Source organism: Dipteris shenzhenensis, chromosome 24 (genome assembly GCF_047967505.1).
Source record: "Dipteris shenzhenensis isolate YYH24624 ecotype China chromosome 24, Dip_SZ_1.0, whole genome shotgun sequence".
In the NCBI taxonomy this organism is placed as follows: Eukaryota; Viridiplantae; Streptophyta; class Polypodiopsida; order Gleicheniales; family Dipteridaceae; genus Dipteris; species Dipteris shenzhenensis.
The window spans coordinates 24,189,757-24,333,935 of record NC_141619.1 but is presented as its reverse complement, the minus strand read 5'-3'; the positions used below and the strand labels follow the sequence as shown (position 1 = coordinate 24,333,935).

The 144,179-nt window shown below is 44.4% G+C and overlaps 1 protein-coding gene across 2 annotated transcripts; it reads left to right on the top strand.

Annotated features, from left to right (window-relative positions):
* The first annotated feature begins 36,720 nt into the window (after positions 1-36,720).
* On the top strand, positions 36,721-139,341 carry LOC147886402 (Transducin/WD40 repeat-like superfamily protein). 2 transcript variants are annotated; one of them, XM_087395689.1, is made up of 9 exons: positions 36,721-36,840; positions 36,917-37,480; positions 62,327-62,539; positions 108,669-108,869; positions 108,954-109,061; positions 137,881-138,024; positions 138,108-138,356; positions 138,467-138,787; positions 138,941-139,341. In XM_087395689.1, exons 1-9 carry the CDS (start codon positions 36,805-36,807, stop codon positions 139,106-139,108), a joined length of 2,004 nt encoding a protein of 667 aa, XP_087251815.1. In that variant the 5' UTR covers positions 36,721-36,804; the 3' UTR covers positions 139,109-139,341. The 2 variants fall into 2 exon arrangements, with proteins under 2 accessions (XP_087251815.1, XP_087251816.1); XM_087395690.1 differs by lacking the exon at positions 36,721-36,840 and having other exon boundaries at positions 37,011-37,147; positions 37,260-37,480.
* Positions 139,342-144,179: the final 4,838 nt, after the last annotated feature.

The window sequence follows — 144,179 nt, the reverse complement described above, 5'->3', positions numbered from 1 at the left end:
GGGTCTCAAAAGTTCAAAAGTAATGGATTAAGAAATGGCTTAAGTTAAGACTAAGTGAGCCCACTATGGTAACCCATGGGCTAAAGATACCCTAGCATTTACAAAACTGACATGTGTACCTTTATTTTGAAATTGATCAACCCTGGCCTTTGGATGGAGGAGGATGGATCAAAGGCCTAGGATGCTCAAATTGGTGGGAGGCACCTTTGGTGGGATCCAAAGTGGCTAAGGTTGACAAAATAGAGGTGTAATAAAGAGGGAGAAGGGGGGGGGGAGGTCACCATTTGTTGTGGAGCATTAGAGCTTAGTAGATCTAATGGTGGAGATCAAAGTATCAAATGAAGGGTCTAGATTTAGGTGCATCTTGAAAAGTGTGTAGATGGAGGCACTTGAGATCAATGCTTCAAACTCAAGTACATAATGGATGGTACAGATTTAAGTACCTTTTTCTTATATCTCCACCCTTGGATCTCCTTGAGATCAATGACCCCAATTCCAGTGCCTTTTTGTCGGATCTCCACCCTTGGATCTATTTCTAGATGGATGGCTTAAAATGAGCCCCTTCTCTTATGATCTCATCCATTAGATCCTTGAAGTTTTCAAGTGTTTAGATTTGACCCTCTATCCTTTGATGGTATCCATTGGATCTATACCTTGATCTAATGGCTTGGATGGTTCTACCACAAGTTTGAATGTATCCCTTGGATTGTAGATGGGATCAATGGATAGGAATGAAGATCATGTAGAGTCTAAACATTGGGTGAGAGGTATCTCTACCCATAAATGCTCAACATGAACTTTTGTACATCTCAATGTACCATTGCCTTACACAAAGGAGCACTCTAATTGGTGCACCTAAAATCCCCCTCTCATCCCTTGAAAATAGGGAACACTAATCAGAGGCCTTTTTATTTTGTAAATTTTGGTATGCAGATGTATTTTGAGTGAAAATTCCATTCATGATGGTTAGTTACCCTACCCTAGATGCTACAACTTAGCATTCATTATACTATTTACTTCTAACACACTCTAACACATATACTTGGTTTTATGCATGTATAGTGTATAAACATGCATGGATGTATGGAACCATTTTTATAAGAATTGTTGCGTGACACATGACTCAACAAATGGAAAGGTGCATGCATGGTAAACAATTATTTTATACATGCATGACATGAAAAAAATGCATGCATGTATGAATCAAATTTTAAAAAACTATTCAAAATGTGCACTAGATAATAAGAAAAAACTCTCCCTTCTTTAAATGGGAGGCATGTGCACCTATGAAGTAGACCCATCTAGCCATGGGGTGGACTTCTTATATCCCACCTCCAAGGCTAGACGGCATGTACCCATGGTAAGACTTTTTGCGATATACGCATCATCTCTTCAAGTGTGTCCAATAATAAGTAGCCCATTTGGCTATGTTTTAGCCTAACAATAACATGAGGGGGTAATTATGTGTAAACCATATACAAAAGGCACACTTATTCTATAGTTATCTATAATGTGTTTTCCAAATGTTTTTATGATACCTCTCTATAGATATATTATTGTTAAAAATATGATTTAAAAATATCCTTCTATTGAATGCATGTGACCATCCCAAGAATAATAAGCAGCCCACTTGGCTACATTTAGCTTTGACAAATGACTATATCTCTATAAGGTTTTATTATTACAAATGTACTTATTGAAGCTCAATTTTACCTTCTAATGTCTCTATGATTGTACGCAAAGCTCTAATGACTTATTGCTTGTTGCTGCTCTCTATATAGCCTTCCTCTATGGTCTTCTATGCCTATTTCTCTTACTCTTGGCATACCTTGCTCCCTTTTTCCAATGGATTTAATACTTCAATGAGATTTGTGCAACCTACAGCATTGATTTCTATCAACATTCTAGTTGTATTCTATTGTCAAGCCAGTTATGCTTAATTTCCCCCTTGTACTAGAGTCAATATAGTTAAAATCTTTTAATAGGTTTGGCCTTTGCTTATATAAGATAAGTCTCACCTTGGGTGGAACACTTTACTAAAAGAGATAAAGGGATCAAGAAACAAATAGATATTTAGATACCACATCAATTCAAGATATTTTTGAAAGCTATAAACTGTATGCTTCTAAAAAACAAATTAAAAATCCTTTCACACTTTGAAGATGACATTGTTCTATAATCCAACATTTTTTAGCGATTAGCTTATAAATATTCCATACACCCACTATCAAAACGAAATCTCCTTTATGAAATCATAGTTTTCCATGGCAATCCATGCATGACTTGTAGGCAAAGCCACAAGAAGTGTCCTCATATCCAATGTATCCATTAAATACAATTAAGTTTCCATTATGAGATCTCATTGAATTCCTCACCCATAGATATACTTTGTAAAAAAATCAACAATTGCATCACAAGTGTCAAGAATAGATTGAATCCATGTCATAAGATGCTACGTTATTCATGATTTGGATGATTATTAGTCTCATGGAATATTTTTTATAATCATCTCTATTTTTAGTTATGAATAGCACTAGAGAATCTAGATAAAGAGGTTTTAAGCTTCCAATACTACATGATCATTGTTGTGATGGTGCATAGCTAGGAATTATTGCACTACTATCATGATGCTATCTTTATGGACCTTAGATAATAGACAAAGAAAGACTTGGGAATTCAAGTCTTCACCTATATTTTTTATTGCGTGAGATCAAACAATAAGGATTCATGGTGCATTGTTAGAGCTAAAGACTAAGAGCCAAGTTCCCTTTTGACTTGGATCTGCAAGTGCCATATGTTGCAAGGAGTGGCAGTTATTGGGCTATTACCAAATGATGCATCCTTAATCCTTAAACTCTAAACTCTTACTTCTATTCCCCATTGCATTTGCAATTGCAACATCCACATACATAATGTTCTTTCATGAGTTAAGAAAGGGGGCGAGGGAGGTATTAGAAAGAGGCCTTAATGGGGGTTGAATGGGAAATGAGAGACAAGTTGGTTGAATGCAAGAAAGGGTTTAGGATATTGAATGGGAAGAGAAGATTCACACTTTATGGGGATTTGGCGAGGGGAGGGGGGGGTCTTAGAAAGAGGTCTTATGGGGGTTGATGGCATATGCCATGTCATCTTATGCGTGATGCAAAATCATGATACTCTTTGAGGAAAGCAACAGGTCAGCACCATCTTAATATCATGGGGGCTTATGGTTAATAACCTCTAAGAAAGCTACATTCACTTTGTTAAAGCTAAGTCTATGTCTTATTGTTATAAGGAGCTATGGCATAGAAAATAGAAAACCAATTAATATTTAATCCAAGTCTTGATTTATCAAATGTTCACCTTTAAAAATTTTGTAAACTAGAGATAAAAGAAAATTTGAGATGGAATCTATATGATTAAGTACTATGTGGTTTTGAGGGGAAACAAGTGGCCAATCCATGGCCAAAGCTTATGCAACCTTAAGCCCTAAAGATTGTGAAAAATGTGTAACATAGGTGCCATGGCAATATGTAGCCAAGCAATGGAAGTAAAGAGGCTAGATGTAGGAAGATGCTATGGCCAATGCATGGCTAAGTGGCTCCAAATTAAGGTTATGCAACCTTAGACCCTTATGATTATAGAGAAGGTGCCTTGGGAGAGACCAACTTCCCATATGTAGCTAACCAATGGAAGTCGAGAGGTTACATGTAGAAAGGTACTAACCTTGGTACTTATCGTATGTTAAGGCTATATAGGGACACAATAGCACAATATTCCCAACTTGACAACAATGCTAGAGATAGTTATAAGTGAAGATAATGGCCGATGTTCTGAGTAGAAGAACCCACAAAATGCAGGCAAGGGCAAGGTACCCATACTCAACCCAGCTTGGTTATCACAAGGTGTCTCATTGTGGATGACAAGTTTTCATGAGTAATCATAAATTGTTATTTATGCCAATCTAATGTATGAGTGTGATGCTAGCATGCCTATGTGATAATGGGTGGAGTATGTCTCCCCATATATCGAAAAATTCCCATTAATTAGTTGTTGGGATGAGAAGAGGGGTGAAAAGGAAGAGGGAAAGGGCATGATTAAACTAAGGGATAAAGGGGGGAGGGAGGAGTTTCAATTGAGAGGGACCACTTACATAGAAGGGGATAATTAAAGAAGAAGGCACATGCTAAAGGGGGAGGGGGAATGGGGACCATTGAAGGGGTCTTTAAAGAAGGAGGCACTACTATAGGGGGAGGGGGAAGAGGGACCATTTATTTTAATGCTGCAAGCTTCCTATTGTAGAGTCCATAATAGATGTTGTCAAGGTATTCATGTCAAACATTACCACCATCTGATGCCTATTATCTAGTATAATGATTTTATATGAGCCACCCGTATTGGAAATCTTCTTACCTTCAAAAATTTGGTGATAGTTCAATGCCTTTATTGAACTCAAAGCATAAATTAAAGGTCTTGATTGCTTCTTGGAATCCTATTAGTAGAGAGGTCTCCAAGGTCATGCGTTTCCATCCTCTCCAAGTTGCACAAACAAAGTGAAAGGGATCCAATTGTAAGCTTGGGATTAGATGGCCACAAATAATTGAGGGTGAAGTGCCCAAAAGACGTGCATAAGTCCAAAAGCTCCACACAAAAAGGCTTACATGAGCTACAAGCATACCAAAGGCTAATACATCCCTTACATGAATCAATCCAATCAAGTGCATAAGCGACGGGGATGTTTGAAAGGGGAAGCTTAACATGGGCATTGATTTGCTAAAGCAAATTCGCTCAAGAAGAAAAGCAAGATGTGGGGGTCGGTATAAGTGAAAGGGAGAAACTCCTACTCATATTTCCACTTAGAAGTAAAGACAACACCCCAAATAGTAAGTGGAAAATGTTCACCACCAAACTCTATGCATCTTCTTTAAATCAGAGAAGCCAAACAAGGTAGAATGGTAGGAGTGACTAGATATACTCTTCTACTCTCTAGCTTAGTGGTAGGGCTCACACGTGGGAAAGAGAACATTGTGGGTTCCAATCCTACCCTCTTAAAGAATGTGCACTCTTCTTAGGCATAGCTTAAAATAAATTAATTAACCCAAATAATCCATGGACAAACACAGGTTAATTAACCACTATGGTCCAAAACAAATAGGAATATAGTAAAGTTGAGCGAGTATCTCACCCCATACAAATAGATACTATAGGAATTAGTTGTCATACTAAAGGAATTTCCAACAAATCGATATTATTGTGGTAATTAACCTAAACCACATGAAAAGCGAGGGCAAGCTGCAATCTAAACCCCATGAAACTCATAAGTTTTGATAAGAGCGAGGGCAAGCTGCAATCTAAACCCCATGCAACTCATAAGTTTTGATAAGAGGCTAAGAGCGAGGGAGGGTTCTCACCACATTTGATAAGAGCGAGGGAGGGTTCTCAGCACGTTATGCAAGCTGCATCATACACAGGCTTGGCAGTCCTTAAAATCGCTTGCAAACGGTAACCCCGTTCAATCGATCGTCCACCTCCTCTGCAATAGCGTAGTCATGAAATACCTTCACCCCGTCTTTACTTGAAGCCTTCATTCACGTTGATTCTGACACGATCTTGATGAGAAACTGCCTTTGGTCACCAGATGAAGACGAGACGTACATGGCCAATTTCTTCGTCGAGCGTCTTTTGCAGCTGTTCTTACGTGACTCATACTGCCATATGTGCCCTTCAATCCATTTCGACAGCGGTCCGCCAATGCAAGGATGTCGTGTCTATGTAGAACTCCCTCGACCGATAGCACGTGACCATGGGAAGAACTGCAGAAGAGATGAGATAACAAATGAGCTTGTGCTAGCTCCTGCCTCTCGTCTTCGTCTGGCAACCAGCGGCCCGTTCTTACAACTCTGGGAAATCGAAGATCTTGCAAGCTGCTACGAGGAGCGAGTGCATGAGATGGATCGAAAGCATAGCTGATTATATATCAGTGCGAGAAGTTTGTAAGGTGTAGGGAGCTGAGAGCATGATGATAATCTATCGTCAGGGCAAGACATCCGACAAAGTATATAATCTGCTGCGCACGCGATGGTAAAGCGAAAGCAGAGCTTGTAGAGATGAGCATGGAGCTGACTCTGCACGAAAATAATAGCTGAACATCTCTTTTTGTGAGTGGGTTGACTGTGAAAAGCAGCCTAGGAAGGCATATTAAAAGGGACAAAGCTCGAAAGAGTTTTGTTTTGCCAAGCATTCCTTACATTGCATGCTGAGAGTGGATGACTAAGTTATTAAGAGTGGATGACTAAGTTATTATTTCAGTTGCATGCGCCAAAACATTCATTGAACTATCTGCGTGCCCATCTAAAAGATTAAGATATAACGTTAAAAAGTTGACTACGAAAGACACAATATTAAATTATCCCTTAAAAGACAAAACCATATTTCTTTTAGCGAAGCTTTAGCTTTCGGCGGAAAACTGCGTTGGCAATCTGAGATATTCCAGCACGTTAATCTCTTAAACTATTTCAAGACGAGGATCACTAATATATATGACAACAATATTCAACACTATGTTGATGCTTTGACTTGGTCAAATAGTACTTATATAGAAATGAGTAATGTCGGGGTACTTTTTTTCCTTTTTTGGTTTTAAGCTTTGTTGTGTACCCCTAAACATTGAAGGCACCTATATTCCTTGGAAACTTCCTACTCAATTATGTTGAAAGGAGCCATGCTACGCGCCACCATTGAATGGGAATCTCTTTGGACGTTGCTCACATTTTAAAAAAATCTATTTCATTTTTGCTCTACCATTCCCACCTGACGTATCCATTGAAAGCTGATTTAATGAGGCTTTACCATTCCCACCTAACGTATCCATTGAAGGCTCATTTAATGAGGCTTACCTTCGAAGGAGGGAGCAAAATAGCAAAATGAAAGCTCATTTAATGAGGCTTACCTTCGAACGAGGGAGCAAAATAGCAAAATGAAAACTATCTTTGAGCTTGGGTTTTTCATGGCTCATTGTGGTGTCAATGTCTATTTGAGATTTGCCCTTACCTCTCCATACAATTTGAAAAACCAAATGACATGTCATTCAACTCCTAATTTAATGAAGGGCAATGTAACTCTCCTCTTAAGGAACTTATTTAGAAGGGTTTATTGATCTAGAGAAACCAAATCGTTAGAATATTTCTATCACATACCCAAGAAAGTCACTTTGCAAACTAATTCATGGAAGCGATTTTTTTTAAAAATCGCCCATTTAATATTTAAAGTAATACAAGGGTTTTCACAATCTCTTGCCACACTTTTGTACATATGCATGTTTCCATTTAGAATTTAAAAGTCCCCAATACACATTAATGCCTTTGTACATAGTGTAAGTCACTTAGTCTAGAATAGTGTTTCATTAACTCGTTTATAAGGTGACCCCCCCAGCTCCCTTTCAAGACATTATCTATTGTGATAGAGTTTCTTGTGACACTAACATATGTTTACATTATTGCAAGAAGTGCTCATTGCTCTCACAATGCTATTTTGTGATAAATTCTTCAAGATGGGTTGTGGTTAATGAATTTTCTTCAATGTGATAGAAGCATAAGTGGTACGTATATAGGTTCCTCAATCCGTTCCAAGTGAATGAGATAACTTCCAACCATAGATGACATCGTGAATTAATTTGGCAACTGTACATATAGTTATGAGCAAGATTAGACTATCTAATTCCTACTACCTTGGTTGGATAACATATTGGGCTACTAGGCTTGTTTGCCTTAAACTTATGGCTATGACCCAGATTAGGTACTTTAATGCTAGGAAAGTCTTTTAAAAATTGATTTCAAACTTAAAAGTATGATTTAAACATTTTTAATTCATTGAAACAAAATAAACAAAAAAAAGTTGTATTTTGAAAGAGAGGAGGAACATTGGTTGATTGGGTATTAATCACATAACTTAAAGGAATACATTTGATAAATAGGAAAAATATCATGCAATATTTCTTGTACTACATGATGATTTTAAGATGACCCCATCAATTGATTTGCCCATGTGGTGGTTGGCATATTTTATTGCACTATGTATTAAAAAAACAATGTGTGGTAGCTATAAGTGAAAATACATAAAGTAGAGGTTTTACCTTATTTCACCATATAATTCTGATAGCTTACCATTTGTGAGAGCTTCTTGAGACAATTTTGGTAAGTTTCCTAGTCGCTTGCTCTTCTATAGTTTTATGTCTTTTTTGTTGTGTGCATCAATTGGGGTTATGTTTGTGTCTCAAAATTTTTAGAACAATCCCCCATTTTGATTAACAAGTGTAGATACTTAGTATGTGCAAAAGTTTATGGTTCATAATTGTTGGCCTAATGACGAGTGTGTGTGTGTGTGTGAGACCAAGTGTATGGCTATCAATTTTTGGATTAAGCACTTTTTAAAAACACACATGCATGCACGTACACACACACACATAGACATGCATGCACGTGCACACACACACACACACACGCACGCATGCATGTATGCACACACGCACATGTATGCATATACACAACATAGAACTCTCATACCCTACACACACACATATCCCACCGACCACACTACCACATACACACACATGCACATCATCCTTATGTACTTATAGCCCCCCTTATGGAACCTCTGCCAAGGTGTTGGTTCAATTATAAGCTTTGGTAATAAAAATGTCACCTTCTTCTAGGAGCATTCTATGTGACAGGTAAACTCTTAATGACTTAATGTCTTCAATTAGGACTCCCCCTCATTCTAGAATTTATGCCTTTAATGGCCTAATTATGTTCATAACCAGATTCTTTGTTCTTTTTAATTTTATGATCTCATTTAATCCCTTCTTCCCACACTCAACCATTTATCATCTTTAAGTTAATGGTGGCAACTTTTTAAATTTAACTTAGAGGATGTTTTTTTAAAAATACTATACTTTTTCTTATTTTATTGCATTTTTTGTTACTTTTACCTTACTAGTTATATGTAGACCAAAAAACCCCTAAAACTAAACCATACTAATCCCTAAACACCCTAACTACACGAAACTCCTAAACTTTTCCTTACCTCACTCGTGCCAGCACCCGCATTGCAGTATGGTAGCATTCTTTGTAACGGGTTGGCCCGCTTATGCGTTCTATATAAACCTCCCTTCCCCATGCAAGGCTGATTGATGGATTGATCTTGCAATAATCCAAGTCTCTTTTGCAAAAGCAATGCCCATTTAAAAAGTATTTTGCAATTTGTTGCATAATCATCCTTGGAAATGTCATCCATAGTCATCACCAAATTTAAGAGTATGATGCAATAGGTAGAAATTTAATAGATAATCGTCTTCTAAAATGAAATATACTTAATTCTTTAAAGCTATACAATGCACAACACTAGGAATTACAAATAAGAGTGATGCTAGTTGTAGCAAAAATAAAGCTTGCATGAATACTTTCTTTTAGAACGTACTAATTGTGAGAATTTGAAGGTAGAATCAAAATTGGTTGTATAAACATTCTTATTGAATCTAGATCCTATGTTATCTCACAAAAATGTAAAAACTACACTAATATGGGAGATACAAAGTTTTGACACTCTTTGATGAAAGCAATAGGTGAACCCATCTTAACCTCATGCGAATTATTTTTATTAAGCCAATGAAACCTCTAACAAAATAACTAATCTCTTACAACATAAAAATAGAAAAACCCATCAATATGCAAGCCAAATTCTAATTGTTCAAATGATCATCTGTAAACTTGTTTTAAACCAAACATAAAAGCCAAAGTTGAGATGGAAATTATTTTGATCAACTGTGATGGTTATTGAAGGGGAAATGAGGTGACCAATGCGTGTCCAAGTGATCTTAAACAAGATTATGGAATCTTAGGTCTCCACTCTTATGATTATAGGGAAATTGTTGAGGGAGGCACCTTTCAATATGCAATTAACTAGTGGAAGTCAAGAGGCTAGATACAAGGTGCTATGACCAATACATGGCCAGTAGGCCCTTACACAAGCTTATGCAAGTGTAAACCCTTATCATGATTATAGGAAAAGTGCCAATGGAGGCACCTTCCTACATGACATCTCACTAGTGGCAATTAAGAGGCTACCTGTAGGAAAGTGCGGACTGGTGGACCTGCACCCTACCATATGTTATGTCTATATACAGATGGGATAGCATAGTGTTCCCAATCTAACAATGATGTTGTATCACCTTTTGTAAGTGAATAGAATCATGTCTGGATCTATTAGTGGTAGCACACAGAAAGTGCAAGAAAGGTACCCATGGTCAACCTTATGGATGTGCTTTGGTCATCTAGATAATGTAGGACATGCATGATAAACACTAATAGGGGGTCAAACTATCATGAAAACTGCCCTTCACCCATGCTAATTTTGCCTGAGTAGGATGCTCCCTCAAGACTCCACCTTCATCAATGATCCACCTCTCATAGATTTTGTCTAGAAGAGGGGAAGAAGTTTGCATGGTGGCTCGGGAAACAGATCGACCATGTGTGCACAGTGAGCATCCGAATAGAAATAACTTTTAAGGGTCTGAAAGAAAGAAAAGGGAAGAGACACTCAAGAGAGAGAGAACCTGAAGTGACCTTCATTACCAATAGAGTGAGACTCCACTCCAATGCAACTCAAAACACTACAAACACAAGGGAGAAGAAGAGGTTTCATATGTACAAGATGGAGTGAAAGCTCTAAGACTCCTTATAGAGAGAGAACAAACTAGAGAGAGATGGACTCAAGAGTCTACATAAGGGAAAATCTACAAGAGGGAGAGAAGGCTCATGGAAGAGGCTTGAGGAGACTAGAGCTACAGCAACATGAGGCCTAATGGTGGAAGAGATTGATGAACAAGGAGAGGAGGGCTCCTTTTATAGAGATTTTGTCACCCTCCTTCACCCATTTACAATTACTGCCTATAGATTCCTTTCCCCATCAATCACATAAGCCTGTATGTCACCATCCATGTCCTTTTTGGCTACTCTTGCCATGTGTCCCATCAGAAGATGCTCAAGACTCTTAAAATATTGCAGAGAAAGTCAAGAGTCTCCCCACATGGAGCCCATAGGGACCCTCTCTTTTCCACATGTCCACATCCTCCTTATTCCACATAGGAATTCTAGAAGGATATCTCTTGACTTCACACTCCTCCACATGCCTTCCACACGCTTGGCATGTGGCCTCTCTTATATTATTGGAATACATGGACATGAGCCCACCTCTTTATATGACTCACTCTTCCTATTTTCTAAAAACTCCATAATATCCCATACACAAATAACTCTCACCCCATACCAAGGTATTTATAATTCATACCTATGGTATTTACAATGAGCCATTCCACTCATCCTCTCAATCCCATACAATATCATAGAAAATAGAAATAAGTGAGAGCTGCTAGGCTATCACTTGATACTCAAACTCTTATCAAACATAGAGAAAAACAATACCAATGCCAAATTAAAAATATCAATTTTTGGGATCACATATTCCCCCCCAGTAGATCCTCTCTTATAACAGAGAGGGTTTGCTAGCCCTCAAGGTGGTCGAGCATAGAAGAATTTAAGGTGATACTCATTGGTGCATTCGGGAATCACCATGCCATCAACATCCTCAAGATGATAGGTTCCATTCGTGAACTTCTTTTTGACTCGATATGGTCCCTCCCATTGGTTGATAAATTTTTTGTCTAGCCGGTTGTCCAGACGGCTATCAAATCTCATAACCAAATCTCCTTCTGCAATATCTTTCTTCTTGCGTAATTTGGTGTCAAAACGGGCCTTGCGCCTTTTTTGAGAAGCTTCCAAGTTTTATAACACCTATAATCTACATTCATCCAAGGCTTCTAGCTGTACCAAGCATTGAGCATAGGAATCCTCCTGTTCTTCTTTTCTTGCAACAGCAGTGCAAAGACTATGTATCTCCAATTCAATGGGCAAAATGGCTTCTATTCCATACACTAGTTGGAATGGTGTAAACCCAATAGCTAGCTTGTGTGTGGTTCTCTAAGCCCATAAAACTTTTGCCAAGTGCCTATCCCAATGCCTTTTCTTAGTGTCTACAAGGTTTTCCATTGAATTGCACAACAATCCATTTGTTTTTTCAGCCAAGCCATTACATTGGGGATAGTATGGCATGGACATGCTATGATTTCTATTTAGCTCATGCACCACATCTTCAATTAGTTCATTTCTAAAAGAGGTTCCTCCATCAGTGAGAATTTCCAAAGGACAACCAAAGCGTGAACAAATTTGATCAAAGAGAAATTTTGCAACTGTGCTTGCCTTGCTATTGACTATGGCCTTGGCCTGTGTCCACCGAGTTGCATAATCTGTGGCCACCAATAAATAATGCTTGCCCTGAGATGAGCGAGGGAGTGGTCCCACAAAGTCCAACCCCCATCTCTCAAATGGTCCATATGCTCGAATAGCTTTAAGGGCCTAAGAATCAACTGTCGCCTTCCAAACTTTTGCATACTTTACAACTTCGACACCATTCATACACATCCTTATGGAGGCGTGGCCGAAAGTAACTTGCATTAAGAATTCTCCTAGATGTGCTCGCTGAAGCAAAATGACCAGAGCATTCATGACACATTTCTAGGATTCTCCTACTCTCCATGGGATGAACCACCCGACGGAGCACCTTGTCTTTTCCGAATTTATAAAGAATGTCATCAACAATAGTATAGGGACAAGCCTTTCTTACCAATCTCTGCTTCTGTTGTGGAGTTAACCCTCGAGGAAACATGCCTTCTTCCACATATTGCTGAACATCTTGCAGTTTTGGCCATCTAATGTCTACCAAAGAAACCACCCCCCGGTCTTGTACTACAATGGCTTGAGTAGCTAACTCATCTTCCCTTTGATTTTCTTTTCTGTTTATATGAACAAACTTGCAAAAATCAAACCGACTACATAGTGCCATAGCCTTTTGATTAAGCTCCTTCCAATGAGGACTTCTTGTCTTATAAAGCCCTTGTATTTGCTTTATAATAACCTGAGAATCTCCTCTTCCTTCCAATTCTTTAACTTGACTTTGAAGACAACCCTCCAAACCAAGAATCAAAGCATTATACTCAGCTGCATTGTTAGTTGTGATACCTAGAAGCTCTTGTCCTCTTGCCCACACCTCTTGACCTTTAGGATTCATCAAGACCATCCCCCCGGCTCCTTGTTGGCATGAAGGACTAAAAGCCCCATCAAAATACAAAAAAAAAGCTGTTGGTGGTATATCTCTTTCGTCTTTAATGTTCTCACATTTCTTTTCTTCTCCTAGATCCTCCCGTCCTGTGAGCAAATCTGCCATAGTGGACCTAGTGGTATTTTTAGTGACAAAAGAGAAACAGAACTCTTGAAGCTCTAACAACCATTGTGCAAATCTTCCCCCAGGATTAGGCTTGCAAACTAGATATGCTAATATATACTGAGAGGTAAGGAAGAAAAATGGTCAAGGTAATAAATAGGAGCGAAACTTTCTGATTGAAAACACCAAAGAGAGAGCTTATTGCTCCATTTCTTCATACCTTGTTTCCACCTCTGTAAGCTGTCGGCTGGCATAATAGATGGGTTGCATTCTACCTGCCTCTCCTTTTTGTAGCAATACAGCACCAACTGAATGCAAAGATACACTTGGATTTACATAAAAGTCTTGAGACCACCAATCAGGGGCTTCAATATTGGGCCCTTAATCATGGCCTCCTTAAGTTGCTGAAAAGACTCTTGTTGCTCCATACCCCATTGGAAAGAAACTCCTTTTTTTGTCAACAAGTTCATGGGATGTACTATCTCTGTGAAATCATCACAAAAGCATTGATAATACTTGCTCTTTCCTAGAATTCTACGAACACCAGTGACACTCTCAGGACTTGGCAATGCCATGATTGCTTGAACCTTGTCAGGATCCATTTGTAGGCCTTCTTCAGACACAATATGCCCCAACAAGACTACTTTTGTTTGAGCCAAATGACACGGTAGGATTTAGACACCCTTTTGCTTCATCAATCCTAGCTAAGGCCATCTTTAACTTCTCCATGTGATCTATGCACCAAGAATAAATGCAAAAATAATCCAAAAACACCCTTATGAACTTTCCCAAGTAAGGCTCTAGGACTTGACTCATGAACTTTGAAATGTAGATGGTGCATTGGTCAACCCAAACGGCATCACTCTATAAGCAAAAACTCCCCAAGGTGTGACAAATGATGTTTTCTTTTGATCTTCCTCCCGAATATGAATTTGAAAGTATCCAGAATACCCATCACATACAGAATACATCTCATGCCCTGTTACTTGGTCTAGTATTTCATCTTGGAATGGCAAAGGAAAATGATCCCTCTTAGTGCATGCATTCACATGACGAAAGTCCACACAAACTTGCCACTTATTTCCTTTCTTTGGTGTGACAACTACAGAAGATATCCATTCTGAATCATCAACAGGAAAGATGAATCTCGCCTAAAGTAGTTGTGTTACCTTTTTCTTTAGTGCCTCAGCTTGGATCACCCCCAATCGCCTTAAACATTGCACAATTGGCTTGCTTTTTGGCTTCAACTCAATCTTGTGCTCCACAAGAGAGGCTGGTCGAACCTGTGAATAGCTTGTTGCAAAGAGACATGGAAAATCATCTAACATATCCAAGTACTAGAGCTTCTCACTACCTAATAAAGAATCACCAAGAAGCTCTTCATTGCATTGGCATCGTTTAGTGTGCTCCACATCCTCCACATGAAGTGTCTCTACAGGATCTTCTTGTACCACCACCTTGTTCCCTCCTGACTCATCCCGATCAACACCAAGACAAAGACCAAAGGCCACTCCTTCCACCTCACCCTTTGAGCTGGGCTCCTTACAGCTACACCCTGTCTCTTCTTCTTCATTGGTTAAGTTAGAGCTTGAACTCTCTGATGTTGAAGACTTCTCCTTGACAACTTCCTTTTTACGGCTTCTGATGTTTTAGCATACCTTCTTATCATTTCCCTATGAGATCAATTCTCTAGTATCCGACTTTTGAACAGCCTTCACCTTGCGTAGCCAAGGCCTTCCCAAAATCAATGGATAGGCACGTGCATCTGGCTTGCTAGGGATCACCTAAAAAGTAGTTGGCACAGAAATTCCACATACATCCACTTCTAGATCCTTCACAACTCCCAAGGTCTTAACCCTAGTGTTGTCAGCCAATTTGATGCGATAAGGAGAGGTAGTACTAGAGTATTTCAAATCAGCATCTATCATGGTCTTCTCACTTATGACATTAATCGATGCACCTCCATCAATGTAAACATTAGAAATCACTTGACCATTAATGATCACATCAACCACAGGTACATCACCAACATCTATATCTACCTTTTGAACAATAGGAATGGAACTTTTCTTTTTTTTCTTCTTTGACACTCTTGTGCTTGCTAGCTTTCCCCATTCCTTTCGTAGTTTTGGAGACAAAGCAAGTAATTGACCAAAGGTGATATGAGGTTCCTTTTCTTTAAGGTCGGACAACAAGTCATAGCTTCTAATGCCTTGTCCTAAAGGAAAGTCTGAATAGCTAATTCTCCTTCAACTCAGAGGACTTTGGTACCTGAGGAGTGCCCATTACCTCCACCTTAAAAGTTGAAGCTATTGAAGACACAAAAGAGGATTTGATCTTTAGAGAAGCTTCTTTCTTGGTCGCAATGCAAAGTGCCTCCATGTATGTTGTTGGATCTTTACTCATTACTTTTGAGCGAAGATGAGGCTCCAAAGCCATAACAAATTTGCTCATCTTTAAGTGCTCCATCCCTGAGAGACTTTGAGGGGCCGATGATGCAGATGCCATAGCTTGCAAAGCTGCCCTTTCATACTTTGTCCATAAAGTTTCATATCGGATTGCTAACACAGAGACCATCTCACCCTTTCCTTGATAGACCGGTCCAACTGCAACATCAAAGCATTTGGCAACTCCACTGCCCCAAATCTCTGCTTCATTGCTGCCACCACTTAGTCCTAGTCCTCCTTGGTAGAGTCTGGCAAGGCCTCATGCTAACTCAAGGCTACACCTTCAAGAAAATCAGGCAAAGTCTCTGCCCAATCCTTCATGGACCATCCAGAAAGCCGGCATCCTCAAACAAAATCTCGAAGATAAGACTCCGGGTCTTCCCCTTGGATCCCTCGAAAACTAGAATCTTCACCATGATGAAACACAAAAAGGAAACACCAAGATCCAAATAATATCCCAAACAAGATCCAAACAAGATCCCACAGAGCCTTAGTATACCAAGTGACAAAACATGTGTGCCTCAGGATCTATGGAGTGCTCTAAGGTGGATGGAACCTATGTGGAAACATGATGAAGAGAGTGCTCATGACATGTATCTCAAGTCAATTAGGTTCCAAGATAGATTAGCTTGGACTCATAAAAAGAATCTTGAGATAGTGCATAGTGCTTGATTGAATTACTTCAAATGAACCTCCCTTTTATAGGTGAGGGTACTTACATCCATTTTGCTTGCTCACATGTGGGATATGTCCTCCATGCCATGTGGCAGCTTACCCTTTGCTCATACCTTTGCTCTACATGTGCTTATGGCACCATATCTCTCAACACCTCCCCTTGGTGCCATAATCCTTTGGCTACTGCAAGGTGGTCAGACGTGAGTTACATTCCATCACCTCCCCTTAGTGCATGCATGCTACTTAAGGTGGTCAAGTGTGGCTTCTACATGTCCTTACCTCCCCTGGGTGCTTTCATAGCTACTCTCAGGTGGTCAGGTTTGATTACAAAACATAATAGGCAAGGTTGGCAAGGTTTTTTGCTTTTCAATACATTCCATTGATGTCACCTTTTGGCTCATGGCTTGATGATGATGTCGTTTGCTTCTTTGCTTGGTGTAGCTTCATGCATGATGCTTTGTTCTTCCATGTGCCTTGATGCTTTGTGTGGATGCCATGCTTCGGGCTATGGTCATCTCATACACTTGTGCTTTTGGCTTGCTTTTTACATTGATGTTTGCATTCATGCTTTGCTTTTCCAATGGTTGCAAAGGTCTTACCAATTGAATACTTTCAATATTGGCAGTGTCTAATTGCATACAATGATTCTGATCTGACAGGCGCGTACAGCTCGAAAAGACGATCACTTTTCCCTTTTGAAGCGTGTCCAAATTCTTCTTGGATTGCAAGTTACGCCTTGTTGAAGATTCTATGAAGAAGAAAGCCTTTGATGATGTGGCACAGGGATTCACATGCTGAATTCCATACTGTGCTTAGCAAGAGGCTGTGTGCTTAGAAGGCACTGCTGACTGTGCATGCTGATGTGGCTCAATCAACCTTAATTCTAACTTAACCATGGTGTGTTAAGTGGACCATATCCTTATCTGCCACGTGGCAAAATTTCAACCAAAGCATTAATCTAATTTAGAATTAACCACGGTCTACCACGTGGTTTTTCCTAAGGTCTGAGACCTTGGAGAAGCTCAGAAACGATGATGGCAATGCGGGCGTCAATGGAGATGCGGCTGTCGATGGTGTAGGCATGAAGAGAAGTCACGCCCGTCGTCGCTTGGTGTTCACTCTGCTGGCTGTAGAAAGGTCTGGCTAGTGGCAGAGGCTGAAGCTTTTGTAGGCTTTGGAGCTTCGCTGGAGGGGGTCATGAGGCTGAGTGGGTCGTTGAAGGAGCCGCTGGACGACATAGGAGATGGAGTCAGCCGTTTGGAGAGGTGCAGCTTGCTGTAGGAGCCTGTGGGAAGCATTGTTGAAGGTCGTGGGCACGTTGGGCTCACATTGGAGGCTCGGTAGCTGCTGGTAAAGTCGCATCTGGAAGCTTGTGGGCTGCAGAAGAGCTGACGCAATGGTTGCTGGTAGGAGCTCGGTGGATTTGTCTGCTGTTGCATGTTGGAGACGTTCGGTGTTGGCTCGAGAGAGTCGACGGGCTGCTGGGTCTCATTGGAGCATCAAAGTATGTTGTGGAGCAGTTGGTCGATCGACTGCACTCGCTATGGCATGTTGAGAGAGCCCGTTGGCTGGCTAGCTGCTTGCAGAAGCCGATTGAGTGTGGACTTTAAGCTCCACCACAACTATGCTGCCTTGGAGAAGTCGCAGGAGTCCCGGGTCTGCCTATGAGCGTAATCCCATTTGACGAGCTATGGAGGTGGCCGCATAGGCTATGGCTATGAAGGTGCTCACTTGCAGTCAATCGGCGCTCTCTCCATAGAGCCTTACCCCAACCAGCTGGTCGTTGAGTGCAAGAGCGTTGCTTGCTGTAGACTATTGTATTGGTGGTTCTTTCTTTTCACAAAACCGATGGACTAGATCTCTCTCCAAAGCTCTCTTTCCCTTAACAATGAAAATTTCCTCATCCGAGAAGAAGAAGAAGAAGAAGAAGAAGAAAGGGCACTTAACTCATGAATGGACGGAAATTCCTCTCTCAACAAGAAACTCTCAAGCTCACAATGAACTCAACTCTCTAAATGAAGAACTCTCGAGATCTAAAACTAATCTTACATTCTAAAACTAATCTAGGAATGGGACCAATCCTAGTGAACTACTAATGACCTAAACTAGGAGAGCTAAACCTATGCTCTGATACCATGACAAAACATGTGTGCCTCAGGATCTATGGAGTGCTCTAAGGTGGATGGAACCTATGTGGAAACATGATGAAGAGAGTGCTCATGACATGTATCTCAAGTCAATTAGGTTCCAAGATAGATTAGCTTGGACTCATAAAAAGAATCTTGAGATAGTGCATAGTGCTTGATTGAATTACTTCAAATGAACCTCCCTTTTATAGGTGAGGGTACTTACATCCATTTTGCTTGCTCACATGTGGGATATGTCCTCCATGCCATGTGGCAGCTTACCCTTTGCTCATACCTTTGCTCTACATGTGCTTATGGCACCATATCTCTCAACACCAAGACCAACTTATTATGCATAACCACTTGTTGAAAACCCTCCACAATGTGATCCTCAACAAAATCTTAAAAAATAAGTAACCAACTAGCACCACGAAAACATTGTGTATACATGCATTCAAGAATCACCTTTCTCACAATTGGAAGTGCACATAATAGCTTCAAGATATTGTACTCTTCATCATTTGCATAGCAAAAGAAGTTGAAAGCATTGAGAATCACCACTCCACTGTTATAGTCAAAAACTACCCAAAGACTCAACTCTTCTTCACACCAAGCTGCTAGTGCATGAAATAATCCCCAATCTATCATTGTACCTGTTGACAGTGTTGTTGATTCCCCAACATATTCAAGAGTGCAAACATAAAGGATATGATCATGGTGACTATGCAAATAGCTTGAGCATCACCTTCACAATCTTCAAGTTCTCTTAAACAAGCTGCAATCTCTTCTAACGGAGTTCTTCCAGGCATGTTCTTTATCTCATCAGAAACACATGCCTATACTAGGAATAACATGCAATCAAGTACACCCGAGACCATTTAGTAAGGTGGAATGAATCCAATACCAAGCGTACCCGGCGTCTCCACCAAAAGATGTGACATGAAGTTAGGGGTAATAAACTTCACGCACCTCTTCACTTCCTGCTGCTTTTGAACTGACTGACAAAGATATTTATCATTGAGAATGGGACATTAAAAGAAGCTTTTATGCCAGGATACCACACCATACTTTCCTCCCTCAGATGAGAATGAAGATGGTAACATCCCAAGTGATGTTGTAATCAAGCATAGGGAGAAGGAAAGGATCAGTAGAGGCCATAATCTCAGTGAGCCGGTTTGCACCAAAGAGAAGAGCGATGCGTTGTTGAAAGAGGATCTTGCAGCTCAACATGACATGAACTGATGTATATCAAGGAGTTTGAAGGGGCTGATTGGGTCGGATGGGTAGACTCCGATGAAACATTGCACCTCCTTCATAGACACCTTTACACTTAGCTCAAAACACTCTACAAACTATCATTAGACACAAAGGTCTATAACTTTCAATAGAGACATGATATTAGAGATTCAAATATATAAAGAGATGCGTCTTGAGATGGCTTCGCGTTGATATAAGTTTCATTGAAAACATATAGACGGTTGAAGAGATATGGATAGTTTATTGGAAGGGAGTAAAAACTATCATGAAAATAGACTGTCAGACACAGAGACTCATAACATTTTGCAGCAATATTTGATTCAAGATCTAAGTACATAGAGACATGCATCTTAAAGAGAGCTTCACGCTTATATATGTTTCATAAGAAACAGAGAAGCAGCCAAAAGTTATGGATAGTTTACTTGATGGGGGTAAAAGCTATCATGAAAATACACTATCAGACCCAAGGACTCATAACTTTTTATAGCAATATCTGATTCAAGATTTGATTACATAGGAACATGCGCTTAAAGAGAGCTTTGTGTTGATATAAATTTCATTAAAATTGGACTATGGAGCAGAAAGTTATGAGCAAAACACTAATAGGGTGTCAAACTATCATGAAAACTACCCTCCACCCATGCTAATCTCGCCCGAGCAGGATGCTCCCTCAAGACGGGAAAAAAATGGACCATGTGTGCATAGTGAGTGGCCGAATAGAAAGAACTTTTAAGGCTTTGAAAGAAATAAAAGGGAAGAGACACTCAAGAGAGAGAACCTGAAGTGACCTTCATTACCAATAGAGTGAGACTCCACTTCAATGCAACTCAAAACACTACAAACACAAGAGAGAAGAAGAGGTTTCATATGTCCAAGAGGGAGCGGAATCTCCAAGACTCCTCATAGAGAGAAGGAACTAGAGAGAGATGGACTCAATAGTCTACATAAGAGAATATCTAGAAGAGGGAGAGAAGGCTCATGGAAGAGGCTTGAGGAGACTAGAGCTACAGAAAAATGAGGCCTAATGGTGAAAGAGATTGATGAACAAGGGAGAGGAGGGCTCCTTTTATAGAGATTTTGACACCCTCCTTCACCCATTTACAATTGCTGCCTGTAGATTTCTTTCCCCATCAATCACATAAGCCTGTATGTCACCATCCATGTCCTTTTTGACAATATTATTTTCATCCATCTTCAAGCTCAGAAGATGAATTTTGATGCAAAGACTAAGGTAATATTCCTCTTGCGTTCATTGCCATCCTCATGGGATACCTTCCGTACAACTATTAGTAAATCTACACCTGGTGGAGTACTAAAGTTTGATGATGCTGTGGGTAGCCTATTGGCTGAGGAGGTTAGACGGAACTCTATGAATGGCAACAAGTAGGATGCAGCCTTAAATGTGCAAATGGGTAGATCACAATTCAGGGGGAAGTCCCAAGAAATAGGGAAGTCTCATAGCAAATCCAAGGCACAGAATATTGAGTGTTACCATTGCCGCAAGAAGGGCCACATGAAAAAGGATTGCTACAAGCTAAAAAGAGAGCAAAAGGATAAGAAAAAGAATGCGAATTGGGGTGCAAATAAGAAGGAATAGAATCCAAGGGAGGACCAAGGAAAAATGAAGATCAAGGAGATCAATGTAGTCACTCATAATAGTGACAATGACATTCTCTTCATGTCTAGTCTACGTGGAGACTTGCTTACCACTTTAGATGATGCATATTCCCAGGATTGAATTTTGGATTTTGGTGCTTCATTCCATGTTACTCCCCATAGGGAATGGTTCTTCACTTATGATAGTGGAAAGATAGGTTGTGCACATCTTGGAAATAACTATGCATGTGATAGTGGGAGCAGGTGGCATAAAGTTTTCTTTTGCAAATGGGTCTGCATTTGTTTTGAAAAATGTGAAACATGTTCCTAAGCTGACAAGAGTCTTATTTCATCAGGTTAGCTAGATGATGCTGGGCTTTAGACCACCTTTAGTTTTTAGAGTTGGAAAATTGAAAAGGGCTCTATGGTTTTTAGACCACCTTTGGTTTTTAGAGTTGGAAAATTTAGAAGGGCTCTATAGTTTTGGCAAGAGGTGCCAAGTGTGGGACATTGTATCCCTTACATGAATTAGGGGTGTCTGATCATGTTGTTGCAATAACCAAGTAGCCAAGTACTTTTTTGTGGCATTGCTGATTAGGGCACATGAGTGAAAATGGAATGAAACTCTTATGCACCGCATTTGAGTTTTTTTGACTTTGAATTTTGAGAGCATTGTCTCTATGGGAAGCATACAAAATCAGCTCATAAAAGAAGGGAAAACAAAGAGCTTGAAAGGCTTGATTTAGTGCATTCCGAGGTATGTGGTTCCATGGCTACACGATCATTAGGCGGGGCTGAATACTATGTGACATTCATTGATGATGCAACTAGGAAAGTGTGGGCTTATGCTATTGCTCTTTTGTTCCATGGCGGACTATGTGATGCTTATTGATTGTAGGGAGCCTTCTTGCTATAGGGAGGCCATGATAAATGAGGATCAGTGCAAGTGGGAGTATGCTATGCAATCAGAGATGAGTTCACTCATAAAGAATAAGACTAGGGACTTGGTTTCTTTGCCACATGGAAAGAATGCATTGCCATGTATGGCTCTACAAGATGAAGGTCACAAGTGATGATGTGCCTAAGTACAAGGCCTATTTGGTTGCTAAAGGGTTCAAGCAAGAGAAGGGTGTGGAGTTTGATGAGATCTTCTCTCTGGTTGTGAACATGAGTACAGTTAGATGTGTACTTGAACTTGTGGCAGCAGAGGATATGGAACTTATGCAAATGTCAAGATAGCTTTCTTGCATGGGGATCTGCATGATGAAATTTACATGGTACAGCCAGAAGGTTTTGAAGAAAAGGGCAAAGAGCATTTGGTCTACAAGCTGAGAGTCTCTATGGCCTTAAGCAAGTGCCTAGAGAATGGTATCAAAAGTTTAATGCTTTCATTCAGCTCCAAGGTTTTAGAAGAAGTGAGATTGATCACTACCTCTACACTAAAAGGGCTAAGGATAATAGCCTGATACTTCTTGCACTTTATGTGGATGATATGCTATTGGCTAGCGAGAATGTTTATGAGCTAGATGCATTGAAGTCTAAGTTGCATGAGGCCTTTAACATGAAGGATTTGGGACTTGTAGGTCATATTCTTGGTATGCACATCACGCACGACCAGAGTAGAAAACTCCTTTGGCTTTCACAGAAGGAGTATGTTACCAAAGTGTTGTAGCATTGCAATATGGAGGGAGGGAAGGTATTAAGTACTCCATTGCCTCCATGTGTGAGACTGAGTTAGGTAGATAGTCCCAAATCAAATGAGGAGAGAGCCCTGATGGCCAAGGTTTCTTATGCATCAATAATTGGGAGCCTTATGTATGCTATGATAGCTACTAGACCAGACATTGCATTTTCAATGGGAGTTATTAGCTGATATATGGCCAATCCAGGAAAGAGGCATTAGGAGGCAATTAAGTGCATCATGAGGTACATGAAGGGTACGAAGGGCATGTGTATATGCTTTGGTAGAGGAGAGATGCATGTACCTGGGTACACAAATTTAGACTATGCACAACATGTGGATAGCAGAGATCCATTCTGGTTATGTATTCACCTTTGCAGGTGGTGCAATGTCATGGATGCCTTGAGCAAAAAAGTGTGTTTCCTTGTCTACCACAGAGGTGAAGTATGTTGTAGCCACAAAGGGTTCCAAGGAGGCTATATGGCTTGATCAACTAGTGGGAGATTTGGGGGTTCATATAGGTGTATCGACATTGCATAGTGATTCCATGCGTGATATTTAGCTAGCACAAAATCTGGTCTTTCATGCAAAGACCAAACACATTGAGGTTAGGTACCATTTCATCATGGAGGTACTTGAGGACTAGTACATAGAGCTTGTCAAGGTCCATAACCCTAGTATGTTACAGCCACAGAGGGTTGGGCTATATGGCTTGATCGGCTAGTAAGAGATTTAGGGACTCATACAGGTGTACCGACATTGCATAGTGATTTCATGAGTGCTATTTAGCTAGCACGGAATCCAGCAACATGTGACCTCTTGGAGGGTTGGATTACAAGCGCATCCATATGTGTGTCAATGATTGCGTTATGCTTCGTGGACCACATAAGGAGGCAAGAGAGTGTCCTACTTGTGGCGAGGAAAGATATAGAGTAGATCCCCAAACTTTGGATGTACCTCGTAAGGTTATGCGACATTTTTCCATAATCCCATGCATCTAACATATGTTCAAGTGCAAATCCATTGTAGAGCTCATGTCATGGCATTCCTCCCATTATTCAACCAGTGACAAGTGGAGATCTCCTGCAAACACTCTTGCATGGAAGCATATTGAAGACGCATGGCCAAGCTTTAAGGAAGAACCTAGGAACTTGAGACTTGGAGTGGGTATGGATGGTGTGAACCCATTTGGTGTCAAAAGCACCTCTTAAAGGGTATGGCCAGTGATATTCATGAATTATAATCTTCCACCCTCAATGGTAATTAAGAAAGGACATGTTATGTTATCCCTTCTAATTCTAGGGAAACATAAAGTAAAAAACATGGATGTTTATCTAGAGCCTTTGAATGATGAGATGAAGATATTTTGGAGAGATATCGAGGTGCATGACATGAGCAGGCCTCTCTTATTCATGAGACTTCACACGTAAGACAGTTTTGATGTGGACGATGCATGACTTCCCAGGCTGTGGTGAGTATTTAGGTAAGCAATGAACTTTTAATTATGAGTAGGCAATCGATGTGGCACCCTAAACCCACCATGCTCACGAAAATTCTTGCATCTATTGTTTAGGTCTCACTACATTGGGTTACCATGCATGTCCTATTTGTCATCCTTCACTAGTTGCTTCACGGCCAGATGCATTGAATAAGGTCATCTATGAGAATCACCATCGATTTCTCCCATTTGATCATCCTAGATATGTCGCCCCCACAATCACTCATTGCAAGAGATTGGAAGAAAATTTGGAACCTTTCCAAGACTCCTCCTTCATGTGGCATGAGCTGGTAAGGGTTTATAACTATTGTGTGCTATATTTAATGGAAATAAAGATTGCATGCTAACACCATCTTTTGTTTGAATACTTCATCTTTTATCGGCTACCATATTGGTCCCACCTCAAGATCAATCACCTGCTTGATCCCATGCATATATTCAAGAATGTGGCATCTACCATTTGGGAATATTTGAATGGGACATGAGATTCCTTGAGCATAAGGGAGGATCTATGCACCACAGGGAGAATGCATGAAGCTTGGCCACAAGAGAGGCCAAATGAGTGTGTCTTTTTACCCCATGCACTATGGAAGTTATCAAAGCTAGAGATAGTGGTGGTGAAGTGGGTTATCACTACAATTCGTACTCCCACTAGATGAATGAGGTGTTTAAAGGGGAACCTTCAAAAAGAGCAAGAAAAGAGGTGTAGAGCAATTATGCGCCTTGAAATCTCATGATTTGCACAAGATGCTCCAAGTAAGTATGACTTGGCATAATCTCTTTTTCCTTCCAAATTTGTAAGTGTAGAAGCAACTAATCAACCATTGCTCATGCATTCAGTTCATACTACCTACTAGCATTTCTCATAGTGCATTGAAGTACATGAAGGATTGTATTTACAAGATGGGTGAGCTTGTGAGGTACTTCACTCTATACAAAATGTGAAGCGTATCAATGCATGATGCAAGGTTTTCATATTGCTAATATGGTGCACTTTTTTCTTTCTAGGTATGTGAGCTCAAAGAAAATAGATCCCACCACACTTGAGGATCTGAGTTATGTCAATGGAGGTGGTTTGTTTAGTGGAGGAGACCTTTCCACGGTCTATTCTCATAAGCCAACTACATCTCATAGTGCATTTGGTGGATGAGATTGCTATATGCCGCACTGTACATGTACGATGGTTGTTCTTCCTCGAGTGCTTCATGAAGAACTTGAAGGGTTTTGTCACTTTTAGATTTTTCCAATGGGATGGGACTTGCTCCAAGGTTTAGCAATGATTCCAAGCAGTCCTAACTGGATTTTGAGAACTCCAATGCACATAAACTAATACAAAGGACTCAAAAACTTCCAAAAAATACTTTGAGTTTTTTCTCTCTTCCTTCTCACTCATTTTCCTTCACTTTTTCAGCTTTATCCCTACACTAAACTCCACATTTAGGCTTCATGGCAATGGGAAATAATAGAAGAAGCATGTGCAAGCAAAAGCATACCTCTATCTCCCTAGCAATGGTGCCAAAAATATGTAGTCTTTGGCTATGACTCACGTGTCATGGGGATCTTGGAGGGATGCCAAGGATACTACAAAAGTGTGAATCCTCAAGAGGCAAGGGAGAGAGTGTGAGAGAGGCAGAAAGGGAAGGGGTAGCAGAGAGGAAAAGGGAATGCATGGAGAGAGAAGGGGGAAGGGGGTGAGAGGCATTCACAAAGGCAAGAGCATGAGAAACACCACTGAAAAGAATGAAGTATTCTATTCCTCAAACGTGCACATTTACAATTGAAGACCAAAAATCAACTTTCTAGCTTTTATACATAGCACCTTTTGAAGGGAGGGCCAACCCTAACCATCCTCATCACTCTTCCTATTTCTTATGTTACAACCACATGGCCATGACAAGGCTAGAATTCATTCCTACTCTATCCTTTCTTCTTATCTTGTTCTTGGGGTGTAACAAGGCTATGGCAATGCATGTTCTTCAAGGATGTACTTTAATGCTATAGCTGCATTTCTAGTGCTTCCATGGTATTTAAGCTTTTCAAGGTCTTTGGAATGACAAATAGTCCATCTTGGGAAGGAGACCTTCTTTTTAGGTCCAAACAAGCTTGTTTTTGTCATTTTTGATTCCTTTTGGTTGCTTCTTGTTGTTTAGTAGTAGGTAGTTTAGTTAGGAAACTAGTCGTCTCACACTCCAAACCTGCACAAAGGCCTAGGAAACTCAAAAAATTCTATTGGCTAGAGTGTTCCCAAGAAGAAGCATTGGGGTAGCCTAACACTACACACACATCGGGTTAATAACCCAATGTACATTGAGTTAAAATCCTTCAAGATAGCTTTGACCATGTTGTGATATCATTGACTCCATCGAGTTAACTTTGAATTTGTTGAGATCGCATTGACTCCATCGGGTTAGGAATGTACTAACATCTCGACACCTTTTGACTTGGCCTAATAGCAGCTGACACTTGACATAATCTTTGATATATGGCATAATTATTGACCTAATCTTGTCCAAGAATTAAAATAGGGGTCAACTCTAACTCCATGCACACCGAGTTAGTAACTCCATGCACGTTGAGATAGTAAGTCCATGCACGTCAAGATAGTGGACGCCGAGTTAGTTACTCCACACATGTTGAGATAACAATTTCACACATGTCAAGATAGTACATGCCAAGATAATCACTGTACTCATCATGAAGGGTTAGTATCCCAGTGCACACCAGGATACTAAGCCAGTGCACACATTGGGTTAACAGATTGACTAAGAGGGGGAGACTGAAAAACTCAAAGGCTGAACCTGCTGGTGAGCACCCACCCTTGAGCTACCTACATGCTATTGAGGTCTATCTTGATAATATAATCATGGAGAGATTCAATTTCTTTTTGCCTCACTCATACAATTGGTAAATGGATCTCCATTTTAGTCCACTCAAAGCGAGCCCCAATATGAATGACTTGTACTGCAAGGTGGTCCAAATGACATTCTCCTTCAAGTTCAAGGCCCTAAACCATTGTCTAGCCTTGCCATCAAGGCTTTGGGTCTCCAATATCACCAAATTTCTTACCTAATTTTTTGAATCATTCCACATGAGAGACATGGTTTCCTTCACCCAAGAATTTAGTAATCAGTTTGGAGATCATAACCGATTTTTCTCCATGATAGACTTTGTTCACTTCTTGTAAATATTAGAGGTGTGGACCCCATTCCTATATCTTGTACTAGGACCCTAATGGCACCATTTATAATTACCATCTATGAAATAGGAGGGGTTGGAGGATACAATGATCTTCCTCCATGTTTAGGGTGACCTCTCCACCCATGTGGGCTTCACCCAAGGAGGGTTAGTACACCCATAGTAAACTGAAGTTACATTAGGGAGTAGTGGTATAATTTTGTAGCTATAGGGATAGTTATAACTGTCCCTAATAGCTAGTAGAAGTGGCCTTGTCCAGTCTTATCCACCACATCATGTTTTGGACTATTTGCTATGTTTGACTGTTACCTGACTGAAGTCAGATGATGTTATAAGCTCATCTTCACCTCTTGTATGGGGGGGTTTGTTGTGATTTGCTGGAATACAAACTACTATTAACATTTCTACTATATATATAGCAATCTCAGTTCTTTTTATGTCTTGAATTATCTTTGCATCTTCTCAAAGTTAGTTAGACGTGAGTCCACCAACCCTAGCACTACCATTGCCAGGTGTGGATATGTGTTGGTGTTTTTTAGCTTTTAAGAGACACCACTAACACTATTGGCTATCCTCTACTATGTTCGAACTCTGACTGCCGATTGCTGCCACATAGCAATTCTACAAAAAGAGAACAAACAGTAAGATCTATAGCACCACACGAAATGTAGACTAGCAGATGCAACAACTTCCATGAAAATCAAGCGTTGTCGCAGTGACAACTTCGCGCAAAGCAGCACATTCAACAAAAGAAGTCCAATAGAAATCACTTGAAGGTGGACTATGGTCAGAATTCCTTCAAGGCTTCTATTATCAACTTCATTCAAAGAAAATCAATTGGATAGCCACCACACACTTTGGACAAGTGCATACATTGCAATGAGTGGGGTGCCTACAAAGTTGTAGCTCAGAATCCACAATCAACCTAGGCAGAGCCTAGGCTGTCTGATAATACAAGGGAGAAACAAGCAGACCGATGTTCTATTGTGCACCAAGCATAATCAACTATTGAAGATTGAAGGATTGAGAAAGTGCCAGCAGACTATTCATGAAAATGCATTAGATGCAACTCTACAGTAGCCAGTGATTAAGGTGATGTATTTTTCTCTTACATGGCGAGTACCTTGGTCCATGTCGGATAACTCTCAAGAGAAAACATTGCCTCGCTGAATTGGCTATGCCTACTTCACTGGAAACTATGCTAGACTAGAAGCAAGCACATAGACAGATGATCAGGATGACATTTTTCATGATCCAGATTACACACAAAGTGGAACAAGTTCTTTCAACAATTCTATGCATGGCATAGAAGTAAGTCAAGTACAGCTCAAAATTTCCGAATTGATGGTGCAATCACCTACTGAAGAATTAATCAAGAGGAGTATTGTGACAAATTTCACAGCATGTACGAGCTCAAAGGAAACTCGACTTCAATCCATGGCCTCCACCTCCAAAAAGAAGACAACAAGTTCCACCTCAAAGACAACAACAGTAACCAAGGATGCAGAATCCCTTGGTGAAATCAGCTAAATTCATTGACAAGAAAGGACAAGATCCCGATAGTCATGTCAGATAGTTTGAGACCAGATGGGCCACAAGTGGATTCGGACAATTGCCAAGCCTCACAAAAAAAGAGTAGTTTACAGCAACATTTAATGATAGGGCAATGAATTGGCTTATGCAATACTGTGTAGCTCATTTTCAAACTTATGATGGATTGAAAATTGCCTTTTACGTCATTTTTTAAAAGAAAAAACTCCAGAAGACATACTCAAGAAGCTTAGAAATATGAAGCAAAAACATCAATTAGTTGAAGGCTCTAGGTTGGGTAGTTTGTCATTGTCAGACTTTTATCGAGATTCGTCTATCGAAGCACGTCTAAAAGCGTGTCTAACAGTGCATTAAATCTTATTTTAAACTATGCAGTCATGCCTATAGACACATTATTAGCTGCGTCTATAGACACACTATGATAGTTTACAATTTTACATACCTTCTTCTTCTCCTTCTCCTTCTCCCATGGCAGGACCAATTTGTAAGTCTCGATCTCAAATTATATTGTGTTTATGTGGTTTATTAGGAGGTTGTTCCTTTGTACTAACCCCTCTACAAATTGTGTCATCTTATAGCTTGATATCGTGGGTAGATACCCTACTCTTGCCAAGATAGCCTACCATCATGGACATCACAGGCGACATACATGGAAGCAAATCTACGATGTGGGGTTGATTAAGGGTTGATTACTAAGGAGCAGTATATTTAGGCTATTGGAGCACCTTGCATGCATTTAAAAGTACTTAAAAAATGTCAATGTTGTAAATAAAGATTTTATTTTTAATACATTGATACATGTTGTCCCTTGTTTACAGGCCCCTGGCGATATTGAGGAGGTAGAAGGCGAGGATACTGAGGAGGAAGAAGGCGATGAAGAAGGCAATGAAGATTGGAACGAGGATGCAGATGCCTCCGATTAGTCATAGAAGTAGTGCTAGCTAATCTTTTTTGTACTTGAAGCCATTGGCTTGGCTTCATGCCTCTCTTGTAGAAATGGGATTCCTACAAAGCACAGAGCATACACAGCATTTTGTTCAACCACACAGCATTCTTTTTTTAAAAAAAAATTTGCAGAGCGTCTATAAGCACGTCTATTAGCGCATCTTTCTATTTTTTTACATTTTTGCATAGTGTGTATTAGTGCGTCTATAGTCACATGTCTTTGTTATATAGACACGCCTATAGACATGGGTCTATAGACATGCCCATAAGTTCTTTTTTAAATTCTAGAAACGCGTCTATACATGCATTGTGTTGTTGTGACTCACTATACTGTCATCTAGCTCTATTAAAGTGCATATGAATATGAAGGATAGAGGCCTAAGACTTGCTACCATCCAAAGTATTGGTACATTGGTTGTTCCAAAACTATATAATTCAATTTAGTATGTGTGTTCTTATGTAGCCAGGTTTGCAAATTCAAACTAGAACTTTACAAGCTCTTTGAATAGAAGATAATTCAACTTTTTTCCTAATAGAACACTATGATATGCCTATGCTAGCTTCAGTCAACTAATTTGGGCCATTATATCATCATCATGAATAAACATTAGAAGCATATTCGTTATGACTAGCTTACAAATGGTACTTAACCATGTCTTATTTAGTGATTTAATTGCTAAGCACGATTATTTTCTTGAATGTGTAGCATGCATTAATAATCTTCTATGCTATCAAAGGTTTATTAATTTTTCCTGGCACAACTCTCACACTTTTATTTGTCATTTTACATACATAATTGTAAATCCTCATCCTGCCACACCAAAAATGTTGCATGTGTCCATATTGGATGGTCTCACCATCATGTGAGAAAGTTTTCATAAACCCTTGGTTGTTTAGATATTTGAAATTCCAAGAAAAAGGTTTGGCAATTTTGTTAATTGTATGAATTTTTTCCTAGACCCTCAAAAGGACACTTTTCTATCATACAGTACCACTAAGCTAGTGCTAAGGGAGATGTAATTGTAGGCGAACAATTATCTCTTGATAGTGTATTCCACCTTCCTCATCACCATTAACAAGTTTAAGCAAATTACGCTATGATGAGAATTAGATAGCTAAGGGGATGCAATTGTAGGCAAACAATTATCTCCTCCATAATGTATTTCACCTCCCTCATCAAGGAATGTGTTAAATTGAAATACTGAACAATAGAAGGAAACATCAATTGCAAGAGGTGTGATAAAGACATATTACACACTAATGTTGCTTGAGTGCTACTTACAAGACCAAGATATATTTTGTTTTAAACTACCTTCCACTCATTCTCAATGTTGCTAGGAAAACCAAGAAACTGAAGTGTTTTTTTCTATTTGATTGACTTCCAGCTATCTTATTTTTATGATAGCTTAAGCTTGAGTAAGAGTCATAAACTTATTCAATGGATATGTTCTTTGTAAATGGTAGAGAAAAATGATGATTCTAGCTACAACATAACGTAGAGTGTTTTGAGTGATGGAGAGAGATTCCCTTTCAATGATTTTTCTTCCTGGTTGGAGCTTGGAGGGAATATAAGTGCTCTTAATGTAGAGTGTTTTGAGTGATGGAGAGAGATTCCCTTTCAATGATTCTCCTTAGTGGTTGGGGCTTGGAGGGAATATAAATGCTCCTAATTTTTGCCCAAAACGACCTAGTTGCAAGAATGGCACCAAAGCATATATGAATACCACCACTTTTAAGCACATATTTGACCAAGTGAGAAGCATCAACCTACATAGTGTTGAATATGTATTATTGATCCTCATATACATGCTGGAAATATGTTAGTAGCGTCTGCAGCAGGTGAAGCTTCGCAAAATAGAAGTTGTTTTCTTTTAGGTTTAATCTGTTTTGTCTTTCAGTTTTTTTTTTGAAAGATGGGCACGCAAAACGTCACCATCTTAGAACATGCAATTGAAAGGTCGAATGGTTGGCAAAAACAAAACTCTTCGAGTTGTTTTCCTCTTCTTTTCCCCTCTCTTTTTTCCTTCTCTTTTCCCCTCTTCCTTCCTCTTCTTTTTTTCTCTCTTCTCCGCTTATGTTCATCCTCTTTTCTCTCTTTTCATAAGCATATGCTAAAGTAGATGCTTATGCTTATGCATGAGCATATGCTCATATGCTCATGCATAAGCATAAGCATATGGAAAGAGTGGAAAAAAGAGAGGGGAAAAAGAGGCATATGCTTTCTCTCTTTTTCCCCTCTGTTTTTTCCACTCTTTCCTTCTTTTCCCCTCTTTCCTCTCTTTTCTTCTTTTCCCCTTAGTAATATTTGGTTCTTTTTTCTTTTGCTCCTTAGCCGTATTTGGTTCTTTTTTTTTAAAAACAGATTCTAAATGGAACAACCACGCCCTCACCCACGGCTGTCCTCCCAAAACCCCAACCCGGTTCCCCATGTTGGGGTGATCCGGGACATTGATTCTCTGCTAGCTCATGTAAAAGAGAAGATTGTGCACGATACAGAGTGGGTAAAGTACAACGTTCAGGTGTGTGTGCTTGGGTGGGATCTCTTCTTACCCGCTCTTGTGTTTGTTTTTGTTTTCATGTTTGTGTCTGCGTTTGTCCAATCCCCCCAAATTAGACATGGGTCACATCGCATGCCCAATGAGTACAGAAACCCTCGTAGGAGGAGACATCATGATCTCTACTCTCCAGAGGACTCAGCCGACTCCTCAGGGCCTACCCCTGCGACTACCGTATTAGGAAAAAAGGGAGCTCATTTTGGGGCCCTGAGAGAAATTCACAATTTTTTCATTTTCCTTTCCTCTAAAACACTAAAATATAACATAACTCCACTGACACACGGTACAGAATTCGGTTCTTTTGACATCGACAACTTGTCAAAATCGCTTTCTTCAATACACTTTTTTTGGCGGTGCCTTTTTGGCCTTTTTCGGGCCTCCGGGTGCCCATTTTCAGTGTTTCATTTCAACATTACGTTGGCCCTCCTTTGATTGGTGGACGGCTATTTTCCTTCCAGGCTAATAGGCTAGCCCAACTCCTCTCAAGCCCAACTCCTCTCGAGCCTAGCACTACGACTACCCCTCAGGGAACTCCTTTGCTAGTAGCCCATGGCTTCGTCGAGAGTCCCGACAAGTTTGTCGCACAGATGAGCAATGCAGAGACAGCAAGATTCTTCTCTCTGCTATCCCAGAGGACCTCAGCTATTCTCTCTCCCATAGCAATGGTAGGACCTACTCGACAGTTGTCCCCTCTATCCCCTTCGACCGAGGGGTCATCACTTGGGCGTACCCATCGTAAGGGAAGGAAGATTAGGAAGGGTCGACGCTGCTGTGGTGACTCGGGAGATGTACGGCTATTTTCCTTCCAGGCTAAAAGGCCCCAAAATGATTTTTTCCTAACAGGCTAGCCCAACTCCTCTCGGGCCTAGCACTGCGACTACCCCTCAGGGAACTCCTTTGCTAGCAGCCCATGGTTTTGTCGGGAGTCCCAACGAGTTTGTCGCACAGATGAGCGATGCAAAGGTAGCGAGATTCTTCTCTCTGCTATCCCAGAGGACCTCAGCTATTCTCTCTCCCACACCAATGGTAGGACCTACTCGACAACTGTCCCCTCTATCCCCTTCGACCGAGGGGTCATCACATGGGTGTACCCATCATAAGGGAAGGAAGATTAGGAAGGGTTGACGCTGTTTTGGTGACTCCGGAGATGTAGACAACAAGTCAGCACACTCTTATCCCTACAGGTCTCCACTTGGTCATGAGACCCGATACTAGTCAGGTCCCTTGCCCTCTCCTACTCCCTTTGCTACTCGTTGCTCTATAAGCGCTCGTAGTAACACCCCTTGCTCTAGCTCTGCCACTCCCATGACTCCTCTTGTACTATGAAATCACTAGGGGTGGAGAGATAATAGAAAATAAAAAGGGCTCAGAAGTGCTGGCCACCATGAGGTAGTTGATGAGCCACCACTTCAAGAGCAGCATAGCTACTAATTAGCAGTACCAGGATGACAAAAAGAAGAAGGCAATCATCAATGAATTGAAAAGACAATACCCTAACCTCCAAAATTGGGAGTTCAATGAGGATTACATGCGAGAGCGCATGTGTTCTGTCTTGAAGCATCGTAGGTCAACCTTGCGAACTTCTATCACAAAGGGGAAGGCTAAACCCAGTTGGGCAGACAAAGCTGATTGAAAGTTTTTGAATAAGGAGTACAGGGACCATCCTCAAAAGCTCGACAGTTAGAGGAGGGCTACGAGGAGATGGCTGGACACCATAGGTGCTTTGCACTTTGGTGCAAGCGTTCGAGACATGGGTGGTAAGTGTACTTCTTCTCATTTAATTTATTGTTCTACTTATTTTATTACATATTGCATGAGCTTTATCTAACTCTCGTAAATTGGGCCCATAGCAAGCTGCAATGGGTCACCTTTCCACAAACTCGCGAGACGAGACGCGCATTTCGCATAGAAGTGAAGCCATGGTTTATTGAGCAGGAGGTGCTGGGAGCGACAGTCGATTGGGCTGAGGTGGCTGCTTGCACGAAATAAGTCTACTCCTACTTGTAATCTCACCTTTTAAATTGTTTTATTCTTTAAGTTCCAATCTAATTTCCAATTAATATGGTTTCACTCTTAGGGTGCAAGCTCAAATGTCCCATCAGTGTAGGTAAGCGGTGATGACAAGGAGGCAGGTCTCGAAGGATTTTGCTTACACGGCTTTGACGAGGGCCAGGGATCAGGCGTAGCTCATGAGGGCCAAGGATCAGGCCAGCGCGACCATGACGATGACAACGTTGACGATTCGGATGGGCAGTAGTAGTAGTAATAGTAGTAGTAGTATTAGTAGTAGTTTGTATATACTTCGGCATGTATATGCTTTTGTATGTCGGCTCCTTTGAGCGATTTTGTATCACCCTTTTCGAAAGGTTGTATATACTTTGGCATGTATATGCTTCTGTCTCTCAGCTCATTTGAGTGATTTTGTATCACCCCTTTCACAAGGGAAATTTTGTAACAAACAAGGTTTGAGTGTTTTATCTCGCATGTGTGCTTGTAAACATTCTTTTGTGATTACTTTAAAAAAAATATTAGTGGGGCAAAACAGAGCTTGATGTGGCCCTATTTAGCCCCACTAATGTTTTTTTAAAGTTCTGTTAAGGGTCGCTATATAGTGACACTTTACCAATGTCACTATATAGCGACGTTTCCCAGAGTCACTATATAGCGACGCTTATATAGCGGCATTTCTTTTCCGACGTTAATAGCGACGTAAATATCGACCTTTGCGCCCGTCAAAAAAAAACTTTTTAGTGTAAAAAAGGTTGGTATTTTCGTCAAAAAACGGCCTGTGCCTTGTAGTGCATTTGGCCGATAAAGAAAGATATCATCCAATCATTACAAATTGTCTTTGCATGCATTGGCCTTTTTCTCAAATGGACTTTATCTTTCATTAATCATCCAATAAGTCATCAACATCTAGATCATGTTTCCCAATTTTGTTCTTAGCCATTCAAATAGTCTTTTGTGCTTTCAAGGTTCAGACACTTGAAATCGTACGAGTGCTTTGCCTAGCTAGCTTTTGGAAAAATGCAGCCCCATGAAGGTTTACCTATCTCCAACGTCTCATTTAATGAGCTTAACACACTTTTGCAGGTTGTCACACCCAATCCCATGGCGGTCATATTGTTGCCAATGAGCACGTTTGGGCATTGTAGTGAGCTAGAATCTCAAGATTTTAGGATGCTGGGCTGGAGTTGCAATGCTAGCCCAGCTGATCAACCAGCCCTGGCAATGCATGGGGCGATGAAACTTGCCCGCTAGTGGGGATGGATTAGCCCCACTTGCATACGCGAGGAAGCTCTCTAAGAGCAACTCCCCATGTAGAGCCTGGCGCTGGGGAAGCTGCCTACTGGGCAGTTAGCATGGTGGGGATAAACCATGTCCTTATGTGTTGGACTGCCAGGTAGAAGGAGAAGGGCTCCCAGTTGCATTGCCAGCAACGTGCTAGAGAAGTCTGCAATGAAGGCAGGAAAGAGTGGAGAAAGTAGTGGAGGGGCTGTGGAGTTTTAGCATGCTTCACCGGTTCAACGAGTCGAGCATTCGAGTGCTGGGTTGGAATTCCCAAAATCTCCTGCTCCAGGCGAGTAGTCCACTGCGAGCCCAAAATGCGAGCTGGGACTGGTGCAGAGGGAGTGGCAAAAAATAAATTTTGGCCTACCCTTGGCCCTTCTTCTTCTCTCTCTCTCTCTCTCTCCGTTTGAAGCTAAATTTCCATTTATGGTCCCATCAGTTTCTCCCCCTTTAGAGAGGGAGAAAGGGGGAGAAAATGATGACTATAATCGGTTTTGACTAAGGCCTGCCCCAGCGAGGCCAACAAAAATTGGTATTAAAATTTGAAAAGCTCTAGTATAAATGAGTGTCATCATTCTCTCTCTCATATAGTGCTCAATACTTGTTAATATTCCATGAGAGTTCAGAATCAAAGCTCACACAGTTCACGATCAAAGCTTGTGCTTGAACCATTGACATGGCTTCCGACGACGACGACGAGGAGCTCCAGCAGGTATTTCGCTTCCTATCCACCACCTTTTTGCACCCCCTCCCCATTGCGCACAGCTTTACAGAATTGTTTCGTGCAGATCACACCTCCACCTCCCTCTGTCATTGATCACTCTGAGGTGTTCGAGGGATTGCGCGCACACTTCCCTCTTTCCTTTGGTAAACAAGAACGGCAGAAAGTTTCCTTGGAGGCTGTACACGCCAAAACAAAACGTGAAACCGCAGCGATTGAAACTAGCGTTCCAGCCCATCGTCATAACGAGAAAATTGCGTCTCTGAAAGACAGATTTCTCGCGGTCAGACAAAGCAAGGTGAGCCAAGAGTCGAGAAATGACGCTCTTGACGTAGTCAAACACTCGCTGGGACCTAGGGCGAAAATTGGTCCCCTGCCCATGCCGATGCCTGAAACAGCAGCCTTTCCAGATGTTCCACAGGATGAAATTATGATAGGTCCTCCTTTACCTTCCAAAGGAACTCCGAATGAGAGCGGAGAGGAGACAGTCTTGCCCAGGCCAACAGGTTTAGGTGGAAATATCCAAGACACCGATGACGACTACGACGACGATGACGATGACGCTGATGAGGACGAGGATGCATATCGTGTCCCTGTAAGCAACGAGATCGTCCTGAAAGGTCACTCTAAGGTATGCGCTTCTTCTGGATTTGGTCACGTTGTGGGAAAGCCTTCAATATGTTCAAGTAGATTTTAGCACTGATTTGAACTTTATCAATTCTAGATCACAAAGCCTATTGTCCATAAACTCTTCTAAGGATTCCTTTTTACGTTAAGTAATTATTTGGATAGATTACGAGCTTGTATAGCCTCTATCTTTAGCTAAAATCTTGGCGATGAATTTATGCAATCTCAACTCACAAGGCTGACTGCCCATTTACTTTGCTGCAATCCTAGGCTGTTGGAGATGTTAAGTAATTACATCTGTGGACGTAAGCCTTGTTATCTCATGTTCATGTTATTATGCTTTTCATTGCCGAAATACGTTGGGATGCTTTTTTAGGTAGCACAGCTAGAACCAAAGTCATCAAGGAAGCATAGAGTTCCCACAATGGCAGCATTGAACAAAGAATGAACACAGAAGTCGAAGGGGACATTGCTACATAAAAACATCCTCTTGCATTCCCAGCTGACCTTTGAAAGGCGCTACATTTTGCTAGCCTCTGCTATGCTATCACCCGCCAATGAACTAAAGAACCATTAATGCCCACCTACAATGGAAGTAGCTGATGTTATTGTCCCTTTTTTGACCCCTTTGTTGATGAATCAAATCAACCTTGTCCTAACCGTGAATCAGTCAGTCCAGAGATCTGGGCAGGGAGATATGTCTGGTGTAGTCTGCCATACTCAGTCTGTAAACAGACTCAGTCTGTAAACAGACTCAGTCTGGACTTTTTCAGGGGACAGACTGGCCCTCCATGCCCAATATAGAGGGCCTCCTTTATACTCCAACAAAGCCTTTGACAGGCACGCAGGAGCAGGAGTGTACAGCAGTTCTGGGCACTTGTAGCTTCAAATTTGCAGCCAACTTGGCTGTAGGTGAGAGCAGGACTTGGCTGCCTACATGAGTATCTTTCTCTACTTGACAGTCCACACTGTCGGGGCTTATGAGTACGATATCATGGCTGTTTTACCCTGTTCAGATCAGGGAGTTCCTCTTTTTGCCATCAAACATAGGCTGCTGCTCTATTCTCTGTCAACCTGAGATTAGCCTTATGCTGCAACATTATCCTTTTGATTTTATGCCCTAATGGGCCCTACGTGCAATTTTCATGGCTGAGTTTGCCCTTCACCTCCGGAGTGCCGACAGAAACTCAGTATGAAGACTTTGTACAAATGGATGCTCAAGTATGTGTGGGTGTGTCGATTCATATGTGTGAGAGCATATTTTTATACTATATACACCCACTGTTGGGCGCTGATGACGTCAGTGGGGATGTCATAGTAGCTAGTCCTTGCTATGCGTGATGGAGTTCATGGTTTTCAATCTGATGAGTGACTATCGTGAGATTGAAACTGCACTATGTTGTGTTTTTAAAGGATGAGTTTGGGAATGTTCCTGGATTCATCTAGGTATATATTTGCAACGTTACCATCTAGGACAGATCACCAGTGGAGTTTATATATTTTTTGATAACTACGAGTATTGAAATCTTTGCTTCCAGCTGTCATACATGGAGATGCTTCAGATCCATCTGTCAACTTGCCTTCAATGTGCAGCTCATCGTTACACAGGCTTCTTGTCATCATTTGACTATCACACCTGCAAGTAATTTCTGAGTTATTCTCTCTGTTTGGTGTCAATGTTCTTGATGTTCTGAACTCATGGAGAAGATATTGAATGAGGAGGGGAGGAGGAAGGGAGAGTAGTGTGTGGAACGACAAGTGACTGAGAGGACGTAGGAATGAAAGAGTAGCAGGGAGGACCCTTGAGAGTGTCAAGGGAGAGGAGAGGAGAGTTTATTCGAGGATGGTTTAAAGGTCAGTACGCTAATTGGAGGTAGAACATGCCCCTAATTCCTGAAAAGTGTATCTCACACATTAAGTCTAACAGGCAATCTCCAGATCTAACCTAATTTTGTATTGCAACCATGCCTGTCCAAAGAAAGTCTGCCCTTGAAATATGCAAGTGATGGTTACCAGCTCCAAAAGTGACCCACAATGAGCCACCTGTAAGGGGCACCAGCCCGGGGTGTGTGCGCCATCCAGCATTTCAGAAAGTCCAGTTTGGAGCTGCCCTTCGTCATGCTCTTTGGTTTTCATAAATTTGATCATTTGGCACTTTCAACTTTGTAAAGAACTTGTTCTGAAGAATCTGGCCTCTAAATCCTATATTATTCTTGGAGACACAAAGGATGTGCCCTGCATTACGATGGGTTGCGATTTACAAAAGAGAATCCAGAGCTATGCTGTCTTGTTCCATCTCTATAATTCCTGGAGGCTGGGGGAATCCATCAGGTTCTGTACATACTTATTGCTTGTGAATTTTCACTCTTGGAGATGGCAAGTCATTGTGACTCACACAGTACAGTACATAATTCCCAAGAAACTTGGGACTCAGCTGCATCTTTGATGGACTGGTCTAGAAGCTTGCTGATGGGGAAAGGTACAGGTGATATTTTTGCATTCTGGTCAGTTTCTCATTGCTGTAATCTTAATTGTGAGAGGTTCCAGCTGAATGTTGAAGATTTATTCTCAAATTTTAGCACCCCCAATGGCTCCATGTCTATAGACTGAGGGCTGACAATCTGCCATCCTCATCAACTGGCCGACTGGCCCTGGTGACGAGACCTGGCCTGGTGAGCCAGATGGCCAACCTTGTCTGTAGATATGCTGACCATATATAGAGCAGATTTGCCCCTAACCGATCCCAACCAGGGCCCTCCACGTGTGCTTTTTTGAGACTGCTTGGTGGCGCTGATGTAGGCCGTGTGTCACTTCTTTTAGTCTCTTGTTCAGTTTGCCACCACACAAAGAAAACACATGGATTGAGGTGCCAAAGTGGGGACCCGACCCGTATGCTAATTTGATTCAACACAATCCACCTTCAGGGTTTGACCTGAACAAGATGTAGAGACCAAAGCCGACACTAGTCTGACAGAGTGAGTGCACAAGACTTCTAATTGGGCTGAGCCATGCCCATGTAGATTTGACCAACTTTATCGATTCCCAATATAGACTTAGTTTTCAGAAGAACTGAAGATAGAATTCTGTTATGCATTGTTCTTTTGTATTAAAATTGAGAAATGCCAATCCTGCCTATCAAAGGCCTAGATTGAGAGAAGAGAATGGCATCTTCTTATCTATCACCTTTACCAGGGGAAATGAGAGTAACTTACAGCTAGTAGCTCTTTATTTTGCTTGGATGATATCTTGATGGGAGTAGGGAGCGGAAGCAAGAAGAAAGAGGGATAAGGGTGAGAGAGCAAAAGAGAGAGCACAAGTTTTGCGGGAAGCTCAAAGTCCACGATGTGACTCCTCTTATTGCCTTTTATACAAAGAATAGATAAGGTGATGACGTGGCATTATAAGTACCACTTATACAAGGGATAGCACATTATGCCTTTATCCCCAACAATCTCCCACTTAAAGGCAATGTGCCCAAAAAGAGGAAGAAGTGTACATAGAAAACGTATACACAAAATACAAGAGAATCTCAATCATGAGAAACTCAGCCAACACCCTCTGTACTCTGCAATGTGCAAAGCGTTGCGGGTTAAGACTCTTGGTTAAAAGATCTGCAGGATTGTCATCAGTGTGCACTTTGACAAGCTGAATACGCTTATCCTCAAGCACCTCTCTGATAAAATGATATTTCACCTCGATGTGTTTCGTTTTGGCATGAAACACAGGATTATGTGCTAGCTGAATAGCACTCTGACTATCGCAATGCAAAATAGGAACCTCTCCAGATAAACCAATATCTCCCACTAGACGAGATAACCATATGGCTTCTTTACATGCCTCTGTGGTTGCAACATACTCAGCCTCTGTGGTAGATAAAGCAATGCATTTCTGCAACCGAGAGATCCATGAAATAGCACCACCACCTAAGGTGAAAACATATCCTGTAGTAGACTTTCTTTTGCCTACACATCCTGCAAAATCTGAGTCTGTGAACCCATGAAGAACCAAGTCTTTCTTCCCAAAGCAAATGCACACATGCATTGCGCCCTTAAGATATCTCATGATACCTTTCACGGCTTCCCAATGCTTCTTGCCAGGTGTTGCCATGTATCTACTGACAACTCCCACCGCAAAGGCAATATCTGGACGTGTAGTCACCATTGCATACATGAGACTACCAACCGCGGGTGCATTAGGGATCTTGGCCATTTCAGCCCTCTCATCATTTGACTGTGGGCTGTCTTTCTGACGGAGTTTCACATATGGAGGCAATGGAGTACCAAGAATCTTTCCTCCCTCCATATTGAAACGCTGCAAAACCTTGCCAATGTATTCCTTTGGAGACAAATAGAGCAATTTCTGATTTCTGTCCCGTATAATGCGCATCCCTAAAATGTGATTTGCATCACCAAGATCCTTCATATCAAATGTCTTATGCAGTCCCATCTTCAATGCATCGATCTCATACCGAGATTTGCCTGCAATAAGCATGTCATCAACACAAATGATGAGCAAAATAAGACTACCATCCTTTGCTTTCTTGGTATAGAGACAGTGATCAACATCACTTCTCCTAAACCCCTGAGATTGCATGAAAGTATGGAATTTGAAATACCACTCCCTTGGAGCCTGCTTCAACCCATATAAGCTCTTTTTCAGCTTGCATACCAACTTTTCTTTGCCTTCACTGACAAACCCTTCTGGCTGTACCATATAAATTTCCTCATGAAGATTACCATGGAGAAATGCAGTCTTGACATCCATCTGACACAAGTCCATATCCTCATGTGCAACCAATGCCAAAACAGCCCTCAATGTTGTCATTTTCACCACAGGAGAAAAAATTTCATCAAAGTCAATGCCGTTCTGTTGCTTGAACCCCTTGGCAACCAATCTTGCCTCGTATTTGTTCTCAGCATTAGGAGTGACCTTGATCTTATAAACCCATTTGCATGGTAAGGCATTCTTTCCAGTTGGTAGTTTCACCAAATCCCATGTTTTATTTTTTATAAGAGAATCCATTTTTGAATGCATGGCCTTCTCCCACTTTCTCTTATCATGCCTTCTCATTGCTTCTTGATAGCATGAAGGCTCACCACAATCTGTCAGCATGACAAAATCAGCCACGTAGCTCTGTCCTGGAACAAACCTATCAGGAGGTTTGGAGACTCTGGTGGATCTTCTTACCCAATCATCTTGATTGGCTGGCTGTTCAGCCTGCATATCAGCCATATGTGGCTGTACCACCTCCTCTGGCTGTCCTACATCACCCAGATGTGGCTCTATGTGTGGCATATCAAAGGCAATTTGATTGGGCTGAGATTGTCCTACATCACCCAGATGTGGCTCTATTTGTGGCATATCAAAGGCAATTTGATTGGGCTGATTCTCAGCCTCTATTCCCTGCACATTAGGGACATTTGCAGCAGCACCTTGCTGCATATTATTGGGCATATTTTGCTGTCTATTCACAATGATTTCTTCAAAGACAACCTTCCTATTTTCTGATTTTTGAGTGGGCTGCCTGTGCATGCTTTCCTCATGAAAAATCACATCATTGCTGCGTATAATCTTCCTTCCAACGGGATCCCACAATCTATACCCCATTTCACCATTGTCACCATATCCAATAAAGATGCATCTATTTGACTTTGGTTGGAGTTTGTTGCGTTGCTCTTTTCGTACGTGCACATATGCATCACAACCAAACACTCTCAAGTGTTTATATGAAGGTGGCTTGCAATACCACTGTTCATCGGGTACTTTACCATCCAACCGATTATTCAGTGTCCTGTTGATGACATGAATGGCTGTTTGAACAGCCTCTGCCCAAAAACCATGGGGTAAGGCAGCATGAGACAGCATACTACGGACTCTATCTTGAATAGTCCGATTTGTTCGCTCTGCAACTCCATTCTGTGGATGATTATGAGGGCTTGTGAGTTCCCTCTTTATCCCTTTCATGTCACAAAATTCCTAAAATATTTTGGAGACATATTCTCCTCCATTATCAGAGCGTAAGCATTTCAACTTCTTACCTGTCTGATTTTCAACCAAGGCAACAAACTTTTGAAATGCACCAAAAACTTCATCCTTCCTCTTGATGAAATAGACCCACACTTTCCTTGTGGCATCATCTATAAATGTAACAAAGTATTCATGACCACCCATAGACAATTGAGGCATTTGACATACATCACTATGTACCAAATCTAAGGGTGTCAATCTTTGTTGCAATGTCACTTTATGTGGTGACTGTGAATGCTTACAAAAAATGCAATGCTCACAATGCTTAAATTGTGAAAATTTCAGAGACGGTAAATAACCCAATTGAGATAGTACTTGCATTCCTTTAACACTCATGTGTCCTAACCGGCCATGCCACAATGAAACCTTTGGCACCTCAGTTACGGCAACCACATGATTCTTTACATCAGAAACATGCAAAGTATACAAAGTATCACACTTGTACCCCTTTGCAATGACTCTGGCTCCCTTGGTTATCTTCCACCTACTATTACCAAACACAGTATAGTAGCCTTGATCATCCAATTGACCAGTACTAACCAAGTTCTTTTTCAGCTTTGGCACATGCCTAACATCATCAAGTATAAAATGCGTGCCATCAGAAAATGCAAGTTTCACATCTCCAATCCCTGCAATAGAGCATGCATAATTGTTTCCAAGATGCACAACACCATGTAAACCACCATTATATGAGCAAAACCACTCCCTGTGTGGTGTCACATGAAAGGAAGCACCTGAATCAATGATCCAAGTGGTCATGTCACCGTCTTCTTCTGTGACCAAAGCATGTGCATCAAGTGATGAAACAAACAAAACGTCATCCTCACTCTCATGAGTGACTGCATTTACCTCTTCATTCTTCACACCACTATTACTACTCTCTACTTGTTGCTTGCCTTTATCATATTTGGCATCCTGATTATCGTTGTTGCTCTTTTTCTGCTCCCTTTTCAGCTTAAGGCAATCTTTCTTCATGTGCCCCTTTTTGCCACAGTGAAAACATTCAATATCCTTCTTAGGATGTGACTTACTACAGGATCTGTTCCTTTGGCTGTCATTGCCTCTATTCTGAGGTCTTCCTCTTGTGTTAAGAGCAGTGGAAGACTTACTTGAAGAATTGTTCTTCTTGTTCATCTCCTCCATTAGAAGCTGACTCTCAACATCTGCATAAATAAGAGTAGGATTTGAATTGCTCAAAGCTGTTCTGAAAATATCCCAACTCTCAGGAAGAGTGTAAAGCAAGAATGTTGCTTTAAACTCATCATCAATGTTGAATTTCTGATTTGCCAACTGCTTGATGATAGAGTTAAACTCATTGAGGTGTACACTCATAATTGTGCCCTCCTTCTTCCTAAGATCCATGAGCTTCTTGAGCCAATAAACCTTGCTTGCTGCACTTTGTTGAGCATACAAATCTTCCAACCTTTTCCACATATCCCATGCAGTGTTCTCATTTTCAACATTAAATAGAAGCACATCTGAAATAGAAAGCATGATTGTAGAACGTGCCAATTCATCTACACTTTCCCAGTCATCATTTGATATATTTGCCGGCTTCACTCCCTTTTCCTTGATAGGACGGGCTTGATGCTTTTGAAGAAGCACATTATAGCACTGCTTTTGCCAAATGGCAAAATTGTGGGCTCCTTCCAACTTCTTGATGTTAAGAAGTGAACCACCTTCACTCCCACTTGAAGCCATATCTCAGCAAATAAAAATCAGCAAAGGAAATTAAAAGAGCTTATAAAATCTGTCCTCTACTGAAAAGAACTTGCAGCCAATATTTATTCCAACCTTGAATGCATAAACAGTACCAAAACTGTAATTAATTTCCTGCACCAATAGGCATCCAAAAGACTCAGAGAAACTGTCCCAAATGACAGTAAAAGGTCATAATAACTGCAGCAAACAATATTACTGTTTTTGTCAGCACAAAAGCATCCAAATTGGCATCCAAGACACTATTCCAGTGTAACAAAAGTTGCTGAGCACTTGTGCACCAAAAGCCCCAATTTCTGAGGTCAAAAGTCAAACTTTGACTATCATTAATGTGCACAATCCAAGCATAAAGCAAATCAGCATCACTTTTGCAACAGTGTCACTGCATTCAAGTACTCGAAGCACTACTTCACAAATGCATAACCTCTGACATCACCCTTGAGGAATATTCTTGGAATATTATGATTTTTCAGAGATTCCCTCTTCCAATGTGTCCCAATCTGAAAATTTCTTGCCCCAATGTGCAACATCAAGCCTTCCAATGCATAAAATTGCAAAAGCCCCAAATTTCTGTGCCTTATCCACTGCCACGTGTCAGTTCCTGACAGGCTGAACCCTAAAAGTGATGATATCTCAACACCCTGAAGGCGGAATTCAACCAAACTTGGCAGAGTGTGTCTCTAGAGGTAGGCGACCAGTTTTATGGTGTCAAAACAGTAGTAGAATATGCCCTTTCAGCAAATCGACAACTTGTCCTGTGGCTGGAAACTGAAAATCGACAATAACTTTGCAACGGGCAGTCAAAATCCAACCAAACTTGGTAGGATTCCTCTACAGGTGTAGGCGACCAGATTTAGTGCAAAAAACTGGAGGAAAAACCCCAAAATGATAGACGAAATTCAGCTCCTGTGTGGCTGAAAACTGTCGCCCAGCATAAACAGCACCAGATCTGACCAAATGTGATCCAAATGAAGTCACCCTGCTGTAGGAGGTGCAGCAATACCAAAAGCTCCAACTGGAAAGTGTCCTTGACTATTTTCTCGCTGTATTTCGCTTGCTACAGCCCAAAAAACCAGTCGAAACTGCTGAAAAACAGCAAGTACACTCACCCATAAGATGTCTCCAGTTGGGAGTAAGAGAATAGACGAGATTCTCACGATGAAACTCCACGGAACAGCTGGGGGCAGCGAGGAAGAGTGGCTGGACTGCGTGGGCAGCAAGAACAAGTGACTTCCCGTGATGGAAAGGTCACAGGGTGCGAGGGGAGGCTAGGGAGCAAGCGGGTTGGGAGGCTCTGATACCAATTGATGGGAGTAGGGAGCGGAAGCAAGAAGAAAGAGGGATAAGGGTGAGAGAGCAAAAGAGAGAGCACAAGTTTTGTGGGAAGCTCAAAGTCCACGATGTGACTTCCCTTATTGCCTTTTATACAAAGAATAGATAAGGTGATGACGTGGCATTATAAGTACCACTTATACAAGGGATAGCACATTATGCCTTTATCCCCAACATATCCTTGATTGTTGCAATGGCAGTATTTTGAGGTATGGCAATGGCCAGCAGGTCGGAGCAGTTGTCCACCATAAGTGCTTTGTTGTAGAGACTTGCTTTAGCAGAGCGTCGTTGCAGAGTCAGAGGTTTGTTGCAGGTTCTGACTCAGTGTAGAGGTTTGTTGTAGGGGCTTTTATCAGAGAATAACCAATGGCAGGGAACAAAGCTGAAGCTGATCTTTGGATCAATTGATGAGCGGATGAGCAGGGCAAACCAGAGGAAGGGGATCAACAGGCAATGGCGGCTGTTGCTAAGGAGAAAACAGAGACGGAGGTTGCTTGTTGTCACTTAAATGAAATCTCACTCGATTCCGTTGTGCACGTGTATGAACGAGTAGACACAGACACAGATCTTAAATGCGATGCACAGTTGAGTAGAACAACAAAACTTCTAATATAGATTGCTCCAAGGTTTTGACATAAAAGTGTGCTCAGTGTTTCACCATCTAGCAATCGTTTTACTGCCCAGAAGTGGGACCCTAGCTGTGAGAGATGAGCAGACAAGCAGGATGTAAGAGAGTTGGAAAGCAAAACGTAGAGTGTACACTTCTCGTGTGGAAGTGCTTTGGTGAAGATGTCTGCAACATTTTCATGTGTTGACACATAGATCATACTGATCTCCCGTGCATGCAACTTGCATGCAACTTCTCTCTGACATAATGATAATGAACCGCAATTTGCTTCATGCGAGCATGAAACACATGATTCTTTGCCACGGCCATAGCACTCTGACTATCAGTGAGAATCGGAGAAGGACCCTCCAATGAGAGATGAAGATCAGCAAACAAACGACGCAGCCAAACACATTCAATTGTCGCTGTGAAAGCTGCCATGTACTCAGCTTCACATGAGGAAGTAGCCACAGTTTGTTGTTTCTTGCTCAGCCAAGAAATGCAAGCTTTGCCCAAAAAGAAACAATCACCACTTGTGGATTGCCTGTCTCCAGCCCAATCTGAGTCACTTTAAGCATACATCTGCAAGTCACCCCCCTTGGGAAACATCAAGCCATAAGACTTTGTGCCTTGCAAGTAACATAAGATGCGTTTTACAGCCTGCCAATGTGTTGTCTTTGGATTGTGCATATGCCTGCTCACCTGAGATACTGCATACTGAATATCGGGCTGTGTATTGCACAAATAAATGAGGCATCCAACAGTCTGGCTGTAGAGTGTGGCATCCACTAATTCACCTGCATCATACATAGTAAGCTTCAGCCCTGGCTCCATGGGAGTGGCTATAGGTTTACAATCTTGTATGTCCAAATAGAAATTTAACATGCCCAAATCTGTCATGTCAAATTCAGCTTTCAATTCAGCCTTGAAATTTGCAATTATTTCCTCATTTGACCCTGTGAGCAGCATGTCATCTACATAAAGAATGATGATTAAAATATCCCCCCCATCCTTCTTGATGTAGAGGGTGCTCTCAGTTGGACTATTATGCAAGCCCTTGCTGGCAAGGAAGGCATCAATCTTGGCATACCATGCATGTGGGGCTTGTTTCAGCCCATAGAAAGCTTTATTCAACTTGCAAACTTGATGTGCATTACCCGAAAGTTCAAAGCCAAGAGGTTGTTTGACATAAACCTCTTCTTGCAAGTCCCCATTAAGGAAAGCTGTTTTTATGTCCAACTGATGAACATTCCAAACAAAAGTTGCAGCCATTGCAATAACTGATCTGATAGTTGCCATCCGGGATGTAGGAGGAAAAGTCTCCTCATAATCTATGCCCTTTTTCTGAGCATATCCTTTGGCAACCAGCAGTGCCTTGTACCGATCAATGGACCCATCTGGCTTCCTTTTCACTTTGAAAACCCATTTGGTACCGATGGCATGTTTTCCTGGTGGCAAATCCACAACATCCCAAGTCTGATTTTTCTCAATGGACTGTAATTCATTGTGCATGGCATGCATCCATTGCACATTATTCTTGGTTTCTTCGAAAGTGTGAGGTTCTTCCTCATCAAGAAGAGTACCTGCATAAGCTGGTTCAACGGAAAGAGCCCCCCTTCGTGCCCTGCTGCAGAGTCCTGCCAGGCAAAGGTGCCTCAAGTCTACTCTCCCTGAGAGTTTGTAGCAGCTAGTTTGGAACTTTTTTTGCTGCATGTATCTCTTGAATCTCTTACCTGACAACCTCATCCACTGCCTATGGAGGAACAAAATCACCAGGTGGCTGAATCGTGGCATGTGGAACAGGAGGAGGCTGCTGTAAATGCTGATTTTCAGCAGGAGTATCAGCAGAGGAACCAAAGGAAATGGGAAAGAACCCCTCAAAAACATCATCTGAAGAAGCTGGAATAGTGAATTCAGCATGGGTATGGGCTGAACTCTCTGAAAAGATTACATCTCTACTCACAAAAATCTTGCGTGTGGCAGGATTGTAGAGACGATAGCCTTTGCTTTCTACACTATACCCAACAAAGATACACTTTAGTGCCTTATCTGACAACTTATGTTAAAACTCCACAGGCACGTGGGCATATGCAACACATCCAAAGACACAAAAATGATCCACTGAAGGCTTTCTCCCATGCCAAGCTTCGTAGGGAGTGATTGTCTTCAAGGCCTTTGTGGGAGCCCAATTCAAAACATAATTGGCACACATGAGCCCTTCGAGCTAGAATCTGTGAGGCAACTTCTTGCTAGTGAGCATGCATCTATCCATCTCCATGAGAGTTCTATTTTTCCGCTCAGCTTTGCCATTTTGTTGAGGAGTAAGCCTCACTGTAAGCTGATGTGTGATACCTTTCTCCTTAAAAAATGCTTCAAATTCATGAGACATATACTCCCCCCCTCTGTCAGTGCGAAGTGTCTGCACCTTGAGTCTTGTCTCATTTTCAACCTTGGTCACAAAGTGTTTGAAATGCATAAACACATCTGATTTTTTCTTCAAGCCATAGACCCAAGTGTAATGTGTGTAGTCATTTATAAATGTGACATAATACAGATAACCACCTAAAGTAGGCGTCCTCATGGGACCATAGACATCACTATGTATGAGCTGTAATTTTTGGACAGCTCGTACTGCACCATCGTTTTTGAAGGGAAATCTATGCATCTTACCGAGGATGCACCCTTCACAGGTATGAGGAGGAGGTGACTCCAAAGGAGGCAATGCATCAACCATAGCATGCTTCTGAAGTGTCATCAAGCTGCCATAGCTCATGTGTCCATATGTGGCATGCCATAACTCCGCATTCTGCATGGTAGCAGTGGGAGTGGTTATTGCAAGTGCAAGATCGGATACAAAGTGCCAGACAACATCAAAGCATAATCATTTTCTTTGTCTCAGACTGCACACTTGTCATCTTCAAAGATGACCTGAAACCCTCCTCGATTGAGCAAGGACACTGAAAGTATTTTCTTCTTGATACCAGGCACATAAAGAGCATCAGAAATTCTAAAATCTGTGCCATCCGTGGAGGTAAGTACAACCTCACCCACTCCACAAACTGAATAAGAAGAATTATTAGCACAAGTCACCCTCTTTCTAGTGGGTGGTGCATGCAGAGATGCAAAAAGACACTTCCTGGAAGTGATGTGCTTGGATGCACCACTATCAAAATACCATGTGTTCAATGCCTCATTGACATTGAACGTGCATGCATTCTTCGAAGGGTCATGGCTGCAAGTCAAGAAAGTATAAGAGTCATCCTCAAGAGTGGTTGTAGTATTTGGACCAGCCACTCGAAAATCTGAAATGCAAGACAAAAAGGCATAATCCTCTTCCACAAAGTTGGCTGTAACATCAGCTCCTTCATGTGCATGAGGGGCTGATGTATCTGAGACAGCCATACCCGAATCCTTTTTCGTTTCCTTTGCTATTCTCTTCCTGCATTCACCAATGTAGTGACCTGGCTTCTTGCCGTAGTGACAAATACCCTTCTTCTTTGGCTTCTCCGCATCACCTTTAGCCTTGTGAGAGGGCTGTCCGAAATCAGCTTTATGCTGATGTGTAGGTTGATTTGCATGTTGTTTTTGCTGCCCTTTCCCTTTGGGCCTTTGAATTTTGAAAGCATGGCATGCTCGCCGGCCCGTGTGGCCATGTTCTTCCTGGTTTGCTCCTCCTGCAACAAGAGTCCTACCAACTTGTGAAAAGAGAGAGGATTGCCACCCCCCTCAATGACAAATTCAGCGAGGTATGCAAACCGAGATACGACTCAAGAAGAGAATTCAGAGTGGTGGTAATCATCTCTGAATTAGGAATAATCTCATCTATATTCAGCAATTGTTCCCTCAAATCCTGAAGCTTGGTGAGGTGATCATTCATTGAGTCACCCTCATCCATATGTGTATGAGATAACTCTCTTCATTTTTGGCTGCAAACATACTCTCCAAAATATCCCAAGCTGCCTTCGAGGTCTTGCATGACCGAATGTGCGGAAAATAAACCTTTTGACAAAAATGGAGATAGTTGAAAGTGCTAGTGCATCACGTGAATCCCACCTTTTCTGATCTTGTGTAGGAGCCACCAGCAGTTGCTGCACCTACCACTTGTCCTGCACCTTGAGCTTGTCCTCTATCCCTTCCTCCACCTTGTTGAGGAGGAGTGGTAGGTGCAACCACATTTCCTGGGCGTGGCTCATTCCCATTGACATAGTCCCATAAGTGTTTGCCAACTAGGATATTGCGAACCATAACACTCCATAGGGAGTAGTTGGTACCATCCAACTTATCCTCTTTTGTGAGGACACCAAAACCTCATTGGGGTTATTCTGAGCCATATCTACTAGATTAAAAAAAGAATGCATCAAATCTAACAAGTGAAATCCCTTCTTGGGATTAAAGATGCACAACCAAAGTCTGCAAAAAAAAAAAGCCCAAAATTACAGCTTGCTGTCACAGCCTATCAAAGGCTTAAAATGCACTAGAATGCTCTGTAAATGCCCAAAATCTGCAAAATCTATATGCAAAAATTGACAAATGTATGCAATTTGACTCAATCTGAGTCCAAAATTTCTTGCAAAACTCGTAAATTGTCTGTCCATTGCCAAATTGCATCCAAAATGCAAAAGCCTCAAATTCCTGTAAGAAAATGCAACTGAAAGAGGGCTAATTGACTAAAAGCCCCGAATGTTGCCAAAATGGCACTTTGCCTACAAAAGCCCCAAATTTGTTTGCAAAATTGGAATGCAAGACCAAGAGTCCTAATTTTGGGACAAATATGCAATCTGCTTGCTATGTTTGTCCAAGAATGCATAAAAACACTCCAAAATTGCAATGTGCCTGCAAAGGACTCAGAAGCCCTAATTTCTTTCCAAAGAGAAACACCTACAAATGAAAGCACCTGCAAAATGATCGAAGCAGCATGGAGCTGTATGTGCGTAGGTGCAGTACGGATGTAGGTTCAACGACTTGTACGGACGCATGAATTGTACAGAAGCTCACGCAAGCTGTACGGATGACGGCGCTCACACAAGCTGTACAAACAATGGCGCTCGCGCAATCTGTACGGACGATGGTGCTCTGTACAGAAGAATTCTGTACAGTGTAGGGACGGAGAGCAGGTTGACGTATGGACAACAAGTACAATTGACGGGGAGCAAGCACCTACGTACGGACGTACGGATGCAGGTCGGTAGCGCGTGGTAGCAGCATGGGTTGGGGCAACGTACGGCGCTGAAGCAAGTACTCTGTACAGACAGGTGATGAAGGGCTGCAAGCACTGGATGGAAAGCAAGGCCGGGGAGATGAGCAGGTGCCGGAACTTGTCCTGCTCTGATACTAAATGTGAGAGATGAGCAGAGAAGCAGGATGCAAGAGAGCTGGAAAGCAAAACGTAGAGTGTGCAATAGATAAGATTGGAAGATATAAGAGTGGAGGTGGTTTTGTCTAAGTGAGAAAACCACACTAACTCACTTACTGTGGTTAGGGGGAAAAACCTCTAGTGAGGGAAAAGTGCCCCTAACTCACTTATGGATTACATTGGTCACTGCCTAGAATATGTCAATAATTCTAACACTAGCAACCTGTAAAGCTGTCTTCTAGCTCCTCTAGGAAACTTTAAACTTCCGTCAGCGTGTGTGCGCACCAAGAGCTTCAATGCACTGACTGTAGTGATGCCTTTCTGGGCACTCCTGGCTAATCCTCTTCTTGTGAAGCTCCTTTGGCTTCCCTGTTGCTAGAACTACAGTACCTGACGTAAAAGTGTGCTCAGTGTGTCACCATCTACCTATCAATTTGCCCCCCTAGCAACTTGTAAAGCTGTCTTCTACCTCCTCCAGGCAACTTCAAATTTCCGTCAGCCCGTGTGTTCACCAAGAGCTTCAATGCACTGGCTGTAGTGATGCCTTTCTGGGCACTCCTTCCTGATCCTCTTCTTGTGAAGCTCACGGGACCTCCCAGTTGCTAGAACTGCAGGACCTGTGATGCTGAACTCTAGACCTCCTGACAATGATCAAATGCTTGGTGTTTAATCATCTCCAACTTTTATGCTAGGTCGAAGTCATCATTGTGTGTCTTGTGTTGGTAGTCCTGCATGTGCCACTAGACGTCATGCCTGAAACCATGCGGGAAACATGTAAGCTTCTCCTACTTCTATGATTGAATGATAATGTGAATGGGGCAGCCAACATATTGGCTTAGTGTCTCTTTGCTTCACCAATTGTTTGAAGTATTTGGTTCTTCCAAGGTTTGAAATACAAGGATGGCATAATCTCTTCCTCACATCTTGGCAAAGGTTCATCCATGTGAATTGTTGGAAGTCAATGTCCCCCTCTTGTGAGCCTCCACTGAGGAGGACATGGGGGGGCATATGTCTATGAGGGGGAGGGAACACAAGGTGACTGTTATGGGCTGCAGGACAGCAGCATAGAGGGCTGTATGGCAGGCAGGGACAGCAAGCCTACTTAACCCCCTGGCAGCCCCTTATATAGGCTGCCCAGCGGGGATTGGTTGGGGCAGAAAAGGACTGACTGACAGGTCGGCCAGCCAGCCTGAAAACGGACCCTTGGGTCGGCCACCTCTAGTGGCTGCAGGCTCCCTATAAATACTCCCTTTTCCCCCTCACTTCTCCATCAGCCATAGAAGCTTTGCAACAAGCAGCGCGGAGCAGGAGAAGTCTAGAGAGCTCTCAGTTTTGGCAGTCCAGCCCTTGCTGGTCCTTTTGTGCTCACCTTGAGCTTTGTCTTGCCCACTATTTGGTGGAGGAATAATCTCTTGAGTTCTCTCTCGTGTACGCTGTTTATGCTCTATCTTTTGGGTGAGGTATTAAAGTGTGGTCTGCATCATTAAGTGTGAGACGGAGCTATTCTGCATAGGTTGTGCGGTTAGAGAGATTCTTTTCTTCATTTCCAACATGAATGTCTTCATATATGGAATTTAGTAAGAACACTTGTAATACAATGGTAGGGGCGATCTAGCCCGATTCCTCCAGCATTTTCATGCCGCATGCCGAGCGGGTGGAGATCAATTTAATGAAACCAAGGTCGCATGGTTCCTTATGGCCTTAACCGATGAAGCCTCAGAATGGTACCTCGACCTCCTAGTGGAAGAAAGAGCCACATGGGACCTGCTGCAAAAAGAATTCAAGAGGTGCTTTCAAACAGAGAGACTACAAGATGATTTCGCTCTCCAACTAAGCAAGCTCGAACAAGATCGCCGAGAAGATGTACTCATTCCTTTGGCCCACCAAATTGTGGTTTCTGCTACAAGGTGCATAGTGGTTAACTAACACTTCTTTCTGCCCTTCTTGTACACCACATGGAAATTTCTCTGAATCGACTCACTTATGTGAGAATTGCCGAAGAATCCATCTTCGTGTTCTACGTGGCAAAGGCCTTTTTTTCAAGCATGCTCGCTTGAAGGGGACGAGCATTTTCCGAGCAAAATCTTCCGAGCATCCGAGCGAAGGCAAAAGAAAGCTTCCAACTATGTAAAAATATGGCAAAAATGGATCAGAAGAAAACATAGTTTCACTTAGAAATATGCAAAGTATTATATCAATGCGTATTTTATGAAAAAATCTTTACGTGAATCTTTAGGAATGGTGAGAACATAATGGGATGGCTTTTGAAGAAACAACCCACATGTAGAGTAGGCTTCTCTATGAAAATTCCCTTATGATCCTTCTTATAACTTTTACTTAATAGGGAGTGACATTGAAAAACCTCTCTCAACCTAGGTTTCTTCAAAGAAAACTCATTGAAGCAAGCCATCCAGGTAGTTTCGCCAGCGAAACCCCTTTGAAGTAGGTCTTCCAAGGTAGTTTCGTTGGCGAAACTACCTTGGACAGCACTTTTAAAAGTGACATAACTTTCACATCCAATGTCCAAATATAGTCATTCAACCACTCAAATTGATCGGAACACCCCATTTAAGCACATTTATGGGGTTATATTTTGGAAAATCTTGCATATATAGTATTAAATATTACATGTATTTTATGAGAGTGATATATAAGACGAAGTTAATACTTATTTATAGTAATTTAAACTTCTTTAGAAACATGTCCATAAAGATATTGCCATATGATATAAATGTGTTCATAAGTAATTACATATGTATAGTATTTACATTGAGAGTGATTATGAGGGATGTTTTTTAAAGGAATTAGTTTTCAAGACATTTTTAAGGTAATAACAGGGGCGCAAAGGGATGTCTATAAATAAGAAAATTATGTTGTGTAAAAATGAATGAGTGACTAGTTTGTATATTTTTATGATAAAGGGATCTACTTCTAGTGAAAATAAAAGTGTAAAAACCATGTTTCCTAATGAAATACTTTTTTTTAAAATCTCTTGAAAAACGTGCTTGAATAAACCTGCTCATAGGTTTTTGCTCGTAAAATTGACGCATCCCTAGCTTGAGCTATGTTTGCTTGACTTCAATTTGATGTCTCTGCTTTGCCTTGAAAAAGGGTTTGGAAAAATGTCTTTTGCAATGATAAGTTTTCCTCTTAAGATGGTTGAGACTCAAGTAGTTTCTCCCTATCCTATTGTGCTTCTCCCTATCCTATTGTGCCTTGGTGTTCTCCATCAACTTTGCATGGGATCTAGAAGTGGGGAGGAGGAGCATTAGCATAAAAGATGAGATTGTACTTCCTCTTGATTAAGATGTAGATGCTGTTGTGATCATGAAAGGGATCTGTATATGTGGGATGTTCCCGACCTCAACCCAACCCTATACTATGGAAGTTGTAGGTTAGGTTTCTTATGCATGTAGGTGGAAAAGAATAAAATAGTCTATATAATTGTTGCATTGGGCTAAGCTGAATCACAAATTGGTTGCTGTTGACCTTGCTGACATTGCATTCCAATTGTGTATTTGACTCTCAATTACCAAATGTGATTATCCCATTAGCATAAATGACTTCCATATAGGTGAGTGCACACATGAATGGGAAGGCAAAAGCATAACTATACATAAAGAAGGTTTGTAAAAGCTTCACAGAGATTGATTACACTGTATGTTGAGGTTGGCTCAAGCAAAACACCATATAGTCAATTTGATGATATGGCTGTTGGTTATGTCGGCCATTGGTTAATTACCACACAGTAGTTTAACTTCAGAGATTGTCACAAATTTATTATCCCATTAGCATAAATGACTTCCATATAGGTGATGGTGGGTCTTGTTTGTGTTCATGCTTGGCCGAAAATGGTTTTGTAGGATGCTTCACTAGAAGTCATTGTAAGGCAATCTCATTGCTAGGCCGATTTATGTGTGAGAAGGTAATGGTCTTTCTGCTCATAGGGTAGGGGTCTAGTTGTAGGAGACTATTGCTTATGTTCATTGTACCATATTCTCAAAGCTTTACTTCACTAATTTATCTAAGCTTTATTAAAAAAAACTTAAATGCTCATTTGGGAGAGACTAAAATGAAACCATATAGTCTTCACAAGTATTTGTAGCTTGATTGAAGAGAATGTGGACTACTATTTGATTAGCCTTCTCCTTTAGTGCTAGCCTTTGTCATGGCTGAGTTTGCCCTTCACCTCTAAAGTGCTAATAGAAACTCAGTACGAAGACCTGTATAAATGGATGCTCAAGTATGTGTGGTGTGTGGATTTGTATGTGTGAGAGCATATGTTTATACTATGGTCTACACCCAGTTGATGATGTCGGTTGGGATGCAATAGTAGCCAGTCCTTGATGGAGTGTATGGTTTTCAACCTTTTAATGAGATTGAAACTGCATTGTGTGTTGTGTTTTAGAGGATAAGTTTGGGTAGCTTCGTGGATTCATCTAGATATATGTTCCCGCCGTATTAGTGGACATGTGAATTTCACCTCGTAATGTTTTCATCCATGTTGTGGCTTGCTGATATTCTGATAAATTCTTTCTATCTTAATTGGTACATTGCCCTATCAGCTAGTTTGTCTAAGCAATTTTTTTAGGGGGGCTTAGATGCTCATTTGGGAGAGACTAAAATCAAAACATATAGTCTTTACAAGCAGTTGTAGCTTGACTGAAGAGAATACTTTTTTATTAGCCTTTTCCTTTAGTGCTAGCCTTGTCACGCTTGAGTTTGCCATTCGCCTTTGGAATGTTGTCAGAAACTCAATACGAAGGCCTTCATATAAATGGATGCTCAAGTATATGTGTGGATTTGTATGTGTGAGAGCGTAAGTTTATACTATGATCTGCACCCATTGTTGGGCGTGGGCGTTGGTGGGATGTAATAGTAGCTAGTTCTCGGTATGCGTGATGGACTTTATGGTTTTCAATTGTATGACTGCCTATCATGAGATTGAAATTGCACTATGTGTTGTGTTTCTAGAGGATGAGTTGGGCATGTTCGTGGATTCATCCAGATATATATACAAAGAACTTGGGATACCAAATGTGGAAGTGGGCATGGGAGAGAATGCTTCATTCCATGAAACGATTGTACGGTAGAGGAGACATCGAGGTAAGGGGGCTCCACAGCCTTCCCTAGAGCTATATCATGCCTTAAACCTTCCAAAAGGTAACGAGAGGGATGCTCTTGTTAGAGGTCAACATCTCCTGGTGTCACCTAGAAAGAGAGGGCCTTGCTTGTGGGTGTGCCCGCCCAGTGAGTGAGGGTAGTGTATAGAGGAGCGAGGGCTTGTGTTGTGGGTGTGCCCGCCCCGTGAGAGTAGGACTTTGTAGCTATCCAATGCCCTTTGCTGGTCCATGCGTTGCCACGATGGCCATGGAGGCAAAAAGGCATCCAATCCAGTGCAATATCCCATGGCAGCCCTTCTTCCGATTTTGACTGAGGGTTCTAACCTGGCAGCTGTGATAACCGTGAAGGGAGTCCTGGCTGGAGAGAAATCAGCCAAGTCTGTCCTGGCAGCTCTGATACCCATCAAGGGAATCCTGGCAAGACAGAGGCTAGCAAAACAACCAACCCTGGCTGTTCCTGGCAAACAGAAAGGCTAGCTGCAACAAAGCAATAGGATCTGAAGGTTTTGAGGTAGTAGGAAAGCTTCTGGAAAGCAATCAACTGATTTGAAGGTTCGGGAAACTCTGGATCATCAGCAGCAGGCATGAAAACAAATCTCCCTAGATTAGTTCTCTAGCACTCTGGCAGGTGAAAATCAACAAAAGCATCCTTGGAAGCCTATTGGAGAAAATCGCCAAGCCTGGAAGCCCATGATGGCTGCTAGCAGATGAATATCTGATGGACGACCTGTTGGAAGACACCAGAGCAGCCCGGAAAGGTGCAAAACTCGAAGGCGACTGGCCAGGAGAGCTCCTGGCAAATTGCTAATCAACCAAACAGCCTTGGCAGGCTCTTGCAAACTGCGATTAAGCTAGACCAGCCCTGGGAGCATGCAAAACAGTGAAATGACCTGCCTGGAAGCTGAAACAGCCCTCGAAAAGTGCGCAAATAGGAAACGCCTATCCTGGGAGTACCTCTGGTGAATTGCGAATCAGTAACTTGTAACCGACCTTCAAGAAACTAAAGGGCAGTAATCCTCGTCTACTTAGTCATAAACCTCATAAATAACCACAATGCAAGCTTCAGTCACTTCAATCACTCAACAAAACTTAGAAATAAACTTCAACAACAACAATGGGGAGGCTAGAATGCCCCAAACAATCCACAATGCACCCACTGGCCCCAAATGCCTTGGCGCCCCTTTCGGTATTTATTTAATGCTTCTGAATGGAAATGCTTTACACCAGGGGCTCACCCCTGCACTGTTCCTCTCTGCAAGTCCTCTGACTGTCTTTTGGGCATCTAATCCAAGTGCACCACTAGAATCCAACTGGCAAGGCAATCTTAGGCATCCACCTCTGACCTGACACCCAACTGAAAGGCATCCAAGCATCCAAACCACTAGCAAACTGTACTCAAGCAGCCACAAGGCTTTCACATGCAACACACTGACCCTCTGGCCTTTCCTTAGGCACATCCTTTGCTTCTGAGTGCTTGCTTAAGCTTGTGGGGACCAGAAAGGACTCCAAACACAAGAAATACAATGCAGCTAACTTCAAAATGGGAAATAACAATCAAAGGGAAGACATTAACCAAATACCCACTGTCCGTGGTAGAGGGGCGAGCTTAGTCCTCGCGCCTATCTTGTTAGAAATCAACCAACAGAGGGTACACACAGCAGAAGACTAATAGAATAGCCCAGGAGCTTACACTCTGTGTGTGTGGGGTGTGGAATCATAGACTTTCTTAACTTAATGTGCATCAGATAGATGTGCAGACTCATCCAATAGACAATGAACCAGCCAGATAAAGAAACCACCAAAATAATATATTTCCGTCCAAAGCTATGGACACAATACAAAGGAGAGAGATTCAGAGTCCCACCCAGCCAGATGTGCAGACTCATCCAATAGACAATGAACCAGCCAGATAAAGAAACCACCAAAATAATATATTTCCGTCCAAAGCTATGGACACAATACAAAAGAGAGAGATCCAGAGTCCCACCAATGGTATGGTCCTCTGATCTACCACAAGGCCCTTCTCCTATCTGCCGGCTATCTCTAGACTTGAGCCCACGTGCTCCACCTTGAGCGTAAGTAGACTTTCTATCTAGATCCTTTCCACCTTTCTGTCTTTGCACCAGTCTAGGTGGGAAGCACTTTGAGCTAGGTCTGCAGATCTACAGCCCACTTGAATCCTCCTACATAGAGGCCCACAAGTGGCTGTTCTGCTGCTCCTGCTGCCTGAACTGCTGCTCCAGGTGATGATTTATGACGGCACAAGGCCCTCCCTTTAATAGGCTCAGAGGGCTGGCCAACTAACCGACCCAGCAGGCCCAAAATGGCCGACCTGCTGGTCAGTCATTCTGCCCCCTCTGACCTATAAAATGTGCCCCTTATGGGGCTCAAAACAAGGGCCCTCTTGGCCCACAAAACTAGGGCGTGAGCCCTCATTTCAAGGCAAGGGCCCACCCCCTAGGTCTGCCCTATATAAGGCCTGGTGGGCTGCCTCCAAGCAGCCCAACCAGCCTCTCTCCTGGTCGACCCATGTGCTGGTCTGTCCCGCTTCTGCTGCGGCCTTTCTTGGCTCCCTGATCTGCCCACACATGCGCGCCTCAGCTCTGTACTGTTCCGTACTACTGCTGACATCATCCGTGAGCTCATAGCCTCTTCTCTTGGGTTTGTATTACTATCCTCTGCTCCGCCTTATGCTCCTGGAGATCAGCTAGGTACCCTCCTCTCTTCTTTTGGGCACATCCTACCCTAGTTCTCCCTCCCCCACGCTCTCCTCATATGGGGGCTTACAGATGGGGAGGTAACCTTTCCAACATATCCGCTGACCAGGCTCTAGCAAGGTGCAGGTGTCTTCCAGCCTTCGGGTGAAGAGAAAAATAACTGAAAGAAGGCAGCAGGGAGGCAAGCAAAGAGTTGAAGAGGAACACAGGCTTGCAGATCTGCCCCAAAGCCTCGACCTTGGGATCCGGGCCTCGAACCTCGGTTCTAACAAGCCCCAAATCACTTTGGGATCTGTGCCTACCTCGGAATGCATGCCAAGAAGTCTGTACAGCAGCCTCGGAAGCTGCACCTCAGGTCCATACAGATCCAAACGGCTGTATGAACTGCATTAAATCCGTCATACAATGCCTTGGTCTGCGAGCCAGTAGCTAGGTTGCCTCAAAATGCGTGCTTGAGCTGGAGGAAGAGCTAGAGCAGCAACAAAAGCCAGGGAGAGTCAAAATCAGCTCTAGGAGGGTGAGGGGAGAGCGATGGTAGGTGGGATGACAATTGGCCCTTCATTAAAGTCCTAACGCACCTGACCAAGGACAACATTGGTTGTCCTGGGGCCCAACTTTTGGACCCCTCTCTAGTGCCTTTGCCTTGCTCCTAGGACCTAGTGGTACACCTAGAATTTGCCCCTAGGAACTTCTAGGAAGTTTGCACTTCCTCTAGGCAGTTTCTCACGGCCAAACCAGCTCTGAATAGGCTCTTGGTGGTTTGCGATTTGATGGAACAGCTCTTGGGGAGGGCGCTCTTGCAAGCTGGAACTTGGCTAGTAGCAGAGCAATGAAACTGGCTCCTGGAAGGTGTGTGGACAGCTGGGGAGCAAGAAAAACGAGATTCTGAACCAGCCATGGCGTAGCCCCCAATCCACTTGAGCCAAGAATAGCTGCCTTTGCTTGCCTTGTAAGTCACTGGATTTTTATCTCTCTCTAACCCTCAGATCCTTTACCTTGGCCTATGGAATTAATTGCACGGAAGTGTCCTTTATAATTTTAATTAGTTTGAGGCCAGGTTAGTCACCGTAAATTCCTAAAATTAGAGATTACGTCCCCTTGACAAGTCCCCCTATGTCCTCATGAGGGGTGAGGCTCAACATTTCTTTGACTCCCCTTTAAGTCAACATGTGGTGGTCCATCAACAAGATCCTTTAGCCGTCGCCAGGCTTTGCGTCACAAGTCTTATACAGTCCAACTTCCATCAACAAGCACACATCACAGTCACCCAATTACTCACAAGTGCACATCACAGTCTAATTGCCATCAACAAGCACACATCACATTCGCTAGATCACCCACACATCAAGTCTCATTGGAGCATGAGTTGCTGCCACAATTGCTGAAAGTTGACATACGCCAAGAACTATGTCACCTGCAAGTTGCCACCTCCATTGCCTATCTTGCTGCGCATAGTTCTGCCCATATAGTATGCTAGATCAATGCTACATCAAATATGGCAGCGTATGCAGCTGCAATAGCTATAGTCTAAAATGGGAAACAAGAACACATGTCATTTTGGAAAATGAAGCTTGGGATGAAACAAGTAAGTGGGCAATGCAGCTATGTTTCACTTGGATCTAAACATTCAATGCTTTAGCCGGTTTATAAAAATAGGTTTTTGTGTCTCTTTTTGGCAATATTCCCACTTTCTTTTGTTTGTTTATTTTAATGATTTGTGAAATCCAATATTATGCTTTATTCTTTACCATGACTAAACGCTTTGCTTGCTCACGAAGTTGTTTTTCTTTGTGGTAGTTTTACTTGCCATTTGGTTCTTGTTAACTTCTTATATGTTAGAAGTTTTCCTTGACCTTAAATATTGTTTTGTCTGTCTTGTTACCTTTCGAAAGTAAACAAATTTGAAAGCTCAATATATTGTCTTAATGAGCATGCACGTGTATTCTTTCATCTGAATGCAAATGATCTGTAGGTTGTCTCAACATTAGCGGTGGATCCAACTGGTTCAAGAGTGCTGACAGGAAGCTATGATTACTCCGTTCACATGTATGATTTTCAAGGAATGGATTCTAGGTTGAAATCATTTAGACAACTAGAACCATTCGAGGGGCACCAAGTGCGTTCTTTGAGTTGGAGTCCTAGTGGTGATCGATTCTTTTGTGTCACAGGGTCTGCACAAGCCAAGGTAATTCATGTTACCCACTTTTGGTCAATACATTGTTAACTCATGTCCCTTTTGCTTACATCACTTTTATTGAAAAATTACATTGGAATAGCATGCACACACTTGCTTCAGGCATATGACCTATGTATACATGTGGTGTGCATGCATGCATGTGTGTGTCTTGCGAGTGCGTGCGCGCGCACGCGAGAGAGAGAGAGAGAGAGAGAGAGAGAGAGACCCAAATACAATAAAAGCTAAGAGTATTCACATGTGTCCAATTGGCGGCAAGATTCCTTCACCATTCTCGAAGGACTACTTGAGCTAGCTATCATCCACGGGGACTAAAGCATTCCTGGCATCCCACTGATCTCCCACATCCAAGCAGCTCGTGCTGTTCGCAAAGGTGCCATATGCGCACTGGTGTATGTCCACTATCAACTTGATTCCATGCAGTCAGCTCCTCCTTTGGGATAGGCCATGGCCGATCTAATGCAGGAGATCCAAGATATTATGCTCCTGGACTACTTCCACCAGCACAGCTTGCGCCTCATAGACCCAAGGACCATCGAATTGAATTAGTCCCAGACTCAACGCCTCCTAGTAAGTTTCCTTACCGATTATCTAAGACTATGGAGGCAGAGTTAGAACAACAGCTCATGCAACTATTACGCGTTGGGTTTATCCGGCCCACCTTTTGTGCGGCTCCAATTCTATTTGTCCAGAAAAAGGATAAGACGGCACGACTATGTGTTGACTACAAGGCACTCAACAAAATCACCATCAGCAATAAATTTTCTATGCCCCGCATAGAGTATATCTTAGAACGCTTAAACGGTGCTAAGAACTTTTCCAAGATAGACCTTAAGAGTGGTTATCACCAGGTCCGCATATTCGACGCTGGCATTCCAAAGATTGCGTTCAAGACAGAGCGAGCTCATTACGAGTTCGTACTCATGCCGTTCGGTCTAAAAAATGCACCACCAACATTCAACAAGATGATGTCGCGGGTGTTTGCTGAGCATATAGGAGTGTTCCTGTTCATCTTTCTAGATGATATCTTAATCTTCTCAGCCACAGTAGAGCAGCATATACGGGATGTGCATAAATCTCTTCAGCTTTTGCGTGATAATCAATTATATCTCAATGCCAAAAAAAGTGAGTTCGGCTTGATGGAAATCGAGTATTTGGGTGACGTCATCAGTGCTAATGGCATTCGCTTGGATTCTGAAAACATTCAAGCTATCACAAGCTGGACAGTCACCACAACGGCCCAGGAGATCCGATCTTTCGTAGGGCTTTGCTAGGCCTACAGTTCACATATGCCCGGATTCTCCACCATCTTAGCCCCCTCAACCGACTTATTACAAGGGGTGAAGACTCGTCGGCAAAGGATATCCGTAACTGGCGCAGCTTTGCAAGCTTTCCATGACCTACAACGATTGGACACAACAGCTCCAGTAATGAAAATGGCATCATGGGATGATTCATTCTTGGTCATCACCGATGCCAGCAATGTAGCCATTGGGGTAGTCTTACAACAGGAAGAAAGACCCATGGCATACTACAACAGAAAGCTTAACTCTACCGAAAAGAATTACTTAGTCTACAACAGAGAATTACTTGGCGTTATCCAGGTATTAAAACATTGGAAGCCGTTCCTTTATGGACATACCTTCACAGTCAAGACAGACTACCAAGTCTTAAAGTGGATGTAGACAATGCCCAGCTCTCAGTGGAGTGATCGGCAATTCCGATGGTGAAATCTTCAATTAGTTCGGGGACATGATTGAGTATGTGCCTAGTAAGGATAACCCCGTCGCCGACGCTCTCAGCAAGAAAGCCTCCATTCAGACCATAGAAAAGGCCACTATCGTAGAGATTAAAGGGAAGGACCTTGACTCTATGAAAACATAGTACGCGGACTCTGCAGAGTTTGGCACTCAATATTAGTTTGCCGTAACTCTTACACCCGTCCATTATTCAATTCAAGATGGATGGTTATTCTATAAGCAAAGACTTTGTGCGCTCAAAGATAAGCGGCGGGATCTACTCCATGATGCCCTCACAGGTGACCATCGTTGCTCGGAGACCATAGACCAGGAGAGATGGGCTCGCGCAGTTGCTCAGATTGAGCATCAACAACGTCTGTCAATGACTTCCTGTCTCAAAGACGCTAGTCTCCACCAAAGCCCACTATTTGCTAAGATGATCTCTTGTATCCTCAAACGGTTGGTGGATTTCATCCCTTAAACAACATACAAAGGTTCAAACACTTTGGTAGATAGGCGACTGGTTTCCCTACAAGGATCCCTCATAGCTCCTAGCTCCAATATGGACAATTATGCTAGGCTATGTGTGCCCTTTAGCAAAGACATCGCGGTGTACTTCTCTACATGTTCTTCTCGTCTCAGACATTAGCCTTTAGAGTGAATGTGTACACTGGATATCTAATATCATGTCGCAACCTAAAAGAGGTGTGAGGATGAAGTCACGCTGAAAAGAGGCCTTATGAATTGAGAAAGAAAAATTTCCGGCCTTGTGTGTGATCTGAGTGCGTAGCCTAGGTGTGAACCTGTCCACCGCAAGCTCATGAGGCATTAAAGTGCACCCCATCTTTTTGGCGAGCTAAGGGGAGATAGCGTTTTTTGAACTCCCCATGCCTGGGGAGAAGCTGGCTGCACCCAAGGAGCTGGAGGGGTTCTGCTGCATCATCCAAAAGGAGGGAGAAGAAAAGTGACGAATTTTCATGTAGGTAATGAAGGGGAGAGGCCTTCTTTTATAGGCTCAGCCCCCCCCCCCCCCCCCCCCCGGCTAAGAGTGGAAGGTGGACACTTGTCCCAGATTTTTGGTGGGCTGCAGTCCCAAAGAGGACAGCCCACAACCTGCCCCAAATCTACTAGATTTGCGGCCAGACACTTGGCTTGCATGCCCTGCCACTTGCCATGCATGCTGCCACATGTGTGGGACAGGTGGACTGACCTGCCAGCTCAGATTCCTTGTGGCAGTCTGCCACGTGTCACTCCTGAAAACCCTAAAATTTCAAAGTTGTCAGAATTCAATTCTGATCGCACCCACAGGTTCCTAACAGCTTGGACTATCTATTGACGTACTCTAAGGTCATAATTGAGCCATACTGAGCTGATTTGTTTGTCGTCTTATCTTGTATCTCCATTACTCTTGGCATGCTGTCAGGCCCACACCCAAAGCTCAGGGAACATTCTCTTGAATGGTTCCTAGGTTAGTATGCAATGTGTGCATTTGATTGGTCCCATGTTTGGGTACTCAGGTGGGGTGTGGTTTCCAGATGTCTCTCTCAAAGAGAGACCATCACTCTTGTGGGTCACTAATGCCCATAACGCCAAGCAAGGGGGTCCACCCTCAAATGCTAGACCTAGTCCCCATTGTCCGTAACTGAACAGTAGGAAAACATCTCATTTCTTAATAAGCATACTATTGAAAAACAAAAAGAAATAGTACCAAGCAAGTGGATACATGTGGAAGCAGGATGACATTCCCTCCGTCTTTCATTCGATTGTCCTCAACTGAAATGCTTCCTCATAAGCATCCAGGATGTCAGGACACTCCTGAAATGTAGCTCTGTCCACCCATTGGGCATCGGTGGATGGGAGCCCTCTGAACTTCAAAAGGTACATCTTGCGAGTCGTGCCTTGACGTCCAGTAGTGAAGTTATGTAGAATAATTTGCTCTGGGATCAACAAGATCTCAGTGTCCTACTTCAGGTGCATTGTCCAATGTGGGCTCTTGAGGTGGTTCCCCACTGAAGGGTTTCACCAAGCTTACGTGGAAGACATTGTGGATCTTTCAATGCTCTGGAAGTCTCAATCGGATTGAGACATCATTTATTACCTGGAACACCTGAAAAGGACCATAATATCGAAAGGATAGCTTGAAGTAGATGCGCTTTTTGCCCACTTTGGTTTTTAACTGGGCTTTCTCAAATTTCAATAAGACCCATTGGCCTTCTTTCATTGCAAACGCCCTCCGTCTTTTATTTGCAGCTGCTCTTTGTTTCTCCTGTGCCTTTTGAATGGCTGCTCGAACCGTGGCATAAGCAGAGTCATAATCCTCCACGAATTGATCAGCGGCAAAGATTTTGTCTTTTGTTTGCATGAGTGGAGTTGGTAAAGATCTACCATATACAATTTCGAAAGGAGCTTTTCCAGTGGAGGAATGAATTGTGTTGTTATAAGCAAACTCCACAAGAGGAAGAAATTTCTCCCAAAAGGTTTGCTGGTCATGCACATAAAATTTCAGCAAATCCATTCGTAACTTCAGTTTGGCCATCCGTTTGAGGATGAAAAGCTGAGGAGAAACTTAGAAGAGTTCCAAGGTTCTCAAACAAAGCCTGCCAGAAGTTACTAGTGAACTTTGAGTCTCTATCTGATACTATAGACTTGGGCATGCCGTGGTGTCTAAAGATGTGTCTAATAAATAAATGGGAAGCTTCAGGTGCCTTTAGATTCTTTCTGCAAGGAATGAAGTGGGCTTGCTTGCTGAATCGATCTACTATCACCCAAATCATGTCATGATTTTGATTGGTCCTTGGAATTCCTATAATGAAGTCCATGGTGATGTGTTCCCATGGTCTCTCAGGAATGGGTAGGGGCTGAAGTAAACCCTTGGGTTTTCCTCTCTCATACTTAGCTTTTTTACATGCGAGACAAGCTGAAATGTAGGCAGCAGTGTCCTTTTTCATGTTAGGCCAGTAGAAAAATTTATCCATGGCTGAAAAAGTGGCCACAATACCCCTATGACCAGCATAGGGTGGGTTATGGCTTTCCTCCATCACTTTAGATCTAAGCTGCTTTGTGATACATAGTTTGTTCTCCATGAATAAATAGCCATCCCTGATGTGGTAGGCATGATGGGTGCCTCCATCTTTCAAATGTGCCCATGGCTGAGCAAAATCAGGATCTCCCTCATAGAATTCTTTGAGGGCTGTTAGCTCATCATGATAGGGAACTGAAATATGGTGAAGCCGTGGTCTACTAGAAAGGGCATCAGCCACTACATTCTCTTTCCAAGGAGTATATTGTATCTGAAAATGAAATGATTGCAGAAAGGTAGACCATTTCATATGTCTCTCTCTGATCAGAGGTTGGGTTAGAAAATATTTAAGACTTTCATGATCAGTTTTTACAAGAAAATCTATCCCTAAAAGATAATGTTTCCAAAGTTTGAGAGCATGAATTACAACTAAGAGTTCTTTTAGAAGCCCCAAGGCAATCGCCACTGGCATCAGCTACTACTAGGAATGGTTTCCTTAAATCATGAATAATAAGTACAGGAGCTGTAGTCAGGGCATGCTTTAGAGCATTAAAGGAGTCCTTTTCTTTTTGGGTCCATTTGAACTTCAGATTTTTCTTAGTGAGATCATGTAGAGGAGTTGCAAGTTCAGCAAAATGCCAAATAAACCTTCGGTAATATGAGCATAGGCCTAGAAAAGACCTTACCTCATGGGCATTCAAGTCAGGCCACTCTACAATTGTCTGTATCTTGGCTGGGTCCATACGGACACCTTCGCGTGAGATAATGTGGCCAAGATAGTGAATCTCAGGAAGAAAGAACTCACTTTTCTTCTCATTGATGTGAAGAGCATTTTCAGCTAAGATTTGAAATACAATCTTTAGATGTTCCTTATGCTCTTCCTCATTGATGTGAACGGCGATTGTCCGGGTCGCCAGCCCAGTCGGAATTAGTGTATCCCTGTAGTGTTAGTCCTGGTCTGAAATGTAAACCATAAGAGTAAGTACCACGTATGAACCGCAAGATACGAATACATGCATGCCAATGAGTGTGCTTGGGTTCATTAAAGTACTGACTGAGAATGGAAACTGAGTAAGAAAGATCCGGACGAGTGTGAATGAGCCAGAGCAGCTTGCCAACAACTTGACGATAGAGATGTTCATCAAAGGGAGGAGACTCCAAGTCTTTTGAGAGCTTGACTGTGGGATCCAAGGGAGTGGCAGCTAGCTTAGGCTCGTGGGGAATGATCTGATCAAGGAGTTGAAGAGCATATTTCTGTTGAGAAACAAAGATACCATCAGAATGCTGAACAACTTCCATGCCCAAGAAATAAGAGAGAAGACCGAGATCGGTCATCTCGAATGTGGTGCTGAGTTGAGTTTTAATGAATTGAAGTGTGGTGGTGGTAGAGCCCAAAAGCAAAAGATCATCTACGTAAAGTAAGATAAAGCAGACCCCCTCTGAAGATTGATGTATATATAAAAAGGAGTGGAATGAAACCCATTAGTTTTGAGGAAGGTGTCTATTCGGTGGAACTAGGACCAGGTGCTTGTTTAAGCCCATAAAGAGCTTTGCGGAGACGGAATACCTTATTTTCATGGCCAGGAGGAGAAAAACCTGGTGGGGGAGCCACATAGACTTCCTCATCGAGGTAGCCATTGAGAAAGGCACTCTTGACATCCATCTGATAGATAGACCAGTTGTGATGAGCGGCTAGGGCGAGAAGAAGGCAAAAGGATGTTAATCGAGCAGTAGGTGCAAAGGTTTCCTCATAATCGATACCATGTTTTTGGCGAAATCCTTGCACTACTAAGCGAGCTTTATACTAGTCCAATGTTCCATCTGCTTTGAGTTTTGTTCGGAAGATCCACTTGGTTCCTATGACCTTTTTGTGACTGGGTCGATCGACCAAAATCCAGGTCTCATTGCGATCAATGCTCTCAAGCTCCTGTTCCATGGCACGATGCCACTCAAGATGTTGAACTGCCTCCTGCCAAGTGGCAGGTTCAGAATGTATGATATAGGCTGTGGTAAAAATGGAGGCAGTGGTAGTGGAAGAAGCTGTCCGAGTAGAGCGTCGAGGACCGGAAGGAGGAAGTTCTAAGGGAATAATCCCGGAATCCTTCATAGTTTGTCGATACCAGCGTGGCAGCGGGTCGTGAGAAGAGGATCGAGGAACGGGAGAAGCAATGGGTGGAGAGAAAGCAGTTTCGGGGGGAGAGAAAGAAGTTTCAGGTGGAGAGAAAGAGATTTCGGAGGGAACGGGAGTACGTACGTCATCAGCAGGGAGAATAGAGGAATTTTTTAGAACATCTCTTTCATCGAAGACCACATCACGGCGAACCAAAACTTTGTTTGTGCGAGGATCAAATAAGCGATAAGCTTTGGCTTCTGCTAAGTAGCCAACGAGAATGAGAAGTTCAGCACGAGGTTCTAGTTTACCGCGAGTATCATTGGGAGTATGAGTGTACGCGCGGCATCCAAAGATGCGGATATGAGAAATAGAGGGTCGGTAGCCATAGAAGGCCTCAAAAGGCGTCATGTTCGGGATGGGCTGAGTAGGGCAACGATTAAGGAGATAGACAGAAGTATTCACAGCTTCTGGCCAGAGACGTTCAGGCAACTCGGCTGCAAAAGGCATGGAACGTGCCATGTTCATGACTGTGCGCTGTCTCCGTTCGACACGAGCATTTTGGGAGGGCGAATTGGGAGATGTAAGATGGCGTTGGATACCATGCTCGTGAAGGAAGTGAGTGAATTCATGGGAGATGAATTCACCACCATTATCACTACGAGCAATCCCAATAGGCTTTCCCGTTTGATTCATGACCAATCGAGCCCAAGTAGCAAAGAAGGAAAAAGTGTCAGATTTCTCTTTCATGAAGAACACCCATTGATATTGAGAGTAATCATCCACAATTAAGAAGAAATATTGTGAGCCATTCCATGGTTGTAAGACACGTTAAGACACGACACGTTAGCAGACACGAGTGTCTAAAGTGTCTTAAAGATAAGACTCGTAAGACACGCCATTGTGATTATAATAATAAATATTTAATTAATATATGTATAAGTATACAAATGTACAACTTGCTAGCATAGCTCGCTGCTAGATTCTAGAAGTACAATAAGCTACACTTAAACAATGCAAGAAGGCACTTGTACAATGTAGTTAAGAGTCAAGACTCGTCACTCAAGACTTAAAACTTAAAGTTAAGACTCGCGACTCAAGAGCTCGCAAGTATTGAGTACTTAAAGGTTTAAATGGACAATTGAATCTTGTCACATGTGATATGAATGAAATCTGCATCTCGATACATATAATTGAAAGGAAACTTTCAACTCTCAAGACTCAAATCTCTGAAGATTCATGTTGCGGAGAGAAGCTCCTGTGAGCCTCCCCTCCCCTCCCGCAACTTCTACCTCCCCCTTAGCTCCTCCTCATCTCGACCACCCCCACCCCTTGCCTCTCCGCCCTCACCCCCCCTCACCCGCCGCCTCACCTCGCCGCTGCCGCCGCGCCCCCCTCGCCTTCCGCTCTCCCCCCCCTCGTCCCCCTCCGCCCTCACCCCTCGCCCCTCGCCTCTCCGCCTCACCCCTCGCCTCTCCGCTCCCTCACCCCCTCGCCCCTCCGCCTCACCCCCGCTTCACACTGCCCCCCCCTCGCTGCGCCCACCCCCTCCCTCGCCGCTCCGCCTCACCCCCCCCGCCCCCTCGCTCCACCCTCCCCGCCGCCCACTCCGCTCCTCCCCCGCCCCCCCGCTTCACCCCCCCGCCCCCTCGCCACACCGCCCCCGCTCCCTCCCGTCCCTCCGCCCTTCCGCTCCACCCCCGCCCCTTCCACCCCGCCCTTCCACCCTCGCTCCTCTCGCCCTTTCGCTCCGCCCCTTCCGCCCCTTCCGCCCCGCCCTTCCACCCCGCCTCCTCCCGCCCTCCCGCCCCGCTCCGCCTCTCCCCCGCTCCCGCCTCCTCACCTCACCCGCTCTCCGTCCTCACTCCTCCACCCCGCGCCACCTCCGCCTCCCGGCCTCCCGCCCTGTTTCCTCTGCCCTCCGCCCTCCATCCTTCCCGCTTTTCGCCTCCGCACCCGTCTTCTTCACACCCAGGCTCCACCCTCCCGCATCTATCCCCCCTTTTTCTGGGTGGCAGTCTCTTCTTCATTGGAAGCCTCGCAGTTTGTCTTGGCGGTATGGCGGCTCCCTGCCCGGAACCGGAGGCCCAGTCGGACCCTCCCTCTCCAGATGCCTACCGCGTCATCCTGACAGAGCAACAATCATCTCGGGTTCAGGAGGTTGCCAATGACTTTGCCCTTACCTCTGTTTATGGCAGAGTCATTGGACATTCCCCCTCCAGATCAGCCATCAGGGACTGGCTTTAGTCCACTCTCATGCTAGAGGACGGCCATATTGAGGAGGTGGCCCTTATGGGAAGGGGCATCTTGTGGCTCAAACTCTCCAATGCGAAAGCTGCGAGCAACCTGATTGCTGGCTCCCCCACGTCGGTGGATGGAAAGATTATTATGATAGTCCCGTGGTACCGTGGATTCAGCGCAGCGGATTTTGATGCTCGGTTCCGTATACCTCGCCATCCAGTGACGCTAGTTTTTCCAGGTCTTGCTGCTGAGCTACGGCCGATTGTCAGGGACCTGGGCTCCCACTTTGGCTGGGTTATGCACGACACTTTCGCCGATGCGGTGACTACGGCAGGAGCCCCCCGAGTCCGTGTGGCTATGGCGGATCTTGCGACTCTCCCTGCAGTGATCGAGATCGTGACAGATGCCGGCAGCATCACCCAAAGCATGGTAGTCACCGGACAGCCAGGCCAGTGCCTGAGGTGTCACGGCTTTGGACACCTGGCGGCTGTTTGTCCACGATTCGCCAACTCTTCTCGGCCTCCCCCGCCCCCTCCCTCTCCGCCCCCTCCCCCCTCCTCCGGGCAGCCACATCAGGAGGAGCAGAGGCAGTCGAAGTCCGGTCCAGAGTTAGCTGGCGGTTGGACTGAGGTTAGAAGGAAAAGAGGAAAGAACAATAAGATTTCTGATAAAGGCAAGGAGGCAGAGGTTACCCAACCTCCTGCAGCAGCACCTCAGAGACCTGACAGGCAGTCGCCCCAGGGACCTGGGAGAGCTTCTTCTTCGACGGTAGCCCGCCCTTCACAGCCTCAGGTCCCCCTCTCTTCCGTTCCTCAGCCTCTTTCCACTCAGTCCTAGCCCCTTCCCCAGTTGCACCCCCCTTCTCCTGACCCGCAGCTTCAGCCCCCGCCTCTTCCTCCTTAGTTTCCTCCTCCTCCTTCTCAGCCCCAGTTCCAGATGCATCCCCATCTCCCCCCTCCGCCTCTCTCAGCTCTCCTGTAGAGTTAGCTGCACCGACGGCTCCTCAGCCGAGGGCAGCCCCCGCTCCCCCTCCTCCACCTCCTCCGCTAGTCGCCTCCGAGGAGTCTGAGTCGCCTATCCCCCAGCCTCCTTCCCCTCCCCTCCCCCTCCACTAGCAGGACACCCTGAGTCTACACCACCACTGGAGCAGGCTTCTCTGTCCGCTAGCCCCTCAGTGGCAGACTCTGATGGGCCTCAGCTTCAGGAGAGAGAGCTTCCTCGCGACTTTTACAGATCTGGCCCCTGGGACTACTTGGATGTGGCCGACCTCGGGACCTTCCCTGCTTGCCTCGACATTAGTATCTTCCTGCTCCGCAAAGGGGCGGATGGGAAGATAGCTGCCTTGGCCCCTAGGGATGGCCCTAGCTTTGCTTTCACGTTCCTCAGCGACGGCACCGAGACTTGGACAGACGACTCGGTCTGGGAGGCTCTCAGGGAGCAGACGCACGCTCAGGTTTGCTCCTGGATAGGCCCGTCCGGTGGGCAGCTTCTCGAGACTCAGTGGTCCAAGGGTGACGTGCGCCTGCGGTGGCGTTGCGCCGCCAAACGCTTCAGACTGATTGTGATCCTCAGGCCCCCCCTGTCATGGCCCCTCCCCCAGGATGTCAGAGCCTGGACTCCTTAGAAACTCCGAGCCTTCTACGGGATGACTACTTCAGAGATCTCGAGCTGGCTCGAGAAAGCATTCGCTCATGGCACCAAAGGCCTCTCGCCTTTGCTGAAGGTTTTGAAGAACGGGCAGGACGACCTTGCCTCCCCCTCCAAACCTTCTCATAAGCGTCAGCGCCTCCACTCCGAAATGTCAGCTTCTTCATCGACTTCGACCGCGAGCAGACAGTTGTTCGCAGCCTCCCAGTCCTCACCATGAGCCTACACCTCGTATCCTGGAATGTGAACGGGTTTCACTCTTCTGGCACCTGTGGTCCTAGGAAGCTCATTTTGAGACAGGAACTTCAGCCAGCAATGATTGGTCGTTTGGATGTACTCCTGCTCCAGGAGCACAAGCTTTCTGCGGCTCACTCCCGTAGCTGCGGGAAGATTCTCCCTGGACGCTCTCACACTTATTGCGAGCCCTCGATCGGCGCACAGGGGAGGAGTGGTGGTGTCTGTACTTCCGTGTGCGAGCAGCTAGCCCAGGGAGTTTTCGGTCATGGCACGTTGATCCCAGGCCGTGCCCTTTGGGTAGGCCTGGAACTGGAGGGTTCCAGAATAGGAATCCTCAACATTTATGCTCCCACAGACCTCCGTTGCAGAGCCACCTTCTGGAGGACACTTACAGGGATTCTCCCAGACATGGATTCCTGGATTGTTGGAGGTGACTTCAACAATCTGGAGACCTTGGAGGACCAGCAGGGCAGAGGCCCGGAGTTTACAGGTATGTCTCAGGCAGAGCAGTCCGCTTGGGACTCATTCATCTTCGCGACAGGAGGTAGGGACAGTTGGAGAGACCCGTCCTTCTGGCGTTGGCACGGGAGCTTGGACTTCTCGTAGGGAAGGAGGCAGACTCCTGGAGAGGCTGGATAGATTTTATGTTAGTGATTGGGCCATCAGCAGAGGCGGTCAGACGAGTATAGTTCCAGGGACGACACTTTCTGACCATGCGCTTATGCTCTTATCATTAGACTCGGCAGTTCAGGCCCTTCCCCCCCGTTCATGCCGGATTCCCAACTCCATTTTCTCGAGGGTGGATGTGCGCAGCAGTATATGCGGTCTATGGGACAGAGATTGGGGCGAGTGCGTGGATCTGGTTGATTCGGTGGCGCAGGCTTTGCAGGAGTCCAGCCAGATTTGCCAGCTCGCAGCCCTACAGGTTTGACAGGAGTGGTGGGGCAGAGAGAGAGCTCTTTGGAGGGACCTCGCCTCCATTCAGCGACTCCAGCAGGCAGCCCCGAGCTCGGAGGAGCTTCGGATCCATGCCCTTCGAGCCAGAGCCCTTCTTGAGGAGACCCTCCAGCGCCGTTCAGAGTTTTCCTATCACACCTCTCTCTCCTTCTGGGCTCGGAAGGGTGACCGGATGTGCAGGGAGTTCTTCAGGACGCATGGCTAGAGAGCAGCAGCAGGTGATCAGCTTCGAAGTATCAGGACAGCGGAGGGGCACATCGTTACGGATTCGGGTGAGGTCTTGGGGTTGGCTACCGACTTCTACAGGACCCTTTTCCAGCAGGAGCCGCTTGCCCCCCCTCACACTCGACGCTCCCGCGAGGAGGTGTGGAGGCACATTCCATCCTTGGTCCAGCCCAGCATGCAGGCGACGTTGGCACCGTTCACCACGGACGAGATGTTGGAGGCCTTGATGGCCATCGACGGGCAGAAATGCCCGGGCGAGGATGGGCTATCCCGGGATTTCTTCACCTCCTTCTGGGATCAGATCCATCAGCCCCTCCTAGCAGCTCTTCAGAGGATTTTCAGCAGCGGTTATATGCCAGAGAGCCTCTCCTCGGGACTGATTTGCCTCATCCCGAAGGGAGGAGATAGACAGGAGATCCGTCAGTGGCGCCCGATCACCCTCCTTACCACTGCCTACAAAATCCTTGCCAAGATGATCAGCGCCAGAGTTCGGCCTCTACTTCCAGACCTCATTCATGACACTCAGACAGGCTTTGTCCAGGATCGCAGTATACTGGATAATGTCTTCACCTTCTCAGAGGCGGCGGAGTGGGCTCAGCACAGTGGATCACACCTAGCCATCCTACTTCTCGACTTTGAGAAGGCCTACGATCAAGTGGACTGGTCCTTTCTGGAGGGGACTCTGGAGCGACTAGGTTTCCCAGCAAGATGGATTCAGGGTATTTCAGCGTTGTACAGGACAGCTTCTAGCAGGGTCATCATTGGCGGCAGGATGGGTGAGCGTTTTAGTCTGGAGAGATCAGTGCGTCAGGGCTGCCCCCTTGCTCCTTACCTGTTTCTCTTCTTCGCTGAGGCTATGACAGCAGGGGTCGGTTCTTGTGTCCCGCGCCGAGGTGGAGAGTGGCTTCCGTCCCTCAGATGGATCTTCACTTCCGCCCCGCTCACTCAGCCCCGCTCCCCACTCGTTCGTAGCCTCCTCATGGTTTGGAGGCGGCTCCACCTCAGTCTCATTCAGTCCCCTCCTAGCTGTCAGGAGGAGATCGATCGCCAGCCGCTTATCTGGAATGATCAGGTCAGAGATGCCGAGGGCCTTCAGTTGGGGGAGAGATCACACATCAGGTGGGACGGTTGGATGCGGGGGCCAGCCCGGTCCCTTCGAGTTTGGAGGGACATGTACAGACATTTGGAGACGGCTGATCTTGCAGACATAGCTGGAGGTGCCCGTGGAGCCCAAGCAAGACGTACGGAGATCGACGGCGCGATCCCAGCAGATTGGTTGGTTCCACGTGAGCTTCAGATCCTCATGCCTGGTGATGACCGTTGGTTGGGACAGTTCACCCCCCGTGGCATCCCACTGGTGGTCGCAGGGCGGATGGACGACTCCTCTGTTTCCTTCTTCGCAGTTATGGGGGATGGACGACTCAGGAGAGAGGATGTGCTCATCGACCCCCTACTCCCATGGCAGAGGGTTCGGGTCGTAGGCCTCATGGGGAAGGTTTGGCGGACCGATCCTAGCATAGAGCAGGATCAGCTGCAGCTTTGGCGACTCTGGCTCTGGGAGGGGCGGGCCTTGTCAGAGCTTGATTGGGACCCAGGAGAGTGGAGATGGCCAGAGATTGTGACAAGTCAGGGGCCGACCTCTTTCTTTGCCTACAGCACGACATTGGGCAGGCGAGTTCTTGGGAGGATTGATCACTTGGGGCGCGTTCTGTTGGTGCAGCACCGCACTTGGTTTTCATCACTTATTCGAGGCATGTCAGCAGGACCCCACATTCCTTATCACACAGGGGACGTGGGGGCCGCTCGAGAGTATCCCGCAGCACCTGGCAGAGGCTGACACAGGAGCTCAAGAGAGGCAGCCAGTCTGGGAGATTATTAGCAGCATCGCAGGATGGCACATTTGGACCTCGCGCTGCGCGCAGATCCTCGGTGGCACCTCCTTATCGACTGCCGAGATCATGACTGACATTTGGAGCGAGATTATACATACCCTCAGAGGCCAGTGGGACCAGATACAGGGGGACTCCCGGGCCGGTCGGGAGAAGCGGAGACGTTTCCTCCGGGTTTGGGACACACAGGGCCTCTTCTTCGAGCAGACTTCGCAGGGCCTTCGGTGGCGCTACTCACCACCTCTCTGGCTGTTCATTCACACTCGCCTTATCCCTTCGTGAGAGAGAGCTTTACTTTTGTTACCTTTTTGGGCTGCATCCGATTTGTGAACGCAGCCCGTCAGCTACAATGCTGACCTCTTGTATCTTGTTTTCGAAGTAATATAATTAGCATCGTTTTTTCGGCAAAAAAAATCTTTGAAGATTCATCCTAATCTGAATCTACGAGGTCACTGCCACTGCTAGATCCAAAGTCACCATCGATGATAGCATGGCTAAGTCAAACTCAATGTTGTTGTTACCCCCCACCCACCAACCAAAAAAAAAACAAAGAGTGTCTAAAGGTGTATTAAGGTAAGACACGTGTCTTAAGTGTCTTACGATAAGACATGAGTGTCTTAACAACCATGAGCCATTCAATGAAGGAACAGGAGATTTGCCACTAATATCGAGGTGGATTAGATGCAATATCTCACTGGCTCGAAAAGTGGAATGAGAAGGAAAAGGAGTTCGGCTTTGTTTGCCTAATTGGCATGGACGGCAAATATCTTTGGCTCGCGATAATTTAGGTAGGCCATCAACCAGATGATCCCGAGACATTTCATATAAAGAGTCATAGGACAAATGTCCCAGACAATAATGCCACAATCGTTCTGTGTCAGTTGGATCTTTCAGGGTAGCAAGACCATGAAGCCGATGAAACTCAGAGCCGGTATTGGAGGGAGTCTCAAGAAATTGTGTTATGAGGTACAGACCATGAGGTTGGGCTTCACCCCGAGCTAAAAGGAGTCCTGATGTCTCATCTATGATTTCGACATGCATCTTTTTAAATAGCACCACGCGACCAAGAAGGCAAAGTTGATGGACGGAAAGAAGATTGACCCCTAATTGGGGGACATAAAACACTTGATCCAATTGAGCAAGATTGGGGCCTTTGTCGATATCAAATGTGATTGAACCAACGCCACAAATAGTAGCGACAGAGTTATTGCCACAACGGACTCCCCCTGTTGCCGGTTGGCGAGAAATAAAGAGATCATGATGAGGGGTCATATGATGAGTGGCTCCACTATCCACAATCCAAGGGGCTTTAGAGCCACATGGAAGAGTATGAAATGCTGATCCAGATATGGATGGGGAGGAGTCAAGCTCGGTGATATGGATCAAGGCTTGAGAAGTAAAGTCTAGAGAATCTCCAGTGGACCAGTCAGACAGGCCTTCGGGAGTTATGAAAGGAGGGGATGGGGTGAAATGATTAGTGACATGGCCCTGTGGTCTCCAAAGACCAGCGTTAGGTGAAGGAGGGCCACTCCTAGGGCGCTAACGAGGTGGCAGAAGAGTCGTGGTAGGGGGCTGTGGGAGAATGCCTTTGGCTTTGGAGCGATATTCGTCATCAACATGCCCAACTTTCTGGCATTGCCAGAAAAACCGATTCTTTTTTGGAAGGTTGTGCCAGGCGGGTTTAATACCAGAGGAGTTATTGGAGTTAGGAGTGGGAGAGGGCTTCCCGGAGCTGAGTTGATCTTTTTGAATCCCGGAGAGAAGAGCCCCCTCTGAAGCAGGAACACTATGTTTTTGGTGGACCCGAGAGTAGAAACGAGCATAACGCAAAAGTTGACATTCGAACTCATAAAAAGTAGGAAGGGAGGGTTGAGAAATGATTTGCTGCATAAAACTAAAATACTTGGGCGGGAGTTTGTTCAAAAAGAAAGTAACTTGGTCATCCTCGGATTTGGGAGGACCAGTTGTGGCAAATTCAGCAACTAACCGCCGGTAGTCTGCCAGTTTGACCTTGAGATCATCGTCAACAGTGATCTGGAATTGCTGGAGATCGTGGTCAAGATTGATGCGACGAGTACGATCTCGGGCTGCATAGCGGTCAGTGAGATGTGCCCATCGCTCAGAGGCAAGGTCAAAATGCTGTAATTGAGAGTGAAATTCAGGCAAAAGACCTTGCATGATTTCGACAATGGCAGTGGCATTACGATGTCGCCACGAGCGAACTACCTGATAAGGATAAACACGAGGATCGGGTTGCGGTTCAGTACCTTGAACGAGTTCCCATAGGTCTTGAGAATCAAGCACATGGCACATGAGATTTGACCATGTGGTATAATTAGACCCGTTAAAACGAGTCATATCAGTAAAAGCATGTTTGGCTGTTGCAGAGACAGGGTGAGAGGAAGAAAGGGAATGATAGGGAGAAGCAACCGGTGGAGGCATGAGAGAATTCAGAACAGGAGCGGAGTGAGAAGAAGGGAGAGGCGTCACCACCGGAGGAACAAAAGGATTCGGAGAAGGTCCTGAGGGGGAGGGGTAAACATGAGAGGCGGGATACGACATGAGAGGGGAAAAAGGGGCAGCGGGAGAGATAGAGGGAAATAAACTATAGGAGCCCAATGGCATGGGAGAAGGAGGAGGATGAGAAGCCACTGGAGGAAAGATGGCAGCGGAAGATATGAGAGGGATGGGAGGGAAGGAAGAATGAGAACCGAAAGCAAACTCATTGTCTGACGCATTTCTCCTTTCTCGTCTACGAGTGTTCACATGCATGTATGGATCTGTGTCCTCGTGATTACTGGTTCCTATGCCTTGCATAACAGATGGAGTTGCACCAAGGGAATAGGGCAACATACCTTGCACTGATTCTTGTGGGATAGGCATTGTCGAATAACCCATTGTCCTCATGCCGGCCTGTCCTCTTTCGTCAGGGTATACTTGTTCTTCGTCGGCACCGAACTTGAGATGTTGCTCTGCTTCTTCTGAGTTGAATAGAGGTCCTTGTTGACGTATCGGAGAAAAACGTGGAGAAGAAGAAGCACGAGGTGTGCAGGTACTTGCTTCAAGTTCCTTCCATTTCTGAAATTCAGCAAATTCTTTAAAGAGTTTGGAGAGGTATTCATCACCTTCGATCCTTGCAGACTCTCTCTCGACATATGACGAGGGTGGTGGTTGAATAGAGGTCGATTCAGGCTGAGATCGCTTCGGGGAAGAAGGAGAAGACATCTTCAGTTGATGATCTATCTTCCAAGCTTTCCAGGTCAAGGCTCAGGTGTCGATAGGCACACCTTGCTCTGATACCATATAAAGAAAGTTCTTGGAGACAGAAGATATATATATCACCAAAGGAACTCAATACAAGAGAAGGTATCAGAGAGAAGCTTTGGAGGGAGCAAACATCAGTCCTTCAGGGCAGCCAACTGTAGTGGACTTCTGCATAGCTCCACAAGTTGGAACTGAACCAGATTTGGGACAGCAAACTGATGCAAGGTTTGCTGCAGATCTGGAGCAAAAAGAACAGTAGATGGAGAAGAAGTTGTGGCTGATTTGGAGCAGAAGTTGGGGCAGATCTGGAGCAGAAGTTGGGGCAGATTTGGAGGAGAAGATGGAGCAGCCAGGAGGCAGGAAGGAGAGGCAGAGAGAAGGCAGCCTGGAGGCAAGAAGGAGAGGCAGAGAGGAGGCAGCCAGGAGGCAGGAAGGAGGCAGGAGCTCAGGGTGTGCAGGGACCTCAGGAGCAGAAGCAATGAATGAGCACCTAGGCCCCCCCCCTTTAGGGAAGGGCCAGTCGGTCAACCAGCTGGTCGCCCAGATCTGGCCGACCTGGCCAGTCTGGTCGGCCAGATTTTGGCCGACCTGGTCAGTCTGGTCGGCCAGTTTTTTGGTCGGCCCGATTTTGGCCAGTTTTGGCCTCCGATTTTGGGCTCTTCTGGTGCCTGTTTTGACGAGGTTTTAACAGAGTATTTTGGCTTTGATTTTCGTCCTAACAGAGATTCACCTGTGGCCTTTTACCTGTATTTTATCTTACGTTTGTGCCAATTTGGCCTTTGATTATCCTGTCCTCTAGAGTTGGAGATTGCCTGGCTTAACACTCTCCCTTGTACTTGGTAAACTTGAAGAGCTTATCTCCAAGAGATACCTTATGCTTTGCATACCTTCGTCTCCGTGGATGTCTCGAAGGAGATGGACTCCGATGACGCCGTCTACTTGGAGGAGGGAAAGAAGAGGATGATCTTCCCTCCTTGTTGGAGTTGGTGTTGTCCGCATGGCCTCTTCCTTGGGATTGGGGCCCTATGTCATGAGTTTGTGCTTGGTTGCTCTCCAGCACTTGAACCTGTTGAGCGATGTTTGACAAGAGAGCACTCAACTCATGCAGGTAAGGAGGAGGGTCAGGTCCATTGGCTGCCATGATGACATGATGACTCAATGAAGGAGAGACTCAACAAGAGAAAGCACAGAGTACAGGACCACTGCCTAAGCTCTGATACCAATGTAAACTACTTAATGCTTTCTATCAATTCAGACAACGGATTTTGCAAAGGCGTTTGAATGAAATGATTGCGAGTTGCCAAACACATGTACTTGAACTTAAGAGTTTGCAATTAAGCTGGAATTAAGACTTATACAGCTTAAACACAAAGTGACATCATTGGAAATTGCAATATGATTGAGGGGCCAAGACGGCCCCCCCCCCCCTTATCCAGGCTCACTTTATTCTTGAAAATGGAGATACAAGACCAAGGTGCAATGCACCTTCCAAACTGATGAACTCAGTGAAAGCCTAAGACCTAGATACAAGACTCAAGAGCATATGTACAAGGTAGACAACAAAAAAGAGGACTCCAAGCTCAGGTTTCAACTCTTGGCTTGCCCAATCCACAAGGAAGAAGCCTGCAACAATCACCACTTACATCCAACATTAGAGGCAAGCACTAGTTTCTAGAAAGATAGTAGAAACAACATGAATAGTGCTGTAAATGAGATAAACTTGACAATACAGGCTTCCTTCGTGACTTGACCCTTTTCTAGATGAAGTCCTTGATGCCTCTGAAGCTACCTCGGGTGAGGAGAGTGTGGAAATGGGGCTGGAATGAGAACAGCTTAGAAAAACAGCCTGTAGGTTAGAGAGAGAAAGCCTTTATGGAGTGATAGCTGTAGAGAGAGAGTGCCAATGCTGATCCCAAGGGAGGGGATATAAGAGAGGAGCTGCTGTTGTTCTAGAGGTGCACAGAAAGGCAGATTTCTGCAAGGGGAATGGGCTGGAACAGTAGAGAGAGAAATTCTGCAGTAGAGAGAGAAAGACTGCAGCAGGAGAGAGAAAGGGGCTGTGGCTGCTCCAGGCTAGGAGAAGGAGAGAGGATGCTGCTGCTGTTCCAGAAGAGCTGAGAGGGGGCAGATTTCTGGAGAGGAGGGGCTGGAACTGTAGAGAGAGAATGTGCTGTTGTAGAGAGAGAACGTGCTGCTGAGGTGAGAGAATGGCCTGGGGAGAAGCTGGCTGCACCCAAGGAGCTGGAGGGGTTCTATTGCATCATCCAAAAGGAGGGAGAAGAAAAGTGACGAATTTTCATGTAGGGAATGAAGGGGAGAGTTCTTTGCACACACCTTTAACTAGGTGGAATCGACCTACATGCAAAGTGGCACGCCCATCCCATAAGTGCTTGATTTTTTATAGGCTCAGCCCCTCCCCCACGCTAAGAGTGGAAGGTGGACACTTGTCCCAGATTTTTGGTGGGCTGCAGTCCCAAAGAGGACAGCCCACAACCTGCCCCAAATCTACTAGATTTGGGGCCAGACACTTGGCCTGCATGCCCTGCCACTTGCCATGCATGCTGCCACATGTGTGGGACAGGTGGACTGACCTGCCAGCTCAGATTCCATGTGGCAGTCTACCACGTGTCACTCCCAAAAACCCTAAAATTTCAAAGTTGTCAGAATTCAATTTGGATCGCACCCACGGGTTCCTAATAGCTTGGACTATCTATTGACGTACTCTAAGGTCATAATTGAGCCATACTGAGCTGATTTGTTTGTCGTCTTATCTTGTATCTCCATTACTCTTGGCATGCTGTCAGGCCCACACCCAAAGCTCAGGGAACATTCTCTTGAATGGTTCCTAGGTTAGTATGCAATCTGTGCATTTAATTGGTCCCATGTTTGGGTACTCAGGTGGGGTGTGGTTTCCAGATGTCCCTCTCAAAGAGAGGCCATCACTCTTGTGGGTCACTAATGCCCATAACCCCAAGCAAGGGGATCCACCCTCAAATGCTAGACCTAGTCCCCATTGTCCATAACTGAACAGTAGGAAAACATTTCATTTCTTAATAAGCATACTATTGAAAAACAAAAAGAAATAGTACCAAGCAAGTGGATACATGTTGAAGCAGGATGACAAAAAGCCTCCAAAAGCGTTGCAAGTACTCTTGGACCGTACTAGTCTGCAACAAGACATAAATTCAGCCAAGTATTGATCCAATACAAGTGGAGATACAAATGTAGTGACCATCAATTCTTTGAAACCCCTCCAAGTGGTTGGTCTCTAAGGTGAATCCCTCATGTATTGCCACCATGTGTGGGCATAGTCCTGCATATGCATACTTGCAAAAATGATGCGCTCCTCCTCAAACTTGGGGTAGAAGCGGAAATAGTCTTCCAACTTCGTGAGCCAGTCTTGCAACTCATTGGGAGTGCGTGTCCCTTTAAACTTATGCACTGTGAGTTTGTCCTTGATATCCTTGGCTGCATAATTCTTGTGTGTGTAACCTCCAAAAGTGCGGGCATCATCACGCTTGAGGTTCACATAATCGTAGAAGGGCATCTCAAGTTTGATGGCCTCAGGTAGGGCCTTGTATGAACATAAAGAATCTGCCAACATGTCATCAAAAGTGGCTTGCTGCCCACCACCAACCCCTTGCTGCATAGAAGCCGCTGCCATCTGATGCACTGGCTACGTCTGGCTATATGTGCTCATTGGCGGAGCGATAGGTGCATGAACCCCGGGCTAGGTCTCTCTGCCAAATGCATCTCTCCGAAATGATGGCATACCAAAGGGCTGAGAAGAGGACTGACCTCTCCCCCAAGGGTGTGGCCTGCCATATAAACCCAAGCCAACTCCAGGCATACTCGCTGGTGCGGTGAAAGGAGCACTAGCCGGATGCACACCAACGGGTCGGCCCAAAAGAGACGGCTCGGCCTGCATTGATGCAGAAAGCTGAGAGCCAAAAGATGGCCTGACATCCTACAAGAAGGTGCTCTGCGGCACAGAAAATGCATCATCTATGTCTAGATAATCCCCAAGTTGGGGTACATGCAATGGTCCAGAAGATTGATGCTCATAGGCACGACGGGCATCTGCCATAAAACCCTTGCGTGGAGCAGACAAAACATCCTGACTGTCTGAATGGTCCCCGTGCTGGGGTGCGGGCTGCTTACCCTTATCCTGCATAACAATGGCTGTGATCTGTTGTCCCATCTGGACAAGAGCCGTATCCTGCATAGCCATGGCTGTGGTAAGCTGCTGGCTGAACTCCTGTCCTATTTGACGGAAAGCACCCTGGAGCATAGAGGAAAGGGCATCCAGAAACTGTGTCTGCGCTGCCTGCACTTCCCGAGATGCAAGAGAGAGAGGTTGAGTGGAAGGAACCTCTGCACCACCAGTGGATGCAACCACTGTGGCAGGCACTTTGCTCATACTGAGCAGCCTCATCAATGTCATGCGATATATCACAAGGGGCACGCTTCAGTGCCATGGTGACTGGCCCTGGAGAGAGAAGCTCGAATGTAGGCAAGGAGAAACGGATAGCAAAACCCTGCTATGATGAGCACCTGAGATAGTGTGTGGAAAACATGAAAATGACAATGGAGAGGCTCAGAAGAAAGGTCGTCGAAGAAGCTTCGAAACGGAGCCAAAATGGCTCCAAACGGCTCTGAAAGGCGCCTAAAAAGAGGCTGAAAAGTGAATTGTTTTTTGTTTTTTTCAGAGGGGGGGCCCTAAGTCACCTAAGACAGATAGGACTCCTAACCTATGACTGGTAAGACAGTTAGGACATTGACCTAAGGTAACCTAACTAGACTATTTAACCCTAGTTAGCACTAACCTAACTTAGCCAACTAAGTGAACCTAAACCCAATTAAACTAAGTAAACCTAAACAAGGTAACTCAACCCACTAACTAGCTAGACGTAACCAAACCTAAACTAACCTAACCAACCAACTAACCTAGCCCAACCCAACTAACCTAGCTAACTGGACCTTAGAAAGAAGAACAGGCTAAGGTTTGTCCTTGTAGGTGGGACGGGCGACGGTGGCGAGAATGTGATGAAAAGGTGGGGCGGTGCGTGGCGGGGTTGGCTGAGCAGCAGCGACGAGTGCGATGGCCTCACGGTCAAGCTGGACACAGACGGTTCACGGACGGCTAACGGCATGTTCTTGGGTTGTTGCGCGTGGTTGCAGGAAAGGCAGCGGCGACAGAGGAAGATTTGGGGCTGGTTCGTCGAATGCCCACCTTCAGCTCCCCATTTACAAATTTGGGCCTGCTTGGACTCTGGAGTAGTTCATCATATGGCCAGCCAATAGTGGGCTACACAACTACGTCAGAGAGACACCACTAACCGCAGCCCACAGTTCGTTCCATGGACCTGTGTTCCGTTGAAATTTTGTTGAGTCTTCCACCACTTTGCGGTTGCACGCTGGTTGCTCAACGTTGGCTTTGGCTTGGGCGTTGGAGTGCACTTGAAGTACAGAATGAAGGTGAAAGGGGAAGCAAAGGTGCCAGAGTCGTGCTCTAATACCAATGTAGAGAAGGGGGAAGGGGCAGATTTGGAGATGGGGAGAGAATGGCAGAAGGGAGGGAGGAGAAGAGAGGAGAATGGGAAGGAGAGAGGAAAAGAGAGAAGGATGAGGGGATAGAGAGAGAGAGAGAGGGAGGAGAGAGAGAGTGTGAGCATAGGCAGCAAGTAGCAAGAAGGAGGAGGGAGAGTAGATAGGATGAGATGTCACATCAAAAGGTACATAGTAGGGGGTGGATGGAGACTTATATAGTCCCTCTACATTTTCCACCTAAAGGGCCTCTAACTTGGCCTCTTTTTCCCCTTCATTAAAAAAATGCTTCTCAAAAACGGAAAGGACCACACGGGCTAGCTTCCAAAAACCTCAAATACACGAAATCGTTGAATGCTGCCAAGCGCTTCATGCAAACAGTTCCGTTGTATACATGCAATAGCAAGTAACTTGCAGACGTGAATAGCAACACTCCTAGAATCAGGTCGTCAAATCGTCGCAGAACCGTTGTGAAGCAACCAAAACCAAATCAAAGAACTTTAGCAACACATTGTCTCTTTGCAGCAACCCATAAGAGCGTACACGATGGATATCTCCATACTTCCGTGAGTAAAAATGTTTGCTTGAAACAGCTTGCCTTGGCAACACAAGTGCAACTATTGAGATGTTCCGCTGCTTAAAAGTGACCAATGCTATGCGACAGGAAGCACTAGGAATAGAGATCAGTCACCAAAGTATTATGAGAAACAAGGCTAGGAGGATAAAAAGGAGAGCGAGGTAGAAGGGAGAGCAATGAGGCTCTGATACCACACGAAAGAACCAGGAGAAAGTGAAAGAGATGAGGCAATCACATGATGGAGATTGTAGGCACAAAGATAGATTCCTTGAATGATAGGCAAGTACATGTGCCACTTTATAGGCTGGCTGGCCTTATCTTCTCATCTTTCACCCCTAACACACCAAACACTAGGAGGTGGCATTAATGCCTCATCTACCAAACCCATTCACACCCACAAAACTGTAGGACACTCTAGGATACACTCACACTTGACTTCATGTTCTAACAAGGGATCCTAACTGTGGCTAGGGGAAAAACCTCTAATGAGGGAAAAGTGCCCCTAACTCACTTATTGACTACACATTGGTCACTGCCAAGAATTATGGCGATAATGCCAACACCCCCCTGCAGTGCCAATGTGATGATGTGCAAGGAAAAGATCAATCACCAAAAGGAGATAAGTTCAAGGCATTGTGAAATGCCTCAAACTTCTCTTGTGGAAGAGCTTTAGTGAAGATGTCTGCAACATTGTCATGTGTGGAGACATAGATCATACTTATCTCCCCCGCATGCAACTTCTCTCTGACATAGTGATAATAAACCTCAATGTGCTTCGTGGGAGCATGAAACAACCGCTATAGCACTCTGACTATTAGTGAGAATTGGAGAAGGACCCTCCAATGCCAGGTGAAGATAAGCAAATAAGCGGCGCAGCCACACACACTCAACTTTTGCTGTGAAAGCTGCCCTGTACTCAGCTTCACATGAGGAAGTAGCCACAGTAGATTATTTCTTACTGAGCCAAGAAATGCAAGCATGTCCCAAAAAGAAACAATTACCACTTGTGGACTGCCTAGTGTCATATTCTCCAGCCCAATCTGAGTCACTATAAACATGCATCTGCAAGTCACTCCCCTTGGGAAACATCAAGCCATAAGACTTTGTGCCTTGCATGTAACGGAAGATGCGTTTACAGCTTGCCAATGTGCTGTCTTTGGGCTGTGCATATACCTGCTCGCCTGTGATACTGCAAACTGAATATCGGGCCGTGTATTGCACAAATAAATGCTGTAGAGTGTGGCATCTACTGATTCACCTACATCATACATAGTAAGCTTCAGCCTTGACTCCATGGGAGTGGCTGTAGCTTTGCAATCTTGCATGTTGAACTGATCCAAGAGCTTTTGCACATACTTGGATTGAGACATTATAATGCCACGTCTCTCTTGTATAAACTGGATCCCCAACTAAAAATGTGAAATGCCCAAATCTGACTTGTCAAATGTAGCTTTCAATTCAGCTTTGAAATTGTAATTTTTTCTTCACGTGATCCTGTGAGCAGCATGTCATCTACATAAAGAACGATGACCAAAATATCCCCCCCATCCTTCCTAATGTAGAGGGTTCTTTTAGTACACATCATCGATGCGTGGAATTGGGAATTGGTTCTTGATGGTCATTTTGTTCAGTGCGCGTGTCACCATAATGTAAATATCGTAAGTCAAAGTACAGTTGACCATTTATTTGATCATCATTAAAGAGTTTTTATATGTGTTAATTATGGTCAAAGAATTCTTTTAATGGTCAAAGGATTGACTACGGTCAAAAATACTTCACTCTAGTCAAGTATGAAGCAGTCTGGGGGTATTCCTCCTCCGCCCCGGTTCATGCGCCGCATCTCCAGGGCCCTTGGTGGCAAGGCCTTGCCGATTGTCACAGGCTGCGGTAGCTCATACGGATGCAAAACCTTCATTTGTCACATAGTAAAAACTTCTCGACCGTCCAGTCAAAATGGATTTAGCTGGAGAAAGAGCTTACTTGACTCTAGTCAAGTAAACTTGACTTCGGTCGGGGAGACTTGGTTTATTACCAAGAGGGTTAACTGCGGTTAACCAGAGAACCACAGAGCTGACTACGGTCAGAGGGTGTTGACTTCGGTCAACAAGACTTGGCATGCGCCAAGAGGGTTAACACCGGTTAACCAAGATGTGCCAACTTCGGTTGGAGAGACTTGGCTATAATTAAGGCGCCTCGACCCTTGGTCAAAGCTTCTTAATTATAATCAAGAGTGTTGACTCCAGTCAACCAGAGAATAAATATATATTTTTATATTTGTTAGGTGTGCACATGTGTTCAGTGGGGATGCCCATCCTGACTAGAATTAGTCCACAGTGTGTTATTTGCATGCAAAGCGCTAACAATTAATGGGTGCCATGGTGGTGCGCTTTAATTAATTGTTGCAAGTACTAGGAAGAGTTATTTTTCCTAAGCGCTACGGGAGCCTAACAAGCATCTAGGAGGCGGTTCGTGTGACCAAGTGCTTTGAAGACTCCAGAGTGGCCCATATTGGCATGTAATAGGACTTAGTCTAGATTTTAGACAAGTGGCATGTTGCCAATTTGAAATGAGCTTGAAGCTCTTGTAATGAATGATTCACGTTTTGGATTTTTGGGAATGTATCAGACAGCTCTATGCTGAACTCTTGTAACAGATTCTCTTCAAGGAATAAAATACCTTCGGGGGGGTCCAACCCGACATGTTGTCATGGGTCCTAGTGTCTCTGTTGAGAGAGGGAGAGCAAATGAGAGTGTCTTTGCTGTCTTTTACGAGAGTTAGTATTGCATTGGTATCAGAGCCTGTTTTCGAGGCTTCTTCAAGCTTTGACGATCGGGTAGATAAAGCGTGAAGAGCGCAAGGGATTGAGGTTACGCAGAGCTAGGCCCTACTGAAATGAACGAGAAAGAAGCAGTTCCGTTGACGGAAAGATTGACGCAGAGATTCCGTTCACGCAGCAAGCATAAGTGACGGGACTTTATTCGGAGCTCTCGTTGTGAGAAGAAGACCTTGTCCCTTGTTTGGAGCCTCTGATGTTGTGCGTCAAGCTGTGGGTGTTGATTCACAATTGCTAGCAAAGTGTAGCGAAGGTGCAAAGCAGCGGGTCTACACACAGCGACAGGATTTATTTGGGAAGTCCGTTCTGAGGTTCCAACGTGAGCAGGGGGATTCCACCGTCGCCTAGACGTTTTGGCGTATTCTCTAATGTGATGGCCAGCGAGACCTCCACACGGGCGCACACAACACTAGACCTTCAAATCTCGTGACGGAAAGTTGAAGGGACCGTGATGCTTCACGCAGGAGGACACGTGGCAGCCAGCAGGTCCAAACGTGCGACGATGACATGGCGCTGACGTGGCAGCCAGCAGGTCCAGACGTGCGATGATGACGTGGTGCTGACGTGGCAGCCAGCAGGTTCACACATGTGATGATGACGTGGCAGCACATGCAGCTGATGTGGCACTGACATGTGGCAGATAGTCAGCTGCTGATGTGGCAGACCAATGGTTAAGTTAACTCTGGTTTGTTAACCCTGGTCAGAGGTTCAGTTAGTTGGTCTAACCAAGTCAGACTGGTTAGACAAACCAGGTTTGGCCAACTAACCTTGGCTGTAGTTAACCAAACCATAACTGGTTATCTAGACTACAGTGGGTTGAGTTCAGTTGGGAGCCAACCAAACCAGACCAGAATTAGTCTGGTTAGTGTAACCATCCAGTTACCCATCTGGTTACTGTCCACACACCCACCCAAAAAAAAAAAGAAAAAAAGGACAGTTGCAGAGACTGTTTCTGCTAGCAGATTTCACCTGCCTGTCAGACTTTTACTGTCAGAAATGCAGCAGAAAAGCAGAGAAAACAGAGAAAGCAGACTTTTACTGTCAGAAAAGCAGAGAAAACAGAGATTTGCAGGAAAAGAGTATGCATGCCTTTGAGTAGTGAAAAGAGGGAAAAAACAGATGCTTTTTGAAGCCATTTGCAGCAGCCAGAAAAAGGGCAATATAGTTGTTGATGCTTTGGCAACTGTGTGGGTATATGCCTTGAATTGACAGCCAGTACTGGCATAGATTATGAATGCAAGACACCTCTTGTTGAGGTAAATTTTCTCTTTGAAAAGCGAAGGCAGCGTGCATCAGTTGCATACACAGTGTGTGTGCGAGAAATTTGCAGATCTCAGACGAGTTGTAAGAAGATGGCTCAATCACCTACCAGTGGGATTCACAAGATAGGGATGCACATCCAAATCAGAGAAGTGTGCAACAAACTCAGCAAGAATTTGAGCAGATGGTATGCACTCGTATACAAGAGATGGAAAATCTCAAAAAGGATCCAAGGGCTCAGCATTTGTTTCAAGCAGAAGCTATGCCTAATGCAGTATATGACGTACCAATGCCAGAGGCACACTCTCGTGTACAACCAGAGAAAGAGAGATCTCATAGGGGACAGTCTCATAGCAGGAAGAGATCGAGGCATCATCACCGATCTCCTAGTCCATCACCGTCTACCCCGAGTTCGACTTCTGTATCTTCTTCTTCTTTATCAGATAAACCATCCAGGAAAAGAAGGAAACACAAGAAGTCTAGGAAGAGAAAGTCTTCCAGAGAGACCAAGGAATTTAAAGAGGGAGGTAAATCTGTCAAGTTTATGACCTACAATGGACAGTATGGTCATACAGACAAAGCATTGTAGTTCATCAGGCAGTTTGATGCTGCATTCGGCACAGAAAAGTTTTCAGAATCCTCCAAGTTAAGAATGGTCAGTTTGCACTTGACAGCGACAGCTAGTGCATGGTGGAGTGCACAAACCACAGATGGGTCAGCCCCAAAGAAGTGGAAGGACTTCAAGAAAGCCTTCTACCAACAGTTTATGCCTAAACAGTTTAGAGACCATGTTCTTCAAGATTGGGACAGTTTGCATATGGATGCAGGAGATACAGTGGATGTGTACAACCAAAAGTTTTGGGATGCTTATTTGCAGGTTGCATTTTTCAAAAAGATCTCCAAAGGAACCCAAATGAGAAAATATAGAGCAAGTCTCACTCCAAGAATCCAGGCAGTAGTGAATGCTTTGGGGGCAAAGAACATTCAAGACCTTATGCATTCAGCTTCAGTAGCCAGTCTTGTGCCGTTACAAGATCCATCCACGGTACTATCCTTGCATGCAGGACGTGTCGAAAGAAAGAAAACTGATTTTTCAAAATCAGAAAAGAAAGAGTACCCCAAGGTTGAAAAGAAAGAGTTTCAGCCTCAGAAGCCGAGGGGTACTCAGTTTTCAAAGGCTTATAAAGGCAAATCTCCATTCACCCCTGAACAAATAGCTGAATTCTGTAGAGATGGGAAATGCTTCAAGTGCGGTAAAGAGGGGCATGTGGCTGCCCAGTGCCCAGAAAAGCCTTCAACTTCAAAGGGAAAAGAGGCAAAGAAGCCACGAGGACCGCAAAAGCCAATGGTAGGAGGAATTCCTGACATACTGGGTCATGTTTCAAACCTTGAAGAACGAGAATTGTTGCTATCATGGGGCAAAGTTAGAGACCAGCAAGCGCTAATTTTATTTGATCCAGGGGCTACTGATAATTTCATATCAGAGGACCTACCCCTAAGGCTGGGAATAAAGACGGAGGAGTTGGGCAGGGCTTTGGATGCCGATCAGATGTTCTGTGGGAATCCTGTGCCAGTGACTCCCTTTATAGGGAAGCTCCGTCTTCATGTACAGAGTTATGTGGATCAGGAAGACTTCTTTATTTCTCCACTGATGGAGTTTGTGCATAGGGGGAAAAATCAGCGTTTAGTTGCCAGGAATAAAGAGGACAATATCCCCATTGTATCTGATATCACATGTGGTAAAGCAATAAAGTCTGCAATTTCTGCGTACATGGTTTTTGTAAAAGAAAAAGAGAATGATATGCATGCTGAAATGAATGATGCAAACAAAGATAAGTTTCAGTTTCTTGTAAACTTTAAAGATTGCTTTTCCGATGCTTTGCCAGGGGAGTTACCCCCAGAGAGACCAGAAGATCATCAGATAGAGTTAATGCCTGGTAGTGAGCCACCAAACAGACCACCTTATAGAGTCAGTGCGACTCAGAGAGAGGAGATTATGGCTCAGGTACAGGACTTGCTGTCCAAAGGGTTGATCCAGCCCAGCTCGTCTCCTTTTTGTTCCCCTGTAGTGCTAGTACAGAAGAAAGATGGTTCATTTCGTATGTGCGTCGATTACTGCGTACTAAACAAAATGACCATCAAGAATAGATTCCCTATTCGGCGCATTGATGATGTGCTGGATCAGTTAAATGGAGCTTCAGTTTTCAGCAGGATAGACTTAAAGAGTGGCTATCACCAAGTGAGGATACAGCCTCAGGATGTGCACAAGACAGCATTCCGCACTACATTCGGGTTGTATGAATACTTAGTGATGCCTTTTGGGTTAACAAATGCTCCAGCCACATTCAATAGAATGATGGATCGCATCTTCCGAAAGTACAGGCATTTCACGGGTACTTTCTTTGATGATATCCTAGTCTTTTCAAAGACAGAGGAAGAGCACAGGGAACATCTTGCTATAGTGTTCCAAGAGCTGAGAAATCATCAGCTCTATGCAAACAGCAAGAAAAGTGAATTCTCTTTGGAAGAAATCCATTATCTGGGGCATATAATATCCAAGAATGGGATACAGATGGATCCAGCAAAGATCCGCGCCATTCAGGAATGGCCAGAGCTGAAAACTATGCATGAAGTTCGAAGTTTCCTAGGCCTGTGTTCTTATTACAGAAGGTTTATCAGGCATTTTGCTGATATCGCAGCTCCATTACATGACCTTACTAAGAAAAATGCAGCCTTCACATGGGGAATATCACATAAGAAAGCATTCAATACACTCAAGGAGAAGTTGACTACAGAGCCTATTCTTGTAGTCCCAGATCTTTATCAATCTTTTGATGTTGATTGCGATGCTTGTGGAGAATGTGTTGGGGCTGCATTGCATTAGATTGGTCATGTAGTGGCCTATGAAAGCAGGAGACTTCAGGATGCAGAGAGATATCTAGGAATCTATGAGAAAGAGTTATTAGCTGTAATTCATGCCATCCATACATGGAAGCACTATCTTTTGGGTGCAGATTTTACTGTTAAGACAGATCACCAAAGTCTGAGATACTTTTTGACTCAGACCAAGCTTTCCGAGAAGCATATGAAATGGGCAAACATGCTGTCAATGTATCATTTTCAGATTGTCCATACCCCAGGAATTCAAAACAGAGTGGCAAATGCCTTGTCCCGAAGACCCCAGGTCAATAATGTGACTATTGCTTATCATTAGGACCTGGAAGGCATGAGGGAGCAATATGCTAGTGATGTGGATTTTGGTGAGATTTTACAGCAAATGCAAGAGGGGCAATCCACCAGTCACTATTACCTGAAAGATGGGTATCTAATGAAATTGCCTATGCATACATCACCCAGGAGATGAGGAAAAAGATTTTGGAGGAATGCCATGCACCTCCCTATGCTGGACACAGAGGAATTACAGCAACCACTTTAGCACTAGAGAGGTATTTCTTTTGGTCAGGGATGCGGAAAGATATACATCAGTTTGTTACTGAATGCCTTACGTGTTAGAAAGTGAAGTATGACAGACGGAAGGCACCTGGCGTACTTATGCCTCTTCCCATGCCTCAGGCACCATGGGAAAGTATTACAATGGACTTTATTTTTGATTTGCCAAGATCAAAGTCAGGGAATGATGGGATTTGGACTATCATTGATAGATTCAGCAAGCAAGCTCATTTCATTCCGGTTCACAAAACCATAAAGGCAGATCATATGGCTAAGCTTTTCATGGCACAGATCTTTAAGCGTCATGGTATGCCTAAGTCCATTGTTAGTGATTGAGATCCCAGAATGACCAGTCTATTCTGGAGAGCTTTATTTGATAACATGGGGACGAATCTGAATTTTTCTTCTTCTTTCCATCCCCAGACAGATGGTCAAAGTGAAGTAGCAAATTCTACAGTTTTGGATATGCTAAAATGCTACGTGGGTGACCAAAGTTCAGACTGGGAAAAGTACCTACCATTGGTAGAGTTTGCTTACAATAATACAGTACATAGCTCTACAGGGAAAGCCCCTTTTGAGGTTATATATGGGAAGGTGATTTTGCCACCTATATTGAGGACCAAAGATGAAATATTTGCAGCTGATCAGTTTGTGAGAGACCTCCAAACAGCTTACAGCCAAGTCCGGACAGCAATCAAAAGGTCTCAAGAGAAACATAAAAGAGCTGCAGATAAGCATAGGAGACAGTTAGATCTCAAGGAAGGGGATTGGGTACTTTTGAAGTTTGAAAAAGCTAGGCTCCGCAAGTTTAAAGGCAAACAGAAAGTGTATGCAAAGTTATCTCCCAGATACTATGGCCCTTTCAGGGTTATAGAAAGAATAAATGAGGTTGCATACAGGTTAGCATTGCCAGAGCATTGGAGGATTCACAATGCATTCCATGTGAGTCTTCTAAAGAAATTCTTGGGACGAGAGCCTACAAAACCAGTATCAGAGGATCCACCAGAAGTGGATGAGCTAGAGGAGGTCCTTCAGCCAGAGCAAATTGTGTACCATACTGTACGCAAAGGCCCTCAGAATAAGGAGTTTTACAGGTATCTTATAAAATTCAAGAACTATATGGCATTAGATGCCAAGTGGATGGACGAAGACATGTTATTCGATCATCCACAGCTTTTGGATGTTTACAAGGAAGCTTTTCAGTTGAGGTCAACTGAATAGAAGCCGAGGGGATGTCACCACAATGTAAATATCCTAAGTCAAAGTACAATTGATTATTTATTTGATCATAATTAAAGAGTTTTTATATGTGTTAATTATGGTCAAAGAATTCTTTTAATGGTCAAAGGATTGACCACGGTCAAAGATACTTGACTCTAGTCAAGTAAACCTGACTTCGGTCGGGGAGACTTGGTTTATTACCAAGAGGGTTAACTGCGGTTAACCAGAGAACCACAGAGCTGACTACGGTCAGAGGGTGTTGACTTCGGTCAACAAGACTTGGCATGCGCCAAGAGGGTTAACACCGGTTAACCAAGATGTGCCAACTTCGGTTAGAGAGTTGTGCCAACTTCGGTTGGAGAGACTTGGCTATAATTAAGGCGCCTCGACCCTTGGTCAAAGCTCCTTAATTATAATCAAGAGTGTTGACTCTGGTCAACCAGAGAATAAATATATATTTTTATATTTGTTAGGTGTGCACATGTGTTCAGTGGGGACACCCACCGTGACTAGAATTAGTCCACAGTGTGTTATTTGCATGCAAAGCGCTAACAATTAATGGGTGCCATGGTGGTGCGCTTTAATTAATTGTTGCAGGTACTAGGAAGAGTTATTTTTCCTAAGGGCTACGGGAGCCTAACAAGCATCTAGGAGGCGGTTCGTGTGACCAAGTGCTTTGAAGACTCAGAGTGGCCCTTAGTGGCATGTAATAGGACTTAGTCTAGATTTTAGACAAGTGGCATGTTGCCAATTTGAAATGAGCTTGAAGCTCTTGTAATGAATGATTCACGTTTTGGATTTTTGGGAATGTATCAGACAGCTCTACGTTGAACTCTTGTAATAGATTCTCTTCAAGGAATAAAATACCTTCGGGGGGGTCCAGCCCGACATGTTGTCTTGGGCCCTTGTGTCTCTGTTGAGAGAGGGAGAGAGGGAGAGCAAATGAGAGTGTCTCTGCTGTCTTTTACGAGAGTTAGTATTGCATAGCAAATGAGAGTGTCTCTGCTGTCTTTTACGAGAGTTAGTATTGCAGCGCGATAGTCAACGCACATACAAAATGAACCATCTTTCTTCTATACTAGCAGTATAGGGGACAAAATGGAGAGGAACTGGGTTGAATCAGCCCCTTGGACAACAAGTCCTGCACTTGGGCCATAATTTCTTCTCGCTGAGTTGCACTAACTCTGTATGGGGGCCTATTAGGTAGCTCACTACTAGGAATGAGTTCTATGCCACAATCTTCAGGTCTCTTCAGGGGTAACTTCCCTAGCAAAGCGTCAAAAAAAAATCTTTAAAGTTTACAAGAAACTGAAATTTATCCTTATCTGCTTCAATCATTTCAGCATGCAATTCAACATCTCTTTCTTGTATAAAAACCATGTACGCTGAAATTGCAGATTTTATTGCTTTTCCAACCAAAATATTTGATACAATGGGGATAGTCTCCCCTCTATTCCTGGCAACCACACGTTGCGTTTTACCCCTATGTACAAATTCAAGCACTCTCTCAGGAAGAGTTAACTTCATTGCCTTGCGATGGAACCAAGGCATACCCAAAACCAGGTCGTGATGTTTTATTGGGGAGATGAAGTCTTCATGATCAACATAATGTTGTAAATAAAGACGGAGCTTCCCTATCAAGGGAGTAATTGGCATAGGGTTCCCACAGAACATCTGGTCAGCATCCAGAGCCCTGCCCAACTCCTCCGTCTTTATCCCCAGTCTCATGGCTGAATCCTCTGATATGAAGTTATTTGTAGCCCCGGGATCAAACATTATAAGCGCCTGTTGGTCTCTAATCTTGCCCCAAGATAGCAGCAACTCTCTTTCCTTTGGGTTGTCACTCTGGCCCAAAATGTCCGGAATTCCTCCTGCCATTGGCTTTTGCTGTCCTGGTGGCTTTCTTTGCTCCCTAGAACCCGAAGGTTTCGCGGGGCACTAGGCAGCCACATGTCCTTCCTTCCCACACCTAAAACATTTCCCCTCTTTACGAAAAATGGCTATCTGCTCAGGGGAAAACTGGGGGTTTCCCTTGAAGGCTTTTGGTGCTTGGTTTCCCCTCGGCTTCTGAGACCGAAATTCTCTCTTCTGAGCCTTGGGAAACTCCTTTTTCTCCAGCTGAGGTGTGGCTGGCTTTTTCTTGTCTGCTGTCCCAGAATAAAGAGAAGGCACTGTGGTGGGATCCTGCATATACATTAAGCTCGCCACAGTGGCTACATGCATGATATCCTGTATGCCCTTATGTTGCTGTTGGGTATTAACCACAGCCTGATTTTTTGGTATGAGACCAGTCCTGTACTTTCTTACCTGGGTCTTCTTTGAGACCTTCTTGAAGGGAGTGATTTACAAAAATGCATCCCAAAATTTCTGGTTGCAGGCCTCTACTATATCTCCTGCATCCATATGCAAGCTGTCCCAGGCGACAAGGACATGGTCTTTGCATAAATTGCTTGTAGAAGGCTTCTTGAAGCCCTTCCACTTCCTTGGAGCACCCAAGTGCATATGGGATATCTTCCAATATGACATAGGGCACACTAGACTAAAACACACATAAAGAGAAGTATCAACTCTAGAATTCTCAGAGTAAACTCAGAATTTGATTTAATCTCACTTACTCAATTTTCTTCCAAGGTACGAGTAATCGATGTTCACATTGTGTTGAATATAGTGATTCTGATTCATCTGAGAATAGTCATCTTTCAATGTCATGCCAGATCTGGATTCATATAGTATTGTTAGGGTAGTATATGTAATGTAACCCTTAGAATTCATTTGAATACCCATGAGTACAAGAGAGAAGTATCAACGCACTCGGTAGACAGGAAATTACTGTACTTTTATTAACTTCTTAACAGAAAGTTAATGTTATCCAATTGTGACACTAAATGTCATGATCATTTAGTAAGTTACTGGTCATGCTGCCCAAAATCCATTGGGTAAGTCTTTTTCAAGACTCCTTGCCAACAAACAATCCATGATACTGCAAGATATCAAGGAACTAAAGTTCTCAACATGACTTAATTTAATCACATTGGCCCTAGTAAAGTGATCAGGTTTACTAACACTGCCTAAAGAACTTTTGTTCATTAAGCATATTCTAATCCATCTGGAAAATATTAACAGTATACTAATTATCAAAATTGAGGGCCCATTGGTATTGGTGCTGAATTCCTGCCACTTAGGAATCCGATGCATCCATCAATAGTTTTCGTAGTTCCCATACCACTACAGACCATGACCTATTTGGTGTTAGAAAATGACCAACAGAGGGTACGCACAGAAGCAGACTAGTAGAATAGCCCAGGAGCTCACACGGTGTGTGTGGGGAGTGGAATCACAAACTTCTTAAACTTATATGCTTCACATGGATGTGCAGACTCATCAATAGACAATGAACCAGCCACATATAGAAGCTACCAAAAGAATATATATTTCTGTCCAAAGCTATGGACACAATACAAACGAGAGATAGATCCAAAGTCCCACCAAAGCGTGGCCTTTGATGTTACCACCTCGTACTTCTACTATCTGCTGGATATCTCTAGACTTGAGCCCGCGTGCTCCACCTCGAGCGTATGTAGACTCTCCGTCCTTGATCCTTGCACCTTGCTGTCCAAGATGACAGACAAGGGTGGAGCCTCTTCCAAGCTCTTTGTATGCAAGTCCTAGACACCTTCCTAGAGCTTGTGGAAGCTTGTCTGGCTGACCTCCTGCAATCTGCTGCTAAACTGCTCCACCTGCTGGATAAGTAATGAGGCCACAATGGACCTCTTATATATAGGCCTAGGGGCTGGCAGAACACACCGACCTAGCAGCCTACATGACCGGCTGCTGGTCGGTTCAATTCCCCCCCCTGGCTGACTGGTTTGGCCCCTCTTGGGGCTCCATATATAGGGCCTTTGGCCCTCATTTCATTGCAGGGGCCTAGCCCCTATGCAGGCCTGCCTGGCTGACCTGTGTGGGCTATACCCCCAAGGCCAGTCCCTTGCAGCCCTACTTGCTGCTGCTCCTGGCCAGCTGGGTGCCCACTCTCCAGCCCTAATCCAGGGCCTCAAAACAGGCCCAAAGCCTGCTCCACCTATGCGCTTATCCACGTCCCGCCATGTGGCAGCTCTGTATCTCCTGCGCAATCAGGTCCTCTCTCCATGTGGATAGCCTCTGGATCTCCTGCTGCTAGGTCTGCCCTCCAGGGATCCCTTGCATTGCCAGGTATCTCTTTATATGTGCTGCCCACATGATAGCCATCATGCTGTCCATGTGGCAGCGCCTTCTTTTCACTCTTTTCTCTTGGCAGATGCCCTAGGTCTCCCTCCCCCATGCTCTCCTCATTTGGGGGCTTAGAGATGGGGAGGTGACCTTTCCAACACCCCCTCTCATTGACAGATATCGGCCCAATGCCAACACGTCGGTGACGTTGCCCCAGTAGCCCCCATGATGAAGCCCTCTAGCACAATCCGGTGTCGATTCCGGTTCCTGGCTTTTCAACCAGTAGCTCCTGCTCCTCCAGGTCCGGTCCTGCACAAGCAAACTATCCTGGTACACATGTCCATTCATAGTAGCACATGTTGGCACCACCACTTTCAGTCAGGTCCCCGCCTTCGAACTCGAGCAATCCAAACGCCACTGTCTCCCTCATAATGAGTAAACAACTTGGAGTCTTCCAGGCACGATGCTTTGAGGGTCTGTTTTAACCCGTCCTTCCTTTGGCAAGGTCTGCAACAAAAGAACCATATCGAGAAATGAAATCCCAAGAATATTTCCAGATAACGTGGACCACGAACTCTCACTGAGCTCTCAAGTAGGTACTCTTCTAGCTTCAATACACCTTGTCCATCACCTTCCAGCAATCTGTATCCGAGATTTGAAGAAGCACCCACAGTTCCCCTTCTGGCCCATTCCTTCCAATCTCGCATTACCTAAGACATATGAAGAGCCGATTCTCTCCACAGCATGCTATAAAGGCTTAATTTAAGAACATCAAGTACATACCATACCGTCATACTGCTTGTGTGCTTGCTCTGAAAGCAAACCATGCACCTTATCGAGGCACATACCAATCACCTGTGCAATCCTGTACTATCCCCTTCTGAATTGCAACAACCCTCTGAACATGAAACCCTAGGGCACTCCATGGAATTCATCCTCGTTACAATATCAACACCTAGAAGTTTCCAAGCACTCCATGTTGTCCTTCACCTTCACAAAGGTTTTTGACTCCGCATCGGCCCACATCTCAATGTCAGACATTTTTACTGTGACTTCTAGGTCGGCATATGTGACCTCAATAACACATGGAGATGTCACCAAGAACAGTTCTTCGATTACCACATTAGCTTTGGCTTTTGTGTCACCCTCTGAATCTGAGTCGGACTCCTTGTTTTTCAGAGCCGCCTTCTTTTTGCAATCCTTCGCAAAATGGCCTGGCGTGTCACAATAGAAGCACTTCTTCTTCTGCTTCCTTTTCTTGGAAGTGTCCTCGTCATCAGAGTTATCCTTCTTGGGCTTGCCACCGTTAGACTTGCCCTTTCCTTTGCCAGCAACGCCTTGTCATCGTATCGTTGTTGTAGAGATTCTCCCTAGCTTCTTCTTAAAGCAGTAATGGACCCAACTCCTCAAAAGTCAGAGGTGTGGTCCTCTATCCTGCTGTCACAGTCGTAATGAAGCTTTTGAAACTCCGAGGCAGCCTCCTCAGTACCATCAAGGCCAAGTGGCATGAGTCCACCTTCTAACCAGCCGATGCTAGTTGATCCCTTACCACCTTGACCTTTGTCAAGTGGTCATGTACTAAATCTCCTTCATCCAAGTTGTAGAGCTGATGCTGAAGAAGCAAGACCCGAGATGTGTTATCTGTCTCGTACAGATCCTTCAGAATGACCCACACCTCTACCGACGTGTTGGTCATCTGGATGTGAGGAAGCACAAAGTCCGCCGTAGTCCCTATGATCAATGCCAGGGCATGGGCATCTCTATCTTCCCAAGCTTCGAGCTCCTCTCCATCTACTGGTATGAGTATCTTCCCCTTGTTGTCCACTATATCCTTCGGCTTCGCCTTAGGATCCGTTGCCAGTTTCCACAGTTTTCGAGCCACTAGATGACTCCAGATCTTCACCTTCCAGCTAGGGTAATTTGTCCCATCCAATTTCCAGACTCTCCAAAGTAAGGGATGGTGAAAGAAAGAAATCTGGGGGAGGAGGAAGGGAGAGCAGGGGCTGAAGAGGGTGAAGTGATCGACATCTTTGCTACTAAACCACACAGCAAAGTCAACAACCAAGAGCCTGCAATCTACTGCTGAACTGCTCCACCTGCTGGATAAGTAATGAGGCCACTGAGGACCTCTTATATAGGCCCAAGGGCTGGCAAAACCCACCGACCCAGCATCCTAATTGGCCAACTGGTTTGGCCCCTCTTGGGCTCATATATAGGGCCTTTGGCCCTCATTTCGTTGCAGAGGCCTAGCCCCTATGCAGGCCTGCTTGGCCGGCTATAAATATGCCCCCAAGGCCAGTCCCATGCAGCCCTACTTGCTGCTGCTCCTGGCGACCTAGGTGTCCACTCTCCAGCCCTAATCCAAAAGGCCTTAAAAGAGGCCCAAAACCTGATCCACCTATGAGCTTATCCATCCTGCACATCCCGCCATGTGGCAGCCCTTTATCTCCTGCGCAATCAGGTCCTCTGTCCATGTGGATAGCCTCTGGATCTCCTACCACCAGATCCGCCCTCCAAGAATCCCTTGCATTGCCAAGTATCTCTTCATATGTGCTGCCCACATGACAGCCATCATGCTGTCCATGTGGCAGCCCCTTGTTTTCACTCTTTTCTCTGTCGCAGATGCCCTAGGTCTCCATCCCCCATGCTCTCCTCATTTGGGGGCTTACAGATGGGGAGGTGGCCTTTCCAACATTTGGGTCATCATGATATAGATCTTAATACGATCCAAATTCAAAATGCAAGGTCTAAATAATCCATTTTGGACTTGTGAATCTATTACTAGGTTCCAAAAAGTCTTTTAAGACTTTCTCTTCTCTTCTCCCTTTAAAATACTAATAGGGGATGCTAGACCTGTCACATTTCAGTACAAATAGTATTTTGAGGGGGACAGTCAGGTATACAACTTGACTCCTCACTGTCAATCCTTACATGAGATTAATGTAGTACATGTTTCTGGCATGAGTGTCTTTTGTTAGAAATCGACCAACAGAGGGTATGCACAGCGGAAGACTGATAGAATAGCCCAGGAGCTCACACAGTGTGTGTGGGGAGTGGAATCACAAACTTCTTAAACTTATGTGCATCAAATAGATGTGCAGACTCATCAATGGACAATGATCCAGCGAGATATAGAAACCACCAAAAGAATATATATTTCCGTCCAAAGCTATGGACACAATACAAAGACAGATAGATCTAAAGTCCCACCAAAGCATGATCCGTTGATCTGACTACTATGTACTTCCACTATTTGCCGGATATGTCTAAACTTGAGCCCGCGTGCTGCACCTTGAGCGTATGTAGACTCTATGTTCGTGATCCTTGCACCTTGCTGTCCAAGGGATGTGCACAATTTCTGAGCAAAAACCTACGGGCAAAAAAGTGCGAGCGATAACTTTTTACACCAACCATGCTTATATATTTCTCAAAGGAATATACAATTCTTTCTCAATTTCTCATTTATGGAACCATATACTCTTATTTTTCATTATAACCCTCATTTTAGAGAACATCATCTATATATGAACAAATAGTAAACACTTTAGAAACTCCTATGAATACTTCCCTACCATACTCTCTTTTGAGGATTATGGTAATTCAATCAATTAAAAAGATTTTCCCTAATCTTTAGCAATCCCATATTTAAAGCTCTCATATAACAACGTATACCATATTCCTTGGATGAGTAGGAAAAAGATATTGGAAACCTCATACTTGAAGCCATTATAATCGATCATAAATTAATCTCTAATACATTATCAAATATGGGAAGGCAAGGGAGGGATGTTCAAAAGATTTCCAATTCTCCAAACCTAAGTACTTTTAAGGAAATGTGGTCTCTATTGAACTCCTTTCTACCATAATATGAATTAGGGAGGTTGTAACTTTCATATACATCTTGAAAATTTCAATTTCCTCTTTTATAACTATAAAAAGTATAATTTTAAGCCTACCATTGCATAGATCATGAAATTTTGAACATTTTTTCTTTTTACAGCTCCTCAATCTGAGCTAAGGAGCAAAAGTCATGACCCCTTCTGCGTAGGCTCTCCAAGGGTATTCCTCCGACGGAATAGGGTTGGGGCAAGCTCTTCAAACCATATTCCTTTGGCAAAATACACTTAGAGGGTCTATTAAAAATGTATTATATATTTTTCTTAGGTCATTCTGAGGAACTGTAAAGAGGATATTTGCTCAAAATTTCATGATCCAACCAATGGTGAAAGGAAAAGAAAGGATTTTTGAAAGTCATAAAATAAGTGACCACTTGGACATTATATATGTATATTATATAAAGGTATATTTATATCTATATCTATTTATGAATATTACATATTTACTTACATATTCTTTGAAATAATTTGGAATTTTTTGCTCCCCAAAAATGACTTGAGCTTGTATATTTTGACCCCTCCCACCTTTTGTCCGCTTGTCGCTCGGGGGTTTTTGCTCGGAAAATGGAAACCCCCTTGTCCAAGATGACAGCAAGGTGAAGCCTTTTCCAAGCTCTTTGTCTACAGGTCCTGGACACCTTCCTAGGGCTTGTGGAAGCCTGTTTGGCTGGCCTCCTCCTGCTGCAATCTGCAGCTGAAATGCTGTTCCTGCTGGTTGAATTGTGAGGCTCAAGGCCTCTCCTCATATAGGCCCCAAGGGCCCTCTGAAATGGCCATCTGGGCCAGGCCTAAATGGACGGCTTTGCTGCCCCCCATAACTGACTGGGGGCTCTCATTTTGAGGTCCTTTTGCAGGGCTTTCTGGCCAACCAGCAGGTCGGTTTGCTGATTGACCTGGTCGGCCTTTTTAGGGATGCTCCCAGGCCCTAAGGGAGGCCTACAAAAGGCCCCTCCCTTGGGCAGTACCAAGGCCAGGTGGCTGGCCTTCCATAGCCACCACCACTGCCCCCTTTACTGCTGCAACATCTGTCCCTCAAGGCGCCTCTTTGTCTGTGGAATCCCCCGCCATGTCTGCTGCTCTTGACTGACCGGGCCAGATCCAGGACTTGCTGTCCCCGCCATCCGCTCCTTTCACAGGCTCCGTCCGTTGCAGCCATGCTGGTCTTTCCATGTACCTCTCTCTTCTCTCTTTGATTCCTGCCCACATGGTAGACAATACCCTGCCCATGTGTCAGTCTCTCAAGACCCAGGTCCACCCCCCCAATGCTCTCATCATATGGGGGCTCACGACGGGGAGGTGACCTCTATTCCAACATCTTTCTTCACAAACCTTACTCTTACCACAATAACTTTTTAGCCACACAGAAGTGCATCCAGGATTCAGCTTCTTTCCATCTTCCTTGCTTATGTAAACTAGAGGAAAGTATACCCTTACTTATGAGTTTCTCCACAAGGCTTACTCTTTTTTTTTTTGGCAAAGAAAAGAACCTTCTATTAATGCTTGAAAGACTTCATACAAAACAACAGCCCCAAAGGTGCTGAGTATGGAAAAAACCAGAAAAGGCTGAAAGAAAAAAGTGGCCTGTTCCAGAGAAACCCAGCTCATTGCCTAGGGGATCTCTAGTACAAGGGCTAATAGCCAGGTACTGGGGCTAACAGTCAGGCACAAGGTTTACTCTTACTCTGATAACTTTTTGGCCACACAGAAGTGTATATAGGATTCAGCTTCTTCCTATCTTCCCTTGTTTACGTAAACTATAGGAAAGTATACCCTTATTGATGATTGAAAAGACACAATAATACCGGGCTATTGTATCTTGTATCCCACCTGCCAAATGCAAGCAGTGGATATAGCAAGAATTCCATATTTCATCCATGAATGGTACTCAACATTCCTTTATCACGTGCTTAGTCCAAAGCACCAAAGGAATTGAGTCTAAGAAGTTTTCTCTCAATTCAGCTGCTGTTCGAGTGAATCCACACTATAGAACAACAACAGTGATCGAGGATTGTCACCCACGTGATACTGCCACATCATCATAGTTACCCATAAACTCTCAGTTTCCAAGTAAGTGGTTTATCCCAATGGATTTCTCAAACAATGGGTTATCCAACCACGTACTGCTATGGTTTTTATCACTTAAGTGATGCAACTAACCAATCCATGGCCGGTTAGCCAAATCCATGGCTAAACAATCATATGCATGGCCACAACTCCTGTGTCCCATACCACGGGAATCCATGGGAATCCACCACTCCAGGTGTTTAGCCAAGTTGTGGTTATCTAGGGATAATCCTAGTAGTTGGATAAAGTGGACTTTAGTTAACTATCAAAGAGATACTTCTTAAATTGAACACAAAATGATATATAGATTATCATACTTTCTAAGTAGAATATGTTATGAATATAAAAACTCTCAAGCTACAGAATGGTCGAGCCAAAGATCATGAGGGGTTATGCATGAGTACATTGCACATGAACTTAAGGCCTTAGCACATGGATGGAACTAGCATGGGTTTAGGATGGGAATCTATTTGTCATCATTACTCCCATCCGAGACCAAGTGGTTAGTATGGATAGCCACTTTTTTTCCCATCCTGGACCATGGCCTCAAGACCTTGGGAGCTAGAATGGGATCCCCTTGTTTAGCGATTTGAAAGCCTATGTTGCTCATGATGTTCCCCATGGAGAAGACCTTCCCTCCATGAGCTAGTCGGTTTGTGGAGTTGTAGGATTCAAAGTTATGGGTCAGGCTCGGGCATATCGTGCTTCATTGGACCACATTTTCACACTCAGAGCTATCACTAAAGAGGCTCGAGCATGGAAACAGAGAGTTTACTCTTGCTTTGTGGATTTCCGCAAAGCCTTTGACATAGTACCACGAGCTCAATGATTCAAGCAACTACTTGATCTAGGATACAATTAGGACATAATCAGGCTAGTCTGGACACTGTATGAGTGGATCCAATTGGCCTACGTTGAGGGCTTATTGCCCGATATAAAGGGCTTTAGGCAGGGGACCAAACACATCTACAGAGCTTGGGCTGGACTGCATCACGTGCAGCCAGTAGGAGCCTAGGAGTCTACTTAGCTTGGTGATCACCTTGCATGAGTGAAGTGCAGCAAAACCGAGCCATGTTTTGGTACCTTACCTCATGGGTTGTTCCTAGAGGTGTTGGTACATTTTGTTGGCAAGTTTTTGTACTTGAGATTTACCTATATATCTTTTTGTTTTGGCTATACACCCGAGCACTCTTACATCCACTCTTTCAGATCCGAGCACTCTTTCAGATCTGAATTGCCCTCTTACATTTAAGTAAAGCACATGTGTTTGAGTTGTGTTCTGCATTAGAATCTTGTGATCTCAAGGTGAAGCTTCCACTGTTGCAGAGTAATATTGGCAGCAACCTACCTCTACTTTTCTTGTAGACAATCCACGTGAGAGACGGATCTGCACTTTATGTGATATGCAGGAGATCGAGATATAGGAGCACTTTGCATTTAGATGCCGTGCGTACTATGGGATTTGTGGACGGCACCATTGTCAATTTAGAAGTGGTTTTGGCCCACTAAGAGATTTCTTGGCCCATCTTGATTAGCTACATGTGGTGATTTTCCTCCTCGAGACCCAATGACAGAGATCAGCTCATGTGAGCACAAAGGAGAGTGTAGGAGGTGTCATCAGAGCCCAGCCAGAGGACTATGACATGCTTCTTCTCCGATGACCTGGTCAGGGGCAGTAGGGACGAGACATAATGCTCGACTCCAGAGACTGGACCTCAGGTGGACTCTTTTGGAAGACAGATCACTGGAGTGAGGGTAGCACTTGTCCGATGTCCAGATACCTCTCTGAGATTACAGAGGAGGGAGGGACCTAGGCTGAGCATGAGCAACTTTCTCCCTCGATGGTGCCAGCCATCACCACATCCATAGCCATTGATGGCCAAATTCATCTTGTCGAGTTAGCCCTACAGATAGCATGCACACACGTCAGTCGGATGGATAGTTGATTGGTTGGGATGATGGCCAAGGTCCTCCCCTCTTTGTCACTTTGCATTTGGATTCTCTTTGCAATGATAGCACATCGTCCAGGTGGTGATCAGCTGTTCAACTACATCGAAATATCTTATGCAGGTGTAGAAACCCTAATTTTTTTTGGACTTTAGAATAACAAAAATCTGAATTTGTATGATTGGATATATTCTAGTCTTACAAAGGTATATGTTCTATCACCTTAGCAAACATGCAAATTCTTTGAATTTTTCTCCAAGTGGTGATCAGCTGTCCAACTACATCGAAATATCTTACGCGGATGCAAAAGCCCCAACAACTAAATTTTTTTTTATTTTTTGGACTTTAGAACTACAAAAATTTGTACGATTGGATATATTCTAGTTTTACAAAGATATATGTTTTTCAGTCTCAAACCCTTTAGTCTTTCTTAGGCTTTAATAAACTTCCTTTCTTTCTTTCTTTGTCTCCAGATCTGAAGTGTTTCTCTATGCATCCATGCATCTGGAGGGAGTTATCTTCTGCAAAGCTGCGTGATGTTGGGGAAGTCTTGTGTTGTGGGGAGTTGGCTTAGCAAGCAAGCTCTCTTGCTTTGACATGGCATCCTGGACCTTTGCAGGTAGTGGATGTGTGATCTTATATTCTCTGACAAGTAGGATAGATAGTCATGCCTACCAACTCCTTGCAGATTCATATAGTAGTTTTCTTATAAGAGGAGAGGATACAACACAATTGATGGTAGCCACTATCATGACCCCTCCCGGCAATATTAATGTCTTTAGAAATTCCCTTGAATTTTTATCACCATTAGCACCTGCACTAGTGAGGCTTGGGGCACCTCATTTTGTTTATTAGTCGTCATTGACATGCCCTCCTGCATTTTGTTAAGATAGACCAAAAAACTTGTCTACTCCCATAATTATATTATATATAGTTGGCTTCTTAGTGTAGTCATCTCCAACACAATTGATGGAGGAATAAGAGATGCAATTAATTACATATGGATAAATACCAGTGAGTGAGTGGGGAAGATGTAATTGCCTGCCATCGTGCATCCTTCCCCCAGAAAAGATGACTGTGTGAATGATGGGGGGTACTCCTAGATGTGGATGCTCCTAATATCAACGTTTTTTCAGATGATATCTTGCACCCAATCAGTGGATCATCTCCATGTTTGCTGCTACACCACTACCTTACGTCCTGAAGTGATGCTTAGTACTTTTAGCAACTAGATGTAGTTCTTGAGGTTCCTTTGTATTTTTTAATGCTTTCCACCTGCATATGTGAGACGCAGGACATTCTCCTTGCTCCATATTTGTTGATGTGTCAGCTGTTGGTTGCAAGAACTATTTTGGTCTTGTGAAGAAGTAAATGACATCTTACATCGTTTGTTTTCCTCTTTATCCAACCTTCATTTATAGAGAACTCATGGATGGGCCAGCTTATGCTCAGATACTGATCATAGCATGCCTTGCCTCAGCTATGGGGTAGTTGTTCGTTTTTCTTTTTAAATTTTTTTGTTTTAGCATCCTCGTAAAGGCAAACCTTCACCTCTCTTTCTCGCTCTCTCTCTCCCTCTCTCACCAATTAGTTTGTAAAATTGTATGTAGTCCCAATTTGAGAAGATGTATATTATCTGCATTTGCTTCCTAACAACAAGACTAACAGAGATGGTGAAGTCCAGTCTATGGCCTGGGTGGAGGTTTAAAGTTAAGCTGAATGATCCTTTATGCAAAATGTGTATGTTGATATGTGGAATAGAGTCTAACCGCATGCCTTGTATCACTACAGGTTTATGACAGAGATGGAATGACTTTAGGTGAATTTGTTAGAGGTGATATGTACATACGTGACTTGAAAAACACAAAAGGTCATATTTCAGGATTGACGGGGGGAGAATGGCATCCAAAGGAGAAGCAGACTACATTGACTTCATCTGAAGATGGTTCTCTTAGAATTTGGGATGTTAATGAGTTCAAGTCTCAGAAACAGGTAAAGGATACTCGACTTTTTCTCTATGATGGCCTAATTCATGAATGCTGGAGATACTAATATGGAAAAATATAATGATTGTAGGTCATTAAGCCAAAGCTTGCTAGACCTGGGCGTGTACCTGTGACAGCTTGTGCCTGGGCATTGGATGGAAAATGTGTAGCAGGAGGGCTAGCAAATGGCTCAGTACAGGTTTGTTGGGAATTTGGGTGCTATTGTGTACTTGCTGATTTTGTGGGAATAAATCTGAACTTTAATTGCTTTGCTAGAAAAGCTATTTGATTCTCAAGCTTTCAAGAGCCTGCTGTCGAGTGTAATCTAAGCCCTTGAAAACCAATTTAATTTTCAGCCAATACAATTTAAAAATAAATAACATTCACCATAGCACAGATGAAAGAAAGATAAAATCTGGAGAACTTAAGAAAGAGTGACATGAAATCATTAGATATTGCTCTATTTCTCTGTCATCAAGAAAAGACTTTTGAATACCACAATGTACTTCAAGATAAGTTCAGTCCGATGCTCCAATACAAGAATCTGTCTGACAAACCAGCATTTTACAAAAATATAGAAAGTTACAGAAGCACCATGGGGAGACTTGAAAAAAAGAGTGTTGAGTGCCAAAAAAGTAGGGAAAGATCCAGCAGGAGGGGACAAGGTGCAAGGAAAATACAATTTAATCAAAAGAGCATCTCTTATGCCTAGATCTCACACGCTTGCTCCAGCCTCTATTATCCTTCACAATAGATTAGTTGTTCACCTATAAGGCCTTGGCAATCTTGAGGTTGCATCAGCTCTATACTAAGGCTAGCAAATGCACTTTTATGGTAGAAGACATTAAAAATCTTGGGCACATTGTAGGCAGGAATGGGATAAAAATGGATCCCTTCAAAGGTGAATGCATGAGGGAATTGCCATGACCACACAATCCCACTCAGCTCGATTCTAAGGCCAGCAAATGCACTTTTATGGTAGAAGAGGTTGAAAATATTGGGCACAGTGGAAGAAGACTTTACTCGAGAGAGGAGCTCCCCGCCTGCTGCTGCCCGCCATCAGCTTTCACCATCACCCACCCCCGCTCTCTAGCTGCCTCGCACCCTGCTGCCTCGCGCCTCGCGCCCTGCTGCCTCGTGCCCTGCTGCCTCGGCCGTGTCCTGCGCCTGTGCCCTGCGCCTTGCGCCCTTGCGCCCTGCTGCCCTGCGCCCGTACGCCCTTGCCTTGTGCCCTTGCGGCCTGCTGCCCTGCGCCCCTGCGCCCTACGCCTAGGCCCTGCGTCCTGCGCCCTGCGCCCTGCTGCCTCGGCGTCTCGCTGCCCTGCGCCCTGCTGCCTCGGCATCTCGCTGCCCTGAGCCCCTGGCCCTGCGCCCTGCGCCCTTCTGCCTCGGCTGAGCAGGCCTTTTGGCAGCGCCCTGCCCAGGTCGCCTGCTGCCTTGGCTGCGCAGGCATTCTAGGCAGCGTCCCCCCTTCAGCCCCTTTTTTTTCCCCCCCCCCCGCCCCCCCTTCAGCCTGCTGGCCGCCTTTCAGGTCCTCTCGATTGCTGTTTGCTCGCCCCCCCTCCCTTGCTTCAGGTTAGGCAGTTTCAGGGCCCCCTCCGGGACTGTTCGACTCGTGTTCCGGGGAGTTGAGATCCTGGCTGTTTCCAGGCATTGGCGGAGAGGTCTGTTTCAGCATTGAGCGTTCTGTTTGCATCCCAAGCAGGCTGAAGATCGGAGCTTTACAGGTTTCTTTTGGGGATTTACTTGTGGTTGGTTGCGAGTTCTTGGTGGGTATTTTCAGCAGGGGTAGCTCCTCCCCTCAGGACAGCGTAAGCTGAGACAATGGAGGACACTAACACCACTCCCGTCGCCGAACCTGAGGAGATTGAAGTCACAGTTTCTTTTCCTCCCGACATTGTGCAGATGATTGAGGTAGCAGAGGAGGGTTTTCGTTCTACACACATCATTGGCTTTCTACCCGGTAGAGGCCAACAATTACGTGATTGGGTGTGCACCAGCATGGCCTCTTTGGGTGTCTCAGTTACGGTTTTTCGTTTGCTTGGCAGAGGGTACTTTTCTTTTGGCCTGAGTCTGCAGAGCAGGCTCAAAGAGTACTTATGAGCTCACCGATTCAGTTTCAGAGTAGAGTCATCCATTTGTGGCCTTGGCGGAAGCACTTCAGTTCTACTTCCCCTGGACCGCGTCAGGTCTCCTTTTGGATTCTTTTCCCTGGACTTCCTGATGAGGTCAGCTCTTGTCGCAGAGCTGTGGAGCATATGGCTAGTGTAGTAGGTACAGTCATCCCTTCAGGTGCTAGACCTTCTTACGCACAGTCACTTACTAGTACAGGTGTTACGAGGGTTAGACTCATTTCAGATTTCCCCCCTCCTCGACCTTTGCCTACTTTGATCTCGTACTCTATTGGAGATGGGGTCCAGATGCAGCAGAGGGTTTTGTACGAGGGTCTTCCTGATCAGTGTCTTTTCTGTCGGAAGAGAGGTCACTTTATTAGGGATTGCCCCAGTCGTCGACATCGATCAGAGACTCCAAATACATCTCATCCTCCGAGTGACCCAAAACCTACAGCTCAGCCTCCAGGGGTCTCTGAGCCTGCTTCGACTCATCCAACAAAGCGAGGAGAGATTCCTCTGGGGGGGTCTCCTGTGAACTCAGAGGACTTGGAGATGCCTCCAGCGGAACAGATTTCACGGAGAGCTCGGAGGAGACGGAGACAGAGGGAGAGTCAGCAATACGAGCGGCCTCCAGGGGTCTCTGAGCCTGCTTCGACTCTTTCAGCAGAGCCTCCAATGAACTTAGAGGACTTGGAAGTGCCTCCAACGGAACAGCTTTCACGGAGAGCTCGGAGGAGACGGAGACAGAGGGAGAGTCAGCAGTACGAGCAGCCCCAGGTACGAGCTCACAGTTGGCAGAGAGTTGAGACACAGGTGCAGGAGACCCCGGAAAGGGGAGATACAGAGCACCTTCCGCAGACAGGTCTTGACAGTGTACAGGAGATAGTAGCTCAGGGAGTTGAGATTTACATGCAGGAGACCCCGGAATGGGGAGATGCAAAGGACCATCCGCAGGCAGGGCCTTACACTGTGCAGGAGACAGTAGTTCAGGATTTGATGACTCTTGACACTTCTACCCCGGAGGTTCATATTTTGGTTTCTGAGACAGTTATCGAGCAGGAGACTGCTCAGGCTATAGACACGGTGATAGATGCCTCTTCACAGCAGTCCAGTGAGAGAGAGGTATTTCACGACACAGGTCAGAGTCAGAGTCCGCCCCAGGATCTCATGCGCCTGTATGAGGTTCCCTCGAGACCTCTTTCTCTTCCCTGTCGTGCAGTACCTTCCTTTGTTGCTATGCGGAGTGTCCTCTCAGACACCCCTCCCAGTACAGCCTCGTCCTCGCAGCTTTTCACTCCTGGTTTATCCAGATCTTTTGCGAGTGCGGTCACAGATTTCGCTCAGTACCCAGACAGGCGTGAGGGTTGGGAGATCCTAGCATAGGAGATTGAGCGAGATTTTCAGTCACCCATGCGTACAAGCACCTCGTCGCAGATTCTTCCTCTCCCTCTTACCTATTCCAGGAATAGAGTTAGGACGGCTCAACCCCCTTTTTCAGCTCTTCTGACTCCCAGACCTGACCCCAGGTTGGTTGACAGAGATCTGCCCGTGGAGTTTTGGTCCTATTTGGCTCGAGGGGCTTCCACAGACTCCCTCACTAGATTGGAACTTCTCCCGGTATTTTGTCGACGGTCAGAGGAGGTAGAGTAGTACTTGGGATGTGTTACTCTATCCAGAGAGGGGCACATTCTTCGTTTCTCCGCAGGCAGCTTTCGTTCTCGGGGGAGCGAAAGCTGGTCAACTGAGCTACTTGACAGTGAGATTGATAGACAGCTCTCATGAGAGACTAGAGGAGATTCAGGGCAGGAGGGCCCAGTTCAGGTTTTACTCCCAGCAGACCTTCTGGATCCAGAAGGGGGATAGATGCTCTAGAGAGTTCTTCAGGACAGTGGGTCAGAGATACTCTTCGGACAGTCTTCGTAGACTTGTGGATGCGGCCGGGTCTCTTCAGACGGATCCTCATCGTCTTGTTGAGATCACTTCTAATTTCTATTCCACTCTTTACACCGCCGATCCAATCACCGAGGAGATGATCAGAGCCAGAGATGAGATTTGGAGTCCTGTCCCCCAGATGGTCTCAGACAGGATGAGTCAGGTTTTGGATAGCCCGCTATCACTCCTGGAGATCACAGATGCGTTACATGAGCTGCCCAGAGACAGAGGCCCGGGGGAGGATGGTCTGTCACCACTTCTTTTTACAGCTCTTTGGGATACGATTGGACCTCATCTACTTTCGGCCTTTTCAGAGGCTCTCGATGCAGGATCTTTGGGTGAGGCATTATGCACAGGTATGATTTGTCTTATCCCGAAAGGGGGAGACAAGACAATCCTACGTAATTGGAGACCCATTACACTTTTAGGGACAACCTACAAGATCCTAGCGAAGACCTTGGCCCTTCGTTTAAAGCCTATGCTGCCAGATATCATCAGAGCTACTCAGACAGGATTTGTCCAAGATAGGAGTATCTTGGATAATATCTTCACTTTTTGGGAGGCCACTCACTGGGCGAAGGAGAGTCAGTAGGAGATTGCAGTTCTCCTTCTCGATTTTGAGGCGGCCTATGACAGGGTGGACTGGGGCTTCTTGGAGGGCACTATGAGGAGGCTAGGCTTTAGTGACAGATGGATTTTATGGGTCTCCTCACTTTACTCTCACTCTTCTAGTAGGATGGTGGTCTGTGGAGGCAGAGGACCGGCTTTTCAGCTATCCAGATCAGTACGACAGGGATGCCCGCTTGCACCTTACCTTTTCCTTTTCGTAGCGGAGGCTATGGGATACTTTATGCAGGCTACCAGTCATGGCACTTTGGGACTTCATCTGCCTATCCGACAGGAGCAGGAGCTTCTGGACACTGAGTTTGCTGATGATACGGCACTGACAGTCAGAGGAGATGCATATAGTCTTGCTACTGCTGCGGATGCAATTGACAAATTCTGCAAAGCCTCAGGGGGACTTGTCAATTGGAACAAATTAAAAGGCATCTGGAATGGAGATCAGCAGGATACCCCAGCATGGGGAGGAGACAGAGGCTTTGTATGGATACCTAGAGGCACCTCCACGAGATATCTTGGCTTCCAGGTTGGCATTGAGGTGTCCCCGACGCAACAGTTTGCCCCAGTTCTTGAGAGTATCCGCAAAAAGCTAGCCTACTGGAGTACGGCTAGACTCTCTTTGGCCGGAAGAGTGCTAGTACTCAACCAGGTTCTACTAGCGACTATGTGGTATGTTGCGTCATGTTGGTGCTTTCATGCTGACTCGATTCGTCAGGTGAGGAGATTGCTTCGGAACTTTCTGTGGAGTGGTGGTGATGGTTCTGAGGACACTAGGGCCAGAGTTTCATGGGATACTATCACTTTATCTTTCTCGCAAGGAGGACTTGGGATTCTTGATCCGGAGATGCAGAGCAGAGCCCTTTTAGTCAAACTTCTTGTTAGAGGTTTGTGTTAGAAAATACCCAACAGAGGGTACACGCAGTGGAAATAATGCCCAGGAGCTCAGACAGTGTGCGGTGTGGGGTGGAATCACAAACTTCTTTACTTATGTGCATTCAATAGGTGTGCAGACTCATCAATAGACAATGAACCAAACTAGATAGAGAAACCATCAAATAATATATTTCCGTCCACAACTATGGACACAATACAAGAGAGACAGATCCAGAGTCCCACCAATGGTGTGGTCCTCTGATCTTACCACAAAGTCCTTCTCCTATCTGCTGGCTATCTCTAGACTAGAGTCCGCGTGCTCCACCTCGAGCGTGAGTAGACTTTCCGTCTAGAATGATCTTCTCCACCTTGCTGTCTGGAAACCACCAGTCTAGGTGGGCAGCCTCCTGCAAGCTAAGTCTGCAGCACAAGGTACTTCTTTCTCCTCCTGACTGTAGGCCCAAAGGTAGCCCTACTGCTGCTCCTTTCTGCTCTGGATCTGCTGGAAGCTGGATGCTAAATGCCCTGCCAAAGGGCTCCTTTTATAGGCCCCAAAGGGGCTGGTTAAAAAAACCGACCAGCCTGGTACAGACTGGCCGACCAGACTGGCCGACCAGTCTGTGGCTGGTCCAGCCCTATAAGGCACACAACCCAGGGCTTTCTGGCCCAAACTTCCAGGGCCCTTTGGCCCTCCTTTCGAGGCATATATCCAGCCTATAAAAGGCCTGTCTCCTGCCCACTGACACCCACAGTTCCTGCTGCAGATCTGGGCCTGCACACCCTGCCATATCTGCGCCTCTGCAGACAGTGCGCCTCCATGTCCATCCTTCGCAATCTGTCCCAGACTATCTTGCCTCTGCTCCAGGCTTGTTCCAGCTCTAGGTGTGCTGCCCACATGACAGCCATGATGCTGTCTATGTGGCAGCCCCTTTCTCTCTTTTTCTGTTGGGTACTGCCCTAGGTCTTACAGATGGGAAGGTGACCTCTCCAACACCCCCTCTCACCGACACATCTCAGCCCAATGCCAACACACCGATGAAGATGCTCCAGCCCTGGTTGTAGTCCTCTGGAACCTTTCGGTGTCAAAATCTTTTCCTGGCTTTTCATCTAGTGGCTCCTGCTCCACCAGGTCCGGTTCCGCTTCCGCACACCATCCTAGTACACAGGTCCATCTTTGGTACCATCTCCTTCAATCACATTCCCGCCTCTGAACTCGAGCAATCCAGCCGTCACGATCTTCCAGTCGTCCCCCTCATAATGAGTGAACAACCTGGAGTCTTCCAGGCACCATGCTCTGAGGGTCTATTTCAACCCGTCCTTCCTTTGGCAAGGTTTGCAACCAATGAATATTTCCAGATAACCTGGACCATGAACTCTCGCTGAGTTCTCAAGCAGGTACTTTTCTGGCTTCAGTACTCTTTGTCCACCACCTTCTAGCAATCTGCGTCCAAGATTTGAAGAAGCACAAATACTTCCCCTTCTGCCTTCGAAGAAGGCCAATTCCTTCCAATCTCTTATCACCTGAGACAAATGAAGAGCAGAATCTCTCCACAGCATGCTATAAAGGCTCAAATGCAGAATATCAAATACATACCAGACTGTTGTACTGCCTGAATGTTCGCTCTGAAAGCAAACCCTGTACCTCAATGAGGCACCCGCCAAGATCTTGTGTAATCCTGTACTGTCCCCTTCTGAACTCCAGCATCCATCTGGCCATGAGACCCTTGGGCTTTCCATGGAATCCACCCTCGTGTTAGTGTCAACAGCTACACACCTGGAAGGTACCAAGTGCTCCATACTGTCCTTCACCTTCACAAAGGCATCTGACTCCTCGTCGACCCACATCTCTATGTCAGACATCCTTACTGTGACTTCTGGATCAACATATCTGACCTCGGTAACACTCGGTGATGTCACCAGGAACAATTCTTCGATTACCACATTAGCTTTGGCTGTTTCCTCTGAATCTGAGTCAGACTCCTGTTTGTTTTTCTGATCCGCCTTTTTCTTTCTACAGTCCTTTGCAAAATGTCCGGGCGTATCACAATAGAAACACTTCTTCTTGTGCTTTCTCTTCGAAGTCCCCTCGTCGTCAGAGTCGTCTTTCTTGGACTTGCCACTGTTAGGCTTGCCCTTTCCTTTACCTGCGGAATCCTTCACCAGCATCGCCTTGTCGTCTTTGTCCTCGTTGTAGAGCTTCTCCCGAGCTTCCTCCTGTAGCAGTAATGGACACAAGTCCTCAAATGTCAAAGGTTTGGTCCTCTGTCCTGCTGTCACAGCTGTAACAAAGCTCTTGAAACTCCGAGGCAATCTCCTCAGTACCATCAAGGCCAGATGGCATGAGTTTGTCTTCTGACCAATTGCTGCCAGCTGATCCCGCACCACCTTGACCTTCGTCAAATGGCTATGCACCGTATCGCCTTCTTCCATATCAAGATTGTAGAGTTGATGCTGAAGAAGCACGATCCGGGAGGTATTGTCTGTCTTGTATAGATCCTTCAGGATGGCCCACGCCTCTACTGACGTCTCGGCCAGCTGGATATGCGGAAGAACGGAGTCCGCCGTAGTCCCTATAATTATTGCCAGGGTATGGGCATCTCTTTCTTCCCAAGCTTCAAGCTCTTCTCTGTCTACTGCCATGAGTACCTTCCCTTTACTGTCCACCATGTCTTCCGGCTTCAACTCCTCTCCCGTGGTCAGCTTCCACAACTTCCGAGCCACTAAATGACTCCGGATCTTCACTTTCCAGATCGGGTAATTAGTCCCGTCCAGGTTCCCAGACTCTCCAAAGTTAGGGATAGTGAAAGAGAGAAAACTGGAGGAGGAAGGGAAAGCAGGGGCTGAAGAGGCTGTAGATGTCGACATCTCTGCTGTATATACCACACAGCAAAGTCAACCAAACTCAATTTCAGTAAACCAGAACTCTGAACGCACCTGACTGAACCTGAGTCACCCTCCTTCTCGCAAGGGCACAATCCTCCAGTCGTGGAAGTCGATCCCCTAGAGCTTCTGAATCAGGGTCGTCCTTCAGCAAGGTCCCTGCCTTCAGGCTCCCACACCTGTGAGCCTCCTACTTGGGCTCTGATACCATGTTAGAAAATACCCAACAGAGGGTACACGCAGCGGAAATAATGCCCAGGAGCTCACACAGTGTGCGGTGTGGGTGTGGAATCACAAACTTCTTTACTTATGTGCATTCAATAGGTGTGCAGACTCATCAATAGACAATGAACCAAACTAGATAGAGAAACCATCAAATAATATATTTCCGTCCACAACTATGGACACAATACAAGAGAGACAGATCCAGAGTCCCACCAATGGTGTGGTCCTCTGATCTTACCACAAAGTCCTCCTATCTGCTGGCTATCTCTAGACTAGAGTCCGCGTGCTCCACCTCGAGCGTGAGTAGGCTTTCCGTCTAGAATGATCTTCTCCACCTTGCTGTCTGGAAACCAGTCTAGGTGGGCAGCCTCCTGCAAGCTAAGTCTGCAGCACAAGGTACTTCTTTCTCCTCCTGACTGTAGGCCCAAAGGTAGCCCTACTGCTGCTCCTTTCTGCTCTGGATCTGCTGGAAGCTGGATGCTAAATGCCCTGCCAAAGGGCTCCTTTTATAGGCCCCAAAGGGGCTGGTAAAAAAAACCGACCAGCCTGGTGCAGACTGGCCGACCAGTCTGTGGCTGGTCCAGCCCTATAAGGCACACAACCCAGGGCTTTTTGGCCCAAACTTCCAAGGCCCTTTGGCCCTCCTTTCAAGGCATATATCCAGCCTATAAAAGGCCTGTCTCCTGCCCACTGACACCCACAGTTCCTGCTGCAGATCTGGGCCTGCACACCCTGCCATATCTGCGCCTTTGCAGACAGTGCGCCTCCATGTCCTAGATCCTTCACAATCTGTCCCAGACTATCTTGCCTCTGCTCCAGGCTTGTTCCAGCTCTAGGTGTGCTGCCCACATGACAGCCATGATGCTGTCTATGTGGCAGCCCCTTTCTCTCTTTTTCTGTTGGGTACTGCCCTAGGTCTCCCTCCCCCATGCTCTCCTCATATGGGGGCTTACAGATGGGGAGGTGACCTCTCCAACAGTTTGACTCCAGGAGATCAGCCGTGGAAGCAGTTCCTACTGCATGGGATTCATCAGTGCACCCCCAGAGCAGCAGGCAGTGGGCAGGTAGAGTCAATTGGATCTTCCTGACGGACCAGCATTCTCAGCCTTCCTCACCACTTGTGAAAAGGCTTGTTCAGATATGGGATCACTTTCGACAGCACCTCATCAGAGCAGTTCCCTCCTCTAGAGAGGAAATTGCCCGACAGCCACTTTACCATAACCCCCTAGTTCGGTACCAGGGATCTTCCCTTGGTACAGAACTCAGGACTCCCTTGGCCAGATGGCATGCTCAGGGGGTTGTGACAGTTGGAGATTGGTTCAGGGAAGGTGTGGAGATGTCAGAGGAGGTGATCAGAGATAGACATGGGCCACTTGGACAGATTGCTGCCACCAGATTACAGATCATGAGAGCTATTCCTCAGGAGTGGAGGGATGTACTTACAGATCCAGCCTATGTTGATCCTATTTCTACTTGGTCAGGTTGTTTTAGTGAGGCTGGGCTATGCATTGGAGTTCGCTTAGGACCGGCACCGTTTATTTATTTTGAGACGAACTCCTCTCACAGATTGTATCCCACTCAACCCATGGATCGTCAGGAGCTTCTTTGGCAGAGAGTCAGGGTCATTGGTTGCCTGGGTAAGGAATGGATCACAGATCCTTCCAGGTTGACCCTTGCAGAGGATATTAGATGGAGAGTTTGGATTTTTCAGGGTCGTCCTCTTGCGGAGCTTGACTGGGACTCAGGTGAGTGGGCATGGCCTGCTCCGGTGACAGGCGATCGTCCTCTTTCTTTCTTCCAGTACTCGACGAGGGCAGGTTACAGGCTTCAGCGGAGAGACTCTCATCACATTCCATCTGCCTCCCAGCATTGGCACGCACAGGGACTTACTGCAGAGCTCTTGCGGAGCTACTGGACTCACTTTTGGGGCATCAGTAGAGCCAGGAAAGTCTCCTACTTTCTTTGGCTCACTATACATAGGGGTATACCTGTGGGTACTTGGCTCCAGCATATGGGTAGACCCTCCCTATGTATGCGTTGTCAGATTGCAGAGGAATCTAGCAAGCATTGTTTATGGAGTTGTACCAGCTCTAGAGTGGTATGGACAGGTATCTTCAGGTACTCATGAGTCCTTTCTGATGACGTGGGGCGCTGCTCTTTGGGGGAGAGGATCTGGAGCCTTTACTCTCTTTGAGGCAGAGCCAGGAGACTTTGGTTTCTTCATGCAGCGACGCCAGAGACGGGGTCCCACGGAGGCCAGCATCATGGAGCTGCAGGATTTACTTTTGTTACCGATACCAGCACAGGATTCCATGCCTATTTCAGCTGTAGGGTCAGCCTAGGATGTGATTTCCAGCATTACCCTATGGCGGATATGGTGTTCGCGATGTTCTCTTGTACTTGGGGACCATTTATGCACGGAGGCTGACACTCTCGCTTCCATTTGGGCAGAGATTATTTTCACCCTTAGGAGTCAGTGGGAGCGGTGTACAGGCACCTCTTTGGCAGCTCGTGGGAGACTTATATCCTTCATGAGGACATGGGACTGCTCTTTATTTTTTCACTTGACCCCTTTTGGGATGTCGTGGCATTTTAGACCACCTCCATGGCTTTTTTGCCGCATTGTTGAGGCTAGGGATAGAGTACTTTCTCTCCCACCTGTTGTATGATTTGTTTTGAATGGAATATATCACTCTTATTTCAAAAATATTGGGCACATCGAAAGCAGGAGAGGATTTTAGGGCATCATTATATAGACAATTCATAGAACGTTTTGCAAAAGGGCAGCTCCTCTCACAGATCTCTTGAAGGACGATGCCTTCTTGTGGTCAAAGGAAGTGCAGGTCAGATTTTAAGATCTGAAAACCTTGATTCATGTCCTACTGTTGGCATGCTCGGACTTTCGGGATCATCCATTGGTGTTAAAAATGGTGGGAGAATAGAAAGTGGAGTGAGCAGGGGTGAAGCAAAATGAGGTGCTGATATTGCGAAAAGTAAAGGATACAACTCACATGTTTTGGGTTATGTACTCTCAAAGAAAAATAACAAGCCTTACTAACCCAAGGGGGGAAAACCCCTAATTAGGGACAAAAGTGGGCATGGCATCTTCACCTATGACAAAGCCCCAAAGACTCTTTGCAGCTAACAGATTCTTCGCCGTAAAACTCCACAGAGATAATTGTTGCCATCCAATTTATTCTCCTGGGCCAAAACTCCAAACACATCATTTAGATTCTGATTCTGATACTGAGCCATCTCAGATGTATGCACAACTAACTGCCCAAAAATATTCACGTGCTATGAATGGTATTGCATCAACAAAATGAGACTGCCCCAGTAGGCAATGCTTGGCCAAACAATGCACAACGTCACCTGAATCTGACAGCAAAAGTCTTGACTGAGCTGAGGTGGTTTTTAAGAAAACCAATGCAGGTTTAGGGCATCCACACTTCCAATGCAAGCACGGATTCCAGAACAGGGCAGATCTGTACTTGCAAAATCTAAAGGCAAGAGCATCACCATAAGTGAGAACTAGACTGGCTGAGCAGAAACTAGTAATGTTTCTATCCAAAATCAGCCCGCAGAGTCTCCAAAACAGATCAAATTGGGCGACCTGTTTTGGAGGCATTTCAGAGGTGTTATTTAGGGTTTCAAACAGTTCACCATCTGCTACAGGGTTTTCAGAGCTGTTTTTTAGGGCTTTGTCCTGGCCATCGGATTTTTGGTGCTTTCCACATCTGGTCATCACTATGAAGCTGCGTTGGAGCAACTAAACCTGTTCCTGAACATGCTGCACCAGTTTTTGACAGCATTTCCATTTTGCAGCCAGGTATGCGATACCGGATGAGGCAGCCTGCCCCAAAAGTACCTCGAATAGTGGCGATCAGTTGAGAACTGTCAAAACAGTAGACATCATGTGAAAAACAGATCGAAACCACTGGAAACACCTGCAAAAATTAGTTGACTGGGTCTGGAATAGCTCAAAAATGCTGCAGATGGTGCGGCTGACTGAAATACAGTCGCACAGCTGCCATACAGCACGCGAATAGCTGAAAACAGCTCAAAAACTGTGCAAACACTTCCAGAAGAGCTTGACTGGGCAAAGAAGAACATCAATTGAAAAATAGGTCAACAGCCCACTTCCTCATGATAGAATTGGAGGTCCTGAGCTTGGAATGGAGCGAGGAGGCGAGGGCAGTTGTGGGGGAGGCTAGAGAAACCTGCTTGCTTTGATACCGAATGATGAGATGGGGCGGAGAACAAAGTGTGGAGTGCGCAAAATGTGTAGAACTTCTACAGCCAAGAATTGTAGTTACTAGAATGAAATGAGAAATACAAACTTTAGGGTTATGTACCCTCAACCCAAATTCAAATCCAACCTTGGGGGGGAACCCCTAATTGGTGATACAAATGTCCCTAGGGTAAGGTGTCCACATTAACCTACTACTAGCTAACATCTTGCCATGTGCTCTTTAACTGGTTCGCCCTCTATAGACAGGGCATGGGACAACATTTATGAGGTAGTTGATAGGCTTACCAAACATTCCTTGGAGATCGTCGGCAAAATAGATGCAAAGTTCAAGGGTCATTTTGGCAGGAATTATTTACAGCAGTGGAGATCATACTCTGGCATACAATTCCGAGATTGATGGTCTGTCAGAGAGGGTAAATGAAATGGCCGAAGGAGTGTCTCAGGTTTTTAGCCATGGCACTGAAAGGTCCTGGGATAAATGACTTGGACTTGTTACAATAGCACCAAACATTTATTGATAGGGATGAGTTTGTTCCATGCAATGTATGGATGAAAAGGTGGGATGCTTTCCACTATTGCAGACATGTCTGTGAAAAATCAAGAAGCAAGAGATGGTCTAGAAAAGGATGGATGCTCTTTTGCAATTGGTCAAAAGAAACGTGTAGGATGCTCGAGTAAAGCGAAATAAGTATGCCAACATTTGTAGGGAGTAATTGGAGTTTAAAGAAGGGGATTTAGTTCACTTCTGATAGATCCCCACCACTTGACAGACTGATGAGTGGAATTGGGTGCCTTAGACACTCCTTATGGACTGCCATCATATGTAATTTCGATGAAAAGAATCTTTGGGAAGAAATGGCTGTAATGGGAAGAAATGATTGTAATGAAGATACAAATTATGCTGAGTTAGGGGGCTAGCACGAGGGGTACAAATAGGTAGAGGGCTAAATAGGAGGATTGTATACGAGGCTACTCGACTTAGGTTTAGCTTTATGAGACTCGGGACATGGCCATAGATAGTAGGAGATCACAAACTTCTTCATAGGCAAGGAAGTGGTCGGGAGACTCTAGGATTGAGACCTTAATTTTCAGACATGCCACGTTAGCAGGAGACTGGACACATCCTGCAAGCATTGGCCCCATTGCAGTTTTTTTATGGTAGGCAACATCATACCACCCACGAGTATGCCCTACAGAGAGGAGCCAAGGATGCTAGCTATAGATCTTGCACATGTTGTAGAGACATCAAGACCCTGGTGAGACGTGAGTTGTACGCACACTGAGCATAGACTAAAAATGACCGACACCTGACTTGCGATACATGAGTTCTTAGGATTACTAGACCTTTTTTGTCTTTTAGAGCTGTGATAGACACCTCCAATCCCTTGGACGGGGAGTGCACTCTTTTTTGTCTTTAGTTTCTTGTTTTCATAGATGTTAATAAACCTCTCTCTCTCTCTCTCTCCCCCCCTCCCCCCACCCCCACCCCCCCCCCCCTCCTTCCCTGTGCCTCTCTCTCCCTTTCAGGTGCCCGATGCATTATGAGATCAGAGCTCTGTACCACTGCCTCTTCATAGACAGTTTCAGCTCCCTACCCAACCTCCTATCCTACCTAGACCATTGTGCTTGGCAGCTTTCATACATGAGGCCGTTTGGCATAGGGAGCGGTTGCTCAAAGCACGTAGGGAAGACTGGGCACACATCTAGAAGCTGCTCAAAGTATGATCACTGAGTTTTTTCGACCAAATTGTTTTGATCAGGAGGGCTCACATAAGCGACGACCACATGGACCCGAGCTAGAGCTAGAGACACGCTAGACCCGCCAGTGTACAGAGGCACAGATCACGCTAGGGGACCTTACCTCGATGCTTGCTTGACCAGAAACACAACCCACGGGAGTGACTATGGCACTTGTTTGCCGCAAGGCTACAACCAGGAGACCTCAACAGGTTGTACATGTCGACAGCCGCCAGTGCCTTATCACATGACTTTTGTCTGTGCAGCACCCTCACACACCAACAACCCCCTCCTAGAGTTGACACTCTTGCCAGATTCCACCCAGAGAGTCTTTTGCTTTTATATACCGATGCCTTTATCGGCAGGACTATGGATTTTTCTAATTATGTATGCAACCTGGGTGTTGATGCTTGTTTAGCGGCTTCATCCATCGGTTCATTGTATCACCTTCTTTTAGTCTCATAGATCCCTTTTGGTCTTCCGAAGACTTTAATAGACTCTCTCTCTCTCTCCCCCCTCCCCCCCCCCCCCAACAAACACACACACACCCCCAACAGACTCGTCAGCAGGTCGTGGCTCAAATCAAGCTTGGGGATCTTCCCTCCATGCTCAGTAGATGAGAGGCACGGCCAATGGGGTGATAGTGGAACTTGTCCAATGTAGGGCGACAACTAGGAGACCATAATGCGCCACACATACCGACTATCGCTGGCGCTCTCTCACAGGTTTTAAGCCACCGCAACCTCGTACACTACCGGGCTCCCCCTTGGGCTTGATCCTTTCGTCAGCTTCCTAAGGATGATCGCAGTGATGCCGCACAAATTTTCCATTCTTTCCATGGGCTTAGACACTTTTGTGTACTCGTGTCTTTATGATTATGCTACATTTGTCTTGGGTGTGATGCCCACTTAGAGGCTCCACACACTCAGCACGTTATTTCAGTCTCATAGACCCTTCGGTCTTTCGAAGACTTCTAATAAACTTTATTTCTTTCTTTCTTTCTCTCTCCACCTCTTCTCTTCTCCCTTCCCGTCTTTCTCACTCTCCTTCCCTTCTCTTCTGTTACTCTATTCCCTTTCTAGATCTGCTCTTCCTTTTAGGTTACCGTATGGTGATTGTTGTTTCTTAAACTTTGCCATGCCAGTAGATTCTTACTCAATAATGTTATTTGGTGGTGTTTGCTTTCACCTAGAGAAGATAGTGGCTGGCTTTGGCTATTTGTGAGTAGCAGAAGCTCCAAATGCTATCGAAATTAAGCTGGGGAGTGTTGGCAACTGGCAGGTAGTTTGTGTTCAAATGCATAAATTTGGCACACGCCCAAATCGATTGGATCCTACCTTGAGGCTTTGAATGCAATGATCACTTTGATAGTGAGGTACTTGGCTCGATTGAACCTTGGGTGACAACCAAGCAGTGGTTCATCTTCATGTGGTAATAAAGGCATCCTTGTATTATGAACAAGGATGCTTTTGAAGCGGCATCAAGATATTGGATCAAGGTCAATCATTTAGTGCCATCCTCCATAAGTAACCATATGGACATGCTTTGGGAATGTTAAACGACTACTATTTAAATATGCCGCAAGTCATGCAGGTGTGGGATCCTCTTGCAGTTTGTACAATTCGAAGGTTGTAATCAAGTTCATAGGGTACAACCTACGTAGTTTAGTCAGCTAAGTCTAGCTATGTCCCACGGTAGTTTTGGTACGCGTACCATGTTGGTAGGAGTGTATTAAAAAAAGAAGGGGGTGTGGTTTAGATGTGTCCCCCTCCCCCTTTAAATGTAGGCATGGCATGGGAGAAAGCCTTCAGTGGACCATTTTAGAGTTTTTGGTTGTGTTGCATATGCCCACGTGCCTGTGGAGTTTCGACATAAGTGGTCAGATAAGGCACTTAAATGCATTTTTTTGGGATATAGTTCACAAAGCAAAGGCTATCGTCTCTACAATCCTGCTTCACGCAAGATTTTTGTTACTAGAGATGTTATATTCTCCGAAAATTCAGCATATACACATGCTGAATTTCAGATTCCAACTTCTTCAAATGATGTTTTTGAGGGGATGCTTCCTATAGCATTTGGTTCCCCCACTGAAAATGAGAATTTATGTAGGATCGATTGAGAGAGAGAGAGTGCAGGTAGCAAAGCGTCGCACAAGTCTTAGCCGTCACGTCAAACTTGGATAATGAAAAAGGAGTACAAGGTACAAGTACCTAGACCTAAGACTAAGTGTCCTAGGTGTCACATAGGACTAAGTGTCCTATGTGGCCTAAAAGGCACTAAGTGCCTATATTTATGCCTACAAGGCACATACCATGGTTTATAGGGCATCACTAGAACCACCAGGAGATGGCCTACAAACCCCCCTCCATGGGATGGGTTGAAGTACTCTGGAAACGTCTCAGAATACCTGGTATTTTCTGGTCATGGTGGCACATGTTCATCCAAAAGGATATAGCCACCTATGAATGTACAAGGGATGTCAGATCATATAACAAAGGGAACCAAATGTAAAGCTTGTCGAAAGACTTCAAACTTGGGACGAGGAAGTGCCTTTGTAAACATATCTGCTATGTTGTTTTCTGTGGGAAGATAGGACAACTCTATGTCTCCTGCTAATAACCGCTCCCGAACATAATGATAATGAACTTCAATATGCTTGGTACGCGCATGAAACACTGGGTTACGCGCAATGGCCAAAGCACGCTGGCTGTCAGTGTAGACAATAGTGGAGGATGTCTGGCGAATACCAAGATCTGTAAGTAACTGTCGAAGCCAAACACACTCTACTGTAGCAGTGAAAGCTGCCCTGTACTCAACCTCACAGCTAGATGTGGCAACTGTTGGTTGCTTCTTGCTGAGCCAAGAGATACATGAACTGCCAAGCAAAAAACAATTGCCAGTACGTGACACTCTGGTGTTGGAACATCCTGCCCAGTCACTATCCGTGTAAGCATGCATGGTAAGTGAACCCTGATCACCATAGAAGAGGGCTAAATCCTGAGTGCCTCTGAGATATCTGAAGACCTCTTTACTGCCTGCCAATGCTGTGAACTGGGCATGTGCATGAATTTGCTGAGCTGTGATACTGCATACTGTAAGTCAGGTCTAGTGTGACATAAATAAATAAGGCATCCAATAGCCTGCTGATAAAGAGTGATATCACATGGTGGGCTCCCATCATGAGCTGAGAATTTGAAGCCAGGGTCCACTGGAGTAGAGATTGGCTCGCAATCCTCAAACAAAAAACGATCAAGGAGCTGTCCAATATACTTGGACTGAGACATCATGATACCCCCCTCAACATGAGCAAACTGAATGCCCAAATAATAATGGAGCTGTCCCATGTCTGACATGTCAAAAATCTGCTGCAAATCAGCCTTGAAAGCTGCAATTTGCTGAGTATCTGGGCCCGTGATGAGCATATCATCAACATATAAAATCAGCACTAAAAATTCAGATCCGCTCCCACGGACATAAAGAGTGGCTTCTGTGGGACTATTCTGAAAACCAAGGGATAGTAAGTGTGCATGAATTTTGGCATACCATGCCCTGGGTGCCTGCTTCAAACCATAAAGGGCTTTTCTAAGCCGGCATACCTTATTTTCAGAATTAACAACCTCAAAACCAGGAGGTTGTGTGACATATACTTCTTCCTACAGATCCCCATGAAGAAAAGCAGTCTTGATGTCAAGTTGGTGCACTTGCCAATGATGATGGGCTGCAATGGCAATGACACATCTAATGGTAGTAATCGTGGATGTGGGAGCAAATGTCTCCTCAAAGTCAATGCCTTGTTGTTCGGCATACCCTTTTGCAACAAGACGGGCTTTGTGTTGATCTATACTGCCATTAGATTTCCTTTTTAATTTGTAGACCCACAGGGTTCCAATGGCATGCTTGCTGGGAGGGAGATCTACTAATTCCCATGTGTCATTTTTAGCAATGGAATGTAACTCAGCTCTCATTGCATCCATCCACTCTTTGCTGTCAAAAGCATCTTTATGGCATAGAGGCTCTTCATTGCAAGCTGTAGCAAGGAGTGCAAACTCAAGAAAGTGACCATGCTGTCTATTCCTTGATCTTATCTGGGCAGCAAAAGGCTGATCTTGTTTGCTGTCCCTCAATGTATCAAGAAGCCATCTCGGAACTTGCCTTTGCTATCTATTGACAGCTCTTTCTTCAATGACTGCATCATGAATAGTGGGATCATTTTGTGCCAGAAGAGAAACCTACAAATCAGCATGAGGTAGTGGCTGATTATTGCTTGGTGAAGGGCCTGCAAGAGGCTCATGTTGCTGGTCAAAGTCCTCTTCTGAGGATGGCAGAGGTAACCAAGATTCAAAGGCATCAAACATGTCAACATCTGGCTTAGCTTTGCATTCCACAAGAGGAGAAGCTGAATGTTCAGCAAAGATTACATCTCTACTGACAATAATCTTCCCAATATTTGGTTGGTATAACCAATACCCTCTGCTCTCCTGGCTGTAACCAATAAATATGCATTTGATTGCCTTGTCATCAAGCTTATGTCTCAGCTGAGATGGTACATGAACATATGCAAGAGACCCAAAAACTCTCATATGTGAAAGTGAAGGCTTCTTGCCTTTTCTTGCTTCATAAGGTGTAACAGTATTCAATGCCCGTGTAGGTGATCTATTCAGCACATAGTTTGCACACATTACAGCATCAAGCCAAAATTTATTGGGCGAAGACTTGGCCTTAAGCATGCATCTGACCATCTCCATTGTGGACCTGTTTTTCCTTTCAGAAACAAGATTCTGCTGAGGAGTGTAAGGAGTAGTACATGAGTGAATAATGCCCCGTGAAGACAGAAATGCATCAAACTCCTTAGACATATTCTCTCCCCCCTATCTGTGTTGAGGGTGACAAGCTTGCATCCTGATTCATTCTCAATCATATTCAGCCATCTTTGAAAGCATAAGAAAACTTCAAATTTGGCTTTTAAAGGATATACTCAGCAATATCTTGTGAAATCATCAATGAGAGTCATAAAATATTTGTATCCCCCAATGGCATTTGTCCTCATGGGGCCACAGACATCACTGTGTACTAGCTGCAATTTCCTTTGTGAGAGTTTTGGACAATTCTTTTGAAAAGGAAACCGATGCATCTTACCCAAAAGACAATCCTCACACACATGTTTGGAAACTATGTGAGTTTGAGGTGCATCATTTGCCATCTGCTGTGAATGTAGCTTTGCAAGAGCTCTATAATTGAGATGACCCATTCTCTCATGCCAAAGATGAGTTTCAGCAAGCTGTGAATCTGAAATAGCAAATGCTTCAATAGAAAGTGCAGCTGAGTGATGATCAAGGTGATAAAGTCCTTTTTGCAAAGTGCCAGTGAGAACTATGGCATTGTCATGACGAAGATCATAAACTAGGCATCTGTAACCATCAAAAATAACTCTGAAACCTGAAGTGGCAATTGCTGAAATTGAAATCAAGTTCCAGGCACAAAAAGAACATTTGTCAGAGTAACAGGATGGCTTGAAATGGATGTGAGCTGCACATCTCCAATTCCTTTTACAGCATATGACAGTCCCCCCTCGAGGTGCATCAGCTAAAGAATGAAACAACTGTCTGCAAGATGTGACATGCTTGGAAGCACCACTATCAGAGTACCAGGACTGAGCATCATTAGCAGTAAAGAATGCATCAGCTTTGGAGGGATCAAATGAGCAATGGACAGCCCATGCCCAATCATCTATAAGAGCATGTGCATGTGAAGCATCTTCCGGCTCATGGGATTCAATAGCATGAGAGGCATTAACTGTCAATCCTGCTTTCTTTTTCTCCGAAGCAATGCGCTCCCTGCATTCTGAAATGTCATGTCCAAGCTTGCGACAATAGTTGCATCTTTTCTTCTTTGACTTCTCTGCTGTATCTTTAGATGCATGGGAGGAATTGCAGTTGCTATGCGCAGATTTTGGCTTGCCCATAGGCTTGGAAGCCTTGCCTCTTCCTGTCTGCTGTGAAGCAAATGCATGATCAGGAATAATGGCTTGTCTATTAGCTCTACTTTGCTCTTCCTGCAAAAGCAAAGTAACTAGCTGATCAAAAGAATAGTGGTCTGGATTACCCATGGCCACTAATCGAAGGGTTGTAGCAAACCCTTGATATGTATCTGGCAATCCATTCAATGTGGTACTGACAAGCTGTGAATTTGGCACCACCTCATCAATGTTGGCAAGTTGTTCCATGAGGTCGTTGACCTTTGTCAGGTATGCATCCATAGAGTCACCTTCATTCATGCTGACTTCCTGTAATTGCCTTCTCAAATATGCAACACATGCCTCATTGCGAATCTGATAGAGAGAAGCCAATTTATCCCAAGCATCCTTTGCTGTCCTGCAAGACCGGATGTGTGGAATAATGATTCTCTTGCATGATAAAGCAATACATGAATGTGCATTTGCATCTCTTTCATCCCATCTTGTCTATTCTTGAGTTGGAAGAGTAGTAGCAGGAGTGCTAGAAGATGAGGCATCAGGAGGAGTACCCCCTGTAGAGGGACCAGCAGTAGAGGCAACCACTGTAGCATTGTCTGGCCTCAGATCAACCCCAGAAACAATATTCCACAAATGCTTTGCAACAAGAATATGTTTCATGAGATAAGACCACATCGGATAGTTGGTGCCATCCAACTTATCATCTTCACGAAGAACGCCAAATAGATCTTGATTGTTCCCAGCCATAGCAAATGTGATACCTTGAAAGAGACCTGAAAACCCGAAAGCCTCAAGGCTATCACTACAAAAAGCTGGCTGTCCAAAAATGACAGCAAATATCTGCAAATTTTCGACCCAAATCAAAGGGCAAATGCAGATCTGACCCAAATGTGACTGTGGCAGGCAATGTTCACTGCAAAAACAGCAAATCTGGCAAAAGCCCCAAATTTATTGAGGGCAAATAGGCCAAAAAGAGGGCAAATGCAGAAAAGACCCAAATTTTACTGAAATTTTTGCAAATGTGACCCAATGTATGCGAATCTGACCCAATGTATAGCCTCAAGGCTTGAAACTGCACAAATATGAGTCAGTGTCCCAAACACCAATTGAAATTGAGCTCCCAACACAAAAGCCCCAAATTTTGTTGACCTGAGTGATGACATGGCACAATGTGACAGTCCTGAACCTGAAATTAACTGAAAACTTCAATTTTTGGAAGGATTTCAGTTGTCAACCTTGTCAAAAGTATTGTATTGACAGGTTGAAGGTCCAGATGTCAAAAGCCCTAAATTTTTCTGTTGGAAATTAGGGTTTGACAGTAAAAACTGTCAAAAAACAGTAAAATACTGCAAGAAATTTAACACGTGCCAAATGCTGTACCAAATCTTGGAGTAAACACAACTGTACGGATGCCAGTACGGTAATAGGTACTATGCCTGTATGGAGGCTGTACGATGCCTGTACGGAGGCTGTACGATGTACGGAACAGGTGCTGAGCACAATACGGGGTAAGTACGATGTACGGATTAGGTACCACGGAAGTACGATGTACGGATCAGGTACAACGTACGTCGTAGGTACAGTGTACGGAACGCGGGTACAGAGCTGTATGACAGCGCAGGTACGGAGATGTATGTCAATGTACGTCCTGTGTGCAAGCTGTGTGTACGAGCGTCCGTACAGTTGTACGGACTGTACGGATGAAGAAGTAGATGCAAATCCGGAGGCAAGATACAAGTCCAACGAATCTGTACAGCGAACAGGCTGAAGCAGTGACGACCAGCAGTGGAGCAGACTTCCAATGAGCAATGGAGGACTCGGGAAGCTAAGGAGAGCTGGAAGACAAGTGTAGACCCTTGCTCTGATACCACTGTAGGATCGATTGAGAGAGAGAGAGTGCAGGTAGCAAAGCGTCGCACAAGTCTTAGCCGTCACGTCAAACTTGGATAATGAAAAAAAAGGAGTACAAGGTACAAGTACCTAAACCTAGGACTAAGTGTCCTAGGTGTCACATAGGACTAAGTGTCCTATGTGGCCTAAAAGGCACTAACACTACAAGTGCCTATATTTATGCCTACAAGGCACATACCATGGTTTATAGGGCATCACTAGAACCACTAGGAGATGGCCTACAATTTACAGCAACCTCCTCCCGATCCACATACCCCGATTCAGCTACCGGCTGATTTTGTACCTCCACAAGGTGTGGATGAAGTTGTCAGGCAAGAGATTCAAGAGATACACGCAGACAAAACAGTCCCGAATCGGTTGCTACAGACTCTCAGGGAGAGTAGGCTTGAGGCCCCATTGCCTGGCAGGACTCGTAGTGCAGTAAGGCACGCAGGGGGGGCTCTTTCAGTTGAGACAACTTATGTAGGGACTCTTCTTGATGAAGAGGAGCCGAACTCTTTTGAAGAAGCAAAGGATAATGTGCATTGGATGCATGCCATGCACAATGAGTTGCAGTCCATAGAGAAAAATCAGACTTGGGATGTTGTGGATTTGCCACCAGGTAAGCATGCCATTGGTGCCCAGATGGGTCTATTGATAGGTACAAGGCAGCTGGTTGCTAAGGCTATGCACAGAAGAAGGGCATAGATTATGAGGAGACTTTTGCTCCTACATCCCGGATGACAACCATACGGTCAGTTATTGCAATGGCTGCAAATTTTGTTTGGAATGTCCATCAGTTGGACATAAAAACAGCTTTTGCTGCAACCTCCTGGATTTGAACTTTCTGGCAATGCACTTCAGGTTTGCAAGCTTAACAAAGCTTTATATGGGCTGAAACAAGCCCCACATGTATGGTATGCCAAGATAGATGCATTTCTAGCTAGTAAGAGATTACACAATAGTCCCACGGAAAGCACCCTCTACATCAAGAAGGATGGGGGGGATATTTTGGTCATCATTCCTTATGTAGATGATATGCTGTCCACAAGGTCAAATGAGGATATAATTGTAGATTTCAAAGCTGAGTTGAAAGCTGAATTTGACATGACAGATTTAGGCATGTTAAATTTTTATTTGGGATCCAGTTTATACAAGACAAGCGTGGCATCGTTATGTCTCAATCCAAGTATGTGCAAAAGCTCTTAGATAGGTTCAACATGCATGATTGTAAGCCTATTGCCACTCCCATGGAGCCGGGGCTGAAGCTTACTATGTATGATGCAAGTGAATCAGTGGATGTCACACTTTATAGCCAGGCTGTTGAATGCCTCATCTACTTGTGCAATAAACGGCCCGATATTCAGTATGCAATATCTCAGGTGAGCAGATATATGCACAGCTCAAAGACAACATTGGCAAGTTGTAAAACGCATCTTTAGATACTTGCAAGGCACAAAGTCTTTTGGCTTGATGTTTCCCAAGGGGGTGACTTGCAGATGCCTGCTTACAGTGATTCAGATTGGGCTGGAGACTATGATACTAGGCAGTCCACTAGTGGTAATTGTTTCTTTTTGGGCAAAGCTTGCATTTCTTGGCTGAGCAAGAAGCAATCTACAGTGGCTACTTCCTCATGTGAAGCTGAGTACAGAGCAGCTTTCACAGCAACAGTTGAGTGTGTTTGGCTGCGACGTTTGTTCGCTGATCTTCGTCTCTTATTAGAGGGTCCTTCTCCGATTCTCACTGATAGTCAGAGTGCTATAGCAGTGGCAAAGAATCATGTGTTTCATGCTCACACGAAGCACATTGAGGTTCATTATCATTATGTCAGAGAGAAGTTGCATGCAGGGGCGATCAGTATGATCTATGTGTCAACACATGACAATGTTGTAGACATCTTTACCAAAGCACTTCCACGTGAGAAGTTTGAGGCATTTCGCAGTGCCCTAAACTTATCTCATTTTGGTGATTGATCACTACCTTGTACGCCACATTGGCACTGCAGGGGGGTGTTAGAATTATTATTATATTCTAGGCAGTGGCCAATGTAATGTAATAAGTGGGTTAGGGGCACTTTTCCCTCTTAGATATTTTTCCCCCTAACCATGGACTAATCTCTAACTACGGTTAGTGATTAGATAGGGTTTTGTCACTTAGACAAAACCCTCATCTCTTTCATTGTACTTCACTTCAGTTCAATACACTTTGGGAAGTTAACTACGTTGAGCTCACTCTCTCCTCTTTGCTCACTCTTGCTCTTGCTTCCTGTTTTCTCACACAGAATGTGGTACAGCTAGTAGTTGACAATGATTCCACCTGTAGGAAAGAAATGATAGAAGAAACATTCCCTTCCATTGTTTGGACGCTTCGTGCATCCTATTGCCTTAACCTACTGATGGAAGATGTGGGGGGGTTAATACGGGTGCAGAGAATTATGAGAGAGGCTAATCACATTGTTGTCCTGCTTAAAAGCCAAAGGCACTTTCTATCTCTTGAGAATTCTCAAAGCTAGAGCTAATGTGACCCTCCAATCACATTGTTGTCCTGTTTAAAAGCCAAAGGCACTCTATCTTTTGAGAATTCTCAAAGCTAGAGTGAATGCAACCCTCCAAGAACCGGTTTGCCTACATGTGTGTGGTCTTGAAGGGGCTAGATGCAGTGCACCATGATTTGCGCTCGAAAACTGTGGTTTCTGATCAGCAGGTCTAGTGGGATGGTTCTAGGGAGACATGTGCAGGTGGCTATTCTTGATGCCTCTTTTTGGCGGGATGTGCATGCCATTGTCACTGCTTTGAAACCTTTGTTTGTTATGTTGTGAGTTACTGATATGGAGGGATACACCATGGGGCTCTTACATCAGTTAATGGTGAGGGTTTGCACGGAGTGGGACAGCTCCACTGCGATTTCTTCTGAGAGGTATATTATATTTCTAAAATATCTTTCAAAGTTTTATTTATTGAAGTTGGCCATTGCCCTGTGGCATGTACTCTGCATAGTACTGTCACTACTGTAGTCTGTGGATTTTCTTAAACTCGTAAACTCTAATTGCCTTGACATCTTTCTTGAACCTATAGGATGGCTGAGGTCAGAGGCATTGTTAAGGAGAGATGGTTATTTATGCATTGTGCCATTCATGGTATGGCTGTCCTCCATCCTTTATACAGAACGCTTGCTCTTTTGATGGATCCCGAGCTCTCTGAGGCACGTCATGCATATGTGTTTTGAGTATACTCAGAGGCTCAGCAGGAGCTCATTGATGAGGAGATGATCACATACAGTAATGGATGTGGAGTAGCCTTCTCTTGAGCTACATAAAAATAGAAGGAGATACGCACTGTTCGTGGGAAATGTATGGCTTCACCACCCCCACTTTACAGGATCTTGTTCTTAGAGTCTTACCTCAGGTTTGATTTTTCTACAACCTTTGTTGCCTATACTTGATAATTTATAATACTAAGTCTTTGCTTTAAGCTTTGCCATTTGCTTATGCAACTATCAACTCCTTTAACAGGACTGTTTATCTGATGTGTGTGAGAGGAATTGGAGTTCCTACTCACTGCTTCACACAAAAATTAGAAATAGACTCAGCACAAGGCAATGCGAGAAGTTTTTGTATTGTCGAGCCAATGGAAGTCTTCTTCATACAAGGTTCCTATGCAGGTACATCCTTCTTTTCTGACCTTTGAGGTATCTTGAGTCAAGAGTCAAGACTCAAGTTAAAGGCCAAGCTTCAAAGTCCAAACTTAAAACTTAACCCTTTTTTTTATTATTCTTAAATGCAGGTAGATATTGCAGATCTTGATCTAAACAAAGCACCTGTGGCATGTAATATTGCCACTGAGGTTGAGGAGCAGCTTTATACTTAATCATATCAAGAGTTAGTCACAATAGACATGACTAGGAGTAGAGCTCGAGTATGCACACGGGTTGTAATTAAGGGAGGCAGAAGTGGAGATAGAGCTAGGGGTAGAGGCATTGGTAGGGGACACATTCCACATACACTCATCGATGAGGCAGAGGCGCAGTAGTAATTGCACCACCCACAGCAAAGCCAGTGGATGATGAGAACACATATGATGCATGAGAAATGGCAAGAGATTCAGATACATGACCCAGAGTATGATAGTGAGGGCAGTATCCTCACTGAGGAAGATTATGCGTCCTCATCCTCTTTTGACTCTGATGAAAGACTAAAGGTAAACCTTGAGAGTATGATAGTGAGGGCAGTATCCTCACTGAGGGAGATTATGCATCCTGTGTATGAATCATGCCGTATCATCATTCATCATTCAAATTAAAACAGGAAGTTGTAACTTGTAACATGTTGTAGACAGTAGCTCCGAGCTCGTAGGCTCACCATTGTAACTTCTAAGTTCTAGCTATATGTTCTACGACATATCAATTATATATATATGTGTACCCTGCAACCTGCGACCTCATAGATTTTAAAGCATGCAGGCTGTAGCATTATCACTTACAATATATTAATCATATGTATAAATTTTATCTCTAACTTTAGGGATAAAAATATATAAATACCAATGGCACATACCTAACGACCTCAAACTTTTCTCGTACAACCCCAACTCTGCTGTTCGGAAGGAAAATGTGAGGGACCAAGGTATAACTGGCTTTCACTTTGAATGCTCCAAGGGTGTGAACAGGTAAATAACAGGTAAATCAAAAACTGTTCCCATTGTTGCTTCTTTAAGGATTCCCTTTGAAAACAATCTTAGCAAGGAGGGATGCAATTTGCATTCCTGTACCAACGATACACAAGCCACCTTTATATCGAAAGTAATACCACTCCTCCATACAATTTATGTTTTGACTGTTTGATGTTTAAAGTGCCATCTTATTTTGATGGCAAAATGATAATTAGAGCTAGCCTTTGAATCCATCCAATGCATGACTTCAAGAACCCCCAACAAGAGGCTGGCTTAAATCAAGGCTCTCTGTGCTAAAGGAACATGGTTTCTTGCTGATATTCTCATGAAAGGCACAAAGTTATGCAAAGAAGAATTGATGCCTACTTAGCATCAAGGAGAATGGGCTGTAAACCTTTGGAGAGTTTAAGGAAACTACTACTTGTGTTGAAATAAAAACTAGCCGAATGCCTGAATGGCACTTGCAAAAGCTATAGAGCGGTTGAAATGCATTAAGAATCTTGAACTGTGCCTTGCGATAATGTACTTTGTCATCATGAACCCTCGAGTCCGTATGCTTTTCTTAATAATAATAATATCAGGGCCTGGATCACAGAAGAAAAAGGGCTAGTGCACAATGGCGTGGAACATCAAATGTGACCTGGGGAGGCTTCACCAGCAGATGAGAGAGTTGTACCATGAGAACCACTACATGGCATAACGACACTTGATGGTGGCCATGGGTCCTTTGTTTGTTCCATGGGATGGGATCATGGCTGTTTGACTACTTTGTATGCTCACTCTCATGAACATGGGATCTCTTTGACCTTGCTATAGGAAGTAAGAGGCCCTAGGATGAGCATGTTGTATAGGCTGAGGCTTGAGCTCACAATGTAGACCTACCGTGCTTAGCACATGCATGTGGGGCCTAGGCTAGTTTTGACCGTGGAAATTTTGCATGTATGCTAACTATCTGCTACTTTATTGCTTATCTTGGCAACTCCAAGTATGCCAAGACCACAACTAAGCCACTAGAGCTGGTTACACTGAGAGATCCCAATGTGTCTGCCACTTTGCCATATATACATATAGAGCTCTATACACATGAGAGTGCGATCGACATGTACGAATAGAGACTGGAATTGTGGATGTCTCTCTGGTGCTCAATTTGGGTATGGTTCAGATCTTTGAGGTGATCTTTATTGAGGGAGGGATCAGAAATGCTCTCTGGTCTACTTGGTAGTGTAAGTGTGCATATGTTGTGTTTTTAGAGGATGAGTTTGGGAATGTTCCTGGATTCATCTAGGTATATGGTTGGTAGCGTAAGTGTGCAGGAGACGATGGTTTGATGCTGACTTTCTTGAGGTATTCAATCTAGCACAACATGAGTGCAGTTTTCTAGGAATCTCCCGTGCCGTCTGCTGTGGCCTTTCATGCATTGTTCATAAAGAAACGACTACTGCCAGGCAGTGGTGACCCATTACCTTGTTACTGCATAGAATCTTGGCTAAAACTCTGGTTGACTTTGGGACTATCTTTCCTACAAGTTCAATTACGAATGCAAATATGGGCTTCAAAACCTATCAAGGTCAGAGTAGATAATGATGTGTACATTGCTCCCTGGCTCAAATAGGCCTCAAGAGTTGAAATTTTGTTGGCTCAATTCCTACACCTTGATAATACCAATATAGAATGGCATGTTATGTACTCAATTGTTTACTTCTCATGCTTCTTATGGGCATCAAGAGACAATTCTGGTCCATTGTAGCAGGTCTGGGATGCTTTCCACACAATGTTTTGACAGTATTCATTGCTATCAGTTATAAGTAGGGCATATTTGCTTGTATCCTAACCATGGTTAACGTTTGTTATCTCAGGTCTGGAGTTCTAAGGCAGGTTGGGGGAGTAGACCAGATATATACATTGAAAAAGCACATGAGGATGCTGAAGACGTTACTGGCTTACGATTTTCAGCTGATGGCCACACTCTCCTTTCTAGAAGTTGTGATGGCACTCTCAAGGTTTACCTTTAGTGATTCTCTTTGCCATCAATATTGCTAACCACCTTTTTTTTGGTTTCTCATTCGGTGTGACATTGTATCAGGTCTGGGATCTGCGCATGACAAAACTTCCTGCCAAAGTCTTTTCGGGGCTTCCCAACTCCTATGCCCAAACTAATGTAGCATTCAGTCCTGATGAACAGCTCATCTTTACAGGGACATCAGTGCAGAAAGATGGGTCTGGGGGTTTACTGTACTTTTTTGACAAGAAACGTTTAGAGTTTATTCGCAAAATTGGAGTATCTGCTACCCAGAGTGTTGTGTGCTGTGCTTGGCATCCACGTTTGAACCAGGTAATCACACTAGGGGTCCTTTTGCTTGAACTCGTTTGGAAAACTATTTTCAGCCTGCTCTTTTTGGAATAGGAATAACGGTGGTTCTGGAGTTTCTTTCGTGTTCACAGATTTTTGCAACTATTGGTGACAAAAAGGGAGGAGGCACACATATACTGTATGATCCTGTTCTGAGTGAGAGGGGAGCATTAGTCTGCGTTGCACGTGCCCCAAGGAAGAAATCTGCAGAGGATTTCGAGGCACGTCCTGTGGTCCACCATCCACATGCACTGCCTCTTTTTAGGGATGAACCAAGTCGAAAGAGGCAAAGAGAAAAGGCACGCAGTGACCCAGTCAAATCAAAAAGGCCAGACTTGCCAGTCACAGGGCCAGGATTTGGTGGAAGAGTTGGTTCGACAAAAGGCAGTCTGCTAACCCAGTATCTCCTGAAGGTTGGTGTGATAAACCTTGCAACGCTCTTAAGGATCGGTCAAATTTGTTGGCTCTATCATGAATTGTAGGATATATCTGCAAGGTCAGTTGCGCAAGTCTGAAACATATGGATGCATCCAAATTAATAAAAGATTCATTGTATGGTGCTCCAGGAAGGTGGGCTCATGAAGGAGACCTGGATGGATGAAGATCCAAGAGAAGCTATTTTAAAGCATGCTGAAGCTGCTGCAAAAGACCCGAAATTCATTGCCCCTGCATATGCTGAAACCCAACCTGAGACAATATTTGCCACTTCAGATTCAGAGGAAGAGGAAAAGTGAGAACAAGAGAAACCTCTCCAGCAGATGATTAAATTGTGCTTCGTCTTAGAGCTTTGTCCTGCTGTCTATAAATATTCCAGTATTCACTCTCAATTCAAACAATGCATTCTAAACCAACTGTATTTTATGGTAGAATACTTCCAGAAACATAATGAATAACAATATGAGCATTATAAATTGTTGAACTTTGTTAAAATATAAAGAAACACATAACACTTGACTACGTACTAAGAGTCGTTAGACTAATGGAAAGGGTAATTCTTTTTCTTTGCATAGGCAATAGGTGGATCAAGATTATATTTTCAAATATCTTTTATAATTATTTTCTGCTAAACGTATAAAACATTTTCTGAAAAGGGTGATGGATGGATATTTTCTAAACACCTTTAATATTTTTTGGACTCGAGCAAAATCAAAACTAAAAATTCTTACAACAAGATTTAGGGAGTGCAGATTTTACAAAATTAGTAAACCCTTCTAGTTGATGGCCATACATTGATGGTATTTCTAAAGCTATATGTTTCTGGATTGCTTTTAAATTTTATATACCTTCTATATAGTTGCAAATGCAATTGAGGCCCGGGCCCAAGATGCATGTCAACGTAACCAAGGGAGGGCTCATTATGAGAGGAGAGAGAGCGGGGGTGTGTGTGTGGGGGGGCGGGGGGTGTTTGTGGAGCCCCTATTGCCATATATCTAAAAATCCCATGCCATGCAATTAATAAAGGCCCTTTAAGCCTTTAAAACCCATAATTCTAACCTAAATCACTATCTAATCACTAATTTCTTTCTCTCGGATTTAGAATGTTAAACATATTCAACTTCGACTATATAAACAAGTGATTTTGGGCAATGAGCTTAAAAAAGTCACCATTTTTTCATAGTAAATTAATGCACATAATTATTACCATACAAAGAAGCTCAAAATTGTGGATAATAAGAGTGAAGGGTGTAGCTTGCAAGAATACCTAGGCTTGGCTTTCACTACAAGTTTAGATTGTAAGAGACTATGAGTTGCTATGCAGCTTTAGATTGCAATATCTTTAGTAGTTAGAAGGTTCTTTCTAGCTTGCATTTGCATTTATTTCTTACCTTTGCTTTATTAACTTCTCATACTCTTTCTCCTACTCCTATTCCCTCTTTGAGATGACTCCTTCTCCATGCCAGCTTCCTCAATCATCTTCACCAAACTACAGACTAGGAGCTGAACTTCAAGAATCACCATCCGAAACTCACCACCCAACCATAGAGCTCTTCTAGCTCACCCTCGAACACATGGAGATTACAAGAAAGGTACATGGTCCAACCCTAGCTTAGTATGCCTCTATGTACCATATCATGAAAGCCCCTTCCACAAAGGAAGCATTGAAGTAGCTTACTAGGCATTGCCCTACCTAATGGCCAAGAACCACAATATTTATCAATGAATGCCTGTGGCCTAGTCCTTCATGTCAATATATAGGCAATAACTAAATATATGATGAATGCTTTTAACCCTTAGACCTCCAATCTCGATGGTATTTCTTAATCCGAGCCCTAAGGCCTTCGATTGATAATTAACAACCTCGCTCCCTATGGTCTTTCATAACCCTTGTGCTAGCTACCGCAACCCATGACTAGCCAGGGATGTAACATCTCTTTCCCCCTCCTCCAAGTATTTATGTCCTCGTAAATGGAGTCAAAAAAATTGTTCTCTTTGAATTGACAACTTTTCTCTCTAGACATGGATCTTTCTAGCATATATGCCACAGCACAATGATTCAAATCTTGTCTTTATACAAAAGCCCTCAAACTTCTAGAAAATGAGTTGGCATCTTATAAATAACTCCTAACGAATCCTTACAACATCCCATACCGTTGTAAGCTATCCCTAAGAGGATGCTTGTGTTAGAATGAGTCATGAACATGTTTTGGTTTAACTCAAGACTTTAACTTATTAGAACATGTTATGTCAACCTACTCCTAGGTTCCCAAGTGAAACGAATACTAGGTCTTCAATGAAACTATCAATTCTTCGAAAACAGAGTTCTTTCTTCTTGTACATAGAAGAAATGTAGAACTCTAAAAACATGAGAAAGTTCTGTGGGGCTTAAAGGCCACTGTGCCTTAACGTTGGTTATGTACAATATATATATGGATGACATAAAAGATTAGGGTGTTTTGCACCCACCAAACCTTGTGTGGCTCTCCTTCTCTCATCCTTCTCCCGTTTTCACTTCCGTTGTTGAATCCCCTCAATGGGTATCAGAGCACGGGTGTTCTAGTTGAGCCCAGGTGTGTGCTTGGAGCCCGAATTCTACTGCTCCAGCTCTGCTGGAGGAAGGAGAAGCTCTGTTGGGTGACTTTACCTTACATCTGGGTGTCTAGAGACCTCGTAGAAACCTTTGGAAAGTTCTCAGAGTGGTTTTTTGCAAGCTTGCAAGTGGTTTTGGAGCAAAAAGACCTTTTTTGATGATTCCCATGTTTCCTTTCTACGACTGAGAGTCCGGAATGACCTGTAGAGGCAACCATTGCCTGCTTTTGGTGTCCATTGCACTTCGGGAGTTTAAAAACCCCTTCATTCTTGAATTTGGATCATTTCGTTGGATTTCTGACTCACTGTCCCTGCTTTAACGTTTTTCTACCAGTGTGTTGGAACTCAAGTTTGAACCAACCATTTGGACTCAGGAGGTCCTAAAACTTATGTGTTTCTCATCATTCACACTCTGGTGGTGTTTACAAACAGATCTATTTGCAAAAACGTTTTTCAACTCGTGTGTTGGACCTGGTGATTGGGACTATGGGTTCAAAAACCGTCTGTTCCATTGCATTCCAGAGGCCTGAAAACCCCTAGCTATCAAATCTTGCGCGATTCCGTGGAGATTTAGAGAAGTTTCGTCTCTCTGAGCTCTCCCTACGTCTAGATGCCCGTGGTTCGGACCCGCTTGCACAAGATGCCATCTCGGATATCATCTGTTCTAGTGGATCGAGGACAAGCTAAAATATCTATCTGCAAGTTTTCGGGCGAGTTGGTGGAGCTTTTGCAGATTTGTGATACTCTATGTCTACGAATTTGTCTTCTGCTTCAAATTTTCTCTAAGGTTCTAGATTTTTGCTAGGTCTAAGTTACCTGGGGTTTATTTGCTGGTAAACTGCAAGGGTTGACTCCCGATTTCACATCCGTTGGTTGGGATTTTAGATTTCTAGCAGTAGAAGAGCGATATTTGTAGACTTTCTTGCTGAGTCCTATTATATAGTGGCGCCCATGTTTTGAGACATCCCGGTTTTATTTTCACTAGCAATCATTGGCTTGGGGCATTGATTTCTTAGATATACCTTAGGCAGATCACTCTGGTTACAGCTTGAGCCGTGTGCGCTCATTTGTGGTTTGCATTAGGTTGTAGTGGATGCTTGATAGGCCATTTGGATGCATTGCGATCCTTGTTAGATGCGCTAATAGGCCCATATGGCCTTGTGGGATGCTTTATTGATGGACCTTTATCACACAAATGCTATTTTATGCTGACGGACAGCTTTGACACATTCCAGTTGATGCAGTGATAGTGCTATGCTCTCTTAGATGAGACATTATTGATGCTTATGCCCATGGATGGTATTTATGCTTGAGGCATTTGGCATTGGGTTTGCCATTGTTTTGTCATTGTAGGTTGATATTTTTTGTTGGGCCAGATTTGCTCATATGGATGCATAGTATATGCACATGAGTCAGATGCATTTTGATGCTTTGAGCTTTGAGTTTTTGGTGATATCATCCTTCATTGTGGTAGACATATTTGGGTGCACCTAGTATTTGGTGTGATTCTTTCTTGCAAGCACTAGCATTTGGGATTTTGCTTTATTTGCATCATGGCATTCTCTTCCATGTCTGAAAAGGAGTTTTTCAGAATTAAAAAGTTTGGTGGGACAAACTTTTCTCTGTGGAAAGAACAAATAAGGGATGTGCTTATTTAAAAGAAGCATATTAAACCCTTGGCGGGAGTTGCAACTAAGCGTGTAGCTATGTCTGAGGATGATTGGAATGAGTTGGATGCATTAGCAAAGTCTACTGTTAGACTTCATCTTGCAAAGTCAATTTGTTTTATAGTAATAAATGAGCAAAATACAGAAGATTTGTGGAAGAAATTATGTGCCACTTATGAGAAGGAAACTACCTCTAATAAAGTTTACCTCATGAAGCGGTTGTTTGAGCTGCAAATGAAGGAAGGGGTCTCCATTGCTTCTCACTTGAATTATTTTCAGCTAGCTTCAGGTTCAGAGGCTAGATTTTTATGCGGAGACTAGTCATTGCCATCCTCATGGGATACATTCCATATAAGTGTCAGTAACTCTGCATCTGGTTGAGTACTGAAGTTTGATGATGATGTGGGCAGCTTGTTGATCGAGGAGATTAGACAACGTCTATGGATGGCAACAAGTAGGATATAGCCTTAAATGTGCAAAGGGATAGATCAGAGTTCAGAGTTCAGGAGGAAGTCCCAAGAAAGAGGGAAGTCTCGTAGCAAATCCAGGTAGGGCATGGAACATTGAGTGTTACCATTATGGCAAGAAGGGCAACATGAAAAATGATTGCTACAAGATGAAAAGAGAGCAAAAGAATAAGAAAATTAATGCAGATTGGGGTACAAATAAGAAGGAAGAGAGTCCAAGGGAGGAGGAAGAAAAAGTGAAGATCAAGGAGATCAATGCAGTCAATCACTGATGATAGTGACAATGGCATTCTCTTCATGTCTAGTCTATCAACAGAGTTTCTTACCACTTCAGATGATGGCATATTCTGGGGATTGGATTTTAGATTCTGGTGCTTCATTCCATGTTACTCCCCATAGGGAATGGTTCTCCACTTATGACAGTGGAAAGACAGGTTGTGTGCATCTTCGAAATAACTATGCATGTGACATAGTGGGAGCAGGTGACATAAAGTTCTCTTTTGCAAATGGGTCTGAATTTGTTTTAAAAAATGTGAGACATGTGCTTAAGCTGACCAAGAGTCTCATTTCAGCAGGTCAGCTGGATGATGTTGGTTTCCAGACCACCTTTGGCTTTCAGAGTTGAAAAATTCAGAAGGGCTCTA

What these genes read in the sequence shown, in the direction of transcription:
- LOC147886402 (XM_087395689.1), top strand. Translation starts at nt 36,805, where the DNA reads ATGGCTTCCGACGACGACGACGAGGAGCTCCAGCAG. An exon ending in CAGGGTCTGCACAAGCCAAG is followed by an intron (nt 62,540 to 108,668) that starts GTAATTCATGTT and finishes GTATCACTACAG; the next exon opens with GTTTATGACAGAGATGGAAT. An exon ending in AGTTCAAGTCTCAGAAACAG is followed by an intron (nt 108,870 to 108,953) that starts GTAAAGGATACT and finishes TAATGATTGTAG; the next exon opens with GTCATTAAGCCAAAGCTTGC.